Source organism: Parus major, chromosome 3 (genome assembly GCF_001522545.3).
Source record: "Parus major isolate Abel chromosome 3, Parus_major1.1, whole genome shotgun sequence".
Lineage (NCBI taxonomy): Eukaryota > Metazoa > Chordata > Aves > Passeriformes > Paridae > Parus > Parus major.
The window spans coordinates 88,841,566-88,969,454 of record NC_031770.1 but is presented as its reverse complement, the minus strand read 5'-3'; the positions used below and the strand labels follow the sequence as shown (position 1 = coordinate 88,969,454).

Below are 127,889 nucleotides of genomic sequence, written 5' to 3'. Positions count from 1 at the left end.
ATTTAGGTTGGAAAAGATGTCTAAGATTATCAAGTCCAACCATTAACCTAGCACTGCCAAATCCACCACTCAACTATTTCCCAAAGTGACACATCTGTGTCTTTTAAATACCTCCAGGGATGGTGTCTCATCCATTTCCCTGGGACAGCCTGCTTTACTGATTGACAGTCCATTCTGTGAAGAAATTTTTCATCTAAACTTCCCCTGGTGCCACTTGAGGTCACTTCCCTTTGTCTTGTAACTTTTTACTTGGGAGAAGAGAGAGACGCCACCCTTTCCTAATCCCTCCTTTTGGATAGTCAAAGATAGTGATAAGGTGTCCCCTGAGGCTCATCTTCTCCAGTCTAAACAACCCCAGCTTCCTCAGATGCTCCTCATGGGACTTGTGCTCCAGGTCTTTGACCAGCTTCATTGCCCTTCTCTGGACTTGCTCCAGTCTGGCCCCGAACTGGACACAGCACTCCAGGTGTGGCCTCAGCAGTGCCCAGTACAGGGGGACAATCCCTGCCCTGCTCCTGCTGGCCACACTGCTGCTGACACAGGCCAGGATGCCACTGCCTTCCTGGCCACCTGGGCAAATGTAAACCAGCATCCCTAGGTTTTCTGCTGGGCAGATTTCCAGCCCCTCAGCCCGTAGCCTGTAGTTCTGTGCAGGGTTGTTGTGACCCAGATGTAGGACTCGACACTTGGCCATGTTGAACCTCATAAAATCGTCTTTGATCCATGCATCCAGGCTGTCCAAAAACCCTTTCTTACCATCCACCACACCTTCCCAACTTGGTGTCATCCACAAACTGACTGAGGTGTACTTGAATCACTGGTCCAGATCCTGGTCAGGGCTGGTCCAAATCCCTGATCCCTGGGGAACACCACTAGTGACCAGTTACCAAGTGGCACCATTCAGCACCAGTCTATGGGTCCAGCTATCCAATTTTTAATCCAGAAAAAAAATGCAACTGCTCAAGCTCTGGGTCTATTTAATAAGCCAACATGCTATAGCACTGTGGTGGCAATGGTAAAACACAAATCAAGAAAAGTTCTTAAAATAAAATACTGTTTTCCTGACTTTCTCTCATTCGACCATTCTCTCCTCTAGCATGTAATGCCTCGATCTTGCAAAATTATTACAATTGGCCACAGCTGATGAAATTTATTTAATTAACAATGGGTAACCATTGCCAATATTTAGTACAGCAGTCAATTCAAACCAGAATTTGTTAAGCTGGAAAAGCAAAGGAATAAAGTGAAAAATCATTTTATGCTGTGGGTCTAGAAAATCCATTTGTTTCTCTCAGATATTTGTTACTGTAGTTGAGAAAAATTGAAATACTGGAGAAAGTGTATACCTAAAATAAGCAATAAAATTTGCTTCAAAATCTTTTCATTGAAGTTGAAAGTAGTTGTAGCTACTAAACTTCTCTTTATGCAGCCAGAGGTCTGAAAATATGACCTGCACGATGCTAAGCAGAGTAATCCAAGTCTCTTGTAAAGTATGCTTAGGCAAGAAGAACATGATTTACATTGCAACCCTTGCATCTGAAACTGCCTTGTAATCTAAGTGTGGAAGAGACATGCAAGCAGTCCTCCCTTCTGCTTTTTACCTTCTACTTTCAGTTTTTGTTCCTTAACATTTAGACTTTAAAGCTGGAAAAAAATGGTATTTCCTGAAGGAATTCTAGCTAAGCCATACAAATTATGAAACAGCTACAGATGCTGACTGAGACTGCAGGACAGTGTTTTCCTTTGGGAAGTGGATTCACAATGATATTTTCATAGGTTTTTCTATCTGTTCAGTGCTAATCATCAAAAAATATATCTGCCTCTCTAGAAACAAGCATTGAATCACAAAAAACAGAGTCTTGTCCTTGAATAGCTTATATTAGGATGATACATATAATAAAAATACTTCTGCATAGCCCAAGCATGTGAGTCTGCTTTCTCATTGTGATTTCTCAGAGCAGATGCCCAATATTTTCTGTGCTCTTTTTTTTCTCTTTATCACCTTTTAGTGATAAAATGTGCTCTGGGAAAAATCAATGAGAATTTTCAATGACTTCTAGGCATTTAGATATTTTCTGTATGCTCCTGGGGGCAGTTAGGAGAACCAGATGCAAGGGGCTGGCAGGAAAGATCCCACCTTTGAGAAGTTGTTGCCTCCTGGCTCTGACATCTTCCTTTGGCATGAGAAGGGTGCTAGAAAGGGAAGGTCAGTCTCATGGCAGAAGCATTGTGCAACGATTCATTCTGAGGCCCAAGGTTAACCAGGTTCTCATTTCTTCATTGTAATTCAAAGCTAATCAGACTTCGTTATTTCTGTAAAGTTTTGTGAAGTTTGTTTTCCTGTATTTATGGACATTTAAAAGAACTAAAATTCTCTGCTTTCAAGCAATGACTGATCCCGTTAATGCAGACAAAAAAAAATAAAATATGTTTATACTACGAAATGGCCAGAGAGCCTCAAAGCCATAAAACTTCTGGCTTATTTAGTGCTCTCTTAAAAAGCATAAAGATGACCAAACAGATTATTTGTATTTAAATAAATAAATAAATGAGAGAAACAAAACTTTTCACTCTAAGAATTTTGTTTCCAAGTTCAATCTAAAATCATGTTTCATGACTACATTATAAATTGCTTAAAAATGGGGTTTATAATGGAAATGGTGACAAACTTAACTATAGCAGCACTAGCAGGCGCCAGCATAATTACAGTCTTCTCAAGACATAACTTATTACAGGCTAAACAGCAGAGCCAGTATTTTCTATTTTAATTAAGAAACCTGGATTTTGTTTGTAATAATTGACTGTTATGCTGCCCCTCTTGCCAGGACACTCTTTTACAAGAGACTCTTGCCTCTAGTAGCCTTTCTTTGTTAAATATTTTAAATACATTTTATATTTTTGACCAGAAGATTGCATGCATTTTATAGGATTATTAGCTGTCTTTTGATGACTTCAGTTGTTCTATATTCTTTTAATGGAGATCTTTGTTTCTCTCATCTGTGACCAGAAATAATTTAGAGTTTAGGTCTTGGAGAAGTATAATTCTATAATATCTGTGTTACCTGCCTCAATCTGTGCCATGCAGGCCTTCCATAAGAAAGCATTTTCTTTGGCAATGCTCTCCTAATGCCCTAGGCAGGCACTACTGACCCTGTTACCCAGAGATACCAAAACAGTTAGAGTGTCTCTCTGCCATCCCAACAAGGGCATCATGTCAGCTCTCGCCATGTGGGACAGAGCAGGTCAGTTCCTGGCCCTGAGCCGTATATCCTACTTGTTACAAGTTCCTCCTAATTGATGAAAATAAAAAAGGTGGCACATTGTGGTCTGAGAAACATCGTCTGCTTATCAGTGTTGGGGGAGCCAGCCGGGCACTGGGGCAATGCCACACGGGTTGCTGCCACCTCTCAGCACCTCAGACCTTCAGTGGCCTCTGCTGGCCATGCTGCCCCACCTGCCTTTTCCTCACCCTCATCCTTTCCTCTGCAGCTGCTGCTGCTACAGACATACACCTGCAGATTTTCAGCTTTGCCTTTGTTTCCTGATTTCTTTCAGTTGTTCTTCACGTTGCAGGAGTATGTCCTCCACACCCAGCACTGACAAATGGCAGCAGCTCTGTACATGTCTGGTCCACAAGAATTAGGTATCCAATTTTGACAGCAGGTAATTAGATGTTCAGAGAAGGACCTTGATACGCACAAAATTAAGTAGGTCACACCAGCCCATGTGGAATTTAATATGCTATAGTTTAACAAGCAGATACAAGATGACATGAGATCTACAGAAGCATTTTTAACTGGAAACAGCGGATGAATCTAAACAGTTCAGAGCTAATAGAATATTTTTCTCAAATAGTTTTTTTGGTTTTTTTTCTATGCCTGACTGGCACTGAGTACGGCAGATTCAGCTAAAAGCATTGCTCACAGTCCCTCTCTTTCTCTCTGTTTGGCCTTGGAACAATGCTATTCTAACTAACACTGTTCAGTCATTTTCCTCCAGGACTGTCTAGCAACCAGAGAGATTATCAAAGTTAATTATGTCACTTCCTTTCTTTTCTCCAACATACTTGCAGACTAAGAAAAGAGACAAAGGAGTCAGCCTTACCAGCAGATCTCTCTCTGCTTCCTCCTACAGAAGTTTGCCTCCCGCCAAGAGGACCTTCAACAAGAGTTTGCTGCTTTTGGATCTTCCAAGTGGAGCACAGGAAAAAGAGCATAGGATGTAATCTGCCACTACATGGTATGGGAGGAAAAAAAATCTAGAAAAGAGAAAAAAAATGTCTTATGATTTTCTTTTGGATCCTGAAGCACTTACCAGTATTACATTACCAAAGACTTAAAATTATGGCCAAACAGATGACTAAAAATTGAAAAAAAGTTTTTATTCATATTTTGTGTCCTTGGAGAACAAATCCAAAGTGAAGGAAGAAATAGACAGCAAGAAAATTCATAAAAAATACACGGAAATTATAACACAGGCTTTTCTGAAACATTTATATTTGACAAATCAAATACCTTAAAAATCACTCCTCACCAGCTATTTTTTAGGTGGCATTGATTTCAATTGTGTGAGGGGAAAAAATCTGTAAAATATGTTTCAGTGATAATGTTCAGTCAAATGAACTGATGAGCAAGCAAAAATCTGTGGGATGACTGGAAAGGCTGGAGTCTGAGCCTAGAAAGCCCACATCTAGCCAAGGTCCAGTGAGGTTCCAAGGAAAAGGAAAGTCTATTTGGTGCACTGGTGGATCATTTTCTGACGTGCACCCTGCTTTTAATCAAGAGAAAGAGGGAAGGCTGCAAGGTGAGATGTCAAAAAAGATCCAGTTCAACTGATGTTACGCAAGGGAAGGAGCAACCTCGTCCAGGGAAGCTCAGCAATAGAGGCCTCCAGCATATTCCAAGCAGTGTAATGGAGCTGAGAGCAGGGAATCAGGGTGGGTATGACCACAGGACTTTAGAAAAGACAGTAGGTTTGAGGACTGCTAATGAAGTATTATTGCAGTAAGTGATCATGTAGATTCAGATAGATAATGTGATAATGTAGGTTCAGTTCCATAATTTTTTCTCTGCTTGGTCATATGTTAAAAGACCTTTTCATCTGATTCTCCAAATACAGTTCAAGCAATATTTCATCATGCAGGAAATGAGAGGGACCAATAAACAGACTGCATGTGACAATGAAAAAGGTCTGTTTTTTTTTAACTCAGCCCCATGATCTGACTCCTTTATCCAAACTGACTAGACTGATTGCCTTGATATCATGTTTATCAATTCCACATGTTTTATGGGGAAACTTTTTCTAATTCCCAGAAAAGGATGCCTACAAAGGTGAAAGCAAAAACAAGTGGAAACCATCTCCTAGGAGTATGTATTTGACTGCAGCACTTTATTTTGTGGCATAGAAGGGAAGCTAATACACCCTTTTCAAAGCAACAAAAAAAAATTTGAAAAAATGCATGTATTTCAGAAACCAAACTTACAGAAAAAGAGGTGCATTAGAAAAAGCAAATAGTGTATAATTGTCTTTTCTGTGGTCAAGAGGAAGACAGCTACATGAAGAAGATCTTGAACATCAACAGATTTTTCTCTTGAAGCATCTTGCAATATGAACCCGAGTTATCATCAAGATTTAGGCTACTCAAGAAGGAGATAATTAAAAAATCTATTAGGAGTCATTGCTACAAAACCAGAATTATCACCAGGTATCAGTCTCCCAAGAATGATACACAAATAAGAAGCTAATGAACCTAATCTCTGCCTCCAGATGTCAAAAACAGGAATAAAAATTTAAAAAAATAGAAGATTAAGGATTTTTTATTGGAAATATAATACTATTTTTACAGGATTTGTCAAAACAGTGTTTTCTATACAAAATAAACAAGAGCTAAGAGCAAAAGCTTAATTTTGTTCACCTGACAGGAAACCTCTTCTATCTCATGTGTAAATATAAGGGTCATTAATCTTAGAGCTCAACAGGAGTTTAACAACAGGATTATGTGCTATTGTTAGCAGTTGTGAATCCATTTTAAGGTTCTGCAGTCATCCTCCATTTGTTCTCTGAATGCAGTGTGGAGCATGACTCCTTCTCAGCTGGAATTGTTCTGGAAACTTCTGTCATAGCATTGGTATGATTGGAAATGTCGGCCAAATCATGCAGCCTTTAGTCAGGCAGTGCACCCAATTAAGTCACTGAGAGATTTTCCCTTCATTTGAACGGTGGAAACGGGCCTGTTTTCTTTATTCACTCACAGAACAGGAGTCTTACCTTTTGTTGGTTTGTTTGTTTGTTTTTGTGCAGTACTGAAGGGTAGCTGTCTGGCTCTGTAATGCATTGACAGTCCTGCCCACAGTGTAGCAACCCCATCCTTCGCGGGGGAGCAGTTGGATATAAAGGTGTGCGCTACAGCACATGCGCAAACTCATTCTAATCAGCAGCAAAATGTACTCTGGCCCCCTTCCAGCAGAGCACTCAATCATTTGCTTATCAGTTGAAAGGATAACTCAAATACTTCAAATTATGAACACGCTTTTATGCCTTGTTCCATCACACCCAGAATGTTTGCACTATTTGCTCGGATTAATATTAACCAGAGACTGAAAGAGATGAAATGGGGGAGAGAGGTTTAGAGCAAACTGACATTCCAAGCACCGCAACACACAACTGCAATATTTTAATCCTACTAATACTTTTCAAATGGTTTTGTACAGCCACCTGCTTAACAGATGAGATCTCTGATTAGAAACTTAAGCCTCTATTATTCAGGAGTACTAATTTTTAAAGAAACAACATTTTTTTTAAGCCATCCCAAGCCATTCCACTTGCATTTAGGTTGGTGTCAGCAGTATTTCAGTTTCTTGGGATGAATACTGGAAATGTCCTAAGGTCTTTGCTTTTCATAAAATTATTCCTCTTACCTGCTATAGATGACACAAAATCCATAGAATCAGAGCCTGTTGCAGGTAGCCCCAGCTGTCTGTGGGTGATGCCTGAGTGAGGCTACCAATAGTGCTACTGATCAGATTCCAGCCTGGCACAGCTTCTTTTCCACAGCCACCTTCCACTTTCTCAGCCTTGGGCATGCCCTACTTTTACCCATTGATTATTTGTAATGAAATAATACTCAGAGAAATATTTATATGATAAAATAGTAAAGAAAGTAATTCTTTGTATGGATGACAGAAAATATTACTTTAAATTACTGTGTTATTTGATAAAAGGTAATAAGAAAAATGCATCAAACCAGAAAACTTTGGTCATTAGAACTTAAAAGACAGTGTCTACAGACAGTTATGGATGAACAAATGCATACACAAAAAAGAGCTAATGATAAATACTTGGAAAAACCATAGAACAGGAGAGAACCAAAAGTCTCTCAAAATCAAAAGCAGGACAGCAAAAAAAAAACTCCTGAAGAGATTATATTTTATAGAAATTTCTTCTTTGTAGTTCAAGGCAACACACAGAAATTGTTCAGTGTAAGTTTTTAAGGAAATACAAAAAACAGAATTCATGTTATGGACCAAAGCTTTATGGTTACCATCATGCTGCAAATATGTCATCTTTAGGTTACAAACTAATATTAATGTACACCTTTGAAAAAAATAATTAGTAGGTCTCCACCATCCCTTTCAATGGCAGTATGAAGATAATACCAATGGGAGTGGTTCATTTCCATGCTCACTAAGCATATTTAACTAAAGAATCAAGTGTAAAAGCACAGATATCCACACAGAATTAACTCAATGATCCCCAAAATGTCCATTATTTAATTTATTTTCCATAAAATGGCTTGAACAACTGGAAACTGATCTCTGTTATTTTTCATCTTAGCTTCACTGTTCCAGTGCCCACTTTGGTTTGACAGAAACAACATAATTCCCAGTTGGTGACTATTAGGGACTTTTGTAGGACAGCCAGCCATTTGTCATTGGGCCACCATCTCTCTTGCGGTGGCTGGGACTTTCTACCCCTCCTGCCTAATAGCAAACATGAAGGTAGGCTCTTCACAGTCAAAAGAGGAGAATGGGTCTAGCCAGGATGCATTTCATTCCTCAGTCATCTTCATCCTTCTCAAGAAATTACAAGCCACTAGGATTCTGTAGTGTGTAGTTCTCCTTAAAGGACAGCACTGGTCCCCAAACACTGCAGCTTTTCTCTTTAACAGGAGCCAGGTGTGTGAATTATTCAGTAACGATAGCTGTACATGGATATATCTATCATGGGATTTTTCCATACATATAGAGAAAACAGAATTTATGGAATATACCATGTCAACAATCTGCAGTAGCAGAAAACATCTATCTGACCTTATCCTATACAGGTACAAGTCATTTTCATCACATGTGTGTCATTTACTGTTCACTGTGCAAGTACCAACGGATCACTCCTAGCTGAAATAACTGTGACACACTTACAAACTCCATGGCTAGAAGACATAATAATCCTGAAAATTAACAATGTCTCATAAAAGTCGCTGACATTTTGATAAAGTTAATTGCAGAAACTATTTAATAAATATCTCAGTGAATTATTAAACCTAATACATCAAATATCTAAAATGTATAAATAATGAATTTTAAATCTGTCAGAGTATGGGCTAAATATATTATATGATAAATATTATTCATTGCTACTAATAAATTTTCTTAATCAATCTTAATCCTGCTTGCTGGTTTATGTTAAAGTAATATATGACAAGCACTGGGGTTTCACTCAGAGCTTAATTTTTTATCATAAGAGAACTCACGTTTTTGGAGAAACAGATTTACAATCAAGGAGACAGCTATATGACAATCTTGATAGAGAAACTAGTCATACTGTGGGCATATTTAATAAAGAAATAAATCAAACATTAAAATAATTCTCTCAGGAAACTTACTTCATTTGAAAGGAGAAATAAAGGTTCACCAGTAACCATAGTGAGTTCATATTATTGCCTTTGTTTTTATAAGTTGTTGCCATGACTTTTTTGACTTTTGGGCTAGATTGGACTTAAAACACAACAGATGGCTACAATTATGTGTCTGTAACTCTTTTTTAGAATAACTAAACAGAGCACAATAAAATAAACAGGCTTATATTCCAAAGAGACTCACACAGTTTAAGAGAGCTATACACGGTTATTAAAAAAAAAATCCAAAACCTTCTAGACTCTATATACAATAGGAATAAAGCATAAATGAGAAGTTAGTTTCACAATGCACTGTATTCCATAGGCACATGATTCATACATATAATCTATTCCTTTGACTAGCAATTTCAGGAATAAAATGAAATCACATTATAATTTTGTGATTATTTGGGGTCCAAGTGTGCATTCTGTCCAACAACACAGATTCCATTGAATTTTGTCTCAACAAGAGAGATATCCAAGCTATCTTGGGCTTTTTTCAGGGTAGCTTTTAAGTAAGCACAGTTTAATTTTAGTAATTTTTATCTAGAATGAGTCTTTAAGAAGCCTTTGAATCAATTGTTTCCTAGAAAGAAATTTATTTTATTACCACATGGTACCTCAATTTGTGTACCAGCAGCCTTAGTAAAGGGCAAAAAGATTTTAATAAGGGAAATTGAAAAAGTAATGGAATTTTTTTGTGGCCAAACAACACCCTAGTGAATCAAAAACACAGCATCATTGTGTCTTTCAAGCTATATTGTGTTAACTGAGATCAACACAAGCTATTTTGAAGATCATAAATGGCCTCAACTGTTGCAAAAATTAGTGCATATTTTAATGGAATATCAGCTTACCTTTTGAACTTTTTAGCATTGTTCTTTGCTATTTTATTTTTTAAATGAGGCTGCTAATTAATTTATTCTCTATAGCTGTTCAAGTTATAAAGGCATTTTAGACATGTGTGTCTAAAAAGACTTGGGTATTGCTAACAATCCCCTTGTCAGGGTCAGCCAGCAAAGAAACATTCATGGCCTGGGAATGAGCCTTTCTGCTTCTTTCACACCCCAGGCTGCTAAGTCCAACCCAGCCAGCACATTCCCACATTCTTTTCCCATCTCTGACTGAAGCAGAAACTCAGGGTTTTTTCAGAAATCACTGGTGTGTCCAGTGGCTGCATGACCATACCTGCAAAATTGATGTCAAGCTGAAGTTTTGCAAGTTAAAGACAACAGCTTTTCCCTCATCATCAGCATGGTCTACCTAAACTGCAGACAGATGCAGAACAATAGTGACTTGAATAGGTCAGTGACAAGCACCCATTCATGCAATCTTTTATTTCTCCTATGAAAAGTAACCAAAACTTGCTCAAGAAGAATACTGTGGGTGTCTGGATCCATTCGTGGTGCAATGTCTTCCTTTCTGTAGGCTTCTGTTACTCTAAGCTCATCCCTGAAGATATTCAGTGTCTTCTCAGAGCCACATAAAAAGCTTTGAATGGACCACACTGAAGTTTTTGATACAATGATGGCAGCACACTGAAGGATCAAGAGTTTGTAGTAACATGCCTCCTTATGTAAGAAGATAGGAAAGCAGTTTCTTGATTTCAGTGCAGTTGACTCAACAGATCTCATTGATTTTCTCATCTTTTATTTCTCATCCCTGCTGTACACAACTTCCATAGGAATCCTTTTGCTTTGAAAAGTGACCTTTTTCACAACTTATCAAAAGGAAAGTGAATTTTTAAAGTAAGAAATTACCTAAGCTGTGAAAGAAAAGGTGACAAGCATGAGAAACTTAGCATAATAAAAACATGATAAATCATAGGATACAACCAAGATGTCCAGTTCAACAAAGCTGTCCAGCATATGCTAACTTTTAAACACATGCTAAAATTCACTGAGGCAAATTCCTCTTAAGCACTTCATTGGATCCAGGATAAGTTTTAGAACACAGTAAGTAAAAAAAAAAACAGCAACAGACGTAATATGTTTAAAGATTTCTTTATAAGCACTTACTAATAATCTGTGTACAAAACAAGGTAATTTTGTCATGTTGTCCACAGCTAATTATCCTGATGATATCACCACAGCATTTGCTGTAGTTCCCCAATTTTAGTTAAATATCTGGTAAATCTAAACACAGACAACTTATTCAGTCTGGCTGTATATATATTCAAAAATGCCAAGGGAAGTGGGAAAAAACAAATTTGTTGTACCACTGACACTTGATTCAGAAGTGCCATGGAAAAATGGAAAAATGCAAAAGACAAGAGGCACTAGTACTGTTTAAGGTGGGGTAGACCAATAATGACTGATTAAGTGTAATCACCAATACAAATTTTAAATTTGTAATTTTACTATCATGCTGTCAGTTTGGCTCATAGAAAAGGCTTTGCCAAAGGATATTCACATACACTGCACGTACATAGTCATTTTCTGTAATTGCTGTATCTTGAATTATGAAGATAGATAGCTTTTCCTTAGTTTGCTTGAGTTTTCAGTTTAATTCTGATTTCTAATGTATCAAACATGTTCTGTTCCTAGCTTCAACAGTTCCTTTAAAGCCATCTCTTCACTTTTACTCTGGCTAGTTAAATGTTTGCTAAGAATCTTTATAAGCAGTTGAGGTCTAAATGAAAAAAACACAGGGAATGCCACATGAATAGGAAAACTCTATTTCAGTTCCTTCAAACCAAATTCCACCAGCTTCTGTTGAAATCATGAACTCACCACTTTCTTTATGGAAGCTAACACTTGTGAACCCCAACACTCCCCAGAAGCTTCATTTTATGAGATCTGATGAAGGATGAAACAACAAGGTCTCTAGATTTGTTTAACGGGTGAAGAGATAGGACCACACCAAAGTGTAAATGGGAATTGCCAGGTTGCTGCAAAGAGTTTTTCAGTCTTGCAGCACTATTTATATGAGATTTCTTTCTCCTACAAGAAAACTGATGGGGGAGTTTTCTACAACTTGTTCAAACACTTCATGGAAAGGAGATTAGTTTGGCTTTAATTTAACCAACTAAATTGAGTGTTATTACTGGAAACAGCTCTAAGCTTTTCAATTCCCCTAATGAGGTCCAAACTTCTATGGATGCTATCACCTGAGACTACTGTAATATTTTATTTGGATTTAAATCTCTAACTTGGCAGCACTGCTGTGTCTCCGTGGACACCTCTCATTTTAGTTTTATATTCTCCCAGGTGGTTGATTACTTATCCCCGTAACAGGATTCCTTTTCATATTGAGGAAGCTCTGACCTCCATTCCAGCACTGTACTGAAATTTTAGCAGACATGGGACATTGTTTTGTTTTGTTTTGTTTTGTTTTGTTTCACTATCAAGACCAAACAACCCATTATATTGGTTTTATTTGACAGATATTTCAAGGCACCTCAATTTGCTGAGTTTCTTTGATTCTTAATGTTGTTTGGAACTAATCTCTTCTGCTAACATGAAAGCAAACTAAGAGCCAAGATTTTTATGGGCAACAGGAAACGTATATTTAAAGTAGTGCTGTGTTATCTTTTACAGCTACAACAAAGGGAATATAGACACAAATATACCCCCAAGCCACATACTTGTTTTTTTAACTGGTTTTAAATGTAAGTATTTTTGGAATATTTATATGATATCAGCAAGAGCATTAAAATCTACTTAGAACCACAACCCCAAATTAGTATTACTGTCTGCTAATCTGCCCAGAACTGTAATGGATACCTGATCAGCTGGAAATGCTGTTTCACAGAAGGAATTTTCCTTTGTTGCACATATGCCTTCTGTTTTATGTTTACAAATAGAAAACTAGGAAAAAACAAAACCAACACCTGGGCAACATTTTCAACAAAATTATTTATATATATTAAAACAGCTTCTCATACACAAAGACTATTTCTTGACATGGATGCTATTCTGTGTGACAGACCTCACTGAAATAACTCCCTTAAGCAATGTAGAGAGAAATAGCCTCATACTGTCCAGAGAATCTTCTTCCAGGAATAAAATAGGTTTATTTAGCCTAATTGGTCTCTTTGAGATGCTGTGGTTAGGCTGACTTCTACACAGTGCTGTTCAGGTATTTATGCAATAATTGTTTCTTGAGATGCATGATTTGTGAAATAGTAGCTGAAAGTGGTAGCAGAGAAAGCAATGTTGAGCTCACTTAAGAAATACAGTTGACATCACAATATTTCTACAAGAGACTTAAGGGAAACAAGTTTAACATTTATGTTTTCTCCCTGATAAAAGGATTAAGAAAAAAGCAGCATAAAACCAAAATCCAAAATAAAGGATAAATTCCAACAACTTACAAAATAATTTGCTTTATCAGCATATCATTTCAGTAGTTAAAAGTAATACTATGAACATCCTCAAACTACACAATAGCAGGAAGAGTATCCTTCAAAAAATAATTTGTGTTTTGCTATTTCATATGCAATCCAAGAATTTAGAATTTTCAGGGTAGTGTGAGGGTACTAGCGTTCTGTGCGAGACAGTTCTTGCAAGAACACAGTCTCCTTCTAAACCTCAAAATAAGCTAGAGAGAAAACAGCATAATTAAATTCCAGCAGTATATCACTATCATTTTGCCTGGTACCAAAAATATTGAGGTGCCTTCCTCAGATATTTTGTCCTTTGTCAAGCAAAACATTGTACCTGAAAACAAATTTATGCTGAGAACATGCATTCTTTTATGCTCAGTCAGCCCAATTTTCCTTCTGCAGTACTGCATATCCAGTTCTCTCACTGGAGTCATCAGATCAGATTCATCCAGATTAGAAATATATACATCTGAGCTGGGTTACCCCACCCACTGGCAGCAGACTTTAAAAGACAGAACATGTATTGTGCCTAAGAAAGCCTGTGCAGGGAGCAGCACGCAGTGGCTGACAGAGATGCATGAAATGGGGAGTGATGAATCCAGCCTGATCCTTTCCTCTCTCTGGCCACGGTCCCATGGTCAGAGGGCAGAGTGTTCACTCATGCTGTGGGGGTGCTGTGTGCCCTTCCTGGCGGACCTGGGATGTGCAAATGTGTTTCCTGAACACATTCTGCCAGAAAAACCATGCATTATACAATCTATGCGCAAGAAAGGTTTTGCAAAGTCCTGTGACAGACTCCTGTGAGTAGCAAAGGTCACATTCTGATTCCAAAATGCCTTTCCTTACCAGTTCCTCCTCACTAGAATTTCAAATCCCTCATTCAAGAGCACCAGACAGCAAGACTCATTCAAAAAACAGATCCCAGATTTATTTTTAAAAAACACGGAACAAATAATCTATTTTCCCGAGCCTTCTCAGCCAAAAATAAAATTTCATCCTGAGGCACAGCCAGTATATAAAATAGTACCCTGAAAAAAGTCTTACAGTTCAGAAAATAATAAGGGGGTAAAAAATGTGGGTTTAAACTGGCAATATTAAAACCATGGGTGATTCAGCTAATTCAATAATAAATAATTTACATAATATCTAGGACATTTTTTAAGTCACAAGGGCAAGTTAACTAACTAACAGTTAATTAAAGCAAACTGAGGTCCAAGTATTTTTATGTTTGGAAACTTTCTACTGACACTCAGAAGTTCATCTGTTCCATCGATATAAAACAATAAAATAAGTTTAGCTGGCATTAAGGTCTTTTATACCCTTTTGCTTTCCACTGACCTTTTCAGAATACATTCTATCACCTTCAGCCTGAGGTATCTGGGTTCTTCAGTATTTCCAGCCTGCAGATGATATTGAAGCCAAATTTGTATGAAAAGCATTCACAGTAAACAATTGTATTATCAGCTGTGGAGTTAGTCTGATGCTTAGAGAAAGACTAATGGAAAAAATAAGTCAAAGCACAGATCCATATTTACATAAATGCATGTGTATGAGAGAGAGGGAGATTTCTATATCTATGTATATGCGCAGTGCACGTTTGCTGCATTATTCCATGAAGATTCCTGCTGCTGGAGCTGCAAATGCTCTAGGAGGAGCTGGCAAAACAAGAATTATAGTCTTGTCATGGTGCTGTACCTAAACAACATTAAAGTGAATATCCATGCAAATGTTAGTGAAAACTATTACAAGGTAAAAAATTTATCAACTCAACACGCTACCCAATACAAAGCACTTAAATACAAATAGTATATTGTATATACAGTCTCAAAACACGATACATATTGTAATGGGAACATTTTATACAATAGTATTTGCATCAGTTTCATTGCACTTTTATGCCTTAGCTTAAATAGATTTTTTTATACAGAAATTTCTATAAGCATTTCTGATTTCAATGCCACGTAAGCAGCAAGTGATTTTTGCAATCAAACCCTTGCAATTTAAATGTACTAATTTACTAACTTTCTTACTTACTAATTTACTTGCTTTATTTGTAGAGGGAGAGAGTGGGGCTGCATACTCAAAAGAATCTGGACAATGTATGACCAGATAAACTTGTAGTAAATAAAATCTCTGTACTTGTGGCCAAAACATAGTATACAAGTCCAGTAATGCCGTATGTTGTTCTAATTGATAAATATTCTGGTCCAAAGTATCTTCTGCCATCTAGTGGGAAAAGCGCCTCACAGGCTGCCTTCAGGCTTGCTGCTTCCCTGCCTCTGGAAAAACCACAGATACATATATTCACACTGACTGGAAAAGCTTTAGCACAAAAACAGGCTCACTTGGAAATCTTCTTTGAGATAAGTACTTACCCAGAAAATTCGTCATTAATAGTGGATTCTGTAAATGCAAAATTCAAACCTTGGATGGGCTTATATTCACAGCTTTGTCACTTGAAGCACTTCAGAGCATAACTAAAGTACCAAGGACCAAAGAATCATAATATCAGGAAATCTGAAGGAGGAATCCAGATTATAGCTTCAGCTTCAACTAAAAGCCTGAGATGGTTTGCTGTCAAAATTCAAAGGATTAAAAGATAGTGTACCCATATGCTGGTTAGAACCTCTTCCAAATAGCAGTAAAACCATTTCAAAAACCATCCCAGTTTCTTGTAGATGATTACATACAGTAAATTCAACCTAAAAAAATAATTACTCCAGTATATAATGAGATGAGAGTTTTACAACCTTCAGTCCAAACAAAGCCATGTTGTAGCATAGTTAAGAATTAGTTTTCCTCTTAGCTGGTCTTCACAGAATCACAAAATTAATTAGGTTGGAAAAGACTTCTGAGATCATTGAGTCCAACCTGTGACTGAACACCACCTTGTCAACTAGACCATGGCACAGTCTAAGACTGTATCACTGGTTCCATAGGAGGAAAGGTTGACCCCCACATGGCTACAACCTCCTTTCAGGTAGTTGTAGATCCCTTTCAAGGGATTTAATATCTCAGAAACACAAATCAGAGCTGTCAGTCCTAACAGGAATATATTCTTGTATTTACATTCACAGTCACCATCCTGACCTTAAAGTGTAGCCTGGAAAGCTGTATTGGGTACTTTTGCTGGAGAAAAGTGACAGGAACCCAATAGACCTCCTGCAACATCCCTCCACATTACCACAGTGAAGAAATAAAGAAAATTACACCTGAAGTCATTAAAGATTGCCCACAGAAAAGGGCCAATGCCAGATTTAGGAGCCCTGAATTCAGCAAAGAAGGGGTTGCTCTGATTGACATCTAACTCTGAAGAATCACAGTTCAGGTCTATCCAAACCAGAGATTTTATCCTCATTGTGCCACTGACCAGAGAGGTGTTATTTCTTCTCTGGACACTGAGAGGTGTTACTTCTCAGTGACACCAGAACTGGGCCAAATTCTGTCCACAAGGCCACACCCACAGGATGAAGGTGTAAGAGACCCTGCCTGGTGTCACAGCAACAGCCATTAGCAAAACATTTGTATGGCAGGCCGGCCCCAACCCTCACACACACTTCCATGCTTATTCCCCCAGGCCAGCAGGACCAGGGACAGAATAGGACAAACTGGAGTGAGAAAGCCATCTCATGGATTGAGATGAAGACAGGGAGACTGATTGCCAAGCACTGTCATGGGCAAAAGAGATTCAATGTGGGGAATTTAATGTCAATTAAATTAACTATTTAATAACTGGTCCAGAAAACGTGGGGAAAAGGCAAAAATACAAAAAGGGAAAAAAACACCCATCATGCTCTCCCAGTCTCAGCTCCTCTTCAGGTACCTCTCCTCCCACAGCTGGTCCCCTGTCACTTCTTCCCTCCAGTCCTTTCTTCTGTCTCCGTGTTCTTGCCTCATGTCCATTCAGTGCCTTTAGAGGAAGTGATGGATGGCACAGGGCACGGGGGTCAGTTCACAGTGGTTCCTCTCTGCCAATACATCCTTCTTTCAGTTTTCCCGTGCTTTGGCATGTCCCCTCCATGGGCTGGAGTGCCCCTGGGGTGTGTCTGTTCTGCCATAGTGTACCTCCTAATCTGACCGTGTGTTCCCTCTGTTGTCCTTTCCTTGCTTCCCTCCTCCGCCTCTCTCCCCATCTCCTGGCTCCCCTGGATGTCCCACAGTGTTTTCTCCCTTCTTGAGTACCTTTCCCTGCAGGGATCCCACCCTGGCCGTGGCTCACCTGCACCCTGTGGTGGGCGGTTGGATCCGGCTGGAACCGGCTGTGTCCGGCTGAAACCGGCTGTGTCAGGATGGAATCGGCTGTGTCAGGATGGAACCGGCTGGAACCGGCTGGAACCAGCTGTGTCTGGCTGGAACCGGCTGTGTCAGGATGGAACCGGCTGTGTCAGGATGGAACCGGCTGGAACCGGCTGGAACTGGCTGTGTTGGGCTGGAACCGGCTGTGTTGGGCTGGAACCGGCTGTGTCGGGATGGAACCGGCTGTGTCTGGCTGGAACCGGCTGTGTCAGGATGGAACCAGCTGTGTCTGGCTGGAACCGGCTGTGTCAGGATGGAACCGGCTGTGTCTGGCTGGAACCGGCTGTGTCTGGCTGCAGCAGCCCCGGCCTCCCCTCATGGAACTCTGCTGCTCTCGCTGGCAGTCTTGGTGTCTGGAGGAGCTAACACCAATCTAGACTGTAATTCGCTGTCTTTTATAATACTGAAAGTAGCAGTAAAGGAAATAATATATACTGTGTGGGAAGGTTTTTGCAGTAAAAATAAAATTAATCCTAGCATAAAGCTAACCATACATGTGAAGGTTGCATTATTTGTTTTTCCTCCATGGGGAACTAGTAACTAAAAGCATCAGGGAAATATTTGTTTACTGTTCCTGTCTGGCTCAAACCTACAGTTTTTTAAGCAATACAATGGCCCAGGCATTTACTCTAAATCATGCAAACAAATGTAGGAAATAGCAACAAAAAAATCAAATGTACTGGCTGAACTACTTTTTTGTGGGTGATAAAACATCCCTGCCTCAGGTATGACAGCAGAATCCAGATCTCTTCTCTGTGGCCATCTTGCCAATTCTTTACTTCTGAAACAGGGGCAAGAAAAACACCTGAAGATCCCTGTTCTGAATTTAAGTCTGTAAGTTCCTGTGTGCTCCACAGCTCTACAGCTCTACAGGAACAATTCTGTTTCAAGTGCCCATGTACAGATGAGGGCAAGCAGATTCAGTGGAGGCACACCAGACACATCAAACATTCAGATGGGGATGACCCAACTGCCCTGCATGCCAATGGGAAAGAAGAGATGAAGCAAACTGTTCTATATTGACATCTGAACTTCATGTCACATATTTCTTCTATCAGAAAACAGGACTGGGAGAAAAAGGAAGGGACAGCCAAAGCTGCACTAGCTTATGTCCCAAAGCTGCTGTCCTCTCAAAATCATACTGATAGGTATGCTTTCCACAAAGAGCTTCTCAAGCAATTTGCAATTACTGTCACTTACAGATGTTATGTTATAGAAAACACCCAATTTGTAAGTGGACCTTAAAGCTATGGACTTGTTCACAGCATACTAAGAGCCAAAGGTCAGCACAGAAATATTTGGGAGATTCATCTGGCGTGTGAATACCTGTTACAGATGGTACAGCTCATGCTTGATTTAGAGCAGACACTCAACTGTCCATCTCCCACATCCACAGTGAGCACTTTTGTTATTTGCTATTTTTCGTTGGCAAAAAAACCTAGACATAAGCTACTGATGCAGCTGGACTGAATTAGGACTTTAACTCCAGAAGACGTAAAAATATAGATGAGGAGAGATCTAGATCTGGCACTAGCACAGAAGATTAGGAACAGCACTATAATATTAAAGTTACTTAAAGATATAGATCAAGAAGAATTTACAGCTAAAACTGCTAGCAAAACACAAAAGGGAATAAAATTTCAGCATACAGTCTGTAGAAAAAATACTGTTATTTTAATTATTTTCAGATCCATTAAGACTTTTATTTGGTTAAACATCCAAACATAACTGAACTGAACAAGCTTGCTATTCAAGGCTAACAAATCTTTAGGAGAGAAGTACAAATACTTACTAGTCTCAAATAACATAATGACAGGCAGAAGCTACAAACATCTTTCCCCTGAAAACTAAGTAGAAGCAAAAAAATAATAACCAAACAAAACAAAGAAACAGATAAAAGACCCCAAAATAGTAAGAACAACTAGTTTATTCCATGATCTGGAAGTTCTTTCAATTTATGCAAAATGCTTCTAGATGAACATGTCACTTCAATTTTCTATTTCCCAGAGAGCATTGTTAAATATAAGTATTGTAACTGTGTCTGATATGTTGCAAAGCTTCATGAGGTAAGAATTTTAAAATGTATTTAAATTGACCAAGAAGAAAAGTGTGGAAACAGAAATCAAGACTACATGGCTTCCCTTAGCTTCTGTCCCAGACGAAAAGGCAGTCAAGAGAGAAAATAAAATGCATCCATTTATGTCTTGATTAATCTGGTATGATTGCATGGGTATATTGGAAAAAAAGAGATTGCTGTCTCATTTATAAATTATAATGTGATCATAGCATTAGAGATAATGTTGCAAATCATTCTGATGAAGGTCTATACTTGATCTTAAAACTGATGTTTTTTCTTGATTCTTTTGCCTGATCAAACAGCTTTAATTTTTCATATTTACATTTATAACTAATCAACTCTAATTTGCACTAAGTTTTCCTCCTTGTTTTTCCTGATTCACCAGCAATGAGGTTCAAAGCATAGTTTAACAGGGATAAGATAAAGATGTCACAGTGAGATGGGGATCTAGGGAGTCTTCCTTCTTACATCAGAAAGTGCAAACAACCTCTGTCTTCCCATACTTATGCAACCATATCTTTATATTCTCATACAGAGCCGGGACTAGTTTCCCTTGAAGAATTAATTATACCAAAAGAGAACTTACTAAAATCAAGACAACTCAATTTCTGCAGCATGTGCCAAAACACTTCTCTGTGTTGGAAATGGTCATCTTTTTAAGGGTCAGCTTTCTACTGTGAGTTCCAATTTAACTGCAGCAAATAATTTCAGGATAAATAATAGGCAGAATTTTAAAATGCAATTCACTAGAAGTTTACTTTAGACAATTATTTTTTCTCAAGGGATTGCAGTAACTATTTTGTAGTTTTTTATTGATGCAGTTCTTACTCCAGCATACACATAATAAATAGTAATAACCACTAAAAGCAAGAGCATAAACTGACCTCTAAGCTCCACAAGAGTCAGACTGAACAAGAGCTGGACATAACTGTATTTTTAATTACATTCACTTTTTAATTACCATTTAATCAAACAAATGTCTTTTATAGCACTGCCCACATCCTCTTAAGCAATCAGTGAAATTTTTTTATATACAACCTTACCAAAAAGGTCACAACAAAAGTAAGCCATTAAGTTATCACAGATAAGTCTGGAAGTAATTATGTAAAGCCAAACAAATCCTGACAGATGAATTAAACAAATCAAAGTTCATTGTTAGAAGAACTAGAGCCTGACCCAGTAACCTCATGTGTTTGTTCCTCAGATTCCATGAGAAGAGAAAAAGAGGTCCTCAGAAACCCAAGATAAGAAAGATTAGCACTAAACATGTTTATTAGCACGGCAGTGTTTCATGACCAAGGAGAGCTGGACTCTAATGCAGCAGACAGACACTGTAGAGGCACAGAGCAGCATGTATAGTGCCATTGTTAGAAAGTCACTCAGCTAGTTTAACTTAAATTTATCCAAACTAGAAATCAAATGCTAAAAAAAAAAAAAAAGGTGACTTTTAAAAACTTCATTAGAATAATTAAAAAAATTCTTTACATGGAAATTCAGAACCAATCCTAAAATTATCCTGTGGGTCCCTTCCAACTCAGATCATTCTGTGACTCTGTGACTGTTCCATTTCTCATCAGACTGGATGCAATTGGGGTTCAGAGAGCTGTGAGTTTTTGCTTGCTTTTAAGAGACTTCAGAATTTTATTTACACTTCAGAAAAATGTATGTATTTAAGCAAAGAATTTTTTTTTTGATTGCTAATATTTTTAGCAGAAAAATGTTTATGATGCCTACCATGTGACAAACATAATATTTGAGAAGCCAGTTTTACTAGCTTTCATAATACCATAATGGCCCTTGGTCAATGATTATGGAAGATCTGAAGACATATACCAAAAATCTAATACAAACTCAGAGTTGCTTATTGTGAGACCAAACAAAAGTATCTACTCAAAATCTGATTTTTAATCAAGCTAGAAATTAGGAATCAAACCTCTGTTTCATTCAAATCGCTGAAACATCTTCTAAAATCTGCCTGGGATGAAGGTCTGCTTTTTGTTTTTTAAACTTCCCTTTGCACAAGGTACAAGCAGTAAAGATGCTGCACCTCAGTACAGTGCCTGTCTTACTAATATAAACACAATTTATTTTTCTAGGATTATGTTTGATTTCCTATCTTAGCTTGGAGATAAAACAAGATAGATATTTCAGCCACCAAAGCTGACCAAAGGAACCAAAGCCATGTAAATAATCTCCTTAGCAATTTAAATGTATCATTTCCATAGTGTGAATTCACAAGTGTCCAAAAACACTTTACAAAACAATTGCATTGGAAAGTACAATAGTTTTTAGATCATTCAGGTCAAAAGGTTGATTTCAGAGTTAGAATCAAATAATTGAAGTCTTCTGCCCAAGGTCATTGGATTTTGAATAGTAAAACTGATAAAGAAATTTGAAATTTTGTACACCAGATGGCAATGTATTCTTAAGAATGGCTAAATGAACTGTCTCATGGAGATTGTTAGATCATTGCTGCTTTTTACTGTGTAACTTGACCTGGAAATTAGACCAACTCAGAAGATATTGATCCATCTGCTCTGATGTGCAGATTCTACCTGACTCTCCATCTCAGAAAAGATATTTTTTCTAAAATACAGAAACTCTCAGAAAATATATTTTTTTTCTAAAGGGTGGAATTTCTGCTTCTTATTTTAAAGGCTAATTTTTTTAGTATTATATACCGTGGTGACTCCAAGTTGAGATTTCATATGCACTCTTGTATTTTAAGCACTTTTCTTTTGAGAATTTCTAAAATGAAAATGTCCAATGAAAAAGGATACTCAGAACAAAATGCTGTAGTAAAAGAGCATTAGTGTTCAGCTGCAAGTCAGCAAGTCTACAGGCTTTGTACATTCAGCTTTATACTAAACCTTGTAATCTCTAAGAAATTGTCAGAGAAGATGCCTTGCAATATTCAACAGAAGAAGAGGTCAAGGCATATGATAAAAATCTCCTTCCATGTGAAAAATTTTGAAAAATGTAGGATGTATTTCTTAGTATTTTTTCTTCCCAGTGGTAGCACAGCTAACAGCTAAACCACACTGGAACGAGCTTTGCACAATGATTATGTGTTTTGCAATCCTGGAAAGAGAAGCGTAATCCTAAAAATCAAATCAAGTGTTTAGTAGACCTCCACAATAATTAAAACTTTCTCACAGAAATTCCTTTCTTCCTCTCCATGCAGTGACTTGTTTTTATCATTGTTCTTCCTGTGGAGGAGAAAACTGAAGTAAGTCTTCAAACACAGGGATGAGAACTACACCATTCCCCAGGAAGAGAATTCCAAACAAATGCTTGTTTCAGCAACTGAAGTTTCACCATCTCCAGACAGAAACTTCTCCTTTACAGTTCATGTGGTCTCTCAGTAGCAGAGACTTATGTGTCATCAGAAAGTCAGGACCCAAGCTTTTTCCTCCAGATTCTTGATCAGATCTTGTTTTTCTACAGTTATGTCTGGGAAACTCCCTGATTGTCTCTTTAAAAGGCCCTCTCTTAGTCAGCTAGAAGTCAGTATTAATCCTGTTTATCTCAACAGCCCTATTTCATGGAAATTGCAAGTTCCTATCTTTGGCTTTTTGTCAGCTTCACCCAACTAGATAATAACCCTGCTTGCCACAGATTTGTCCCATATCAGAGTCTTATTCCAGGGAAAAACAGAAATCCTGCTTTTTCCTCAGAGGATCACTGCTCAAAGCATCTTGTGTCTCAGGTGTTACTCTGATTCACAGCACACTCCAGACTTTCGTTGAAGAACTGCGGGTCTCATTTTCTTCCTAATTTATACCATAGATATGGGCTTTACTGCTGCTTCAGCTTCCTACGGTACATACTGCTTTATGGATATTTCAAGACTACCTAAGATTACACCTTTTCTGCAAAGAAAGGTTTCTCAGGGTAATATGTCCAAAAATTCTTCATCCACTTAAGAATTCATGGAAAGTTGTGAGCCACATTTGTTTGTCTTCACTTTTGAAACTAAAATCATGGGTGTGTGCATGAAGTTAGGAGCGAAAAACATCTCTTCAGGTTCTGTGGAACAAGACAAGAAAGACCCTCAGAGGCTCTCAAAAATCTGAGGTGACATTAATTTTCTTCTAAAACTGTTTTACTAGTAATCAGTATCTGCACACCTAAGAGTACATATTTACCTCTTTTCCAAAGTCCCTAAGAGACAGGTATAACCTGGGGGTGAATAGTCATGGCTACAGAGACAAAAAGATCCAGTAGCTAAACCCATTGCAGAGAGTTGTGAACCTTTCATTCACTTGGAAGATCAAACAATGAAAAAAAATTTTCCCAAGCATAACTTTAAAAAAATAAAGAAAAAATGAAATCTTACCAGCAACTGAAGTGTTCAGCTATTTGGAGTTGGTCTGAAATTGTCTATATACATGAAATACAAGCTCTTTGTGTCACTTTATTGTGGTTCAGTGGCTGACCTCTGCCCACCGCAGTACACATAGAGACACGTACACCACCTGTTTTGGGTAACTCCCCACTTAGCTGTGGCCTTCTGCTCTCCAGGTTGCCCACATTGTTTATAAGCTATCTTGCTGACATTCTGAGCAGCCAAGCCCTTTGTTCCTCAGGAACTTTGTGGCAGAGTACAAGCCAGTGCAGGGATGCTGCAACAGACTGCCTGCGTGGGATCTCAGCAGTTCTTTCTAGATGTTATAGTTCTAGGACATGTGAAACTGCAACAAATAAAAGAATAATAAAGCTATTTCTGCTAAGAATGACAAGGCACCTTTTCAAAAGTAACAGGTACCCTTCAGATGTAGTAATTTTGAGACTAACTTAAATCAGGATTGATTATGTATTTAAACTCATAGTCCTTTCAGAAGAAGTTGATTCCAGGAGTAATATACCAGGAACTACTGTTAATGCCGTGATATATCTCTTTCAAGTCATGACGTGTTTATAGTAGACACAGCTTAGGGAAAAAAACAAACAAACAAACAAACACATACCTTTGAAATGAATAGCTATGCACAAAGATATCCACTATTTAAAATTTAAAAAGCCCCAAACAGGCAAAAAAAAATTGCAAACATCCAAACCCTAACTCCCAAGCAAAATCCTACATTTTCAAAAGCAGCTCATTTTCCTCCATTTTTACCATAAATTAACAAACATAGTATTTTTTTCTCACTGTTACTTGCTCAAAATATCACTCTCAGTTATTAAAAACTTGGGCTCAGAAACTGAGCTGCATGGGATGCAGTCTAAGTTCCACTAATATAAGTGCTGATACCTCTTGCTTATTTGGTCAGTAAAGAAGTAACCAGGTTTCACTGATATGAAGAATAATATCATTCAATCATTGGCATAAAAGTGCATTTACAAAATAAATTTTATGTTCCTGGACAATGGGAACTACATATTGGTTTCAGCTAAAGTATACATATGTTGACCATATGGCTACATGTTTTAAGCCTGTCCTGAACACTTACAAGTATTTTCCAATAAATCCTCTGAGTTATTTCACCCTCTCTGCTCTTTCTAATACAAGGATTTCTTGATTTTATTTAAAAACTAGATATTTGTGAAGTGTCAGTTATAAATATTTGAAGACTATACTGTACCCCACCGTGAATTGTAACTCATCTATCCTGACCACTGTATTTAAAGATGATTTGTAAGCACAGTTCTAGAGCCCCTGTTCCAGCCAGGCTGTAAACAACTGTTTTATTGCTGAAAATTTAGCCAAGATGAAAATTGCTAGTTTTCTTTGAAAGAAAAGAAGATAACTTTTCATTGGAAATGCATGTGAAACGTAAGTCAAATGGTATTGACTGAATTTATTGCACTCTGACCTCCTAAGTTTGCATGAATCATTAGGTTCAAATGCTTGAAAAATATCTAGAAGGAAGAGAAAATCCTCATTAACTGAATCCCACAGTCCCTGTGAATGCTGTAATTTCCCTCTATTTAATTTCTACACTATTCTGAGTTCCCTCAGCACCTGCAGAAGTGTTCACAGCTCTTGCCTGAAGTGAGACCTGCAAGGAGGAAACTCAAATCACTTAACTTCAAGCTAATAGGGAGACACATGCACCTCCAAAGGGAAATTCTGAAAAGGAGCAATAGATAACTTCCTATAGTAGTGTCTCTTTTTGGCATAGGAGTTGAATTTATGTGTTTCTCTTTGAAGATCTCTTCTTTTAGGATTTTCCATATATGGGAAGACAGAGAGACTATTGTATATCTTAGGGACATGCCTACAATATGACAACAGAGAATATGGAAAATGTCTCCCTCTCAAAATATATTCTATAGATTATATTGCATTTTCATGGCTTCAGTTGAAGACACTTTCACGGGTTAGTGATATTATTACAGTCTTTGTCATCAGAGCATAAAGCAGTATCTCATTTTCCTTTGCAAGTAGTGTGTTTCTTTAGCCACTTTTTGTTTCTATTGCCTGTTAAATAGGTGTTCCAGTTAATGAAAAACTAAATAGAAGAACATGTTTTAGTGAAACCAGGTATGGTCTCATAACAATTTCATTCTAGTCTTCAAAATCCATGTGAAAAGACTGACTGTCATCTATAGTGATATTAGTTATTGAATCTTCCTCTTAAAAATGTAGGATTGTCCTTCAAATGCAAGTTCAACCAGTAAATACCTTGAGATAATCCATGAAATTAACTCATAGATGTATTTTTGTCCTAATCAATGACATTGATGAAATGAATAAGAGGATCTGGCTGCACAAAATTTTTCCTACATTTTAGGCACTGGTCTCTTTAGTGTAATTGGATTAGAGTACCCTTTACTCTTATTTTGCTGCATAAGCAAAAAGCCAAAGTTCTAAAGAATTAGTAATTTCACTTAAATTGACTTATCTGGGAAAACATTTCCTAACAAATAAAACTTTGTGAGAAATAAATGTATTGATCCTGCTGCTCAGGGACTTGGTTGGACAGTGACATCCCTCAATGGAGTTGCTACTTCTGAGCTATTGACCAGAAAAAAAAATGACCCTGACACAGTAAGTATATCATGTGGGAGAGACAACTACATTATCTGTGTTGCAAACACAAGTGTTAAGTGCATAATATATTAACTGTATGTTGTTAAACACAGAGCAATGGAAACTTGCATCTTACCATGTATGGTAAATTGGAGTTTATATTTCAGTTCATTTGCAAAGTACGGGAAGAGGAAGAGCCTACAATAAACACTTGTCCAGTTTGTTAAACATCATCAATAAATGACCCAGCGGTGCAATTACTGTTTAAGGGTGTAATGTTCTTATGTACAGTCTCATGACAGAACAAAGTCAAATAAACCAGGGGCCTCTACACAATTCTCTTGTGTCCTGTCACTCCTCTCACTGATGTCCACATACAGCCACACTGGCCTACTGCTGGGAACACCTATTGTCCAGGGTGCGATTGCTTCCAAGTGCAGTAAAGAAAACAGTGTTATCACTCAGCAGAGAGTGCACTTTGCCCATAACAAGTATTTAAGGATCAACAAGAGGAAGTACTTTTTCACACAACACGTAATTACATTTTGGAACTCATTGCCACAGGATGTTGCTAAGGCCAAAGCATAAATGGAGTTAAAGAAGAGATTAGACAAAATCATGAAGAAAGGGTCCACCAGTGACTATTAAAATATGATGGTCCAGATGCTGCCTCTAATGCAGGAAATCCCTAAGACATTGATTGCCAAAAGCTGAGGAGAGAATAAGGGACATATAACAGCAGACAATGTCCAGTACTGGTGTGTTATTCTTGTATAGATACTCAGTAAAAAACATGAAAAATAAAATAAGAAATATATCATACTATCGATCGTACCCTACCTACAAACTTCTGATCTCAAAGTAACCAAAATTTAAGCAAATTTAACAAAGAGCTCATGAAGTTGTGGAAATAGGCAGATCAACAGAAGAGAGACTTTTTTAATGCCTCAAAGCTGCAGCACCAGCTCAGCTTTTATTAAATATTTACCCAAGACAAATACATAGGAGGTCCAAAAGCATTGAAACTGTTCACAAAACTATGTGCTATTATAATGTATAAATACTGCATAGCCTATCAAAATAGTTGCAACTGAATCAGAGCTGTAGTGAACTATAATGAATATTTAACACTCAACACAGACTTATGGTGACATAAAAAACCCTAATTCAGAACCCAGAGTCAACCCAGCTGCTGACATGCAATCAATACATACCATGAAATAAAACAAGAAGTAAAAACAACCTTAGAAACAATAAGAAACAAATTTTTTTATATTTGATAGTAAAAAGGTACATTTTATATTGCCATTCATTTGCAGTCACATACCATAAAGTCACATCTGCACCAAATGTTCTACTCCCTCCCTTTGAACTCCTTTGAAATATTTCCTTGGTCTTTTTAAAGGAGTGTAAAAATGGCTTCAGAAGACTACTTCAAGATCTGGTTATTTTCTTATCAAGATTTCCTTCCAGATTATTAAGAGGGCCTCAAAATTTAGCTAAACAAAATAATCATTTTAGAAAAAAGTTAATGATTCTTTTGAAAAAAAAAGCACACTTTTTGGCAAAAAGGAAAGGAAATTAATAGAAGACAAAGGCAATAACTGAAGTACTTCCATATAGAAACATGCCTGAATGAATGTCAACACTGATTCCTTATAGTCAGCACAGATGATATGAATTTTATTAACTCTTTGTCTGTTATACAGTATATATGGTAGAGCACTTCAGACCAAACCATTTCACAAAGTCAATGCTTATGTTAAGTTCATGACTTAACCTTTTATCCAGCAAAACATCTTCCTGGCATTCCTGAGGGGGCTACAGAGTCCATAAAAGACAGAAATGAAAATCTGTCTCATTAGAAGTTATTGCCCTTTGGGGAAACCCAAATCTGAGTGCAAAGCATCAGTATAGGAAGACTACAATGCTTGGCCAGGAAACAGGCATGCCTATGGGATTGCTTTTTGGATTGACTCTGACTTCAGTATATTTATTTCTGAATCTCAAAATTTCTAGCCAATAATAGTCCAAAACCACAATTCTATCTTGTAATATTGCATCAGGAGTGTTTTATATACTGCCTAACTTACAGTACCTTGTAAATGGAAATAAATCAATAAGAGTGCCCAGAAAACCAAACTTATCACAAATGGAAAAATCCTAAAGCTTTTGCTTGTAGTTTTATAGTTCACTAATGCAGTTCAGTAGGTTTAAGTGTGAAAGCTCAGAACACTCTGAGGAAAATGAAGAGTAGATAATTGTTTCTAGCATATAATTTAAATGCTGTGAGCTGCTCCCAGCTGTCCACAGAGAAGTCACTAAGTCATGCCTTTTCTTTACAGAGAGGTAAGGAGTCTGGATAATAACATGACATTCAGGGAATAGAGAACACTTAGACTTGTTTGAGATAGTAAATTTTTAAATGTTTTCACAAAGTAATGAAAATTACATCTGCAATTGTCTATGTTAGACAATCAATTTGTCAATAGAAAGGAAACTCCTTTAGTGGAAATTGAATACTGAAGCTATTTTGGGAAAATAACCATTCCAGTGCCTCAAGGGCTCAGTGAGTGCCTCACTGCCTGTGCCCAAGGCTGCAGACAGCTGCACTTGTGTGCAGTTACATGAGTGCCCTTGCAGTTACTCACTGCAAAGCTTCCATCCCTGCCCAGATAGTGAGAAGGAAATATTTTATTAAACCTCAAATCCAGTCACTCCTCAATATTCAGCAATGACAGTACTTAGGGGAAATCAAGAATATGTCACTAAGATGAATATCTGTTAAGATACTCTCATATCACTTTACGTTGATTCCAAAAGAATTTCCAGCTAAAGTAAAAGCCTATCAATTTCCAGTTCTCCAGCAGTCATATAATTGTGTGATGTAAACCCATTGGAGTCTACTGGAGTCTTTCCAACTGCTTTAATATGTCTGGGGATGAAATATATCAGCTGAATTGACTAGGTAGGAACACTGGGGCAGATTGCCGAGGACTCCAGATGAGCTTCCTGTCAGTTCCCACAGCTCTTCCCCCAAACAGCTCTGATTAGGGAACAGCAATAGCCATACTCTGCTGACTTCAGATAAGGCAGTAAGGCTCTGACTACTGTGTATGCACTGTGAGTTGGAGGCTTCCTTCTGATAAGTGTTTGAAAGATAGAAACTAATTATTTTCCAGGAACTTAGGTTAAGATTATAGAAGAAGTCATAGGAATAAAACACAGAAGTCAAAAAGTAAACGTGATTTATATGATCCTCTCAAATAAGACATATTTCTAAAAAAAATGGAAAACATTTTCATTCTTTTTCATTAATACAAATGATTCAATTCACTTGTCCTCACACAGGCATCCAATGCCATTTGGGATGTGCCAAAGCCATTGTGCAGTCTTGGAAGCAGAGTGTTCTTTTCAAATAAATAATGCATTTATGATAATCTAATTCTGAACTACAAAGACCAAATTTCAGAGTAAAGATTAACTAACACTATCATAAATAGGTAATCCCATCAAAGTAATATTAATTTAATAGAGACTTCCTGAGATACATGGTGGAGAAATAATGAATCTCTGCTTTTCAGTATAATAATGCTGAACCTGAAAGAGAATTTCAGCTGATGTGATTTCTCTCATTGCTGGGTTTACCTGGTCAAGTATTAAATTTTACCCAAGCAGTCTCTGTGTTCATAAAAAACCAGCAGGTCAGGTAATGCCTCAACAATTACAATACATTTTAATTACACCCTCAAGGAATCTGCAGTTAATTACTGAGGGCTCTGGGCTCTGTTGAGGCAAAGTCATCTAATGTACAGGTCATCTGTGAATATGTGAATAACAAGTAAAGTCTTCTGGGGAAAAAAAAAAGTAAATTATGAAATATTTTTGCCTAATAGGCTTCAAACAATATTCAAGCCTGTATGTATCCCAATCTGCCTCTGTAAACGTTTTCCATAATTTGTCCCAATAATAAATGCTACTGAATTTTAGGCTACACAAAGCTTAGCTCCATTTTGTAAGGAAATGATTATTTCAAAACGTTTTAATAGTTCATGTCAGCTATGTTTTCAGTCATTTTTCTCATTTGGCATCCCAAAGATTGGCTTAAAAAAATTATCATAGAATATGATTGAAAGCATTTATTAATTAAAATCTCAAAGCTTTGAAATCCAAATATCTAAGACATTAGGTTATTAGAAAGTGTCCAAAGGAGGGCCATGAGGATGGTGAAGGCCTTGAGGGGAAGCTGTATGAGGAGCAGCTGAGGGCACTTGGTCTGTTCAGCCTGGAGGAGACTGAGGGGAGACCTCACTGCAGTTACAGCTTCTTGTGAGGGGAGGAGGAGGGACAGGCACTGATCTCTTCTCTGTGGTGACAGTGACAGGGCCTGAGGGAATGGCCTGAAGTTGTGCCAGGGGAGGTTTAGGTTGGATATCAGGAGAAGGTTCCTCACCCAGACGGTGGTTGGGCTCTCCAGGGAAGTGGTCACAGCACCAAGCCTGACAGAGCTCAAGAACTGCTTGGACAATGCTCTCAGGCACATGAGGTGACTCTTGGGCATTCTGTGCAGGGCCAGGAGTTGGAATCCATGATCTTGATGGGTCCCTTCCAACTCAGTATAATCTATGATTCTATGATATTTTCAAAGAAACAGACCTGTCATTCTTTCAGCTTAAACTGAAACAGCTGTTAGGGTCACAAGCTGCACTCAATCTTGCAAAAGTCACTGATCAACATAAATTTTACAACATTAATGAATAAAAATGCCATCTACATTTAAGAAAATGTGGGTTTTTTTGCAGGCAGCTTACAGAGCCAAATGAGATATAAACTTTGCATTTAAAAGATTCTTGAGAAATTCCCATTGTCTCAAGTCTGTTTCTGGATTAAACTATGCAAAGTCAAAGAGCCTTAAACTTGCAAACTTAAGCTGGCAGACAAGAATTAATTTTACCTGTGTCTGTATCACTGCCTTCATGATCTTTTACGTGTCCTTTGAGCCAGCTGATCTCTCCTTTCTACACTCTCAGCACCCTCTAGTGTGTACTGGCCCCAGCTCCACCAGTTGTGCCTGTTTATACCCAAGCACCATGGACTTTTGCACAGACTACATTTTAGACCTCTGGGGTTTATTTTTATTCTAGGAACTGTTTTCAGGCTGAGCTGAAAACCCCCAGTGATGTCATTCAGTAACAAACACATAGGTGACAATATTGTGGGCTTCTGCAACTGCATACCCTCCCTCAGAAGCAGGACATGGGTCAAATTGCCTTTTGCTGATCTGTGTGACCTCTATATCAGTGAGAAACATTTTAACCTGCAAGAAGTGAACCATTCCAAGTGCTGTGTGTGAGAGAAAATGTTGAAAATGGGTCTCAGATGTTTTCTAGCATATGAGCTACATTATTTCTAGGTAAGCGTACAATTCATATCTTTGCCCCTACGGCCCCAGAACAGTTTAAGATCACAGTGTGATCCTATAGAACATTATCTGTTTGCCAGAAAACTATTTTATTGCAATGGATCCCTGAACCTTGTTAATTTTACAATGTAGAGTGGTAGAAAATTACTCATCTCTTGCTTTGTTTCTTGGAAATGGGCAAAACCAACTAGAGCTTTTAACTAAATTAAGAACTTTTTTCTTTTGTTCTTCTTCCATATGTATTCATCAGCTTCAGATTCTAGTTACATAGGTCCATTCATAAAGGATATAAAACTGAAAAGAAAACTTATATTAATCCACTGAATTTTGACTGAATGAAAGTTTTGTAAAAGTATTTTCCCAAACTATAAGTTATTTTAAGGTTTGAACCAAGTCCAGGTTCCAGAATACTTAAAGCTTGGCCCCAGCTTGTTGGAATATGACCAAGAACCAAAAGATTGGCAAAACCTAGGGAACATGGCCTGAGAATATAACAAGATCCAAAGCCCAAGGAGGTTCATGTTGACAAAGTGTCAGTGCACCGCGCAGTGATCCCCCCTTGTCCTCTGTGCTTGCTTTCTTTTACAGATAATAACTCGTATTGTAGTAACTTGATAACACCTGAAAAACATAAATTGCAAAAGATTGCTGAGTACTATAATAAAATTTAATGTTTAATCAAAACAAGGTAAAAGCATTCATTTGACAAAAACAGGGTTTATTGAAGTTATAATTATTTTGATTACAAACAAAAGTTTGGAAATACAAGGAAATACAACATATCTGGAATCTCAATACACAGCACTTTTAACAGAAGTTCTGGTTCCATTGGTCCCTTCAACTCCTGCACACAGCTCTGACAGTCAGCACTGCTGCTCTGCTGCAAGCCAGGTGAATTTCATGTCTTTGCTGCGTGACACAGAGCAGCTGGACATAGAAATCTCATTTTCTGTAGGTGTGAATTCTGTCAATGGATTCAGTACTTGCATTACTAACTATTAATATCTAAACAGGTTGTGGAAGCATAGTGTACCTTTAGTAGTGACAGGGTCAGACATTGTCTAGAATATCTAGCAAGTAAATGTCACTTTTTAATTATTGGATAAGAAAAAACATCATTCATAAGTATACTTATTTGGGGATAAAAGAGGAAAGTAAAGGTGGAAGAGTAATTCCAGAGTGTAAATTAAAACTGAAGGTTGGAAGTCATGCACTAGTCATGAAAATTTTCTTCTTACTGATAGATTGAGAAAAGTATGCTCACTTTTAAACAGCCCAGCAGTCAGAAGGGCTGGCTGGCCAAAAGTCCTTCTAATTTGGAAAAAGAATGGAGTTACAATCATTTTACTGTGAGTTGTTGTCATAGAGAGCATCATCACCTTCACTCTCCCATCATTATGTATCCTTGCACATCTTGGAAAAAAAGTATGGAGTCATTCTCATTCAAGAAAAGATGACATAGTCTCAGTTTGGATAGAGATAGCAGAGACATGATGGAGGTTTATATGGTTTTATAAAACCATGAAATATGTAGAGAAATTGAATAGGGAAGCACTAGTCACTGTTTTTCTTAGTATAATAATCAGGGAGTACCCAATTTATTTACTAGGCAGAAAGTTTAAAACAAACATAGGAAGTCATTTTTCACACATAATTAGATCTCATTCAAATTAAACTGTGGAACTCATTATCACAGGATGTTGGGGAGGTCAAAAGTCCAAAAGGCTCCAAAAGGCATTAAGAAATTCTCATGGAGACTAGATCCATCAGGGGCTACATAGCAGGATAGCCCAGATGAGACCCACATTTCAGGAAATGTTTACAACTGCTGATTGTCATAAATGAGGAACTCACTCCAGGGAAGTGACCAGGTGTAGCATACTCTATCTACATTAAATTTATATTAAGTGTCTGCTACTGGTCATTGAGAAGCACAAAATAACAGTCACGATGGACAGATGATCTAAATAAACACAGCATCGCTCCTTTCCTGTAAATTTGTTATTTATATGAATGAAAAGTAAACATGGAGTGATTACCATTTTTGACATATTAGAATGTTAAATCAAATTGATTAAAAGAAAATGTAAGGTGCACAGTAAAGATCAGGTGTTCCCTGGACTACCATCAGTAGAATACTGCAGAGGTCCAGTTATCCTCCTGGTTAAGAATTCAAGAGTGAAAACTGTGTTATTTTTGTGGTCCTCAAAAGAAGCATATTTTGAAAGACGTGTCTATTTCTCAGCCTAATTCCATGCAATCAGCTTCCAAAAGTACTGTGTGTCTTTTTCACTCTAGTAGTGATTGACAAGTTTCCTATATCCTTATTGATTTCATCATCTAAATAATTTTCTTTAAAAGCATGTTTTCTTCAAAGATACAGATGACATTTATGAAATACTGATGCAGTTTGGAAAGAAAAAAAAAAAAATTGAAGAAACAGACATTGCTGTATATTGCTATTAGTTCAGGGAGTGTTTTAGTTGCAAAGCAGTATATATATAATTACATGTTTAAAAAATACTATATACTTCAACTTAGAGCACATCATGTTAAAATACAGGCCAAAGGTAAAATAATGTGTCTTAGTAAGGAAATTTCCAGTTCTCCTTACTGTGTTTACAGAAAGAAGTGCTGTGTTTTAACATCAGGCAGGAAAGCAAGTTTCCACAGGCAATGACCTAGAACAAGTAACAAGATGCATTTTGGTAGCCAGCACATGTGGTAGTTCTATTAGCTTGGAGATTTCAAGTAAGAATCCCCCAAATCCAGCTGCACACAGGAGCTGCTTAATTTCGTGTTAGATACATGTACTTTTTTCCAACTCAACAAACTGTGCAAATAATTTGGCTAAGGATTAGATGGTTCCTGGCAATTTGAAGTGCTCCAAGGAACATATGCTAAGTAACTTTCTAGTTTGTTTTGCCTTCTGTGTATTTGAACAATTAAGGAAAAAGAAGAAAATGGAAAAACAACTCATAACTAATTCTGATGAGAAATGTTATTTACAAGTTCTGAGGGCTTGAATTACTGTAACTGTGTCCTGAGACCACCTTTTGATTTTGATAAGCTTATGACATTGTCTTGTTCCTTCATGATTAATTTGGAATATTCTATGATGTAACCACATTAAGATGTAAATTCTTGCAAATTAGGTAGGATTCACTTTGATTAATACTTAGAGATACCATAACAAAACTAAAGCTTTTTGCTGCCATGTCACTAGAAAATAAATAGTTTTACTATTAGGATACTAGCTATTGCTCTGGACAACAGCAGCTATTTGTTTCATAAGTAGATCTGGGTATGCATTACATTTTCATTTGATATCCTGATCTGGCAACAGCAAAGCTAAAGCAGAAGCTGTTACAGAATTAAGTGCAATCAAAAGCATAATTGTTTCAAGGAGCATCACACATGACAATCCATTAACTGAGTTTATACAAGCCCACAAAATACAGATGTTTGTAGCAGATCACATATCCCAAATCTGTTTTGAAGCACATTTTCTACAGGAATGTGTGGTGCATATGGAACCTTTCCAGTATATGTATTACTTGCCCATTCCTATGTTCAGACTAGCCTTTTCTTATTTTCCTCTTCTCACCCTTCCCTCAAGAACACCACAGCTAGAAAATTATATTTCTGATGGAAATGGACTCTTCAATGATGCAAAAGGTCAAAAAAAGGATGCTTTCCCCATCTGTTGCCTATGTTACCTCTGCCTTGATTGGTGAACTGGTGATAAGTGAGTTGGTAACATTAACTCAGTTTTTCTATTCCTGGCCTTGTCTGTTGCTCCTCGGCATCTTTTCAGCTTTGGTTTCTGGTCCATTCTACATCATGTCTTTAACATACCCAGTATTGTAGCCTCTTCATCAAATTACAGGAATCTACAGGATATCTATAAAAATAAGCTTTTTAGGTGCAGAAGGGTAGAAAATAAGTTTCTGCCATCACACGAAATGTGAACATTGTCCATAACTAAAGGGCCCTAAAAAAATGATCAGCAACTTGATCTAACCTCAAGGTTGGCTTTAATTTCCAAGTTGGCCCTTCCTTGAGCAGAGACATGTTATTTTCAGAAGTCCTTTCTAATCCAAATTATTCAATGTTTCTCTGTCCTGCCAGTTTATCCTGGCTACTAACATCTATTTGGCTTCCCCAAATGACATATCTGTTATATATATAATCACTATCTTGTAGAAACATACTCTAAGCTTCAATGAGAATTTATATTTCTGTAACCACTTAAAGAAAACCATGGAGAAAAAGGAAGGTAAAGAGGTACTGCAAAGGTGTTTCTGTCAGTTATAGAAAAGGAAAATTAAGATCATAATAATACGCAAGGACAAAAATGTTGGGAATTCAGTGGAGGAGAGCCTCTTCATAATGGGCCTTCATTGGAGGCATCTGCTTGGCATTTCTTCCACTGCTTCTGTAAAGGTTGTATTCAAATGGGGATGCCAATAAATATGAGGATCTACTCATACAGACTTTTTAAATTCTGGGTCTTACATCCACTGAAAGTTAGGAAGTCAAAATGAAAAAGTCCATTAAAAAATTTCCTGTTAGTAGGTCCTCTCAAGAACAGCAGGAGAGCTTGACAACGAAGTGGGCTGACTGAAATATAATAAGTATGTATTTGCCTGAAGCAGAAGAAGATCTGGAAGTGTGAAGGCTGTAGGTTATCTAGGGAATCTGAAGCAACTCTGGCAGGAGAGAGGGAGTGTGGCTGCTCCTCAGTCAGGAAATGCTGCTTGCTTAGCCTCAGCAGCCAAGGCCAATAACTGATTTCTATCTTGATGACCTGCAAGGAATCTCCCCTACTGATTTGAAAAATGTGCCCTAAGGCCCCTTCTTCTTCTTTAAAGTGGTGCTTTTACATTTCAAAGAGCAGTGCTTCTGGAACTCAGTGCTGAGGAAGCTGCAAGAATGATCTGCTGACTTGTGAAGTATCAGAAAGTGCCACTGCAAAGGGCCTGGAGTCCACTTAGAGAAAAGCTGCCAGGGCTCATCTGAATCACAGACTACTCCACCACATTGCTAACCCACCTAAGGATTGATGGTTCTGCTGGGACTAAAAGTGAGCAGATCAGAATGCACTAGAGCCAGAGGCTGACGCTGTATTCTCCTCAACTCTCCTCAGTGTATGAAAAGGCTAGACTATGACTGACCTCTTTTGGATAATAGGAGCTATACACACGCTTTCAGGGATAGAAGGACAAAATAAAAGCAGTTAGTAGAAGAAGGAGAAAATATACCCAGTTTATGTGCATACCTATTCTGGTAGCACTTTGGCTTCCTTCTTTAGGCTACAAAGAGACTGCTACATAGACATGCTGTAGCACCCAAAAAGAAAGGAAGGGAACTTTTTGGATACAGTCATCTGAAACTCTTGAAGAAATTTCAACAATTGAGGATAATTGACTAAAGTGACATGAGAGTCAGAAAAAAAAAAAGGTAATTTGTCAGGTTGATGAGTATCTTACATCTTAAACTTCATCCTAAACTAAGGAGTCCTAGCAAAATCTGGAAGCCTTCATACCTTCAAAATAATAATCCAATTAGAATAAGGAGATTTCTTGGATATAACATTAACAAAGATTCCACTTATTCAGAAATAAAATACAATAGGAAGATGATTTAGGTGTTACCTGTAAATATATGCATATATGGGATAGAGGTAAATAGCAACAACATTTATGATAAGGATTACAGTGATTGTCCATAGATAGTTGAAACCAGTGGGAGCTCTGAAATAGAAAGGCAACATTAAAACTAGTTAGCTAATGGTTTATTGACATTCCCAACCAGGTAAGTTAGTAACTTCCCCGAACAACAAGGTCAGCTGGGATGGAGCTGGCAATGTCTAATCTGATCAACTGTCTTGGTGTCTAAAACGTGGTGTTTATATGTGCCTATATGCACATGTCTTAGTGAGAAGGTCTCTGGATTGTTTTCACTTCTGAACTAAAGCCAGCAATTATTTGGGAGATTATGCTTTTTAATTATTTGGCATGATTATTAATCATCATTCCAGGGAGTTTTCCAGCTATTCACTGACACAAAAACACTCACTGGCAGTATTTTACTTTCTAGTACAAATTCAGCCAGAGAGAAGGATGCATCTTGCCTATTTTTAATATAACTCCAGTGTAGATGCTGCTCCCAACATAGTAATCCTTAGTTCGCCATAAATGAGAATAGGTTCTTTTAGAAAGGATTTAATTTGGACATTTGCACTAAAATAAGAAAAAATCACACTCTATTTCTCTCTCCTGACTACAGATTATTAGTTCAGGTACAAATGTCTGCAATGTTAATCTCTACATGTGGTCAGATGTATTTCACACAGAAGAGAAATGGCCAAAGTGCAAATCTGGAATACAAAACATAATGGCTGTTTTTTTCCTGAAACAGGCAGAAGTGACTCAAGAACTAGAAGCTAGAAAGCAATTCTTGTTAGTGTGACCATGAAATCACCAAGTCATTTGATACCAATACTCATTGTATTGATTTCACAGTATTCCTGCAATTTAGCAATGCCATTTCAAATTACAATCATGTTTTCTTTAAACTTGCCAGTTGTCTTCTGAATACATCTTGTTTTTCTAGAGTGACAAGTACATGCCACACATGAAAATTTAGACAGGCACTAGCCCCAGAAGAAGCTGATTTCACCTCAATAATATTTCACCTTAAGGGCCTGCTACCAGATAGACTTTTTTTGACTGAAAGTCTCTGTAGACTTTTCTATCCATCTCAAATACTTATTAATTTGTTCATGACAGTCCAAGGTGGGGCAAAATAAAAGCCTACATAAGAACAGTTTTATCATAAAGGCTATTTCCCTTTGTCCACTGTACTACTTATTCTATCAAGGAACTATATTAACTTAGTATTATATTTATCACTATATTAATATAATATAATTATGATATCATATCATATCATATCATATCATATATAATGTTACTATATTTATATAATTGACAAGCAGTTACTTGTATTTTTATCAATTCACTATTTTCTCAGCTAATAAACCTCTCTTTAAACTACTTTTTCTACTATGTAAAATGTAATTTCTTCACCTTTTACCAGTTACCAAAGATTCTTTGGCCCTCCATGAATTTCCCAAGAACACAATGAATCAAAAATTGCTTCATCTTGCTCCCAAAGTAAACTCTATAGTCTCATATAATATATTATCTAAATATTCACTAACTGACCTTTCTTCTTTTGTATCCCATATTCTTAACAATGTCAACCATAGTAAGAATTTTAATAAAACATTTAGGTTTAGACAAACTTTTTATTAACCTGTTTTAATTTTTGTCTCTTGAGAATTTGAAGTCTATTTGAATCTTCTTTTTTCTTATCTTACACATGTGTACATATGCCTCACACTTTTTCTCAAGTTTAGAACACAGACATATGCCTTTTTCTGCTTTGAGTGAGATTTCTTCAATTTTCCAGTCATTGAAGAATACTTCATATTTATTCTATCTTACTAGATTTCCCCTTTTCTACTACATCAATATGTTTTCAGGCATATTCTCAAGGCACAGAGAATATTCCTTATATTTAGAGACAAAATTATGCTGCCTTAAGTATATAATTTAAGGTGTTTTGTGCTGCACAGTGAAATACAGAATAAATATGAAGGGTTTATTCTTTCAGGAAGCTATCTGAGACATTCATAATGCATTTGACTTGGATGATATCATTACCATTTTATAGTATATAGGGACTGTGTAACACAGAAGTCTCAAAATAATCCATGGAGAAAATCTTGTTTACTATTTTTATGCTTTCAACAGGAAGTATAAAAATATAACAAAGTATGGTTTGGGGAGGAAATAGGAAAAAAAAACAAACAAAAACCAACAGAAATTTCAAGCAAAACAAGAAATAGCCATGTGACTGCCAACATCTAGGCAAAAATCCATGAAAAGTGTCTAAGGAGTTTCCTGGGTAATTAATAGGACAAGAATCAAAATACAGCCACAGAAATAACAAGCAGAGTGCACATTCAGTACCAGTGGAGAAGAGAAAAATTCCTCTCTACTCTCTCCAGATCTCCTTCTCCTTTAACTTGGTTGAGAACAATTGAACAGGATCCATTAATAAATAAAATAGCTAAATATGTTATCAGGCATGATGCAGAATTTTGAACAGGAAGTTAGGATATTAGCAAAAGGAAAAAATAAGTATCAATAAATAGCAGAAGAAGAAGAAAATAAAAAATACTCCAATTAAGAAAACAGTTTAAGTAACTAAATAAACTTTTAACTAGAGGGGAAAAGATAACCAGAACAAGAAAAATAAATAATAAGAATGTAGCTAAGGATGATCTTTGGAATGGAGTATGACTGAATTTTCAAAGCTCCTCAGCAAGATCCCTTGCCAAGATAAAAGAAATTATCATGCACTAAGACTAAAAAACTTCCAGGAGATTAGTAATTGGTTAAAAGACAGAAAGCTAGGCAGAAAGAAATAGATGGCAAGAGTCTGTTCTCAGGTTTTTTTTGATGCTCCATATTTTCAGAAGTTATCTGAAATATGGATAACTGTTGCAAAGTTGGCAGATGGTAGAAATGTATTCAGGATAATCAGCTCTGATTATGAGACTGGATGGATAGGGCAATAAGCAGTTTTCACTAGAAAGTGTTACAAGCAATTAAATACCCTGAAGATGAAAACCATTTTCCAGTAAGTGAAAGCCTATGGATGTAGGGGAAAAAGAATTCCTAGATACAGATACAGAAAGGTGGGTCTGAATTTCTTGTAACATTTCACAGGCCTCAGAGCTGCTTTGATTATATTTGTGAAAACAATAATTTAAAGCAAGCTCAGGCACAGCTTAAAGTCAAGTATTATTTGGGATTACTACCAAGGAGTAGTAGTAAACTAAGTAGTAAAGGAGGAAAACACATCAAAAACCAGTAAAAACAGTACAGAAAATGAAAAAAACCCACTGCACCATGCCATGGCATCGCACTTTTCAGGAGATCATCCAGCTAGGAAAAGCTCAGAAAAAAAAGAGAGTGTAATGATGACATGGAAGGACTCTTGTACAAAAGTAGATTAAGAATAGAAAAAGAGGTATTTGAGGGAAAATGTAGTAGTGATCTACAAAATCCTTTAGAGTATGAAAAAACTGAGTTTAATTCAGGTTTTAGAAAATTGAGGTCCGGTGAGGAGTCCCTACCCAGTTTGGAGAAAATCTGGAAGACGAATGAGGAAATTAACCATTTGAGTGAGAAACTGAACAGAAGTAAAACAGTCTTTGCTTTTTTTGGTCACAAAAATGTGTTTCATTGTCCTACATCTCTTGCTTTGGCAAAAGAAAAAATGAGACAAAAAAAAAGAGGATGAAGAAAATAGCTACCCTTTCCAACTATTAAACCTAATTGGTTTCCATTTCATGCAGATTCTGTCACACAATTAAATAATAAGTAATTATATGTTTATGTATGGAATTTCTCAGGTAGTTTTTTTGTGCTATGTTCTTTACCAAAAGTTTGGGCTAAAGCAGAGAATGAGGCTTTCAGCCTTCTGACTGCCTTTTTAAATATCTCCCATTTGTATACACATACACATTTTATTCTTTTGTTTGTAATGGGTTTATTTGCCTTGTGGGCTTCTTCCCCCTACCTCCTTATTCTCTTTCTTTTGTGTCTTTTTACTTCAAAAGCTTTGTTTGACTTTCCAGGAATGAAAAAATATACAAAGCTGTGAAACAAAGGAAACATAACAATTTAATATTCCTTCAGGATGGAATTGTATGAGGAATTTTATAGGAGGGCAATTATAAACCTCTGTATGGAGCTTTCTGTCTTTTATGTGTGTAGTAATTTTGGGCATTCATTTGGGCCCAAGACCAGGACTGGAACTGGCCCAACCCAAAAAACAACTAATTGAATGTTTCAGTCAAAAGCTGTGATACTAAAATCCCCCTTAGTGTGCCACTGCCAGATGCAAAGAGCAGCCCAGCCTCAGTGCTCCACACCTTCTCCTTTGAAGTATTTAGACAGCAGTGAAACTTCCTCTAAAAAACAGATGTGAAGCTGGTCTGGTGCCTGCATTCAATCCTTATCTCCACCATTCATGTGAAACCAAGAAGGTTTTGGCACAAAACAACTCTTCTGTGACAGGGTCTGCTCCTGGCCCAGCTACCTCCAACTATCTCAGGTGCCCCTTGAGGGTACCATGCTCTCAGAGCTTCCCACTCTACTCCAGGAGAGGGGCAGAAATTCCCCCTGCTCCACTGCATGTGCTGTCAGTTCAAATTCTGGTTGTGTGGGGGGGGGCATGACGGCAGCGGTTTCAGCCCAAAGCCCACTCAGTGGGCTCCAAGATGCAGCACAGAATGTGCCAGGAGCCCTCTGACACCAGGAAACTGGAGAAACTTGGCACATGGCTTATTTCTCATTCAGAATGCCTGGTCTGGGATGTACCCTGCAGAAATCCTGCCATGACCCTTGTTTGAGCATTTCCACTGAAGCCAGGTCTGCCACTTACAACCTCTCTCAAAGCAGAGCAGCCCATCTGCAGGAGGTCACACCCAGGCACCTGGGGAAACAGCCAGGAATCAGGGAGGAGTTTCAGCCCTCTTGGCTTGAGACACTCAAGCTCCCAGCCAAAACACCAACGTAAAGATTACCCAGGAGTGCTTTCTTTAACTCATGCTGCTCTGTAAACTTTTCCACCAGGGAGGGAGCACAACACCACCACAGGGTGGTCTGACTTTTAAAGACATTTTACCTGCAGTCGGTTCACTTCACATCCTGTTTCTGTAGGCAATGGGCATTCACACACCTGTGAACTTCTCTGGGGGCAACAGTAGCATTTCCACTTTCCCACACAACCTCTGTGCAGGTGCCCCACAGCTGCCCCACATTTCCCTCCCTCCTGCCCCTTTCAGCCAAACCAAACCCTTCAGTTTCAAGCAGAAATCAAATATTCTCATATTTGGTGTTCTGGATGAGTGTTTTCAAACATAGCCCACTTTATAGGAAAGGGAAATTACAGTCATACTGGTGTGTACCAGGAGAAAATTTCACAAGCCTAAATTCAGATGTGACTAATGGGATGGTTGCTCTGCTCCCCTCCCTAGCACTGAGGGAGGGAATTGGATTCTTCAGTGCAGAATCCAAGGCTGATCCTTCCCTAAGTCTTTCCCTCTCAGCAGCTCTTTACTAGTTTAGGAAATCCAGGTACCTCATCCAGGGCTCTAAGGCCAGCTCTAGAGACTACTGGCTGTGCTGGATCTGACTAAATCCCCTTTTAGCCCTTAAACCCCTTCATGCCAGCTCCCTGAGCAATTATGCACACTCTTAGAGTGTTGTGATGAGTGAATCCAGAGAATTTTCAGTAGTTTCCTGAGTGCTCAGTGTCACAATGAGGGGAATTTCAAGCCTTGTCTTCAGTCAGTCTGGAAGAAATACCTGTTTCAAATTAAGATCAACTCTTGCCTTCTGAGGGCATCCAATTCATTAGTGATGGGCTGAGGCTAATGCATTTACTCATACTATAAAAATATTAATTCTCATTTCAAAGGACTAATAAATATCTGGCTATTGATTTACATCCTCCCTTAATTTGAAGAAAATTCAGTTGGAAAAGAGCATGATAGCTTTCTCTACAAAGACAAGTATTCCTTGATCTGGAATTTACTTTCTTGACTGGACAGACATTTATTCCAATGAGGAACAGAGGAATTAAATCTGTAGTGTTCCTTTAGCTGGAACTCTGCAAATGGTAGAGGCTCTGCTTTTTCTGAATAGTTTTTTGCATATTCTTTTCCTCTCCAAATTCTGAGTTATTTTTGATTACAAAAGAATACACTCAGCTTTTAGCAACATGGAATCCTAAGCTGCTACTGTCCTTCAGCCAACATTTCTTCACATGTATTGATTTGGATTTCATCTTGTGTTAAATAAGCTTTCAAATGAGAAAGATATTGCACAGACAACTTGATCATGCATACTAACACTGAATATATACATTTTAGAACTGAATGAAAATTGCTGAACTGCTCATAAATGTTTGTGCCTTACATTAATGAGCTGTATCTATTTTCTCTTCTGAATGAAATCCATTCTTAGATACCATGAATAAACACAAGACACTTAATCTTTGACTTGGGTGCAGGACTGAGCTTCAATCATTTTAAACAACTTGAGAAGTGAGTTTGATGGTAAAGTACATAATTCACTGAATATGCACAGAAAGGTGAGCTTTAGAGAGCTGAGGCAGAACTGCACTGAGTGCAGTAAAGGTGAAATTTTATTCCTCAGGATCTAAGGAAATACCTGGGTTTTGCACCTCCTGTTTACAGGACCACTGCAAGCACAGCAGAAGATACTGAAGTTGAAGGAAGATGTGGTTAAAGACTGCCATGATATTTAACAAAAGCAGAAATGTAGTCAAAAAGAAAAAGAAATAAAACAGAAAATGAAAGTGAGATTAAAGAAAAAAAGTCCATTTCAGATGGAGGGGAAAAAACCAAGAAGATTCACTGATGAGTTACCATCAAAATATTACCACAAGGTTTCTCAAGCTTTTGCCAGTGTGAATGTAACACAAAGACATCCTTTAGGCAATGATGTCATTGTGACAAAAACTTGTGTTAATCTACTTCTATTTTGAGCCATATAAAATTTGCTTTGTTATGACAGACACTGCCTGAGTTGATATACCAAAAAGTAAGTTTCCTATTTATTATCTACTGCATCTACAAGTTAAAGGAACACTGATAGTAACTTTTAATACCTGTTTGCTTTTGCCAGTTGGTATTTTGTGGGTACCACCAGTAGCTGTTTTTGTATGAGCTCAGTGGAATGTACACCTGTTGGCAGGCACCTCCAACAAATACAAGCGTGTACAAAAATATGATTCATAATTTAGCAGTGAGCTAGTTACAGTGAATACTGAACAGTAAATGACTCCTGAACACCGAGTTATCCTGAGGAATAATGAACTGCCCTGGAGAAAGCTGCTGGCTGCTGGATTCCTGAGTGCAACATACACCCTGGTGCAAGAGAAAAAAATTAAGTATAGGGGATTTTATGAATGTCAGTTCAGCCCCTTCCTCAAGAAGGCAAAGTAACCCTGCTCCTGAGCACAGACGGCTTTGGATATTCAGTACAAGATTTATGTGACCACAACACACAAAGCCACATTCTTGCTCCTCAGTTCTAAGTTTGGTGTTTTGTTGTTTTTTTTTTTTTTCTAACGAGCATCATAAAAGGACTAATGTGTATATAAAAAAATCTTTAAACTTTCATAACACAAATACTGTTAAGTGCTAGCATTTGCTTGCCAATTTCCAGAGCAGGAGTTAGATAGTATCAGGGTGAGACAGTTATTATGATCCCTTGAATTCTCATCCAGACCTTTGGTCCCAGCTGTCAGGGTTTGCTGGTGCTCATTGCTGACACATTCATCATGAGCTTTCACTTTTGGGAGATCTGTCACTTTGTATCAAGAGGGGTGTAATACCCACAGTGCACTTTCCCGTAAGTTTATTTTGAGAAGGACAAGAAGCACAGTTCCATCAATACATATTGTATTAAAGTGAAGGAGTAAAGTGGATGACCTTTTCCTTCCTCTTAATTTGCTACCCAGATTCCTGTACTGCTTTAGCCATTTCTTTTCCTCAGGAGCCATCTTGCCTACATTAAAGGTAGCTATTCATTCCCACATCAGTAAGAATCTTGCATATCTTGAAGAACCATGTCCCAGTTAGAAGAGAGCTTTTTTTCCTCCATCTCTCATGTAGCAATATATTTTTCAATGGTTCAGTAGTGTTATTTATTTGAAACACAGTTTCTCTGCATTATTGCTTTTTTTTGCATTATATCCAATGCATCCTTTTGATGTGTCCCAGAGATACCATGGTGTTTTTTCATGTTTTAAAAAAAGGAAAATCAGAAAACAACAAATTAAACATTCTTTGGAGTTATGAGCTTCCAACATGAGAAAGATATTTTGGAAGCATTAAGGACGTATGATGCAGCAGTGAAATGGCTAAATCTTCTGATTTAGCATTCTCACCTACCTTTTCCTTAAGTGGACAAACACTACATACTTTTACAAGCATAAAATTGGGGAAAAGTGTCAGAAAATCAATACAGAGCACTTTAGTTCTTTAAGCCTATGATGGACAACCAGGGAGCTTTAACCTTCCAATATACCTTCAGGAGAGGTAGCTGAGTGGCCAGATATGACTTCTGGAAAAACATCTAGTGATTGTATTTTGTGCCAACAAAGAAAACCATAACACAGAATAATACAATATACTGAAATGTCACCAGAATATTTGTTGATACAAAAAAGCACTTTCATGCAAATACTGGGAGAGGGAAGATGTCTGTAGAAAATAAAAAAAAAAAAAAAAAAAAAAATCAGGAATCATAAAGTAATGATTTTCCTATTGTATAAATGGACTTAAATTCTCCAAGATACTTAAATGATGTCCTCTATGAGAAAATCCTACTTATCAACAGAAGAAAATAACCCACAATTTTTTTTTTAGCGTTAATTCAACTTTTAAACATTTTAATAGCATCCCAGAAGGCAATAGCTCTTAGAAGGGTTTATGGTCTCTGCTGACTATGGATTATTAGGTATTTTGATTTATCATCTATGTGTTCCACCTACAGGAAAAACTTAGGGTATCTTTTCACAGAAGTTTGATTCAATTCATGTGAGCCATAGTGACAGACCCTGACAGTGTTCATTGCCAGGACAGTCAGATGTGCTGAAATTTTATTTTAATGCACATTGAGTTTTCACAGAAATGAGGTTCTCTACTTCTGAAAGATGCATAGCTAGCAATTCTCAGCTCCTCCTCTGAAAGGCCCATCAACCTTGACATACGAGCTGCTCCTGAAACTGACAATGATGCTTTGGCTCTGAAGCAGTAGAAGGACAGAAGTAGTTCAGTTCTTACAAGACTAGATTTCCAGTCTAGAAACACAGGATACCATGCACAGGGCCATGGACAAGCTTGAGAAGTGGGCCCATGGCAATCTCATGAGGTTTAATGAGACCAAGTGCAAGGTGCTGCACTTGGGTTAGGGCAATCCCTGGTATCAATCCAGTCTGAAGGACGAGCAGATCCAGAGTAGCCCTGATGGGAAGGACCTGGGGGGTGCTGGTGGATGAGAGGCTGGCCTGGTAATGTCAACTTGCAGCCCAGAAAGCCAACCCTGTGCTAGGCTGCACCAAAAGCAGCTTGACCAGCAGGTTCAGGGAGGGGATCCTGTCCCTCTGCTCTGCTCCGGTGAGACCCCACCTGCAGTGCTGCATCAGCTCTGGGGTACCCAGCACAGGAAGGACAAAGACCTGCTGGAGTGAGTCCAGAGGAGGGACATCAAGATGATCAGAGGATAAGAGCACCACTCTTATGAAGAAAAATTAAGAGAACTGGAATTGTTGGGAAGAAATACTGTCAGGCTGGTGAAGCACTGCAAAAAGTTGCAGAAATAGAGAAATTGTGGATGCCCCATCCCTGACAGTGTTCAAGGACAGGCTGGATGGTCTAGTGGAAGGAGATGTCCCTGCCCATGGCTGGAGGTTGGAACTAGCTGATCTTTAAAGTCCCTTCCAACTGAAGTCACTTTATTATTTTATGCTTTTATTTTTTTAATTTTTATTCGTAGGACCATGATATCTTTCAGTTAAAAAAATGAAGAATTGAAATGATACATACACACACACACATACATAGATACATACACACATATACACACACTATATATACATGTATATGTTTACCAAATAAATCTGCACATGTGGAAACCATCTGTGACATCTGCTCTTTTACTAAATCCTATGTATTTATATATAGACACATCACTCCATATATATTTACTCCAAACTTCTCTAAGATCATGATTCTCAGAGGTGAAAATTGCTGAGCTCCATTCATACAGCACTAGGCTTTCATTAAGAAATCCAGTTCCCACAGTAATACTTTTCCATTCTTCATCTTTATGTCCAAGTACATGCCTAAGTATCTGAGAGAAAATAGCAACAAATGAGCATAGTAAAGTGGTAAATTTATGCACACAGAGATATTATGAGTTGAAACCATATTAAAAATTTAGTGTAGTGAATCATAGTTCCTCTACTGACACCAAAAGGCGCTAGACTAACCATAGAGAATATTTCTTATAGCCTCTCTGGGACAGAAAGCAAAATACTGCTGAAAAAGCATCCAGAAATTCTTTTTTTATCTTGCCCTCTGCTTAAAAAATTAGCTCAAGATCCAGTTTAAAAAACTGGCATCAGGAGAATAAGTAAGTAAATGTCAGTTAACAGAGTTTCTAATAACTATTTCCAGAGAGCAGGTAGTTAGATGGTGACATGTTGCACTGTGATCTTTTTCATTCACAGCTTCTGATTGAAAATAAACATCTTCAAAAACCTCATACAGTTTGCATCAATAGTAAATAAATGTCTCTCTCCTGTGGGTCATTAATCTGATAACACTCATGTTTATACCATTTGTTTAACCTCTTACTGCATAATCAGATGGAGATCTGGAAATATATTCAGAAATATTAAAAGATTTAAAAGATCCAATCAAGATACAATCTTGGACACACCTACACTGCTGTATAATCCCACTATATCAAATGAAATCAGGAAATTAAAACATTGTGAAGTCTGCTAAATTCTGGCTTGATAAAATCTTCTAAAGAGAAGAACTGAAATCACAGGTTCCTAGGCTCTAACACATGCATTTCACTGGGATGCAAGACACTCCCCATAGAGCTCCTGGGTATTTAACAATGTAGAACTACACTTTCAAAGTGTCTCCATTTAGCTAAGCTGCATTGTTACTACTAACTTTCTAAAAGGCAACTGCATAGACTGGATGGTTACATCTCCTCAGGAAAATTCCAGCTTTTCAAAACCAAATCCTTTTTGCAGAAAGGTGGTAGTTTTACAGACTCAAATTCAGAGTAAAATATCAAAGATTCAGCAGCACTAAAGCTCAGAGCATCCAAATAGCTCAGCAGTGTAGCCAATCAAATAAATTCAGCATCAAATCTCCTTCTTCTGCAGATCAAGGCTTTGAATTTGGTTTTACATTCAGTGAAGCCTCTTAATTATTTAGTCTAAGTCTTTCTTACCATATTATTACACAAAATTAAATGAGTCCAACATGAGATTTTGTTTTATTGCTGTAGTTAGCTCAGATTGTACTCTTTGAGTGGCACTGTATAGAAATACTAGGCCAGACTGAGCTGCTTTAGATTCCAAAAGGAGCAGAGGATAAGTAAATATCTCTTTTATTTGCATGGACAAAAAAACCAACCAACCAACCAACAAAAAAAAGCCAAACCCAAAAAAAAAACCCCAAAAAATGTTCCTTAGTTGCCTGACAAGATAACAACCAGAAAACCAACCACCTCAAGTGTATGCACATCAATGCAATCAGCCTGGGGAACAAACAGGAAGAACTGGAGCACACTGAAGGTTAGTATTAAAACAAACATTTTAAATTTTAGAAGAGAATATTTCAGCTTTCTCAGAGCTAAATTGGGAATGATTTCATGGGAAGCTTCTGTGAAGGATAAAGGAGCTAGCACATGACTATTTTTCTAAAATTCTCTTCCTGGAAGTACAAAACCAGCTTGTCTTCTTTAAAGATAGAGAAGTAGGCAGAGCAAGAGACCACCTTGGCTTAACTGTGAGCTTCTGAGTCTGTTCAAAAGAGAAGCATTCCAGAGTTGGAAAAGCAGACAAACACCTTTCAAGAACTACAAGGGCACTGGTACAGTGCACAAAAAGGCAGACAGAAAATCAAAAGCTGAGCTCAAATAGAAATTGGCCAGACATATAAGAAACTACAATAGGCCAATTAATAGATGCAAACTGGAAATTACTCATAGATTGCCAGTCAGTCATTCAGAAACAACCTTCCAGTAGGACTAAAGGGGTGACAAAACCACCACTACTTTTAAAATTTAAGCTTGATATATGTGTTAATTTGAACAAATGAAATCATAAAGCTACCAATCAGACTGGCTGAAAGTCGGTCAACTATCAAAACAACTTTTCTACAAGTGGGAAATTCTAGTCCTCTGTTTGTATTCACTGCAGTCAGAGGTCTTTCTGACTTGCTCTTATTTGATTTTGGTTTTGCCTCCTGTCAGACTGATAATTCACTCAACCATACATTTATTGGAAAGTGTGTCTTTTATTTTACCTTGAATGTCAAGCATATTAACAGTCTCTGATAGTACGACAACAGAAAAACAACACATTAGAAAAAGTGACTTACAAAGTATTGGTTAACTTAATACAGGACTCTGCCTTAATTTAAGAACTGGATTTTAAATTCTCATGGGAACTGTGCTTTTGCTCTTTATGTAAAAGCAAGCAATACACTTCATTAGCAAAGCGTACAATGAAAATTACACACAGCTGGCTTAAAATGAAAAAGGAAACGTAATAACAAATATTGCAGCTGGTCAGCCACCAGCTAGACCTTTCTCCTTGTAAACCTGCTTCTTCAATTTGGCAACACAGTCCTTGAGCAGAAACAGCAAAGGGTATATAACTAGATGCTTCATTACACAGAACTGTTACATTGGGGCTGTGCAAATATTTTTAAAACTTTAATTTTGTCAAATCATAGCTAAAGCCAGCTATGTCAGTTTTTTGCCGTTTTTCATTTTTAATGCTATTTTCATATGATTTGAATCACCTGCATGGAAACTTTTGACATTTAGTAATTGGTAGTACCATCTTCTATAAAACCTTGGTCCTTGAACCTGTAGTTCTACCCTTGCATTTCACCTGGGTTTTAAGCAGAGCTGCATGGAAAAATGGGTGACATTTCTGCTATGATGAGTCCAAGTATCTGCCTTAATTCACAAAAATCTGATAACATACTTTCACTCACATCTGGAGCAATGACATATGAAATGTACATAAGGCAATGAAATTTGCACACATATGAAGTCAAAGCCAGCCATATCCCTTCAAAATCAAATACTGCGTATGTCGGCTGCATGTGAAAAATTTCACAGTTATTTATACCTGACCAATGCCATTTAAGACCTAAATCTGCTCCCAGTGGTGTTTCCAGCAATTTTGCAAATGACTTTCTGTTAAAAAGAGGTAAAAGGAGAATTATAGGACACTTAAATACTAAATACCAAATATTATAGTTAGCTTTATTTCTATTAAAAACTGAGAATCTCTTTAAAAACTCTTGAGATTCAACCAGTGCAAGGTATAAAAAAGTGACTGGAGTTTTGGAGTTTCTAGTCTAAAGGAATGTATTACCTTTGAGATCATTATTTATAATGCTTTTAATGTCAGAGGTACTTTTGTTCCTTCTTATGGGATTATTGCTGGTCACCTTCCTGAGATTTGAAAGACCATGAAAGATAAGCACCATAACTATTCCTCTAAATTATCATATCAAAAATTAATAATTTGGTCCTTTTCTAAATGGATCTCTCCCCACAATTACACTAAAACACAATGATGGGTCACAAATTCCAGGGGGTCCAACTGGTCCTGGCATTCCTGGAGTGCCACGATCTCCATCTTTACCAGGCTGCCCACGCTCTCCGGGACGTCCTTCCTTACTCATGCCTGGTGGACCTTCAGGACCTTAATAACACACATGCAATAAATAAATAAATGCAATACTATTAAAATGAAAATGAGCAAGTATGGATTCACAATACCCCTACTCTTTGGTAAAGTATGCAGATAAACCTTCATTTTCTGCAAAAGACTTCTTGTCACAAAATGTTTATATATTTATATAAACATGACATACAGATTTTTTAAAGCATGTGGAAAAGACTTCAAATAAAGGCTCTTTTTAAAGAAAAATATGAAAATCTGCTTTAGTACACTATTCTACTTTTTCATATAATCTGGAACCACTATGGCAAGAAGCAGTCCCCCTATTTCTGTTTGTTTCTCTGGCTTTGGATGGGGCCCTAATATATTTTCCTAAAGCTCAACTTTACATTTTGTATTCATACACTAATGTTATGAAGAACATTTTCCCTCATCAAGCAATGCTTACAAGTCACATGATCATATCAGAGCCCAGTTTTCAGATATAATTGACTTCAGGATCCAGCTATCAAGAAAGAGCAGTTTCAGATACCAATCTCTACAGGACCTGTCTTGTATTAAATAATGTATTAGATGGAAATTTATAAGGTATGAAAGAGACAGGCATTACCCTAAAGTATATTTGGTAAGTACAATGTGTACAAGCTATGTATTTTTTTTCCAAATTACATCAACATTTTTTCTAAACCACACTTTAAAAACATTATTAGCATGCCTAAATCTGCACACCTGAACCATCCCTCACCTGGAGGTCCTGGGGGGCCTTGGATCCCAGGAACACCAACTCCTTGATTGCCTTTTGCACCATTCTTCCCTGGCAGTCCTGTGGATTAGCAAACACATGCATATCTCAGCACATCATTTTCACCCAGTGAAGTCAGAAATCAGCATTTGACAGTATTTATCGAATAAAATATGTAATATTTCAAGAATAAATAATGGGATGCAAAACAAGCCCTTTCTTGTAACCTGCACAGTGTGACTGGTTTCTAAATTATGCTAATTTCTACTGAGTTTAGAGCTGATATAGCAACAGTTAAGCAGACAGCCACTGTCAACTGAGGGAATAGGTAATAGGTAATTGAGAAATTTGTTGTCATTGCCTTCCTGTCAGGAAAATTTTTAATATGTTGTATAAAGGAGGTGTAAGTTTTTCATCATAATCCCTGTGGAATAAAGAATAGAAAATGTTCCACAACACACACAGCAGAATTAAACTCCACCAAAGAAATACTGTGAGGGTCAAAATATGAGCTCTTTTACACTAGCACAACCCAGTAAATTCAGTTTCTTCACAGATACATTATCTATTTTTCCAACTTTTGTGGAATAACCAGAGCTGCTAGTTTTAGTTCCAGAGGAAAACTGCATATTCTCCTGTTTTGAGATTGAATTATAGAAGTACTACAGGTAAATCATCATTACATACAAAGTGAATTTGGTTTGTTAGGTCACAGGTAGTAAGTTACAAAGAAAGTAAATGTTTATCAACCATTTGTCTGCTTACCATTGGTACATTACTAGCTAGCTGTTATTTCATACAGCTTTCCTGATTATTTTGATGCTACCAGTTACCCAATTATGGACTCCACCCAGTCTCTTGCTCTAGTTCCAGACTATATATGTGTACTTAACATAAAGTCTGCAAATACATCACAGAAATCAACTGGAATGCTTGGACAGCTGAGTTACCTGAAAGCATAAACCTCAGCCTGCCTAAAAAGAATCCAGAATGTTTACAAAAATCATAAAGAAAGGAGCAAAAATCCTTTTGAGATAAAGAGAACAAAAGGACAAAAGGTCAGGAAATCAAAGGGAGTATGAAAGTTGTTGGATGTCAAAATTCAGCATAGATAGTAAGTAATAAATACTGTGAATAAGTACTGTGCCTTAAAATAGCAGAAAGAAACAAGTTTGGAAGAAAACAAACCAGAAAACATTTAAATACTTTGAAAGCTATGTATAGGCATATTTGATAAAAAAAAAAAAATACTCTAAATGCAGGTAGAAACATTTGCATGAGACTAAGAACTCTCTAAAAAGATCAGAACAGAGTCTGAGTATAGTAGAACTGAACAATAAATATCTGGTTGTGTTCTTGCATTCTTTCTCCTGTCACGTGCTCCCTGAAGGTGCTGAAACATCCACACTCTCCATGTTCACAATTCCATTCAGCCAAACAAGCCCAGCTATTCTCTTACTGCACCCTGCATTAATCCCATTCAAAACCAGAAGCAGAAATCCAAGGCATAAAGGCCTTTAGCACTGTGACACATGCACAATGTACCTCTTGTCCCACGAGCCCCAGGGCGACCTGGCATGCCCATCAGCCCCGGAATGCCATCATTCCCAGGTAAACCAGGAAACCCTCTTGGGCCTTCAGGGCCTCTTGGACCTGGTGGTCCTGGAAGTCCTGGGGGAGCACTTTGGGACTGACAGTGGTTACAGTTTTGTAGTCTTCCACTTTGGAGAATGGCAGGCAACTGGGCTGGAAGAATGCAAACAAAAAATTACTTAAAGTGCTGTAACAATAGAAGTACTGCCACCAAACACTAGTACAAAATAAAGTTCCCTCTCTTAAGAGAATGTAATACCTTTAGGAAACAAGATGGTAAAGTATGGAGGCTGTGATGTGGAAATACAGTTCCACATGTGTAGGAAAACAAGGAATAAATGATCAATATGGAACTTGCTTTCTAAAAAGTTTCTATAATTATCAAGAAACTTCTTTAACTATTCAAAGAAACAACAGGAAAGAAGCTTTCAAACTTACTTCTCAGTACATCTGAACACACCTGTCGAATAAACTCTTCTGAAAATTCTCGTGCCTGAATTGAACAGAGAACAGAACATGCAATTCTCTCTGGTTTTTAATGTACTCAAAATAAAAAGTTTTAAGTCCTATACATACAGGTTTTCCATCTGATCCAGGTGGTCCTGGGGGTCCTCTATCTCCTGGCTGACCTCTGAGACCAGGAGGTCCAATCAAACCCTGGACACCAGATTCTCCTTTTTGTCCACTGATACCTTGAATGCCTGGATCTCCTTTCTCACCTTTCTGGAATGAAAAATCAATGAAAAGCCGATTATATGTTCACAGATCATTTGGAAGGTAGGTAGCATCAAACAAACATATTCTGAGAAATCTTTATTGATAAAAAATATCATAAAATTAATATGATGTATCATAACATTAATGTGACATCGGTGAAAATTAAATTGGTATTGATGAGGTCTGTTTTGCTAGAATGTATTGAAGTTTTCAGATTCCTTAGTAACTGTTTCAGATAAAATTACCAAAGAAAACTAGAAATAAATTACCTTTTCTTAACTTTCAAGACCCATTTTACTATTAATTATAAACACAGGGAAGGAAGGGTTTTATTCACTTTTTCCTAAGAATCAGAAACTTTTTAATAATATGTTTAAGTCCATAGAAGGCCAGAAAAATTGGATGTGAAATTCTGGCACCACTGAAGTTCCTGGAAATTTACAATAATAATCAAGCCTTTTACCGTATATCTGCAGTGTATAAAACAAAGGAAAAAATAATTTGATTTCAGTTATTCAGCTATTCAGGGATTTTTTTGCTTCTTTTTTTTTGCTTCTGGTTTATAGTAACTGTAGTCTGTTTGTTTCACTGGAAAAAGTAAAAAAAAATGCTGAAAAATATTTTGATATATCTTCACCAAAGCAATGGCTCTATGTATGGAATTACCTACTGCAATAGCTCATGTAGAACTCTTTCCCTGCTCTGGAGCCAACAAAATCAGTATGTGCCCAAGATTAAATTCGGTATACTATGTTTGCTCCCTTATGAGTTTTTTCCTCCCTTGTTTGCACAGCTTCTGCATAACATTATCAGTTGCTGAAAAAGTTTCTTTCTCCGCTTCCAACTATTTTAGATGGAATTGTGAGAACAGGACTATTATGTATGACAAACCTACTGAAGCATATAATAGAAGTTTACGAAATGTTCATGCATATGGTCTCAATAGACTTACACTGAATTTTAAATTATGGTATTTATATTACTTTGCAACATCTCCTATATTATTTACCAAGATTCTTCACATCACAAAAATTCAAAGCTTCCTGGCTTGGTCTGTATTAGTAACAATGCCCAGAATTCTCTACATGAGTTACTACAGGATAACAAGCTTTAAATTCAGTGTGAGATTAATCAGATTTATGAGCTAGGCTGTAAAATCAGGTAGGTAGTTCATGCTCTTAAAGAAATAGAGAAATGGGACAAAATGTGACAGAAGTCCGTCAAGTGCCAAAGAGTACTGCTGGAAGGGTTCAGGGGCGTGACCTGAACAGCAGTACATACCTTCAAAAGTTATACATTGGTTCAGATACAACTTCTTCCAAAGCTGTACTTGTAATTTGTTTTCTTGATATTGTCACAGAGAAGGCATCCTCTTAGTTACCTTGTGTAGATTTTTACTTGCTTATTTCTAGTACATAACTGCAAAGGTGTTTTTTTCATTTAAACAGTCAGCAAGGCTCAGAGATAAACATTGGGTGCTTATGTAGGTACCTGTGGCTATACTAGAAACTGTATGTGCTGAGATCTGAAATCATGTTGGGTTTATAGCTAGGAGGGATTTTGTTTTGTTTTAATTTTAATTCCTTTTACCCCTGTGGACTATATTCACATTGAAGACTTGCAAGCCGAGCTATCTGAACTAAATGTTAAGGGGTCTAGAAGACATTAAAAACCAGAGAATACTGGGGAAATAGCATATACTGTAGAACAATATTAGAGGCAAGAAGCCAGTATAAAAACACCAGGAGAAAATGTTGGAAGCATCAGCAGAACTGCCTGAAGGACTTGCCAAGAAACAACTGAAACTGTAGGGGGGAAGCTTTCCGCAGTATATCTTGGTCTTTTAATACTCAGCCACATCCATGTGAGGCCTTGTTTGCTGACCCTTGTTATTGCAAAGAAAAGCAAAGAAAGGAAAACAGCTCAGTTAAATGCTGAGGCTTACAGGCTGAAGAAACTTTTTAGAAATCAGAGTCTAACAAAAAACATATTTTATAGAAACAGAAAATAAACTAATTGTATAGGTTTGATATGTAAACACAATGACATCATTATAGCTTAATACACAGTAAAAAAATATTTAAATGAATTTCCAGTAGAAATACTTTATTGCCGTGATTTACAATATTTAAAGAGATTAATTCAATAGCATACAAGGAATCTTTTACCAGTTTTGGCAGTAATTTAGCAAAACACCTATAAGCCAAACTACAACTGAAGTATTACCTAGAACCACAGAAGCATATGAAACAACTTATATGTTAAAATGGATAATTTCATTATCAGAATGGAACTTCCAATTAATGTATCCAGCTATTGATATGAAACAATACTTTAAAGAAAAAGGTTGAACAAAAAATGTCTAAATAAATTTGAAGGAGAATTAGATTACTGGGACAGTGTATACTCTGATTTTACAAAATACTGAAATAAATAAATAATAACCAACAATTTAATATTTTAAATACCAATTTTTAAACAACATGCAACACAATGATTCTTTTTCTTTAGTTATTTTCTTTAGTTATGTCCTCTATTCAACCAAACCTTTCTCTCTTTTTCTGTTGGTTGGTTTCATGGCTTTTTAATTCTCTTAAAGTATATGCTCAGTTTTAATAATTTTTAATGAAATGTATATCTCATTCTGTCTCTATTACTAATACTCCTTTCTCTGATATTTTTCAGTTTCTCCTGTGTTGCTTATAGATACGTAATTGGAGAAGTAAGACTAAACACAAATTTTACAGATCACATAATTTTCAGAAACAAATGGAATAATTTTGTAATACTGTATTTATCATTGCAAAAATACATACCTCTCCTCGTTCTCCTCTCAATCCTTCTACTCCCTTTAAAAAATAAGATGAAAAAGAAATTTAAAATGCAGGCTGAGCCAAATTATTTGGACTCAAAAATTATTTTTTTTGTCCTTCATTTTCAGTAATCAATCACAAATGTTAATTTTTAAAGATTCTCTGATTGCTAGAGTACAAAAAACAAAACTGCATATAATGGTGAAAGATTTATATCAGGGTGAATGAACACTTCAGTATTACCTTTAATATCATGTACCAAGAGGATAGGTTGGGAATATATCACACATATTATAAACATATAAACATAATATACACTTAAGAGGCAATACCTTATTCGCTTTACAAAATAAATAACATGTCCTAACAGAAGTAAACTCCTGATTCAAACTGTTTAATACCACCTTACTAGGCAGAAATTAATTTCAGAGCCCTTGAAATACAGACTCAGTGGTAAGGCAGATTTTGCATGCTAGCAAATCATTTTGCTGTCATTTCTGCCAAATGGTTCAATGGTGTTACTCACCATTACGTCCCAGGGCAAGATGGCATCTCTGAATCAGAATCACTTTTCTGATTAACTCTTACAGACAAGGAAATCTGTATTGTGTCTTGGAGTCCTGAGAATTCCTGGAAGGACCTTGTATTGTCTACTAAATGACTGATTTTTTCTGGTTGCTAATCAAACCAGATAAGCATGGGAAACAATTTTAGACTCAGTCTGTATTATTTTTTCAGCTTCCTTCAAAAAACAGAAAGCAAGCAACAGCAATTCATTTGCATCATTCTGTCTGGGAAAAAAAAAAAAGTTTTCTTTCACTATCACTTTGTTTTCCCTTATGACTTAAATAATAAAAGATATGAAAAAATTGTCCATTATTTGGAAAAAAAATAACCAAAAAGTTATTTTTTAAAATAACCAAAATGTTAGTCTAGGACATTACATCTGGTCAAGTGAATGACCTGTCTTTTAAGCTACTTCGTTTTTAAAATGTCTCCTCAGGTTTAATAATAAACTATTTTCAAGCTACATATCTCTGAGAGTGTTAACTAACATGCAGTATAGTCCTCCTGCCCAGAATCCCTGGGAACAGAGTCCACCCGGCTAGACGGGCAGCTGTATCAATGTCGTAATTCTGAAAAAAGCAACTGTGGCCTCCTTCCAAGTCTAGTTTTAGATATGTACCTCTAAAAAATACTTCTCTGTTTGGTCACAACATAGATTATGCAGTTAACAAGTATTTATAAATACTAACAGCTATTTTCTGCAGAATAAGAAGATTGCCAACTATGACACAATCAGAATAGTGGCCTAAAGAGAAACAACTGGATCTCTGATTTACAGCTGAAACAGGAAACATCTGTAATTTATGAGCACAGACGATGTCAATAATGACTCCCAGTATAGTCTAGGAGGTAATGAACTGTTTGAAAGTGCAGCATGATACATGCAAAATCTTAACATCCCAAGTGTCACTCTTACAACCTTTACACAAAAGCTACCTTTTGCTTTTATCTGAATTTTATATTACTTATAGCTGGTTTGTAAAAATATTCTATAATTAATGCTTTACTACGTTAATAAAAGAAATGCACTTTGGTCTATTCTCAAGATAGAATATCACAGAACTCAGAAACATGTAGGTTAGAAGTGATCTCCTTGGATTCAACTTCCTTTGCAGAACAGATCCAGCTTGATCAGCTCAACATGCTGCCCAGACAGGTTTTGCCACAACATCTATGACCAGCCTGCTCCAGTATTGGACCACCCTCAAAGCAAAATGTTTTTCCTGTATTTCAAGTTCCTGTGTTCCAACTCATGTGCATTTCCTCTCATCCTTCATGTGTGCACAGCTGAGACAAGTGCTGCTCCATCTTCTCTGTATGTGTTATATTTGTTATTTTAAAAATATTAAGAATGTTTAAGATATAATTAAATGTTATATGTTATAATTAACATATAACTATGTTACCATGTTGTACATAAATATATTTCACCTGATGCAAAGGCCTAAATGTGTTGATGGAAGTGTTAAGAAACAAATATAAATTATGTCCTCATACTAGGTTCTCTAGTAGGAAGTAGGAAGTAGGATCACTGTTATAACAGTACCTGTAAGCCTGGATTTCCTTGTCTTCCTTTTTCTCCTTTCAGTCCCTCCAAAAAAGAAGTACATTTTAAAAAATATAGATTTATTTGGTACATGTAATTAATCAATCAAAAAAATAACGTAAGGAGCTAAATACTAAAACCTCATTCTAAACCAGGACAAATCCATCTGAAAAGTTACCCTTCAAAGAGATCTCAGCAGAAACTATGCAGAATAAAATTTCTACCCTGAACACAGAGGAACCAAGCCAGGATCCAAGAGTATCCAACAGGATACTCTTCTTTTTCTTGTAGGTATTTCCATGATTTTAGGTAACAAGGAGGGAAATCCCACATGCTGATAATAAAGTAGGTAAGCAGACTCCAGGTGGAGTTACTTTGACTATGTTTCTGTGATTCTGCAGTGCCCTGCAGGCAGGGACAAGTCCTGGGTGATGTCCCAGCCCTGTGCCTGCACCACTGCCAGGAGCAGACAGCTCTGCTCCAAATGCCAACAGCCTGCTCAGCCCCCAGAAATGCAGCTGAAAACTCATACTGGCCATACTGGGAAGATTTCCTTGAAGAGTTACTGCTGCTATTCAAGTTAATCCTCTATGGAGTTTAATCTTTAAAAAACCCTGTTTTAAATCTGGATTAATACCTAAGACTTGTATAAATAGCAATGGCAGATGATGGCAATAGAAACAAAATTGTACCTGGATACCAGTGTCACCTTGGTTTCCTTTCTCCCCCTGTAAAATATTAAAGAAAGGTCTCCATTTAAACATGAGTAACCTCTAAAACATGTAGTCTGTGCTTTAATTTAACACGGTAAGTACCAGAGAAGCATCTAGCTTTTCCTTATACTGAAAAAAAACTTATCACTTTATCCCCAAGTAAACAAAATGTCCAGAAAACTTTACTAATAAAGGACTTTGTCATTATCACAACTATCAAAAAGAAAGCAGATACTCACATACCAAGTAAAAAATTTAAAAATGCAACATAATGAGGTGGGAAGTCCACCAGGATTTTATCTACCCAGTGCATGGAAGCGGAGAGGATGTAAGCAGGAAGGGAGGCAGTGTTTCTCATGGCTTAAATTTTAGCTGAATGCACCACTGCCTGCAGAAGTTATGCAAAACAAACAAACAAAAAAGTATTTTTTCATCACAAACCCTTCTATATTTAAATTAAATCAAAATACTTAAGGACTAAGCTCCATGTCTACCCACTTGTTTTGCCTCAAAATGCTTAAATTAAATAATAGTGGGAGGGACTGGCAATCAGATGATGTAAATGGTGCTTAGGAGTCAGGTATGTAGTTTTATCAGCATGTCTGAACATCATCTAATTGACATTGGAGAGAAACAGGCAGTACATGGAAATTATTCATTCCAATTAACAGCAGAGATATAAAACATGTACTCCAAAAATGTGCCTATCTCTCTTCATTAATTGGAAAAGAAACTTAAAGTTATGGGAGATGGCTCTAACTCTGACATGTTATGTTTAAATAGACATATATCAAAATGCTGAAACACGAACATAGCAGCTCATGAAACAAAAGATAGGATGTAGGGCATGTGCAAAACTACATTTAATTAAGAAAATAATTAGAATGGAGATTTTTAGGTCTGCTTTGTCATCTTTCTTGTAAGAACCAAAACTTTGTGTGATTGGTTGGGGTTAGATTTTTTTTTTTTGGGGGGGAGGGTTGGAAAATTAAAGAATGTTTAGTCAAATATTAAACAGTAGTGCAGAGGAGATTTTTGCCATGGCAAATATTTTCCTGACTGAAAATCCCAGAACATCAGATATTTATGCCAGCTGTAGTATTTTGTTGTATTGTACTTGAATGTATAATATTCAGTTGTTTCAAGTTTTCAAATCATCTATAGCTGAAAGGCTTTACTTTTATTGTCAGATGCCCAAACTGCTCTTTTCTTCCTGAAAAATTCCAGTTTGGCATTGGACTTGTAACTCCAGCTAACTTGCATCTTCATATAAAATAAATGATATTTTCAAAGGCTTCTTCAGTTTAAAATTTAGAGAAGTTTCATAAATTTTAACAAAATCATCTTTCATAAAATATTACAGACTTAGTACATGTGCCTTACATAGCACCTAGGTACTGAATTGAACATATAGTGATAATGAAGCTAGTTAAACTTACTATTTCATTGACTCCATGCTGTAGTGAATGCATGTCCACATATGTGTCTACTGACATGTGAAGTACTCTAGTATATGTAAGGTATGTATATGAGGCTGGCAGATATGACACTGGACATGAAAGGAATGTGTGCCTCTGGAGAAGATGAACTCTGTTGGAATAGTTCTGCATGGGGTTTCATAAAACTCTTCATAACACCACCCTTCTATCTTACTGTCTCTTTACTCTTCAACCTTTCTCCTCTTATGAAAGTGAAATGGCTGATTTATTTTTATTTCTCTAATTCTGTATTGGCTCTGGCTGAGAAGGAGTTCATTTTCGCTATAGCAGCCCTCATAGTGCTGTGTTTTGCAACAGTGGCTAGAAAGGTGTTGATAATACAGCAGTGCTTTGGGTGGTGCTGAGCAGAGCTCCCTGCAACATCAAGGCTGTCTCTCCAATCCCCCCGTTTCCCTGTCAGCTAGGGCCAGGCAAGATCTCAGGTGGAGACACAAATTCAGGCTAGGTAAAGAAGGGATTGAGAGCAGCCCTGCAGAGAAGCACTTGTGCATGTTGACAGGTGACCTGGCAATGTTCACTTACTTTCAGCCCAGAAAGCCAACTGCATCCTGGGCTGCATCAAAAGCAGTGTGGCCAGCAAGGAAAAAGGATGTGATTCTCCCCCTCCACTCCATTCTCCTGAGACTCCACCTGTGTCCAGCTCCAGGGCTCCCAACATAAGAAGGACGTGCATCAAGTCCAGCAGAAGGCCAAGAAGATGATCAGACAGCTGGAGCATCTCTCTCATGAAGAGAGACTGAGAGAGCTAGGGTTGTTCAGCCCAGAGAAGGCTCTGAGGAAACCTTAGCACAACCTTCCAGTACCTAAAATGGGCTTAGAAGAGAGCCAGAGAGGTATTTTTCACAAGGGTCTGTAATGACAGGACAAGCGGGAATGGCTGCAAACTGAAACTAGGTTTATTAGGGAGAAATCCCTTACTTTGAGGATGGTGAGGCACTAAGAGAGGTTGCTCAGAGAAGGTGTGGATACCTCCTCCCTGTAAGTGTTCAAGGCCAAGGTTGGATGGAGCTTTGAGCCACCTCATTTAGTAGAAGGAAGCGTGCCTGCCCAGGACAGAGGCTTGGAACTACATGATATTTAATGTCCCTTTCCATACAACCATTCTATGGTTCTATAACATAGCCAGGCCAGATGACCTAAACTGAAAGGGATATTCTGTGCCATAAGATGTTTGCTCAGCAATAAAAGCTAAAGGGAAGGGGAAAGAGAGGAAGTTTCTTTATTGTGACATTTGTCTTCCAAACCTCTATGTGTACTGAAGCCCTGCTTCCCGGGAATTTGCGGGACAACACATGCTGACAGGAAGCAGAGAATAAATATTTGATGTTACTTTGCTTCTACACAGGGCCTTTCCTTTTGTTTTATTAAACTGCCTTTATCTTGACCCATGAGCTTTCTCTCATCTTATTTTCTTGATTTTTCCCTGTCCTTCTTAAGAAGGGAGTGATAGAGCAGCTTGATGGGAACCTGGCATTCATCCAAGGTTAACTCACCACAATTGCCTTCATATCAAGGGCTTTATCCTTCAGAAGAAAATTTTCAGGATGGACATATTATTGCTTTAAATGTGTCCAACTACAATCTAATAATAACAGTGTATTTAGAGAAAGGATTTCGTTAAATAATGATCACTTATAAGAAAAGCACTTCCAAAAAAAGATGCAATTAATGTAAAAATGGAAAAAATACGTACCTTTAATCCCTGGGCACCAGGAATGCCTGGGTAGCCTGGTTCACCTGGAGCCCCTGGTACTCCTAGATCTCCCTGAGTAATACAATAGCTGTGTGTCAGTGATGTGCAGTGTGTAAAAACACACACTCCATGTTTCACAAGGCCACATGATATGCTTTGGCTATGCTATTTTGAAATTTTATAACTGAAGATGATTGAAATGTCTGAAGTATTTTTGAAGGGTTGGTGAATATAGAGAAGCCACATCCAGTATCTATTTGTCTTTAATCTATTGTCCTTTAATACACTGCTGGTTTAAAATTACACAAAAAATGTACAAGTAATGACAATGTTTGCAGGTTTGAACTTAATTAACATCTGATTTTCACAGCCTAAAAACTAGTATAAAATTAGTAAGAATAAGTCATCAAATGGATACTGATTCAATGTGATGTTAACTACTGTTTTACTGTGAAACAAACTTCCTCATAATTAACCAGGAGAAATAATGGAAAATTAGCAAATCACAAAAGAAAGTAAATTAATCCCTTCTTCAACTAGAACATTTCCAGAATCATATTTACCTTGGCTCCTGATGATCCTGGTTTCCCCTGTAATCCTGGTTCACCTTTATCACCCTATATAACAATGCAGGAGTGTGGCTGATACATCATTATGTTTTGTCACATGTGGTATGACTAACAAACATAAAGAGACACAGTTGAGAAACTGATTCTTGAAAATGGGCACAGGTAGTGAGTGAAAGGATAAAGTTCTTCTCCATTACAGGTAGCCTGAAGGTTTAACTTTCAGGAAAGAAGAGATACCAATGACAAAATGTGATCTGCCAGCTTCTAGGCACCTGTCCCACCTCCACCTGCCTCATTTGCTTCACACAGTCCCACCAGTTTTGTGTGTATTGACTTCACATTTCCATCATCCTATTTATTTTTCTAAGTCAAAATATTTTTTTATGTTTTGGCTTTTATTGCAGCCTATGGAATATATTTAGCATGAGGATTTGCATTAAATCTAAGAATTATTTACTACTTCATGATGGACTTCTGTAAGAATGAGCTTATTAAGAAGATTCTCTGAGAAACAGCTTGTATTCTAAGTGAGATAGATATACAAAATAAAAACATTTTTCACAGACAAAAATAAAGCTAATTAATTTTTATTTGTATCACAGGTATTCAATCTTATTGACAATAGAAAACACTGACATTTAAAAAAAATGCTACTGTCAGTATACAATTATAAATAAATGCATATGCACTTCTGGATGTAAAATAATGTATGGAGGGAAAGGGATCTAAACATAAATGCAAAGTTTGGGAAAAAGATCCTATATTCCTAAATATTCTCTAGGACATATAATTCAATGTTTACTTACAATTTAATCCAAAACTCATTTTGGATTAAATTAAAAGGTTACACTAACCAGTCTGAATTTTAGTATTTATTTTAGCTTTTGAGAACATTCGTAAAATTAATTCTTGCTGTAGCTGCAGTGCAATCAATAAAGTTACATCTGAAATAAGTTTGGCTCCTTGGGTGGAAGAAACAGCACACAACATTATTGAACACAATTAAAATATAAATAAATGTAACATGGGAAAGTTCAGATGTATACTGAGAATTATCTGGTTCCTAGCATTGCAGAACATTTTCCAGGACTGAGAAGCTGAAACAAAGCCTCATGACCATTTCTGCAGTTATTAAAAACCTCACGAGACGACAGGCGCCATTTACTGAGATACATTAACCTCTCTGGAGACTAAACTGTTGTAGAAGGTAACACAGGCAAAATCATAGAGCTGCTCACCAATATTCAATACACCACAAAATGAGCTGCAAAAATCCTGGCATTGTCCAGATCAAATTTGCATACAAATCAGTAGCTTATCAAAGTCACAAACAAATTTACTCAAACACCTACCTTAGGCCCAGGAGCTCCAGGTAGACCAAGTGAACCTTCTGGTCCCATCAAACCCTATTTATTTATGAAAAAGACAAAGACATTTCTGTACTAAAACAGAGGAATAATGAGCTAAGTATTCTATTAGGAGCATTTTTATTCTATTTCTTTAGTGAAATAAACAGCAAATACAATGTCTTTTATCTTATTACTATACAGGTTATAGTTTTGATACAGTACAGTGGATTATTTAGATTTTCTATGGCCTAATGAAATGGAGTACAATGGAAAAAAAATGTACAGGAGAAAAGAACAATGCTGTCACAGAATACTTCTGAGAGAAAAAATTCTGCAACTCAAGACCCAGTCTGTAATGTGTCCTTAGTTATAACTGAAAGTGACACAAAAGTTTCTTGGTTTCTGTTTAGGGTTTCCAAAGCCAGCAAAAGTATTTGTGGCATTTCATAATTCTATTTCTCCTTTCTGATCATGTGTCCCTCAAAGGTTGCCATGACTTGACCCCTTGTGCAAATTTTATGGAGATTTATCAGGAGCAGTTAACTTTCAGGGCCACACCTTTACATCTTCTGTAAAATCTTCAGTTAAACTGCTTATTCAAGAACCCAATAGCTTCTGCCACTTCAGATCATGACACTTGAGCACATGTACAAAGCCAAAACATTCTCTTGGACTTTTCAAATGGAATCATGCTCATAAGGGCATGTTTAGCTGTATGTTCCCTACATAAAATAAGAGCTAAATTGTATTAAATCATCAAGGGGCTAACTTCCTTGGTTTCTGTTTAAAGACAGTCTCAAATATACATTAGAAAATAAATCTTTCTTTGAAATCATAGTTTCCAGGAAGGAATTCCCATTAATCGTATTTTCCACATGTGGTATTAACAATTGTCTTTTTCACCACTTCATCTCACTTCACATTTAGTGCACGCATCAATAAAAACAATGTATTATTATTGTTTTACTTGGAGTTGTTTAAATACTGTGAAATACCATCTGCTATAAGAGTGTGCTTAAGAAGCAGCATAAAATAAAAGCATAATGATACAGAAAGTCAAACAATTATATAAGCCTGGAAATCTAACTTGTCAGAGATTAAATTTTATCCAACTGATTATTCCAACTGATAATATTTTCAAAATTCACTGCTATTGTTGCTATTTGATCTTTGCTTTCATATAAATAAAAACAATCACCTCATATTTTTTAATAAACATTAGGAACAATTCACTCCCATGACATTGTATTAGACTTCTTTCAAAAGTTACATGTAATCAAAAACAGATATAATTTCTTACACACATAAAACAACTCAGCTTTGCAAAAAAAAATTAAACTTTATTTGCTAAAACTAAAAGGGTGTCTTTGTTTCTGCAATAGAAGAGAAAATTCAGAATATCTAAAATATGAAGTAATTCTCTGTAGCCATGGTTTTTAGAATTTCATCAGTTTTCTGGTATTTCACCTGCGCTTTACCATTAACCAACAATTAATACAAATTAACCACAGATTAACTCATGTTTCTTTATGATAAGAAAATACTGGTCACCAAAACTTTCCATCAATAAATATAGCAACAACCTGTACTTTAAGCTATAAACGCTCTACCACCTCACTAGATCATTTCTAGTGAAACCCACGTCCGTCTTTGGATTACAGAAGTGGCATATGATCACCAAAAATGTCCCTCATTAATTTTATGTTATACAAAGCAGAAATATTTTATGTGCAGAATAGCTTCTTTTTTTAATAAATTAAATCAGCTATATCTACATTGACCTGCAAACACACAACAGAGAAGGCAAATCAGAAAACACATTTAGTATAATTTAAAGTTAAGAATACATCTGCAGGAAAAGGAGAAACAAAATACATTATTCCCATTTTCATTTCTTGCACTTTCATTACTAGGCCATATTTAACTTGTTCTGTTTAAAAAATTACATGGAGACTACTAAATGAAATCAGCACACTGCAAGAAGGAAACTTTCAGCTTGTGAACATAATCTGAAAACTATATAAAATTAGAAGAGAAGAGAATGTCCTGAACAAAAATGTTGAACAATTCAAGGACATAAAATGTAGCATTATTGTCCTATTTTCCAGAGCTGACATTATATGTCAGGTAAATTAATAAATTGTTGGTGTTGGCAATGCAATAGGGATAGTCAGTACCAAAGAACTTGTTACTGAAAAATTTTCCCAAGCTATTAATAGACCATCTACAAACTTTCCATCTGTGTTTTCTGGAACAAACATATTCAGTGTGACTAATACAAGGAAAATCCCACTATCTTTTTTGGTTTAAATTCCCTAATGCCATATAACATATTCAGATATTCCATGCATCAATCTCCTATTTAATTTATCAGGTGACAAAAAAAATATATTAAATGAATTGACAGGAAAGAGGAATTAATTATTTTCAAGTGTATCATGAACCAGATGTTATTTATCTAAATAAAATTTGAAGAAAATATGGTAGGTGAGTTAAATAAATATGAGCTCCTTGGAATCCCACAAGGTTTTATCTGAGTTGATGATATAGCCTTCCCTCTGGCATTTTCCTCAGAAAGAAATGGACAAAAAAATTCCAGTAACAGGCAATAAAAATAGTTAAGAGGCACAGGTGAGAGAACAAATGTTCATGTGTTAACTAAAAGTAGGGACATCTGAGCTTTCAGTTCAGGCAGTGTTTCAACCAGATTTGATCTGGACAACTGAAATAACTAGATGTCAAGGAAATCTATTTTTTCCAGAGATCTTTAGGAGGTAGCTGGAAAAGTTCTCTAAGTTCATGAAATGAAAATTATCCAGTGTACTCTCTTTATAGAAAAAAGGCTTTCTGACAGCTGTTGTGATTGTGCCTGTGGTAGTCAGGAAAGGAAGAGATGCTGTTTGGATAGGGGTTAAGTGTATACTGTGTAGGAAATTCTAAATGTACTGCATGACAGAGTAGCCCAGAATTTTTAAAATCCTGACCTAATTTCAATCTCCAACAAAAACTACATCAGTTTTAACTAATTATATATTTTATTAAGGAGCTGCAAGAAGAGGAAGAAGAGGAAGAGCCATACCATGAGAAGCACTCCAGCATACCAGTATATAAATGATGCTTAGGTTAGTAGTTACTTTCATATGCAGATGGCTAATTTGGCATGCAGTGACATGTAATGACACAAGACTGCACATACCAAGATCTGGTCAAACATACGTGTTGCTGACCTCCATCCAAACAAGGATTCCCTTCAGAACAGGGAATATTGCAGTGGGATTTAGGCCCAAGTAATTGTGGTATCAAGGTGTGGCCTTACCCACCCTAGAAGATGGTAACCTTAGCTAGGATGTTCAAGAGATCATCAAGAAAGAGAGGATTTAAAAATCCACATTGAGATCCTTGGCATCCTCTTCCTTCAAGGTTCCTGTCATCCAACTAAGTGAGGCACAAGACACCACAAGACCCCTGCAGCCACTGGAAGTGGGAAAGAACGGTCCCTGAAAAGATTATTCCAGTCATGAAAGGAAAGGTAAGTAAAACGTAGGTACCAAGATGGTCTTAACAGTGTGACAGTACTGATGACTGAGAAATTAACATCAAGGCCCTTTTAGAGAACCACTGAGTATTCTGTATTTGTTGAAGATATAAATATGTACTACTTATACTTCTAACACTACAAAGTGACATCAGAACCCCCTTTGTCTATCAAAATGGATGAAATCCAGCCTGACTACTGCATATCAAGAAGTTCACTGATGAAAATTCTCATAGGGAAAGACCTCAAAAAGAGATGGGAGAGATAAATTGTTAGACAGAAAAGTTACTAAACTGAAAAATTAAATCTCTTAACAACCATCAAAATCCAAGAACTTATATAAACTCTCACCTCTTGTCAAAATATTCAGAAGCTTAAAGTAATGGCAAGGGTAACAGAAAAAAAACCAGTTCATAGCTTTCAGACAGAATTTCCACACTGCAAATATGTCACTGAGCTAAAAACTTACATTTGCCATAACCTTGTCTTTCCAACCTGCAAATGCTAGTTTGCTCCTGTATTTACCACTGCATGTTTGTTTATGACAAGCAGAGAATGACAACACCACAATTATTTGTTCATAATTACACAGTTTTGAAACTTACAGTATCTCCTGGTGACCCTTTTGGTCCTGGTTGACCTGGTAGTCCAACTTCACCCTGCATTTTTTACATAAAGAGAAAAATTCTGTGACTAATGCATTTTTTAATATATTCTTTAACTATGCAGATTTAGTTAGTTAAGATTGTTTCTCAGTGTATTATGGAATTAACATGGTTCCTTTTATACTATTAATTCCTTCTGGAATAGTTGAAATAAAACATAGTAAGAGATTTTTAAACAAGCCATGAATTGTCTCCATTCTTTTGCAGAATGATTTGATGTCATAAATCCCCACTAGGAAAACACTTCTCTAAGGCTGAACCCTTAGTTTGGAATGGGTATATAAAGTATAGGTTTTAATTGTGTTTTGAACAACTAATGGTACCTTTTGTCCTTTTGCTCCTTGATTTCCAGGAATTCCAGGAATTCCCTGAGAAGGAAAAAGAAAACATTTTAAATATATGGAATTATTTCCCCAGAATTTTTAGCATTTGCCTAAATTATTTGGGTTCAAAACATGGGCAGGAACAAGCAAAATAAAACAAACCAAAACATAACAAAACAAAACAAACCAACAAAAACACAAAAACAAAATAAAAACCACCAACAAAAAACCTCAAGAATAACAAAATCCTTCAAAGCGCCAAAAACACATAGGAGAAAGAGCTTCATGCAGATTTCTCTAGGGATAGAGTGAAACACTGATGCTGAATTGTTCCCCACTGCTTTTGTTGCAGGAGTCCATGTCTGCTGCTCAGTAGGCTCACATGATCTAGCTTGCCCCAGAACCCTGAATGACATATCAGTGTGGAAAGCAACCACTTCACATTATCCATAATATTTCCCACATAAGTTAAAGCAAAAGCCCTGGTCAACAGGACCATCAGCATGACAGATTGTATTATCTAGAGTACAGTGACTTTAAAGATTCAGATATAGTTTTACTTGATGTGCACTAGCTTCCATCTCCATAAATAATTGAAGATCTCTGCCATTTCCTCAGCATCATTGTTCATTCAGCTTTACAGTATATCTTACATTTTTCTAACGATGATCATTTAATCAAACATAATTCAGGTAGAAACAGAACTCTGTATATGCTTAATGAAGAAGTCTACATTCAGACTATTTTTTCTCTCAACTATTCAAATTTGTTGGACAGACAATATTCTTGTACCATAAATAATCTGCAGCAAGAATTTGGCTTACACACTTTACGTTTTAATCTAATATTGAAAATAACACATTGCAGTGAAGACAAGATGACTGTTCTAGACACCACCAAAACAAATGTATTCTATGGGAAAAAAATAACATGAATGTAACAACCATAACCCAATAGTTTCCATATGGATTACATCTGTGCAAAAGATAGTTCCATTGTTTTGCAGCTTACACCCTCTTTTAGTAAATAATGACCATAACAAGTAGAAACAGTTCACTGGTCAACGGCATATGAGTTAACAATTACATCCTGAGCATTTTACAGACCATCAAAAATCCAACTTGTCTATCATTAAAGGAAGAAATCAAATAATGCAATAAAAAAGAACTTGAAAATAATGCCTCATACTGAGACTGCCACTCGTGTTACGTTACAAAACTCTTAACTTTTGTCCATAACCTTCTTAGATCTTTTGCACAAATAAAGAGATGGTAAACAGGGCATGTGCACCACCACATTTGGGAACTTCCAAACCAATCTGGCAGTCCTCAATATAATTATTTAATATAATTATAACATTTAATAATATAGTTATTTATTTCTGTAGCTGCAAAATATAAAATCAAATTATGAGTGTCTGTCCCTCTAATACAAACCAGAATTTAATATATGCTGGAAAACATCCCACTAGGCAGCAACCTTCTTGTCCTGAATGTACAAAAGATATCCAGTTACATTTCTATGCAATTTGGAGGGCTCAGAGAAGACAGCTCCACACACTTATCCAACACAACAAATGATTTACCATGATATAAGAATGCCTAGAAGAAGCATAATGTTCTGCTGAGCTGGGTTGATCTTTCTTGGTTAAAATAAATTGCTGGTACATGACATTTAATTTTATATCAGTGACAAAGATGAAACTCTAAAGGGAAAGATGAATAAAACTAAGTCGTATTTCCTTTCTTTCCCCCCTTTTTTTCCTTTTCTGTCTGATTCTGCACTACTGAGGTATGTGGAACTTAGGTCCGTAAGTCCATGAGAGCTGGTTTAGACCCTTACAACTCTCTTATGGTTCATTGACATTCACTCAGCTAAGAATAAATATATCACTTATGCTGATGTGAGTGACTTCCAGAGTACATGGGGTGGAGATTTTCAGTTATTCTCCACATGTAGGCTGGCACAAAAGGAGAATGAAGTGGTTAATTTGGTCATGAAGAATGAGTATTTCTCACCAGTTGTTTTTTTTTTTTGTGTAGCTTGCATGGTTAAGTAATTACAAAGACTAATTTCTGTAGAATCAGCTCCAGAATACCTACAAAATTAAAATTGTTTGCCTTGTCATTATCTATCCAAATCTACTACTTCTATTTACATGGATAATCTCTGGTTATATCAATTAGAATTATTTTCACTTTCTCAGAAGACAAGGTTAAAAGGCAGTTTAGCTATCAAGAGTTTCTTACCTAACTTCTAAGTCAAAAGACAAATCAAGCTTTGGAAATGTGTCTCGTTCCCAAACAGAGATTTCATTCACAATACAGATCCTTAGTGTCTGAGCATCTTTTGGCTTTTTTTTTAGTCCCACATGTAATAAGACATTTTGAATAGGAAGTTATATTTAATAAGATGACATAACACCAACTAAACCATTGAAGAAACCTTACTTTAATTTTCAAAAAATGCATTCTAACTTTAAAATATCAGGCAAAACAATTAGTTTTACTCCATTTGTAAGACAGATTTTTTATTTTTTTTTAAGAGTATATTGCAACCAAAATTATCACAAATGCCTGTGTTCAATCAAAACTTAATATGAAACACATTCATCATGCAATTATTCTGCCACTAAGAGAAAAACAATGTTTGGAACTGCTACAAATGGGAAAACTGCCACCCACTGGGAGTAATAGAATCAATGCTGTGGAATAGTTCATGATTCACTGGCCTATAGAAAAAAAACCCTGCCTTTGGAGATGTCCTTTGCAAAGCTATCAAGTACATTTTGTTCATATAAAATATGAAACGGAGTTGTAATTCTAAAATTTATTTTTCCTTGTCTTTCCAGAAAATGCATGTTAAATGGTTTGCATATATCACATATGCAGTTAAAATACCAATAGAAAGCCATGCTACATTTACAGCCAGAATATCAAAAAATCAAACCATCTACTTTGCTTTACTTATTTCTGTCCTTGTATGAGTTGGAGAATTTCTATACTTCTGAATTGGTTAATTTGTTCCCTTTTTTCTTTTATATCAAACTTCATGTAAGGTTTATTACATACTTCTTCATATTTAAAAATTAAGTTAATCGCAAGCACTGCCTCAGTTCTTTTAGGATCATCAATCTGACTTCAACAATTACCTTCACTTCATTCAGTGCCCTCCTCCTTTATTTGAATTTTCCCTTAAATGGGAAGTCTTCCCTTAGACCATAAAAGCCTGTAATATTATTCATTATTTTAGCCTTAATCAGCAAGTGTTATAATCACTATGAAATGTACAGCCAGCAAGATAGACTAGCAAATCTAATTCCTCAGTTTAAAATCATGCTTATTCCAAAAATTCTCAACTGCAGTTTTATCACATACTGCTGAGTTTGTGCTTAAAAAGCTAAACTCATCGTGTACCTATCTGGCAATTAACCAAGATTTTTAGAGACTGGGTTAGGACTGCTGTCCTTATTCTTTATTCAGCCTCTGTTGCTTGTTTAATAATTTATTTTCTACCCTCTCACCTATGTGTACCTAGAAGGCTAGGTCAGCTTTCTAAGGTCTGGTTAGGCCTGGGGAGGCTTTTCATGGTAAGCCCAGGACCCAAAGTGACACTTGAATGCCATGAAGATAATTGAAATAATCTCTAGTGTCACTGATGGTACCGTGGGATAGCAAATCTACCCTTTGAAAAATATGTCACTCTGCTCTGCTCTAAAATTTGTGTTGTGCATGCCAGATGCTGCAGTTGTCCTCATACAACTCCTATGGCTCTTGGTGGCCATGTCCAGGCAGCCAAACCCCACACACCTTGATGTCTACTTCTGTCTCAATATCATTGCAAAATGAAGCTCATACTGGTATTCAACCAAATCCCTGGATGCAATCTTCCTCAGCTGCAGCCTGCACAGCTGGGACATCGGAACACCCAAAAGCAATAATTTATTTCTGTTGTGATAATGAGCCTCAATTATGCCAGTTATAAGAGTCTGTATATATTTTATTCCAGTTTCAGCAATTTAAATAAATCCTCCATTCTTTGATAATATCTGGCAGATAGAATGGATTTAACCGTAATAGAATGGATTTAACTGTAAGAGGAAAATGTTTTCATAATCCCTGGAAAAATTTTCTTGTAGTTTTCATTAATCATGAGGTGTCTATTTTTGTTTTGGATTATCTTAAACAGATGGACTTTCTTCCATGCAGCCCCACAAAAAAAATCCATTAAGGAAATTCCCTGGGGCCTTATATACAGTTTAACTAGATGTTAGCATTTTTACTTAAGACACAAGCTACATCTCTCAAAATATTCTCTGCTTTTTCTAGCTAGTACCAGGATTATTTACATCCCCCTTATGGTTAACTTTATTCTTGCAAACAGCAGAAGAAACCACGCAGAAGACCTTTCTCTACAACAAAACTAAACCTATTTTAGTCTTAAAATGAGTATCTATTAGCTCGTTTATATTCTTTATTTTCTGCTACTGTCTTTAATATTCCCCATTTCTTCAGTGCCTGGTAAGACAAGACACTCTATTATGGAAAGCAGGAATTTCTAAGCTACAGGTAACACACCCATATTCATAAAATTTTATCTCTTCTCTGAAAGATGTGAAATTATAGAGTATTTCCAAAAGCTCTTCTGTTAGGAGCAAACTGTTTTGCAGTCAATTCCCCAGGAAGATGTAAAGAACTTTAGTATAATTGTCTTTATTATCTTATTTTCTTCTGATAAAAAGATGGTTTTTCTAGCATACATGAGTTGTCTGATTTAAGTTTCATATCAAATGGTTCCTTCCACTCTGAAAAATCTGCAGTTCTGATTCTGGGAAGACATAAATTCTGGGTCTTACATAAATTACAGCAATAGAACATGATGCACTAAAGATATCTATCTATCCACATGTTCCCATGATCCCTTTAAACACCTGGAAAACACAACTCTTTATGTATTACTGATCCTTACTTGAAAAAACCCACTTGATGATGCATGAGAAATTTACTGGAGACATGCAAAAAAGTAAAAGTCAAAGTAATTGCACTTTGGATGAAAGTACAACAATCAGAACACTTTTTTTAAAGGATTATAGAAAATCCTTAATAATCCTAATAGAATGAAAGAGACAAACCAAATTTGGCTAATGTATAAAACTGGAAAAGAAACTCAATGAAACAGAATAGGCTACTACTAAGTAGTTACAATTGATGAAAGAAAAAGGCTACATACAAAGAAGCATTCCCACAGACACAATGACTACCCACCAGACTAGCATAGCAGCTTTAAATTAAGTTCAGGAAAGGAAAAAATATTACCAAGATCTTTGCAGTTGTAAGACCGCAGTTTTCAAACACTTTTTTGGCAAATCAGTTATAGCAATAAAACACACATGTTAAATGTGGAACAAAGTGACCCCTTTTGCACTGCCAACAGCACGAACCTTGGAAAACTATCATCTGTAAGCTGGAAATACTAATAGAAAATTAAAACTGTGTACATCTTGTCACAGGCTGAAACTGGTGTTACTCTTGTTTCTTGTAAAGAACCCTAAAAAGAATATGAGCATCAGACTTGCCAAATCTTCATTGATCCAAAGGTGGGCAGACTAAACTGAACTCCCAGCCCTGTAGGTGACACTACCTTCCCTCTGCCTATCGTGCTAGCCTTAGAGACTGTGAAAACCAACATCCAAACTGTCAGAAATCTTACAGACTTCTAAACGCTGACAAACTGACACTTAAACACACTGATAATCAAGCAGTTACAAGCCTTCAAAATGCTTTAAAATTTTTCTACCACTTGAATTACGGAGAAAAACTTACGAGGGTCACGGCGCTTGAGCACCTTGCACTTACAAGAGCAGGCTGAGGCCAGCAGAGCCTCCCAGAAGGGCACTGATTGCTGCTCTGCTCCTTACACCCAACATAACCTGAGCTCTGTCCTCACAGGTCACACTCATGCAGACAGGTTCAGCCACATCTCTTTCTCATAGTAAGGAACAACTCAGTTAAATTAGCAGTGAGCAAGTTTGACAACAAATCATGTTTTTTGTTTTTTTAAAAAAAATATGGTGGATTCTGTAAAATTGGTCAGAGGATGCAGCAAAAGAAAACAGTAAAACTGTCTTCCAAAAGGGACTGCAAAATTCCTAAAGAATTGGTCCATTGCTGGTTATTATGGGATGGGCCAGTCTGCATTTTTGGCTAAGAAAGTCCCAAAGCTCTGACAGAGAGAATCTGGCAGTAAATAACAGGTGAAAAATAAATAAATAAATAAATCTATATAGTCCTATCCATTTAAAGAGAAAAAATCTGTGATTCCTTTAGTCCAAGCCTGTTTGGCAGTTGTTACCTCTTTAAAGAAAGAGCTAAGAAAAACTGGAACAAAGGCTGGGACCAAACCCTTCCAGAGCACAAAGAAAATCACACCTTGACTCCCTCAGCAATCATTACGGCTAAATTCAATTACTAAAACAAAATACTAGAGTAAAAATTATTTTTGCACAATAAGAGGCAAAGGTTGATTCTTTAAATGGTTTAATAATATTAGTAGGAAGACTTAAATTCATTCTGATTAAAGATCATGACATTTTATTTTGCTTTGTTATAGATCAGAAGCCAGATTGCATTCTTACAAGACTTTCCATAGCTTTAATTCACAGTAATTTTAGCATGGAAGGATTAAAAAAATGAAACTTATCGTGCCAAATTTCCCCAAATTTTCTAGCATTATATTTACTTGAGTGTCTGAGACTTGAGTATCATCTTCTCAATTTCACATTTAAAGCTCTTTGTGGAGAGGAATAATTCTGTGCTATTGATCAAGAAGGTCACACAGAAGAAACACAAGTAACTAATTACTTTGACAGCCCAACCACCACTTGAACACAAAACTAACAACAACTTGTTTTTTCTTCTCTTGTGTATTTTCTGCAGGGCTTCAATTAAAATAACTTTAATTAATCAATATATTTAAACTGTTTAAGACAGTTGAAACAAAAATTACTCTTATTTGAGACATTTATTTAATGATGAATTGAATGCAGATATCAGTTTCACTGTAGAAAAAAAAAATCTAATAACTAACTAAATATAGCCTCATACTTGACTATATGAGGTGAAATGAAAACCATTCTGGGTAATTCTCAGAATGCAGACTGTAGATTTGATGCCAGATACAGCACTTAGAGCTAGATACAGCTAGAGTGCATTGCACCACCATCTTGACCACAGTTCTCAAGAAGGCTGTAACTCAGACCTTCTGAGGAGTCAGGTACAATTTTTTTCTCTGGTTTCTCCTATGTGGAAGAAAGATGACTAGCTAGAAAGCTGACTACACTGTTACTACTTTGTTGAAGTTACATCAGAGGAAGGAAAGTCAAACATCCTTTTGGTAAATCTCTTTCTATTTGTGGTTAAGTAACCATAAACATGTTGCGAAGCATAGAACAGAACAGCAATGTGCAAACAAAAGCATTTGAAATTATAAATATTTATGTCTGCTACAATCTAACTGAGAGTCTTCTTCATTCATACTCTCTATGTTTGGTTTCTAAGTATAGCAATTAGGTGGGGGAAGTTTCTCTTTGGTCTTCAGAGTCACTGGAAATACCAGCAGATATTTACCTAAGTCATAAAATATTAAGAAGAAAATTGCAAGATTAAAAGATGTTGTTCTTTAAAGATTAATCAGCACATGTGAAACAATGATTACTGGAAGTATAAGCATCTATTTTCCTGGCACTAACAGGTCAGTTATACAACCCAATATACAACATATACCAGTCCAAACATTCTGTTCAAGCCTTACCTCTTTCAGAAAAGCCTTTCTTAGCACACTGTCTTGGGTTGCATTGCAAGATGTAACCAAAAGTATGTATTCTATTACTAGCTGTTAAAACCACGCTGGGGCAGTGTTCTTTATCTCCTCCATGACCCATCCTCCCTCCAGGGGGATAATTTCTGTTAATGGGCCACTGAGTCTCACTGTATGACTGATAAAATTCCATCATCCCATTGGGAGATGCTCCACCCAGGGGGAGGAGCCAAGCATTCCTACCTGGATACAATCTGAGATTTGGAACACTACAGTCAGTTTTCATCCACTGGATTCCCAGAGGAAGACCAGACCCATCTGCTCCAGCACTGGACCTTCAGAGGAAAACAACACCGTTCTACAGGATCATTGCTTCAACAGAACCACATCTGTCACTCCAGGACTGCAGACACCATTTAATCAAACTGCTACCAACACCCTGACCAACAGGGAGTCAGGTTGTAAGGTTGTATTCCGACTCTTGTCAGTGGTATTTTTTTTTTTTAACTACTGCACTTTTATTTTAATTTTCCTAGTACAGAACTGTTATTCCTATTCCCATATCTTTGCCTGAGAACTCCTTGATTTCAAAATTATAATAACTTGGAGGGGGGGAAGATTTACATTTTTCCATTTTAAGGGAGGTTCCTGCCCTCCTTAGCAGACACTTGTCTTTTCAAACCAACACACACACACATTCAGGAATGACCAAAATATTACTATTGACACCAGGTGGATCCAAAAGAATGCAAATGAGTCCTTCTTTAAATATCACATGTCAAAGAAAGTGAGTGTTGAGCACTTCAGGTATACTTATTTTATTCCGTTGTACCATTTAACTTTCAAGATCTTTACTAGTTATTTTCAGAAGGTTGAACTAACTAGTTACAAGTATACACACATTATATTTCTTTAATTCTTTAAGCCAATTCAACTACCCCACTTTTAACTTATATTTGAGAATAAAGACACTTCTGATAAAAAACACAAGATCAATTTACAGTTGTGTGGATTTGTCCATTCAGCTTCTCAAAAATCTACATTTGATCAAGTCCACTGATTTTTTAGAATGCCTTTTTTTTCAGTCCAAGAATTAGTATGTTAAGTGAAATACTTAAAATGTATCAGTACATCATTTGCTCAAAGTAACAAAAACAGCTCATCAGAAATGTTTTTGAATAATAATCAGTTGTAGTAAACTGATGTTTTCCCACTTAAAAACACATTGCCATATTGCATAGCTATAATGTTAAAATGCCAAAAAACCCCAATTTCTACAGAAAAACCCACTGCAATATTATTACCAAGAAAACATACTTTCTGGTACTGAGAAAAAAGGTAGTGATGTCTGTAAGCACGCGCATACTGCAGTCTCTGCAATGTCCTAAATGCACAAGCATTATAACAGGCAAATATTTATATGTATTTTTGGGGAATATTTCCATGAAAGAGTATATTGGATGTGTAATGAATACATCCTTACCACCAAATTGATTCACTCTTAGTTTCAAACCAGATCCCTAGACTCCCTCTAAGCCAAGCTGAAAACATGACAGCTAAAGGTTCAAGCTACATATTGTCATTCCCTCAGGGGGAAAAACACAGGTGGAACAACATGTGTCTTGCTCTAGACAGAATAAGTTTGTGCCAAAGCACTTCATCTTGCAATTAAAGCTCACTTTCTAGTACAGATAACCAAGATGAATAATACTGAGCTCAAAGTCGCTATATGAAAATCTCAAAAATACCCCAAATTATTTTAATGCATAGAAGAATTCAGACTCTTCAGAAGAGCCTCTGGTTTTGTGTATAAACAGGTCTATCTCATTGGAATCAGTCACGGAATACAAATAAATCATCACTACCACTAATTTTGTTCTTAGAAGTCAGTTATTGCACTCTTTAACAAAGCTGCATCTTCAAGTGCTCAATGCAGGACTATTCTTTCAGAATCATACTGTTTTAATACTCTTTTTCAGTTAAAAAAATATTAACAAGTTATTAAAAGAGATTTTAACAAATTCTAAACACCTGTTTATTAGAACACAGCTTTCCAAGCCTGTAGAAATATTTTAAACTGTTAAAACACATAGATAGAGGTATTCCTATCTCTGTGTTCACAAAACAGCAGCAATAGGGGAGGAATGCTGGCATCTAACTTGTATCAGCAAAGCAATTAATGAAAAAAGTGCCAGGGTGCCATAAAGAGGTCACTACAGCATACAAGCAGAAAACAGTACTCTGAGTACCATTTACTACTATTTATAGCATATGCCATTCATGTCCACAATGGGTTTAGAGCTCCTTTTATAGTTCCCTACAACTTTTAAGAATTTCCCTTTGTTAACATTGTCTTTATAAAACAGTCTTAAAGATATGTTAGCAGGGCATGCCACCTCTTCTCTACATGATTTTCCAAAATTATAAAATTTAAAATGTCATTACCTGAAAAAAATAATAAAAAATACTTTCCCAAGTCTCTGTAGGCAAAACAGAGACCAAAAAAGATATTATAATTATAGAAAATCATTATATTAATGTAGTTCCACTGTGGGAGGAAATAAATTTTAAAATTAGAAATCATGAGGAACAGGCAGAAAGTGTGAATTAGTTGGGAGAGAACTGTTAGCTTTACAACTTAGAAAAGCAGGCATTATTTTCCAAGCTGCTTTTGGTTAGTGGGTCCAAGTTTATTACAGCATTTTTTGTGGCCCCAGTCCAGGCTGAATTCAATGAGAATCTTTCCATTGACTTCAATACGCTTTGGACCAGCAGCTATACTGTAATGTCTTGTAGTATTTTTGTCAACTGGGAATAATAAAGTAATGCAGATTAGCCTGCCTGAAGTTCTAGAAGTCTTTTAATTACCTCCTTCATTACACCACTGTTCTCATATCTATCTTCTTCTGTAATTATAATATGGAATGAATTTAGTTAAAATAACTTGTCAGAATGTAGATAACCTAGGTTGAAGATAAAGTCTTCAACCTAGCTAGAAGTTATACTTGACAGAAAAACCTGCATTCAGGCTAAAAAACATGTTTGAACTTACAGCACCATGTAATTACCAAATGATTGCTAAGAGTATTGTGTGGTCAAAGCTGTCATCTCCCTGCTTTCTCAAGTGAGAACAAAACCAACAACATCTGTTACATAGCTTGAGCACTCAGAAAGTCATCAGCAAGATTCTGCCCTGTCTACTTCAACAATTTAGATATTAGAAGAAGGAATTAAAAAAACAATACCAAAAAGTGCATTCAACTAACCAAACCTATTTGTAAAGAAAAAATTATGCATGGCATATGCCTACAAAAATCATCACTATCACCTGTTTATGCATTAAAAAATCATCCCACCCAAATAACAACTTATTTTTTTATTTACAGGTAAAAGTCAGAATTTTCAAAAAGACACAGGTATTCTTTTGAGACCCACAAGACATCATCTGCAGAGAAAATGCTAGTCTTTACATCTCTTATGACTGTAATGCTGACACCTTTGAAAAGCAGGCCATGAGAGCTCAGGTCCTACTATCAAGGCATCTCAGACTAGTAGAAAAGCATGAATATCGGATCAGAAAATAAAAATTTTGACAGACTCACACCAACCACTTTGTTGAGTCTCCTGATCAATTTTCTCTTAAAAACTGTTAGAGAATAATTTCTTCTTTATAGACTAGTTACAAGGAGAGTGCTATTTTATAACAGGGCCTAATTTAAGGTGATATAAAATCTGAAGGAGTAATTAGTGCTCTATGGAATATTTCCACAAGTAATAAATTCACACAATATATGATCTTTTCAGCACTGGAAATACAACAGGATCGTTATTCTTTAATCTATGAAGAGATTAAAAGCAGAAATACAATAATCAGGTAGATAAAAAATAAAGTAACACTTTCAGAAAGGAACTTTTTCACAACTTACTGTTCAGATATACAATAAAGGTTTTAAGTTTGCTTTTATCCTAAGTACTTCATAACTCAGTATGTAAATGCAAATACATAATACAAATGTTGAGTAAATGGCATCTTAGTACCTAAAATTGGTACTAACCAACATAACATCAGGAGCATCTATCAAGACATTGCATGACAGAGAGGAAAATAATAGTAACAAAAACCACCCAGACTTTGTCTGCATACTACTAGATTACTAAGTCAGGATTGTTCCTTCCTTTTTTCCTGCTTCCATCAATCTCAGCATAGTTATTAGATGCAATTGAATTCCATTAACTTTGTATTTGCTTTCCAAACATACAGGATATCTGGCTATACCAGTTTGCTTCCAGGATTTCTGAATTATGAAGACTATAACTTTTGTTGTACATTGTAGTCTATCTTGAACATATTTCAAAAAGTATTCTTCTACCATTGCTAGCATAAAGCACACATTTTTATCAAAGAATGCATTGATCTAAATCTGGCATTCCTGATGCAGTTATGGAAGAACAGACAAACCAGGAGTATAGGTATAACAGTGGGAGTCAGGTCAGAAGCTGAAAGTCATGTTATGCTGCTATCGCTGGCACAAATGAGGACACATCTGAGGTCTTGAAATGTGACCTAAATATTGAGACAAAACTCTACCATTTTAAGTGTTTGCAGATGTATTTCTGAAAAATATGATTTCTGGAGAGTAAACATGAGCAGTTGCAAATGCTCAGACATATTACTTGTGGCAGGGCAGCATATGCTAGGCCTAGGAGAGTGCTATAAATGTCCTGCCAGCTTTACCCACAAGCACTCACTTCAGAGTTCCCATCTGCATAATTGCAAACACAAGGAGCTTCCACTGAAACCCAATTCTGAAAAATTCTACCTATGTTAAAAAGGACAGTCAGGCTGAAATTAAGCTCAAATAAATCTTGATTTATTCTATAGAACAAATTTATTCTATAGAATAAATTTGGTCCCTCAAAAAATATGTATTTATAAAAACAGCCTGTCATCAGTATGATAGATGACTAGCCATTGAGCTACTTAAGTGACAGCATTGCCTGTTCTTGTCATCAGGAAAATGAGCTTGATTACTACCTTTACCAAATCCTATCTAAATTATTCTGTCCATACTGTCATGTTATTCTACAGAGTGGCTAGAACTGGGATAGTCTGGTTAATTGAAGTTCCAAATAGTATTACTGAGGAAAATCAAGCACATTTCTTGAAATGATTTACTTATCTTTACAACCTACTTTTTCTGTTTGTACCTTTGGGGATTAGTAAGAGTAATAATATTCCAGAAAATATTCTGTCCAAAAAATTACCACACATCTCAAAGGCTGGAGGCAACAGGAGTTCAGTTCACCTGTGCTCTCCATTCAAGACAGTTGCTCCTTAGATGTTGTCTCAAGATGCATTCATTTAATGACCGTGTTGCTTTCATTTGCTAAAGCAAGAAGGATCATAAGATGACTACTTTTTAATTCATCAACTTAACAAATGAAGCCACGTCTAACACTAATGTGGCTGAATGAAAGAAATAGACTGTCTGCATGTATGTTTGTGTGGGTGGTGTATCCACACAACCTGCTGAGCTGTCCCAGGGCCACAGCTGCATGTGGCTAGTTAATGATATAAAGTCATCCAGATTCAACTGTATAACCAAAGCTTGTCTTGTGCTTAGGCAGCCTATTTGGCTGTCCCAGGGATGGCACAGTACAATCCCTCTCTTCCACACCAGTGCCCTAACTATAAGGGTATCCCACCAGAGAAGTTTACACTGAATTCCACAGAAGGGGAGCCAAGAGGAGGTACTTACACATTACATTTCAAATACACATTGGGGGAACAACAGAAACAACACAAGCACTAAGTGTACATCACTCACAGCACCCAAAATCCAGCTCACTTTCCAACAGGTGAAAACCAATTATCCTCTACTTGAATAGTGGAACCCATATATCTCACAGCTGAGAATAGCTTTAATTTCCCTCAATCCAAACACACACCACAACATTTTGGCACTGAACTACTCTGCTCTTTGCTGCTCCTCCAGGCCCTAAATAGATGGGAGCACTGTGTTTGCTCATGCAGGAAGGTGCAACATGAGCAATAGAGGCAGATAAGCAGGGATAACTCAGTGTCTTACATTCCCTAATGATGACCTTGAGGCAATTTCATGGTCAGCATGTGGATTTTCTATTCTTCAGAACCCCCACTGATTATAAATGAAGCATACAATGCCATTTAGATTTCTCCATTAAGATAGTTTAAATCTTTTGTAGCTGTTTGTATTTTGGAAGTCTCCCTCTATAGTATTTTACAGTGATTTTAAAAGACTTCTTAGTACTTTTAATGTCTTAAATCTACCGCTTCGTTTCTCTTTAAAGCAAAATAATGTGACTTTAGTGATGAGTTTACTGTCTAAAATGTTATATTGTGAAGCATTTATATTAACTTTAAAGAAAAATATATTTCATTAGTAGATGCAGTTCATGCTTAACAAATGCCATCCCACTAGAAAGAGAACTGTTAAAGTATTAAATATTTCCATTTCTCTAGGTCAGAAATGCCCTTTCCCTTCCATTTCTTAGATTAATTTTTTAAAAAATCACAATGACCAACTAACATTTCTTTTGTAAAATGAAAAGAGACAAATCAAGGCTTGGGACAAAAATAGAACTAATTTTTATCTCAACACATTTGTTATGGTGTACCAACTTCCCAACTACACCAAAATCCCTTTTGTTGTATTTTGTGATATTTTACTACCATTCACTTTCAGTCTTTCTTACATATGAAAACTGCAGAAGACTGTAAAATACTAAAACACTTCACAGTTATTTGGGGCAGACAAAGAGGAAAAAATAAAGCCAAGGAAGGAATTATGTATGTTTCTCACTTAAGCCAGACAAGTGGGAAGATAGTCTCTTGGGCATGATTTCTCAGTGTTTTGTAGTCTACTCAAAATGTTTTAGGAGGTTTTGATAAATATATTAAAAATTTAAATTAAAAACCTTCAGAATTTTTCAGCTGGAATTGTTACTTCCAACTTCTCATTATCAAAACTTTCTATCAGATTTCACTATCATGTAAATCAGACCGCCTCTCGTTACACTCAATACCACAAAATTTCTGACTGCATAAAGCTATATCTCTTTCTCCTACAATTCAAAATGTAATTCAGAATTTAATTCATCTGTAAGCCAGTGCTCCACCAACTGAGCACTGTTTACTGCTCTTGGCCTGCAGAAGAATTGCTGATGGTTTGAAGACAGCTGGCTGCCTCTCAGCACTCAAAGCTGCTATCTTGGCTCATCTGCTTCAAGCAGTCTGCTGGCCTGGAAGAGCCAAATGAGGAAACAAGGAGGACAAAGCCCAGCTATTAGATATTAAGAGGAGGTAAAATGAGCTCCCCAAATACCGGTAAAGGAACAATGTCTTTGGAAACAAGCAAAGCGAAAACAAAGCAGCCTGTTCCCCAGCCAGGCAAGAAGAACAGGGATGCAGATAATAGGGTGTAAGAAGATGCAAGGAAGTAAAAGGCCAGTAAAACTGGGCAAAGGAAAGGCAGTGGTACATAGTGAAAAAATAGACTTTAAATGTGTGATTAACAAGTATCTAATAGAAGATGCACCATGTAGCAGAAATGAGAGTCAAACCCATCCAGAATCTCATTTCAAGTAATCATTAATATCTAACTATACCACAACATCAACAGGATAGAAGTCAATAACAAGACAATTTTATACCATATACATATATATTTCAGAATATAGAGCAGTGATATGGTGAAGAATCTTCTCTTTTAAGGTATCTTTGACTTCAAGGGCATGTTTATTTATTTTAATTTAATAAAATTTAAAGATGAACAGCAGAAAATAAACCAGCACTTTTTAAAAATGTACATATCAACCAATTCAAATCTATATCAATTAAACATGAAGTACAATAGCTATAAACAAAACAAAACAAAATAAAAACAAACAGAAAAAGACAAAACCCAACAAAACTAACAAACCAGTACATAAGGATATGTCAGCAACTTAATCACTTACAGGCTCTCCTCGATGTCCTTCTAGGCCTGGAGATCCAGGCTGCCCAACTTCTCCCTTGAAAATAAAAAAAGTCTTAAGAAAACAAGCCTATTTGCATAATAAAAATTATTATTTAAAATAGTAAATAGTATTTTTAATCTAAGTAAAATTTCAAACCAATACACATTGAGACTTCACCAAACATGTCTCAACAGTTTAAGGCACAGCAAGAAGTATCATCAATCCAATACTCCCTCATGTTGTGTCTGACAGCTATCAGTTTGCAAAGAGATGAGAGAAAATTTTCTTTTCACTCAGAACAGCAATTTCTAGTAGAAAAATATGCATAAAACAATAACAGACTGTTACTGTTTAATTGTTAGTATAAATAATAGTATGAAAAAATATTTCATAGTACTTCAGAATACAACAGTACCACAAATGATCAAATATTTATCAAAGTATGCATGACATTAAATAATATCTACTATTTATATATCTAATATAGTACTAAAGGATTCTATTCATAAATAAAAGCACATTAAAAAAGGCAGAGATACAGATATAATGTAGATAGCTATAAAGACACACACATATAAAATAATCTGGCACTAATTAACTTAAAATTATAAAAGCTGGACTTGAAGTAACAATGGGTAGCATGTGGGTTTCAAGCCATGTTTTTTCCACATTGTTTCCCAAAATGAATATTGTAAAAAACAAGGAAAGGACCAAATAGAAATTTCCTTCAAAGACAGCCTGTTTGTTACTGTTCTGAATTTGATTACAGACCCAGAATGAAGCAATGTTTTATAGCAAGCAGATGTTGAAGTCAGGCTAACAAAATGTTTGAATGAAAAATATGGTTTCTATTAACCATTATATTATAAAATTAATAAAACATAATGAACACATCATATTTTTGGTACCACAATAATAAGGAAAATAGTCCAGAAAATGTCTTTCAGTTTAAATGTACACACATTCACACAATGTACTGAATTCTCTGTATATTGCTTACAAGCATAAAACATATGAAAGTACTCTCCAAATTCATGCTTCAGCAACACAATGCTTCACTCTAAATTACCACCAGTGACAGTTAAAATTTTATGTTAATGTTAACTGTGACTATTACCTTCCATGTTATCAAATACCAGAAAAGAAAAAAATCTAGTATCTTTTTTCATACATTCTGAAGTACTAGAGAAAGAAATTCTCCTCCAACTTAGCAATGATATCTGTGTGTGTGAGTGTATGTGTGCATATATATATATGTGTGTATGTATGTATGTATGTATGTATATGTATATATGTATATATACACATATATATGTAAAATAAGAGAAGATTAATTTGAAATAAATTCCTGGAGGTAACCAAGCTCATATCACAGATAACAGAAGTCTAGTCTGGAAAATTGATGAAGGACTGATTCAGCTGACCAGACATCAGGAGTCGAATACCACTGACCACACACAGACATTTGGTTGTATTTGAGATGCCCAATGGTATCTTGTTTAGTCCCACTGCAGAAAAGCACTGGCTTTACATAGGACTTACATTTTTCAGCTCCCTGAGGATGTTTTGGACACTAATGAATTTCAAATGTACCAGGGGCTTTTATGTGCACAGCTAAACTGATCCCTATGAGTTTGCCTTTTCTGAGCTGAATTACTCTCCAGACTCCACTGGCTTTACCCTGGATCCACCTCATTAACAGCTGCTGCCTGGAAGGTTTTAGGTCTCTCACAGGTCCTGTGTCATATGTCCCTGCTGCAGCAGATGTCACAGATATGCCAGCTGCATCCCCAGCTGCACTAGACAAGCATGGTCACAAAAGAGAAGATCCAGATCTCCAACTACAGCAATATGAATTTAGACAAATGCACTCTGAAGTACACTTGCATTTTTGGTCACTGAAGTAACATCGATCTTACTCAGCCCTAGATAATTTCACTGTTATTAAAAAAAAACTAAACAACTTAGAGGAACAAAGCTGTTGAAAAAGCTCCTTTAGATCAATTCAATTGAGCATTTACATCACATATTATTAAAATCTTTTCCCTGTGAACTTAAAACAGATACTACTGAACTCTATATTTTCACAAATTAGAGCAGTGCAAACAACAACTTGGCAAGCAAAACATCCAGTGAGCACACAGACTGCAATACATCATAGAAATACCAGATCCTGTTGCCTTTTTCACAGTAGGCACATACTTAGTTGACTTGAAAAGCTGTTCTACATTAAATACAAACAGCACTGCATAGTGAAGTGAATAAAAACACATACAAAAACATTAATCCTATACTGAAGGTATTTTCCCTTAATTTTCCTGTAGCTCCCTTCAAAAGCAATTATGTCCTCCAGTGCATGCTTATATATAAATCTCTTTAACAGAATCACAGGGTTAGAGAAACACATAGAGAAACATAGGGCTAGAGAAAAGGATAAGGGAGATAAAGTTAACAATCTCTAATGATCACTAACACACTCTTAATAAAAGCTTTGCCTCTCCTCACAGAACAACTGAAAGCAATCAAGTCTGCTCATTGCTGTAGTAAACTCTCACATCTCCCAGTAGCAACATTGTTTTGATTTCTAGTAATACTCCTCAGAATAAAATTTGCATGTTTACACCATGAGCAATGCTATTGAAGACTTCTACCAAGATATTAATACACATTTCTACATACCTTGAAGCCAGGACTGCCCGGTAATCCATCTTTCCCATTTCTGCCAGGGTCTCCCTGTGGCAACATTTAACAGTAATCAGCAGGTAAATTAAGAAGCAAAAGCTAACGACAAATTGTCTTCAGAAAACTTACAGATCGCCCAGGCATTCCTGGAAACCCTGTATCACCCTTCTCTCCTTTTGAACCCTGAAAAAAACAGCAAGTGGAAAGTAAGTAGTGTTCAATGTCTGTGCTGCAAATTCAATATATTTAACCAATAATTCATGTATGTTATTTCTCATTTTGAAAAAGTACAGATCTTTTTCTTTCTTAACTCAGGTAGTTGTCAACTAATAACTACAACCCCATTACATAAACAAAAATATGCTTCAAACTACAGAAATGCTCACAAAGACCCTCTTTCAAATTGCTTAAAACTCTAAACTACTGAACACATGAAGCAAATATAAGACCAGGTGAAAATATAGCTGTTAACACTGGAGGGCCAAACTATACTCTGTGCTTTATATAAATTACACATCTCTCTTCCCATCTGCTATCAGCCTCACTCCTTTCATGTGCTCCTCTCCCCTAACTCCTCCCACTCCCTCTCGTTTGGTTATATGTACATCTGTATCAAAAGAACATAGACATCTTTGCAATATAATTATTACTTATATTACAATTATATATATTATATTATATTATATTATATAATTATATTATTTGATTATATAATTCTATATTATATTATATATAATACATAATATATATTATATATTATACTATATTATATATTATATTATTATAATAATTATTATAATTGTAATTATTACTTATGCCCCGTATATGGCCCCATATTTACAAAAAAAATGCATGCATTTCGTGCTATGTGGAAATTAATTACACCACTCCATTAAGAGAATGAAAAGGTTCTCAAAATATCCAAATAAGCAGAGTGTGAGTTTGACATTACTAAATGTAGATACTTCCAGTAAAAACGTGAACATTTTTCTGAGCTGTAAATAAAGAATTATATTTTCTGTGAAGATGCATGTTATAAAAATGTTAATTATGCTATCTGGGGTTCTCATGCCCAGGCTCCCAGCGGGAATGCAGGGGCTCCATGAGGGGAGGCTGGGGTTGCCCCAGCCAGACAGAGCCGGACACAACCGGTTTCAGTCGGACACAGCCAGTTCCATGCAGACACAGCCGGTTCCAGCCGGACACAGCCGGACACAGCCAGTTCCATGCGGACAGAGCCGGTTCCATGCGGACACAGCCGGTTCCATGCGGACACAGCCGGACACAGCCGGTTTCAGCTGGACACAGCTGCCCCCAACAGGGTGCAGCTGGGCCACGGCCAGGGCAGGAGTGGGGAATGTGTTTAACAAGGGACAGAAACATGACACCAACAAAGTAAGGGAAGAGGAGAAAAGCGGACACCAAGAAGTGGGTGCTGGAGCAGTGATGCCCCTGTGGCCTTTGGAGGGGGCCATGGAGGAGCTGTGGTAGCCACGGTGCAACCCATGGAGAGAGAATCCCTCAAGACCAGGTTTGCCCAGATGGCCCTGAAAGACCTGCACTGGAGCAGGGGAGGAGTGTGAGGAGGAAGAGTGGGGAGAAGCTGTTAAATACCACCCTACCTTGCTCCCTATTTCCTATCCCATGAAGGAGGGAAGCTGAGCTTGGGAAATGGCAGGGTGGAGGAGAAAGGGGTTTTATTATTCGGTTTGGTTTTTTTCTCACTGTCAAAACTTATTTTAGTTGTCAATAAATTAAATTAATTTTCCCTGGGTAGCAACTGTTTTGCCTGTGACAGTAACTGGAAGGTAATCTCTCCTATCTGGACCATCAAGCTTTTCTTTCTTATTTTCTCCCTCATAGTGTTGAGAAGGGAGATTGAGAGAGGTGCTTGAGGGTTTGCACCAGGCAGCCAGTCTAAGTGACCCCATCACAGATACCAAGAGCATTTTGTTTCAATTTATGCCTATAAAGTCACTTGCCTTTTTTCCATATATTCCTGGCACTCCTTGATCTCCTTTAGGACCTCTTTCTCCCTAGACAAAATGCACATGGAGCAAGTTAATTTTTAAAATAGAAGTAGTTACATCAAGATATATTTTTATATATATATATAAAGTGTACATGTGTAACAGACATAAAGAAGGCAAAGAGCTCCCTGTGATAGAGAAAATATGCCCAGGACTTAAATGCAAATCCTGAATTTTCCCACCTTTCCAAGAGAAGGCCAGAATGTCCAGCACTGATGGTGAGACAAGCCACAGCTCACAGGCTAAGGCTTCTACTTTCTATAGGAAGTTTTTTCTAACATATTATTTGTGATGAAGAATCCTCTAAGTAGTAGTAAAATCAAATTAATATAAAATCCCATAGAGCAAAATGAAATTAAATAACAGATGGTTTCTATTGTTTGATATCTATGTAATGAAGTTCCATGGCATGTATCTTCCTTAAATATCACCTTCATATCTATTCATTTTGAGCAATTTAGCAAATGCTCTGAAACAGTATTGTGTATAGACTTGTTTAGCCTTTAAATTAAAACTACATGGCAAGCTGAAACACAGGAATATTGAAACAAGAAATATTTAATTCCAACCTTTGGTGCTGGCATGCCATGTAATCCAGGAAAACCAGGTAGTCCACTGTCACCCTGAAACAACAAATATATTTTAAATTCTTGAATGAAAATACTGGAAATATACTACAACACTCATATTGTCATGACCAACAAATAGTAGAAAGATAATTTTCACTGTATCAACTTCATAATATTGGTATGACTGATAAGAGTTTTTTCATCTTTAAACAAAATTCTTTACATAAAAAAAACCTTACTCAATTTTAAACTAAATTTACAGTAATCTTTTAGTAAGTCTTATGGAGGTTCGAAAGCAGCAATTCATGACTTTATGAGATTTTACTACTTACTCTGGATAAGTGAAGCATTAAAAGTAAGATATTAAGTATGTGCTCTAAAAAAGAAACTAAATTAAAACAAAATACACTTATAAAACAACATTGGCAAATTGACAAATGAGTTTTCATTTCAGAGAAAGAGAATCCACTTAAGTAAAAGCAGTTGGCAATTGAAAAAACAAGGCAAAATACCAGTTCTCTTTATTGTTCTCAGAGGTGTCAGGTATCAGGAATTCCAAACTTTTGCTATTACTACTGAAGATATTTAACTGACAATTTGTCTGCAAGTTCCCTTGGGCAATAACAACAAAATCCTAAATTAAAACTTGTCACTACTTGACTTAAAACAATAAAACCTATCCTAGTTGCTTGGTTCAATAGATTACTTCACTTGAGAAAACAGCTAATCATAAAATCATTTTTGGACAATCAGAATGTTTCCTTTCTGTTAATACCTACTTTTATATTGAACCATAGATTTCAGTTTGTTTAATATATTTCAGTCAGATAGAAGTTACAGTAAACTATGCTCAGAAAGTTATTTAATATAATATTTCAAATTCTAAGACAAGGGTTAAACCAGGACAACATGTCTCAATGCTGTTTATCAAAGCCATTCATGCCTAAGCAGATTTGGAAAGGTCTCTCATATATTTGAGGTAGGCAGGAACATGACCACAGGAATGACAGCTTGTGGGTAAATGCTATCAAAATATCTCTCAACAAATAAATATTAAAAGCAGACAATGGAATGGAGTTCAAAAATCAGCAAAGGGTATAAAACTAACACTTCATATATCCATTGCTTTTTAATGAAAAAGAGTCGAGTCTTGGTTTCTACTCAGAAGTGGTGGTTCAATTATTGAACTAAAATATTTGGAAATTAAAACAATTTTAAATTAGCTACTAGAGAAACTTCACAAGCAATGGAGTGAAATAAAGAGATGAAAATTTTGCCAGGATTTCCAGGAAAAAAAATTCTAATGGCAAGACCTATTTTACAATGGAAATTTTCTCTGAAACAGTGGTGGAAGCCCTATTTCTTGGCACATTTTAAACAAGGCTAGACTGAGTAACAGGAAATATTCTGTCTGTCACAACCCTGCACTGCAAGGCAATCAGTTTTTCATCTGCAGCATCTTAATTTCTACACATAGCCCAATACTGATTGATTGGTTAGATTAACTTCTAAAATCAATTTGATTGAGATGAATAAAGCACAGAACACATAATTTTTTCAGTTCTAACCATGAATTTGAGAATTCTGCTGAACAGTGATGAATTTAAGGACTTGCTTATTGGGAACTTTAGAAAGAAATTCTAAGATTAACTGGGAAAACAAGTGCTTGTTTCACAGAAAGAGCTTTGAAGTTGTAATGAATCAAAACCAAAATAATTGTACATCAAAATCAGCTTAGAACTTTTCTAGACATAGGGCAGAAATGTGAGAGAAGGCCATAGCCAAGGGCAGTTTATTTACTGCATATAAAGAAGATCCAGAGTCAAGTTTATCCTGATTACCAGAAGACAATTACATATAAGCTTCTACATCTGTCTGTATCTCCAAGCTACTGGCTACACCTCAGCTAGAATTTCCTACAAAAATTTTGGGTTCAATTAGTCAGTGTTTTCTGATGAAAATTGTCATCCAGGAATTCCTACCTAAGTTATCTGGATACACACTTAAAAAGAAAAAGATTGAGAAGAGTTAAAAAGAAACCATTCTGACATATGTCTGTATTGTGCTTAAAGGTACCCATATTTAGATATACTTTCTAAGTATATGTTATTCAGTAAAATAAAATTGTTACTGGCAGTGCTAAAGCCTACATAAACTTTATTAAATAAAGAAAGACAGAGTCGGAATTTAAATTTGTTGGGAATTTAGTCCTTCCATATTACCCTTTTAGTGAACAATTCTCACAGAACACTCATGTGAAAATACTATTTTGTATAAATGTATATTCTGTATACCTGTACAACCAAAAATTATAAAAGGTAAGAGTAAAACCTTTCTATCTATTATTCTTGTTTGGGTTCTTTTACCTTTGCCCCATCTTTTCCTGGTTCTCCCTTGATACCTGGCAAGCCACGAGGTCCCTAGATTGAGAAAGAAATGAACACAAGTTGAAATACTAATACTAATACAATCTGATCCAGAATTAGACACAGAAATGTGACACAACATGGGCCAAAGAACAATGTGTCAGCTGCCTGGTTCCAACATTTTGATGACTGGACACAAAAGCAGAACTAAGTGTAATCTGTACCCAGCATGGATGAACACAGCACACTATCATAATCCATGACTGAGGAACACTGAAACAATCTTTTGCTCTAACCAAGGACCACCCAAGGAAAAAAAAGAACGTCACACAACCATACTAGCCTGTTCAAAATCACAACCTGTCAACATGTGAGCCCAGAGATGTCTCCTTCAATAGCCCACCAGACAGCCTCCACAAATGCCATTTTGCAGGCTTGCTCTTGGACCCAGCAGGTTCTCAGATATTTAATTCCACAAATGAGTAAATCCTTGACTGTCATTCAGACTGGGTCATGCCAAAAGTAAAATACAGCACAGATTTCCAACAACTGTCTCAGTAAGGACTACTAAATTAATACAACAAAGAAAAAGAATTCTCCTCCATGAATCTGGGCTTTATGTGAAATCTTGTTTTGGATGTGTGAATTGTGGGCAATCCTTCACCATGACAAGAGTTCAGATCACTGCTAGTGGTACATAGAAAAACTGAAGAAACTACTGTTTGGCTTCTGGATTGGGATAAAAATGTCTAAGCTGCAGCTGAATCCATCTTATAGAGGCCTTACCTAGCATGGCTTAGATTTGTAGTCTAATTGTCAGCCCACCTGCAAACCCCAAAGCCATGTGAATTTCAAAGCAATTCACCCAAGGATGGCCCCTGATTTCATGACACCCCTTGAGCCCTCTTCATTCCCCACACCTCAACTCTCAATGACAAAGAGAGAGACTTGGCAGGATTTGTGTCAGATATTCAAATTCTAGGAATGAAACAGAAACTCACTTGAATCCCTGGAGTTCCTGGGATACCTGGAGTTCCTGCTGATCCCTGGTATCCCTAAAGAAAAGAACCAGGACTTGTGACTTTTCAGAAACAACATACACAAATTTCCAAACATCTATTTAAAAAAAAACAAAACTCCTGCTTACTAGAGAACTTTGTCACAGCCCTACAATTTTAGGTCACAGATTTTATCAACTTTAGCTATCACAATCATACATTTTGGATTTAGATTTCAGCTTTCAAAGCTTTCATATCTGCAGCTGAAGTTCTCAGCCTCCAGACTTTAGCTAAAACCAGTTATTTTAGAATTGTTACACAAAAGCATAACAAGCATATTGTTTTATTTTCCACTGGAAAAAAAAAATTAATCCACATATGTAGACACATTTTTTCTCTCTCTCTCTCTTAAGAAAAATATCTGAAATAGGCCAAGACTTTTAAAGGCTTTTATCCAGTTACAGAAATAAGATTTAACAAACAAAGTATATTCTAATACATTATGCAGCTAGTTTTATAATATTTCTACATAACAAAAATTCCATTCTTGATACTAAGCACTTAGCTATGAACTAGAATGTATGTAACAGTCTATACAAACAGAAAAATAATTTGAATGATCAGGACTACAGAAAGAAATACTAAATAATTCATGAGTTAGAAAGAGAATCTCAGGAATGCTTTAATAGAAATCAACATTGGCAGAACAAGAGAACCTTTACAGAAACTGAAATATATGTCTATGTTTTGGTAGATTTGATTCAATTAGTACAGCAAAGACAGACAGTTTTCATGCAAAATTTGTACGGGCTTTAAAGAATCCCTTAAGAGAGGCAAGTTACTTAAAAATAAGAATTTTACATAGCTCATTTAAAAGCATGTCCTTGCAGTGGACAAAATGAGATACCAAGAGGATTTTTTTGAGAAAACATATAAAACAGGAAGAGAAATTGTTCTATAATACTCTGAGGCTATTTGGTTCAGACATTTCAATAGGCAGACAAAACTAAATTTGATAAATCCCATTAAATGGGCTATCCAATTTCAAATACCCAAAATCTGATCTTGATTTGAACTGAAAGAAGTATAAATTATATTTCCAAATGGGTTTCAAGGTGATTTCCACACTGAGAAAAAGGAGTACAAGGGAGACAATCTCTTTGTCTGATTTCTTCTTTAAATCAGTCAGAGCTTCTTAGGAATAATAAACAGAGCTAAAATTATTTGCTGGGTTAGATACAAGAGAGTCCTTGCTGTGCCCTCTTCCCAAAAGACATTTGAGCAGTTGCCCGATGAGCCAGCTGGTAATGTTTAATATAGAAGTAAACAGAATTCTAGGTCTCTGTCATACATGGATCCTTTATCAAGCATTTTACTTTTAGTGCTCAAGGCAATTCTAGCAAAATCAGCTTTAACTGTAAATGGTATAGTACCCCTACAGTGTTTACAGGCATCCTGGGTAGCTGAAACAATTCACCAAATCAAAAAATGCCTCTAAAAGTTTATCCATCTTTTTCTTCTCAAAAAAAAAAAAAAAATTGCTATGATTTTTCTGTAGGATATAATTCTATACAAATAAAACTTTATTTCATAATTTAGATCTCTGTAATGCAATTTCCCTTCTCCCTCTAACTGAGCAGGGGAAGAAGTAGAAGAGGACAATTTCCTGGCTGAACTGAATTTCAAAATCACAGGATGAATGGAGGAGAGCAGAACAGTTTCCAGCTTACAAGACTGAATATTTAACTCAGAGCTAAATATTGTAATGTGATTTCAATACAAATCAAGCACATTGTCAATGTGCTCTTTTAATGGAAAGCTGGAGGGGAGAAGATTCAAAAGGAAATTCACAGAAAGTCACAAAAGTTAGAATCACTATCTGGTACAAATAACATAGCAATTGTTCGGGCAAGTTAAAAAACACCTTCTATAAAATAAAAAAAAAACCCCCAAGTTTCATAAAAAATACTCCTATATTTGTATCACTACTCTTTTTGCAGTATGGATCATCAATCTACATGGTAATGCCAACAAATTTTTTTCACTAAAGTCAGATCAAATCCTCTTTCCCTAATCACAAAGCCTTCAGTAGGAGTACTTGTGTGACATATGTACATAACTGCAAGAATAGCAGTGCCATAGCTGCCATTTTATGTAAAGGGGACAGAAGTGAAAATTCCCTTTTCAACTGATGAGTTCAGGACTGAAGGTTCTCTTTCAAATAGGGTGAACACACTAAATTTGCCACCAAAAGTATTTTTTATCTGAGCTTAATCTTCTCTCATGAACTCTTCAGAAGACACACAAATAGTATGAGAAGTATTATAGTTAACTCTGAGTTTGGTACTCAGTTTAGAATCCAGTTGCCTAAATATAGGCAGCTCCTGCCATTTGAGACTCCTAAGACACAGTGTTAGAAGACAGTAGAACAAAATATTTGGGAGGCATTAATTGTCTTGCAGTGTGGGAAAGACAAAATACCTTTACAGCATAAAAAAATCCCATACTTTTTGTGGTATATTAGTTAAATACCTGTTGACTATTATGAGAATTCAGACACCCTGTGTCTCTGTACCCGTTTAAATACTAAATGTATGTCTTACAGTGAATCCCACCTACATATAACATTTCATCAATGTTGTCAGTCAGCACTAATTTAAAGAAAATGGCAATTCTAAGGCAAAAGATTGAACACATTTCTTAGGTCAAAGAACTTACATAACAGCCACCAACAGTTGGCAACACTGTCATCATCCGTATTAGAAAAAGAAACTTAGTTTGCCTATAAGGGAAAAAATTGAGCAAGGACATATGATGAGTATTAGTTCCAAAGAACACTGGGTGCAGTAGCAGAGGAAGCCTCAGAAGTGTATCATTTGCATGTCTAAAGGACAGAAGTTCAGACAGCTTTCAGAAGCATATCCCATCTAATAGGGACATAACAAAAATGAAAAGAGAAGATGTATGGATAAGGTAATGAGAACTGCACTGCACACTCCTGTAATAGAAAGCTTTTGGAGTCAATGAACAACATCAACAACAAAGGTATGAACACAGGACTGCTTGGGAAAGACAAAGGGAGAAGTAAGCAAGCTCAATTTGGCTAGGAAGGAACCAGAAATCAACAGTAATGGCCTAAAGATATTCAAGGACTGTAAATACTAAGTAAAAAGAACTGTTTATAGTGATGTAACTAAGCATAATGGAATCCAACTGCAAAAGGAAAATTTAACTTGGTGTTAGGAAAACACCCTGAAAAGTCTTCAGACCTCTTGTGGTAGCATCTTGCAGAAAATTTTTAAAGCACATCTACCTAAAGCATTACAAGACAAGTCTTCAAACTCTTCTTATAAAATACATTACATCTTAAAGAACAGAAATTGTTGTAACTATGCAGACACGTATCCATGTTTATTATTTCTGTATTTCATTACACTTTCCTCCATTAGCTACTCCATCATCTGCCAAGGCTTTCATAATTCAGAGCCCTTAGCAGTATATTTTACCTAAACACAATGTTCTCAAATAGCACAGAGAAAAAAAAACAAAACCAACAAGATCATTAAATAAAATATTGTAAATCCAGCTTTAAAAGTTCCCAAGCTTCAGGCTATTGGGAGGTAGGATGATGTACCAAGGGAGTCTAACTTCCTGCTAACTGTTTAGATGTTCATCCTTATCATATCCTCTGCCTTTGGCAGCTGCTGCAGGTAGTGATGTGGTGTTTTGTCTGAACTCTACAGCTGTCTCTGCAGCACAAGCCAGCACCAGGCATCACTCTGATTCCAGACTTGTGGGTCTCAGGGAAGGCATTACATGACTGTATCAGAACAGAGCAGAAAGATTTCCTCTAACAATAAAAAGGCCACAGTATTACTGAAGAATACATATTTTCCTGGAATTGAGAGCAGCAGTTCACAGCTGAATTATCAACTCTGTCTATGAAAATTTTCTGAGAAAAGTAGCTGCAGAGTTTATAACAACTTAAATCCCAGTCAAGCCATCCAGTAGCACAGGGAATTCTGTGTATATGTGAAACTACCAAAAGTATTGTTGAAATAGCTCATCATTGCTACTATAGTAAGTACATCATAAAAGATTTGGCCTCCAGTTGGTCACCAAATATTAATCTAGGTAATACAGCTGTAATAATGTTCTATAATATTTTAAAATATATATTGGAATGATCAGAAATTACTTATTATGTGAGGCTTTTGATACCTTATGAACTCCATATCTGCTTGTATCAGTAAAGTTAGTCTCACAATATTATTTTGTAAAATGCTTATTTTTTCTCATTTCTTATTTTATTTTCTTGTACATACTGTAAAGGCAAGGCAAATTTTTCCAAACTTTCATGAGTGAAACTAGATGGAACACTTGAAAATTGTCCAGATTAGCCAGCTGCATGGTTCATAGTTCAAAATTGACAAATGGGCGGATTTTTTAAATTTCTGTCAACAGATTGATAACCTATCACCTCAATTAACCACAAGTGATCACTGCATATATTCTCATAATTTATTTTTTTCTTTTAAATTGAGTTTTTCCCCACTACATACAAAGCATCCTTAGGAATAAAAAAATGGTTTTGTGACCACACAGTTAGGCTGCTGAGTGCTTCCAGGACCAGCAATCAATCCAACTGCTTCTTTCTGATTAATAATGTTCATGAAAATTAATTCCATTTGAGACTCAAATATTGTTTTTTATCCTTGCACTTATTTATCAGTGCTTTTCTCTTGACTAGACAGTTTAATAATTTTAGATTCTAAATTCTTTTTTATTATTGAAAAAAATTATTTTCATTATTTATGCTTCTCCCTTTCACTCTTTTTTACAGTTCCTTTAATTGATCTTTTCCGTATGTATCAGAACATAAACAGAAGTGGCAATTAAAGGAAAAAACAAAGCTACTCTAATCAAAACTAATAAAAATAACATTTAAGAAATTATGAAAATACATCATGTTTATATTCACTTCCCCAAATATTAGAGAAAACAATTTTACTGGATAACACCAGGTAAACAATTACGTTCTGGTAAGACTGACAGTATTAATAGGAATTGTTTTCAATTTTTCTGGACTAAAACTAACATTAAGTATTAGAACAATCTACCCAGCCCACAAACAAACTAAATCTTATTATATGTTTTACTCTAAAATCAGTTTCATATAGTAATACAAATGCATGCCTAAAACCTTTCTCAGAGGAAGAAACATTTTGTTGACCAGTTGCACTCTTCCAAGAAAATTAATAACAGATAGGCAAACTGGAAAGACTTTAGAGAAGAACATAAAAATGTGCTTGGGAACAGAAAAGACTGACTTTTCAGGAAAAGCTTTTCATGCAAAAGCCATTTGATTAAACAAGACTGACTACACAACTACCTGTAAGCCTATGGTGCTGTCTGAATTAAAAGTTTGTTTCTCAGAGCTCCCCAGGACATGAAACCAAAAAGATTCAGATGAGCGAAGTTTCCTCAAACAAAAAAATCACTGACAGTACAGAAAATGTGTTAGTCATATTATCAAACACATAAGTAAAATAGAAAGAAAAAGATAGAGAGAAGAATCTGTTTTCCTGTACAGTGTATCTAAAGGGTCTCTCACCATTCACAGCTAAAAGGTTGCCTGGAATGCACCCAAGGACTGTAAGGAAAAATAATGTACTGGCAAAAGGTGCAGATGATCTAATTGTTTTGCAATTATGTCTTCACAAAGAACAAGTGCAAAAACAACAACAGATATTTCAGAAACATTCCTCAGTTAATAAAGCTATAGGATTTAGCTGCAAGCACTTCAAGTAAGTTCTTCAGCGAAGTGATACAATTTCTCCTGTAGTGGAGCTTTTTGATTTTCATTCTGAAATACTCTGGTAATCTTTTTTATGTTCAGAGAATGCCCATCTATGCACATTATGACTCATTTGCAGAAAAAAATAAGCCATAACTGCCAGATTACAAAGTTATAGTAGGTCTACAGTATCAATCTATTTCTCCTTCATTATTCCTGCAGTTACAAATGCCAGTGTTCATGGGAAGATAAATAGCCTTGAAGTGGAAACCTGTTCATTAAAGTATGAAAGAGTCATAACAATTTCTATAACAATACTCTTGTAGCTGACCAGATGCTTATGAAATGAAGTCTTAATCTATTTGTTTAAAGAGAGAAGAGAATCTGCCTTCATTAAAGCTTACATGATATCTCTTTACTTTTCTTTGAAGAGTATCAGACTTAGCTGAAGTAAAGGCAGCTCTGCTATGCTTATCAATATTTCAAATCTGTTTCCAGAAATCAGCATGGTCAGACTGTGATGGACACCTTCTCCCACGCAAGCCTGTGTTCACTTTGTATACCTGTCTTTTATAGGAGATCAGAACTGCTCTTCATAAGATTAAGAACCACCAATTATCAATTGAAAAGTTATTCTGATTAAATACACTTCCCCATCTTAGAATACTTTAAAACCGGTATTTTCAGAATTGTTGAAAATCAAAATGCAGTATTTTAAAGCACTGATAATTTCAATAGAGATCATCTTGTCTAGCTCTTGTTCAAAAAAACCGTAAATTTAAAAGCTACCAAAAGCTGTTTAAGAGCAAAAGTATAAAAACATTTTATATCACACTTCCTTGTGGGACTGATGAAAATTCATGTACACACTGCTCATCTGGACCATGAGGGTTAACCATGCTCCTAGAAGTCCTATATTTTAAAACAAGGAAATCTTCAATTTTTAGAAACTATTACATTTTTTGTTTTTAGCATCTATTTTCTTCCTGTTAAACTAACTCTGCTTACAAATGGAATTGCGAGATATATGAACCAGTTTGGAACTAAAAAATATTTATATTTTTAACATTTTACATACATACCTACATATTTTGGTGGACTACTTGTAGGTAGCTTACAGAGAAATTATATGAACCAAGGAGCAAGCCCTAAAAAAAATGGATAGGATTTCAAGCGACCCAAAGTGCTTTCTAGTGAACAAATTCTTAAGGAGTAAAGACTGAAGGTAGCAACATAACTGCTGCGAAGTAATGCAAAGACCAACAGGAGCATTCATAACCTGTTCTCTGCTTTAGAACAGTACTCAACTCTAATATTTACAGTATTTTACCATGAAACAAAAGTTATGTGATTGACATAGTCATACAACATTTACATATAGATAGTGCTTAAATGACATTCACCATTTCAAATGTAGACAAAATCATCTAAATTTCAAAAATCTGGTATCAGTGTTCCATGTTTTTTCTCCTGTTAGTTTTACATTTACAATATATGACTAAGGTTTAGTACTCACAGGCTTACCATCTGGACCAGGCAGACCAGGATAACCATGATTCCCAGGCTGTCCAGGGTCACCCTGTGGAGAAGCAACACATGAACACACAAAATACATAAGCATTTTAAAACTGTTAAGATTATTTTATCTGATAGATAGATATAGATATAGATATAGATATAGATATAGATATTTATTATATTTACCTACAAGTCCAGAGACCTACTATTGAGGAGCGATTCCTACAGTGAAAAAGAACTGATTTTGGCAGGGGGGGAAATTCTCCCCAACTTCTTGGGCAGTACTTGGACAAGTGAGTTCACACTTGGTTACAGCACAAGTTTGACCCATCAACTTAAAAGCTTTCTAGTCCTTTAACACTTTAATGAACAGAAATAGAAACACTTTTTATCAAATAATCTTTAATAAAACTTCATTAATGAAGCAGCTCTTTTCTGAAGAAATCTCTCACTGGCCTTAGCTGAACCTAATTCTGAAGATAAAAGCAATAAAGAAAAGAGCCAGGATTAAAACGTGCAAAATAATTAACTCCTCTCCACACATCAACTGCTGTCGAAAAAAGATACTTTTTACATTTCTTCTTAAAGGTCCTTTGCAATTATTTTGATAATCACTGTTACAATCAGATTAAAGTAAAAGAAACGTTGCTTGCCAGGGCTTCATGTTCATGGCGAGAAAGCAGGAACTGAACATCCTACTCAGTATACCCTCCTAGAGTATTGACTGTCTCTGTTTATTTTACTAACAGCTTTGATTTGAACTCAGCAAATTCCAGTAAGACTTGATCTCTAAATCATTTTACTTCTGCAGGGGTGTTAAACAGGTACTTATTTCTTCAGCCTGAACCATCAACAGACCTGTGGGGCAGTTACAACTGCAGAATTGTTATAAATAGGGAAATAAACATTAGAAGGGAAACAGGAAACTAGCTTTTAATGTGACTGTGAAAAAATATCGTTTCACATATAAACCACAGAAGTGTAATGCTGAACTAAGTGGATAGAATAGAATAACGTGAACAGAATAATGTATTTTTTGAAAAGCATAACAGTTATCATTTGCTAAATTACTAGTAAGTTACCCAGGATAATTGTTGTTCAAATTAAGAAGTCCAGGTTTAGGATTTAAGCAAAAAAGAAATTTATTTTCAAATATACCATTTAACTGTGAAATTTTGTGCTTTTAACTTGAAAAGCTCAAAATATCAGTTACTTGTATTTTGAAACCTCTTTGATTTAATTCTATTTCTTCTACTCCATTAATATCACAAACACAAAAATTAAGTTTAAATTCATATGGTTCTAGAGTCCAGTATTCAAAAGTTAATAAACACTATAACTGAGATACCCTATTCAACCATAAATTGGCTTCCTTTTCACTTTCTGCAGCCTTTTGTGTTAGGCACCATCTTGTCACCTGTACTACTCAATTAATCCCAAACAAAAATTACAGTGTATTTTAGCTGAAAAACTGCACATAAGGCAATAGGTATAGGTCATCTGAGTTCTGGAATTTCATAATCCTTTCTTCCTTTAGAAGAAGTTGTTTTCAGTTCTTTTAAAATTATAAATACTTCATTCTCTCTCCCTCCTTTTTTCTATAATATGGTAAAAAGAGAATTAAAAAAAGGTCAAAGACCACAGAAATTCAATTTACATGAAACAATAACGATAATCTTTGTGTGGCAGATTTAATTTCCCTGGTCAGAAACTTTTTCCAATGTATCAAGAAGCCCTTTGATTTGAGGTAGCTACAGCATGCTCCAACCTCTTTTATGATGACAACAGAGGTTTTTATTCATTTGCTTAATGCAAGAAAAGATTTGGGGTTTTCTTGTCTGCACTTATAAAAAATTCTGTAAACACTGCTTAGCACAGTTATTGAGAAAGGTACTAATACAAATACTGGGGATTTGAGTTTCCCACATAAGACTTCTGCAACTCAAGTCTAATTCTCAGTTTAGTTCTACATCAACACAGAAAGGAGGTCATCAGCATAGCTAATGTGCAACTCTCCCAGCAAGCATCTAGTTCATTCTTTTACAAAGAAGGAAGAAACCCTACTCTTCATTAAAAGACTTTTGTTAGAAAATCATTTCATCCTCAAACAATTAACAGTGCAACATCATTTGCTTAAGAGTAGCAGGGAAACACAGGTCATATACACTCAACAAGACAGAACAGAGACTTACTTTGGGGCCTGGAGGTCCTTGCTTTCCTGGTGGGCATATGCAGGGGGCAGGTGTTGAGCCTACGTCACTGGGACCATTCATGCACTACCAAGAGTGAAAGCAGCCATCAGCACACATGCCAAAGGCAGCCAACAAACATCGGAACACTACGTGATGCTGACTTTCCTTAGGCTGCCTTTCACTTAGGTCTTGGCATTCACTCCCTTGTTCAGCTGGAACTTCTGCTCATCTGAATATTGCCCTCCAACTACTTTTCATGTACAAAATAATTTTATCCAGAATAAAAAATTTTAAAAGTACTGATATTGGGCTGATACCTGTAACTTTGTTTTTTCATAAATATTTGGCCAAATAGTTTGATAATTTTAAATCTTGCAACATGAAAGTTGCTTCTTCTAGTTAATCTATTTTCAGAATTTAAAGTGTGATCAATTCTCAAATATAACAATTTAATTAAAAAATATGTAGAATGATGCAATACATAATATGTATAGCGTAAGATCCCAACCATTGGCATGCTATCATGTGTAGTGAAAAGAAGATAAACCCCAAGTCTCCTACCTCCTACCTCCTAGGCATGTGTTCCTTCCATTAAGAAGCTACTTGAGGAGAGGCAGGACTCTGCTGCTACCACTGACTCCTAGAGGCCACTAGTCCTGGTACCAAGAGTGCCCATCCTACAACAACCATTAGATAACCTCCACCAAACCATGCTCCCTGCAGCACTAAACACTAAACGTGGCAGATCACATAACCCTCTAGAATTTCCTTCTGGTTTTGTAATATTTACATCTCACCATTAGGCCCCACATGAAACCTCAGTGCTTTATTCAGGCAGGAAAGGGGAGAGCTACTAAATCAAGTACATCTGTACTAAATCTATATGTTGAAATTAGATTCAGTAAATTCTTTTTCACCCATCAACTCTAACCCAGAAAGTTCTTAGACCTATTAAATGGCAAAAAATTAATAATCCAAGTTAAAAAAAAAGAGGTTTTTTTATTAATTATCTAAAACTTTCCATAGTACTTTACTCATATTTTCTAGAATAATGACACCTTTTAAGATGTTTCTTGAATGGAATTATTCCTCAGAGTCAAATGATTGATCAAAATACAAACCATGTTTCCTTTGCAATGGTGCTAGTTGGGAGTTACAGGTAAGGTTAGGGAAGCCTAAGAGTTGGTTAAGCCTTCAGATAAGCTCCTGTTCAAGGAGTTCCCATCAGCACAATGCAGGCAACAGCTACCTGACTATGCATATCCCCCATTCCCTTGCAAATAGCAGCAATTGAATTGAACTGGGGGAAAAATCAGACCATTTATCCTAATAAACATGTGTTTTTTCAGAAAAATTATTTTTAAGTTGTCTACTGACTAGAGTTCAAACAAGAGAAGTCCAGCACTCTTATGCTTAGCAAATCTTTGTCCCCTTTTGAAAACAAAGTGTATATTACCTAGAATAGTAAGAAGCTTATAAAAAGTTAAATACTACCTTAAACTGAGTTCGAGTAGCTTAGGATCAAGCCTACCTCTCCATTCTGAAACAAGAAGAAACACAGTTTGAGAGTACAGCAATATTTCTAAAAAGATCCATTCATTCCAAAACACTATCAAAACCAATCATAACTTCTGAGCTGTAACTGTCAAGAAATTGTAATTCAAATGTTTAGACTTTCTGAGACTTATGTGCAGATGCTATTAATGCACATGAAATTAATTTAGTTAACTGTGTTTAAGGGTCTATCAATAGGAGTAGCAATTTTTTTAAGTTAATGGCAGAATTAGTACTAAACCATGTCAGTATTTATACACTAAATATTTAGACTTAGGTCAAACCTTTTACCAGAAAACTTCTCATCAAAAATATCCTCTGCTTGTTCATTCATGTCAGAGAATGTACCAAAATATTTCTGAAATCTCTGCCTGAATCCAGCATCTGGGAAAACACAGAGCAGCACAGAGGCAAGGCTGGCTTTTTCTCGCTTTCCTGTGACTGCATTAGACTCTGCTATCAACTGATTTTTGTTCCAGTATCTGCAACACCGCAGAACAATCCAACTCCAAATACTTCAGCAGTGCAATCATGAAATTGTCTGTCTTAATAGTTTAGTAGGCACCATTAGCTGCACTGTCCACAGGAATATTCTAATGCATGTAGACACTGCAGATTTCATACACAGAATGATGCCTAGAGAGTCTGACCTGGAACAGAGGTTAGGCAGAGTTAAAGGAATAAAGTAGGTATTTATTAAAAGGCCTTTAAAGGGTACACCATCGGTGGTACAAGAGCCTGGCTGGGGCTCTGCCCAAGGTGGACCCAAGATGGACACAAAACTATAAAAAGCCTAGCATGTTCTAACTCGTCAAAATATTTGTCCTCACATATATGAGATATCAGGCTTGATATGAACTTCTTATCAAAGCTACGAAATTCAAGCCATGTCTCATCATTGTCTAGTTCATACATTGGCCACATATTTTCTGAGAGCCTGGTAAGTCTCGATTTAAAAAGCAAAAATTCTCCACTGGTCAATCCTCCCCAATTTTTCGATACTTACCCTAAAGGGCTGGAATTTTGCTATTATACTCACAGGAGAATACACACCCCACCTTAACACTTAGGAGTAAGTAACCAGGGAAAGACAGAGAGCAAGCACTAATGAGTAAGAGATGGGATTAGGGCTCCAAACCTTGAGAGCAGCAGTGCTGGAGCTAACCCGCTGCACCACCGCTGGCCTCAGGCCAACACTCACCGCTCCAGTGTGGGAGCTCTGCTACCTCAAAGAACCCCTCTCCCACTCCAGCAGAAGAGATGGAGAGCAAAAGCAGCTCCACCTGGACCGCCTAGGGTCCTCCCACACTAAACAAAACTACAAGAGATCTCTTAACGCCTAACTCAGGTGCTGGAGCAGAATTTCACCTTTATTCACTTACTCGCGTGCCTCTGTGCCAGACCCGAGGATTCTCGGGCTCTGACACCTCCTGGACCGCAGCTGGGCCTCTCTGGGAGTGCCAGCAGGGGTGAGGGGGCAGGAGCCGGGTGTTCCTCTGCTCCAGGGGGTTTTCCAGATGCCTTCAGTCCCTTTGCTGCGTGCCAGAACTGAAGTGCTGGATGAGCTCGAAGTCCCCCTGGGGCTGTGCCGGGACAGGCCGCACACCCGCCCGCCACCGCTCACGGTGCCAGGGGAGGCCCCACTCGGCCGCAGCCGCCGGGCCCCAGGCAGAGACCACAGACAGTGAGCGAATGCGGCACTCCCAAGAGCACAGCCCAGCCCGCCAACAGAGCGCCCACACTTTGATAAGAAGTTAGACTCAAGCCTGATAGATATCTCATATATGTGAGGACAACTATTTTTAGAAGTTAGAACATGCTAGGCTTTTTATAGTTTTATCGTGTCAGCAAAGTCCATATTGTGTCCATCTTGGGTCCACCTTGGGCAGAGCCCCGGCCAGGCTCTTGTACCACCCATGGTGTACCCTTTAAAGGCCTTTTAATAAATACCTGCTCTATTCCTCTAAATCTGTCTAGCCTCTGTTCCAGGTCAGCCTCTCTAGACACCAGTTCCTGTCCCAGTTTCCTCTGTGTTCAATTTTCAGCTTAAGCAACCCCCAGAGAAAGTTTTCATTTCCTATGGATCATAGAAAGATCATCTTAAAATTACTATGCAGCTAGATATCTCTGGGAAAGGGAATTAATTTGGGCTGTAATTAGTACAAAAAGCCTCTGCTTATTTCAGAAACTCTGACAAAACCATACTCTGACAGAATACAACCACAAACCACATATTCCTCCTTGAAGATCATCCAACATTTTTATTTTCTGAAGGAATCCAGAACTTCATGGACAAAGTCCAAATTTAATTTACAAAAACAGACAGTGAAACTAAAATGGCGAAAAGCAATCTTTTGGCTTCAACTCCTTAATAAATTGCAGAAAACATAAGGTATGAAACACTTTTTAGTGCTTGCTTTCTTTATGCAAAATATTTTTCATTTGATTACTTTTCATATCCTACTTTTAATTTGTAATGAGAAAAAAGATATGTGGTGCAGCTAAATGGCCATATACTTTAGTTTTTCAAGATTCAAAGCTAATTTTACAAGCGTTCCTGCACTCATTAGTTCTTGAGTCAGAGTTCAGAACAGTTAATAATCCATCCACCTACTTGCTGCTTGATTGAAAGTTGAAAAAGCCCTGATAATGATGCAATCAACACACTGGCCCCAAAGAAAAAGAAAAAAAACCAGACTTGCCGGCAATATGTGCCAGTCTGACAAAAAAAGAAAATCTGGATGCTGGAGGTTCAATGGTTCTATTGTCAAACCAGCAAAATGCTACTAAATGAAATCACGACATGAAGAATGTGGGTCTACATAGTAAGACAGTGGCAGCTGATAATCTTTAGCTGTTTGTTTTAGCCACCAAACAAAGGAGAGTATTTTGAATCTGTATGTTTAAATCAATCTCTTGCTTATGCTTTGAGATGGGAACTGAATCCTTAAAACCTGCTCTGTCAGTCACGACTGGTTTCCAAATCTGTTTGCATGTTTTACATTGCAGTGCAAAATTAACTGTAAGAGGACAGAGAGAGGGCCAAAGGGCCCCCATAAACTTACTAATTGTGTACATGAATCATAAAGTCTTGATTTTATTTCTGTCTGTACTTAAAACACTTCTTGAAATTGTGGCAACATTTCAAATAATGGGATATTTATCACAGACCTCAGTGATATTTCTCAGCACAGATATTTCTAATGGGAGAAGATGATTTAGATATACAGATTTGCTGGTTATGTACCAAAATTTCACAGATTAAATGTCCTGACAAGTAGCAAGGAATATATCAGAAAAGTTCAAAAGTCATGTTTAAAGAATTTTACACTGAAAACACCTAGGAGTTTTATTATTCTATAATGCTTAAAATCTGAAATTTTAAGAGAGAATTCTGAGATCCTTCTATACTCATATATACCAAATTTACACCATTAAATATCTAAACTAAAACAACTTGTAAAAAACTTTGTAAGAAAATAAGGCTGAAAACAGACAAGGTCTGTGTCACTTGATATTGCAAAGGTAACAAACGTGTTTGCATCAGCTGAATCAATGTAGTATAATTTATTTTAAAACTTCATTAAGTCAGCTTTAAACAGTGATATTTTAAAAAATGCCAATTAGTCCTCAAAAGTTCATCTATCATACTCACAAATCCTGGGATCTCACAGACTGTTTCTCGGTTATTTTGCTCTGGGTCACAGTAGATTCGCAGTTTTTGTATATCAAACTGTAATTCAAAACATAAATGACTCTTTAGAGCTCTTAGCATTCACTACAGTTAAATATCAATTAAGTATACAGAAATATTTTTAGGCTACTCAAAATTATTAATATATCCAAGCAAGTAAAAATACTGTAACAGAATTACTTAAATAAAAATAATCAATCTAAGAATGTTTTAAAAATAACAGAAATCACCATCCATATTCCCTGGGAGTTAATACAAACATATGAAACACAAATGGCTTCCAATTACACTGGCTGCCAAAATCATAAAGGAAACAAGATAATAGCACAGGCAAGCCCAACCTTTCTTTTTACCTTAACAGATGTGGGAAGATACTTCAACACAGACCTGCTCGTATTAGATATAGCATTAGTAAATTCTGGCGAAGCATCTGATGGCATCCCTAACACTTACATGTTTAGTATACAGTATAAATCTTTAAAAAACATTGAATAAAAACACTGGCATCAGGTAAACGAAAGGTTTTGCCATTCTGCTTTGTCACTACATTCCAAAACAAAATTAAACCACTGTCAGGTTTTCTAGCATAATCTATCATGACTGCAAAGCAAGGAGAAAGAAACTCGACCAAAATTTTCCTCTTTTACCAGCATCACCCATACATACACTGATGGAAGGACAGCAGATGCAAATGTCAAGCAGAGGAAATTCCGTACTTTGAGACACTGTTTCCCAAATTCAGGCAACCACATTGCATCAATATTTTCCTTGGAATCAGTGAGACCAGTTAAGCATCCATGTCACAGAATACATCACTTGTGCGAAGTCCTCCTGATCTCTATTCTCTCTTAACTATTACAATTTTGTACACTAAATCTCAATCTTCTCTAAGTTAGAAGAGTAAGCTCAAGAAAAAAGAAGCCACCAATGCAATGTTAACCTACAACAGAATTACTGAATTATTGTAGTATTAGCATATGCCTACCTGTACCGTTTCCTCCTTTCCAGAATACTTTCCTACTTGGGTTAGGCCGCTGATGTAAATACCTAAAACAGGATGTAATGGCTTTGTTTCAATTTCTTGGCCATCTATATACAAAGTTACAAAGTCTTCTGTTACTAAGAGACGAATTTGATGCCAGCCTTCATCAAACAATGTCTAAGAAAAACAAAGAAAACAGCACTGTTGAAAACAAAATGACTACAATTTAAATAAATGATAAAATTGCACTTCTATAATCAAATTGTTGTTAATAGTCGAGATGATCAAGGTTGCAGGTTTTATATACAAATAATTCTAAACTATATAGGCAAATAAAGTATTGCCAAATAATATTGTAATTTAAAATATTACAATTGGTAATAATTAATCCCTATTTCAGAATTATTTTATAACTCACATAGATGATTTTTTTTAATCTATGACCTTGAACATGCACAAACCTGTATTTGTTAAACATATGCATCCAGAAGTCTGTTTATCAGCAGTGGTATAATGTCTCAAACACTTCAGATCATCATGGTGAAATAAAATTGGTACTTGTGATAAATTGATAAGTGATAAATTATCATAAAGGTTTATTAAAGAAAAATGTTCATTAAGAGTGTATTAATATTTATACTGTGTTTAGAGACACACAGGTCTAAAAAATCCATTACATTATTGTTCTCCATAACAGCAAGTCAAGCATGGAGGAACAAAAAACAAACAAACAAACAAACAAAATAACCCATAAAAGTTGTGTTTTCATGGTGAAGTTCATGGATAACTGGAACTTCATGAATAAGATTGATTTGTCTGTGCAGCTCCAAGGAATAGATAAATACAAATTGATTATCAACTTGAAACTGAATTTCCCAACAATTTCCAGTAAATCAAGTTTAACATAGCTTCTTAAAAAAACAAAAAAAAATATTTTGCCTACTAATAATTATTAAAAGGCAGAGGAAATTTGGAAAGAAAAAGCAAAAACTCTCCATCCAGTAACAGAAGACTAAAATTCCTCTCCCTAGAAAAAGCTTAGTAGTTAAGACATATTCCTTGGATAGGAGTCCTTCCTTCTATAAGGATTTATATTTAAAATTCCTTCAGCCTGATTTGGAGTAGGGATTTGAATGCAGGCCTCTGCTTCCCAGAAAAGTTGAACTCCCTTGGCCATGAAGTGCTCCAGCAGCAAATCTTTCCCAGTCTTTGTCTGCTGAATTAGCCCACTCTGTTCAAGTGATAATAATACTCAATACTCAAATAATACTCCCTGTGGCAGAAAGGACAATCTCTGCAGATATTCCTGCTACAAATGCAAGAATAGGGTCATTCAATCTCCATTCCTCTGTCTCATCTGCAGCTAAAGCAATCTTTCTTAGAAGAGTGGAATACTTCACAGGAAATTATTGAAGAAAGACTGAAAGACAACCTTCCGATTGTACAAGAAAACAATAAAACTAGTTTTCTCAAAGAGGAGAATTCTGGAATAATGGGTACTTAAAGATGTACTCCAGCATGATAGGGGCATACTCCTTACCTTTACATGAGGTGCAGCAAATGTAATAACTTGTGTGCCATTTATTAAACTTGTTGTAGTGAATGATAGTGTTTTCTCTTCTCCATTAACAGTGACTGCTATCTGTGGTCTCTTATCTAGACTCAGGATTCTCCACAAATCCCATGTCTTTTTTACTTTAAATCTTTGAGTGGAAACAAACACATAGGATGGAGGGAGACCTTCTGGAAACACATTCCTAAATAAGGGTGAAGGGTAGAAAAAACAAGACAGTACTTGAACATTCATGTAAACCTTCTCACTTAAAGAAACAAAAACAAACTTACTGGATATAGAAGCATATTTATAAAATTCAATACCTTGTTAATTCTGAGAGATCAACACGTGAGGTAACTTCATAAGCTTTTGCATTAGTAGTTGATATTTGAATTCTCTTTTTAACTTTTTTCTTCACACCTAATCCTACAAGAATGTCAAATCCTTTTTCATCTCGAGCTGCCACTGGAATTCTTGTTGGACAAACAGATTCTGCAAAGTAATAAAGGCAAGTACAGTCCAAAATATGACTTAAAACTTCCAAGAAAATTAGCCTCCCACCCAATTTTTTTTATCTGCCTTTCAAGAAAGAAAAGAGAACTGAGAACTGTCAGTTAAGTACAACATGAGAGAAGTGGTATGCAGGATCCTCAGGGACTTGGAAGCAAGAATATTAAGATGTCATATTTTAGTGCAATTACACTCACATGCTATTTTGAATTTTTACTAATTGTAGTTAAAGTGTATTGCAACATCTGGTTAATAAATATATTGAATTTCATTTCTAAAATTGCATGGTTCCAAAATTATATAAAATTATAGATGTTAATTTCCAAAATGCACTAACAACTTGAACCCCTCCCTACTATAAAATCAGTCGGAAAATGAACAAAGTTAAAATTATCTCTTTTATTTTCATTTTATTTAATTCAAAATGGACTCTGTGTTGCTTTGTCTGTTACACTGAAATCTGCTTGAAGTTATTCTCACTGGAAAAACAGTGTGTGATATATTTTCTGTGGAAGCGTAAGTTAGCTGCATGTTGTTTTGGTTAATAATCTTTAAACAAAATAATCCACACAAAAACAGTGGACCTAAGTTGTCTCAAACAAACAAAAAAAAAAAGAGATAGGACAGTGAAACTTAATACTAAAACAAACATTAGAGTAACAAATCAATGAAAAAAAACTTTTTGTTTTATTAAAATTATGCTAAACTGTTTACAATAAATATCATTATTAATTTCCCACTGTTTCTTCAGAAAAGCAACAGTTCATAGACAGAGAAATGGTTAGGAATACGTTCCAAAGAAAGGGTGGTGAGTTCTATCACCATCTGGACCAGCCATGGGCTGCAAAACTCCTGTCTCTGTTCCAGGGAATTATCAGCTCAAAGGTCTAGACTGGCTTCTTTTCATAATATGAGCAACACTGCATGACTTCCCTTTCTAGCCAACCCCAGGGCAGTCAGAAGCTACCCCATTCTGGTGAAGGAGACAGGATATATATGCTCCAAGAAAATTCTGCTAATTTTCTGTGCAGCCTGTCGCTGGAAAGGACAATCCATCCTAAGGGGACATGTCACAGGTACTCAGGGCAGCAGCAAGAAGCCACCTAAACTCCCCTTAGTTTTATTTTCCTTCCCACAGCAAAATGACAACTGACTTCCAAATTAAAAATAAGTTATCTGTCTGTTCTGCAAGAAAGAATTACACTGTCCACATTTTGGAAATTAAGATGTCTACTCCCTGAATACTTAAAAATAAAAGAAATACTAAGTTCAACAAAACTTCCCATTCTTCTCAAAACACAGATTTAAGTCAACATACTTAGGCTATTAAGTAAGAGTAATAGCACTTTTTTTCAGTTTTATTCAGGTGTGCATTGTTATCATGGAAATATTTTCTCAATTAATTTTTTGCAAAGCTGGACAATGGACATATCACAATTAACAGATTACAGATAATCACATACATATACACTGATAAGTATACAGTCTCTTATTTGGTGTAAAATCAAAATCTAAAGGCAGAAATAGAATACTATATGATAGTATATATGATAGTATAAAATAGGAATACTTTATGTCAAAGGGCCATTATTACGGATCAGGGCCAAAATAAGTGTTCCAAACCAATACCAACCAAACAAATTAAGCATGTGTAAAATCACACATTAAGAAATTATTTTTCCTTTCCAGTGGCACACTGGTGAATTACATGAAAAATTCCCAGTCAGGTAGATCCAGTCTGGGTCTTGTGGATAACATTCTGGCAGAACTATTTTGATAACTGAGCCATAATACAGCATGCAGAAATCAGTGGTAAAATTAAGAGATGTCTTCCATTGGAAATGGCACTGTATTTCCAGTCCATAGTACCAGTCACTTCAACTCTCTAGCTTTTTCTTAAATCTTGTTGCCTTTTAGTATTTTTACATAGTTTTTAGATGCTTTCCTTCCTAAAGAATACAATAACTTCATGATGTTAAATCTAAGTATCTTTGAGAAAGCAACTTTTCTCTGATTCCTCCAGACAAAATTCTGAGGTCTGCATTGGTTTTTCTTTCTAAATGCATTCCTGACACACTATTTTTTTTTTCCTATAGCATATTGATAGTACAGGACCATTTGACTTATTGAATGAACAATAAATATTAAATATTCCTAAAATATTTGGTTCAATTCTGGATGACAGGTTCAGGAAGTCTTTTTTTTCCCCCTGATGTACTCTAAAACAAACACTAGAGTCCCCAAAAGGCACAGTAGATCCTGCCACCTGCAAGCCTGTTCCTAAGAGCAATATTTGCTCCAAGAACCCCCAGACCTCAGCCTCCATTGTCCAGAAAGGAGATACTGCCCCTGTGGTCTTTTATATGTTAACTTAGGAACAGATTTTAAAACTCCATAGAGTCAAAGCTAGCATTTTTTTAGGCATTGACACAAAGACCACAAAGAGAGAATTGCAAAATTTTTGGACAGTTTCACATGGTTGATCACAGCCAAACCATTGCTGCTCATCCCTCATGAAACTTCCTCTTCCTCAAAGTGAATCTTAACAAGATGATAAACATTAAATAAATCAATAAATAAATAGATAAAATAACGCACAATTTAGCTATACAAATTCCAGTTTATCAGTCCTGGAGTTCAGCTGCTAAAGACATTGTGGTTAGAAATGAAGCTGCCAAGTGGCATTGATTGCTCTGCAAGTGAAGCATCTAAATGCTAAAACAAGGGAAGTGCACGACATAAGGGAGATAAAGCAAAGGGTCACTTAAAGTGAAAGAGTAAGTACACTTTATATAAATAGTCAACATTGACAGATTACTGCTAATAAATCATGTGAAATACCACAGAAGAAATTTAAAGGAAACTAGTTAACTTGATGCTGAAAGCTGAAAATCCATCTTGATGATTCTTCTAAAACTTTAAACTCTAAAACTTCTTCTAAAACTTTAGCAAAAATAAAATATGGCATTTACTTAATATTTATTTAGGGGAATTTCTCCCTGCATGAAGTTCTGTTAAAGAATTTTGCTCTACTTAGCTGATTTAATTTTTGGACTGACCACCTTACTACACCAGCCACAAGGAATTACTATGATTTTCATTTAATGTAGCAAGAAATAAACACTAATATCCTCAACAAAAGTATCACCATATTTTTTCAATGAAGTTGATACTCAAAGTGAGAGCAAACAAAATCTATTTTTCACTCTTAGTAAGTACAGAAATGGTACAACTGAAATAGGACTTGCATGAATTCTTGATAATAAAACATTCACAAAATATTACTGACATACTAGAGTCTGAGTGATACATTTCAGAAGCAACCTGCTGTCTTTTTTATGCTTAAAAAAAAGCCATTGTTTTACAAAATTTCAGAAAACTCTGCAGTAATGCTGTTAGCATTCTAAAATCAAAGAATTGCCTTGCAATGTTGGTCTTGGCTAACTCTTCTATAAATTATTCTAAGAAACATCATAACTACTTGCTACAACTCCAGACATCTACTCCACTCTCATGAGTCCCCTACCTGGAGTGCTGTGTCCAGCTCTGAGGCCTCAGCATAAGAAGGATGTGGATCTGCTGGAGCAAGTCCAGAAGAAGCCACAAAGTTAATTAGAAGGCTGGAGCCTCTCTCCTGTGGGAAAAGGCTGAGAAAGTTTGGGTTGTTCAGCCTAGAGAAGGGAAGGGTGTGGGGAGACCTTAGGACATCCTTCCAGTACCTAAAGGAACAACCTTACAAGAGAGCTGGAGAAAGACTTTTTATATGGGTTTGTAGTCACAGGACAAGAGAGAATGGCTTTAAACTGAAGTAGGGTAGGTTTGGATTAGATATTAGGAAGAAAATCTTTACCCTCAGGGCAGTGATGCACTGGAACAGGTTTCCCAGAGAAGTTATGGATGCCCCATCCCTGGAAGTGTTCAAGACCAGGCCATATGGGGCTCTAAGCAACCTGATCTAGTGAAAGGTGTCCCTGCCCATGGCAAGGGGGCTGGAACTAGGTCATCTTTAAGGTCTCCTACAATCCAAACCACTCTACAATTCTATGATTCCTGCCAGGAGTCTTTCTTCTGGGTTTTTCAGTAAATACTAGAAGTACATATTCAGAAGAATTCCTGTTGTAATGACAGGCTGTCCTCTCACCTCTCTAGAAGAAATGCTGGATTGTGCATGAGTATCAGTTGCAACTAGGAAATCAATCAAGTAAACTATATTCTCAGCACTATGAGAATTGCTAAAATATTTAAGTGTTTTTAAACTTTATCAATGAAAAAAATTTGGCTTAGTGCAAAAGGATACATATTGAAATCAAACACATACTATGTTAAAACAGTGTATCTTTCCCAAATATACCTCTTTGCTTAACAGAGAAAATAACATTTTGGGAGAAATTTCCACAAACAAGATCAAAAATAAAGATCATAGTAAAGAGTATCAGGTCCCTTATCTTACATTACTTACATTTCTGCCTGTGAAATTAAAAAATATATGTACAAAACTACATTTCGCAAACCTAAAATATTTTATAATAACTTACCTTCACAGAGTTTTTGTTTTATAACTTCTTTAATTCTTGATATTGCAATATAGTCTTCAACATAAAATACATAAGTTGATGAAGGTTTATTGGCAATAGCTTTAAGTTCATCCTCCTCAATTTCTGAGCCAACACCAATTGCAAACAAAGTGATCTTATTTTTCCTTGCTTCTGCTGCTACATCTTTGACTTCATCTTGGGACTTTCCATCAGTGAGAACAACTGCTATTTTTGTTAAAAATCGTGAAGATTTTGCAAAAAGATGGTCAAAGGCAAACTGAATAGCTCTTCCTGTTCTTGTATTTCCTCCCAGATAGTGTATGGAGTCCATTTCCCTGATGAGGTTCTCAGTGGATTCATGAGTTCCGAGGGGAATTTCAAGTACAGGGTAATCACTGTACTGGACAACTCCAACTTGAATAAACTTTGGCCCTATGTCAAAATTTCTTGTAATATTGACAAGCCAACTTTTTATTATTTCAAAGTTTTCTGGGCCAACACTGTAAGAGCCATCTAAGATAAAAACTAAATCTGCTGGAGCAGTTCTGCAACCTTAAAAAGAAAAAGAATAAAACCAAACAAATATTTTAATGAACACTTTCACTTTCTTACTCCACAGGAAACGTTTTTCTTATCAATTAGTGTTTATATTAGGATCTATATTGACAAATACATTCCAGCTGAAAAAAAAATTAGCAGAGTTCATGAAGGCAAATTTGTGTAAGATTGTTTGTGTAAGCTACACAGACCCAGCTTGCTATCTGAAAGCCACACCATTTTCTGGTTTTTACATTAGCATCAAAAACAACTATGAAAAATTCTGGAATTCAGTTCCTTAGCTGGCAATTGCATTCCATTCAATAAACAGAGAGGAATCAGGTCTTTTCATATCTCATCTGCAGAGATGATAAACATAAAAACTCCTTTTCATTAGCAAACCAAGCACACTGCAGAGGAAGACTATAGCCTGAATACTCCAGAATCCTCTTAAAAATACATTTTAATTGACTTAGACATTGCTGCATGGTTTTTACAGAACTAGTTTTATAAAATCCTGAGTCTCAATTGAATGTTTCTGGTCACATATTCTGATTTTTACAGATGAAAAGTATTCAGTGAATGAGCTCAACCTCCAGAATATAGAATCTCGTAAGCATTTAATAACTGTAGTGTAACTGCATGATGACTTAGGCATGGATTCAGCTCTCCTAGCTGTACTCATAAACTGAGTTTTTGCCAATTACAGGGGATGGATAGATACAAGCATAGAAAAATCCTATCCATGCTACATGCCCATTCTCAGATGGAAGGAATAACTTTCTAAAGGAGGGAATCGCCTTCCATTGATTGTGAAAGAAGATTTGATAACTAACACATGAGGTGTCAAGGACATGGCCAAAAGCAGGAGGTATTATTTTGATCTTATGGCACATGAGGTCATGGGGCTTACTGTCTTTTGTTTTTTCAAAGTCTGCAGCTCCACCACAGGAAGGAGAGCTTTGCCTTACCCTGAAATCTGCTTACAGACACTTCTGGTCAAGACAAGATTTCACATTCCCTGAAAGCAAGTGGCCACAATCTGCTGGAGAAATGCTTTTGCAATGCAGGTGGTGCTGAAGAGAAAAGATACTGGGAGAAGGATCAAAGGGCACACTGAATTCATTGCTCAGTGGTCCAGGGACATGAATCACAGAGGAATTTCTGTTGGGAGGGACTCATTATCATTAGACTCTGCTAAAAGCAGAGTATTCATTCACTCCTAGACCAGGTAGACTGAAAATTAAAGTCTTTCTGAAGACCAAGAGGAATTTAATGGGGTTTGTTGTAAAATATTGAAAATTGATGGATTGAGAGCAAAACTAGAGGAAAAAGATCTACCCTGGAAGTATCACTGTGGCTAGAGGCAAGTCTTCTACACTTTTTTTATTCAGTCACTTTGTCTTTAAGAAAGCTGCTTTGTTTTAATGTTTTCTTTCCTATAAACCAGATTTAGAGTATAAAAATGGTTTGGTGGGGTTTGAGATGCTAATTTTGAAGAATGTGCAAGAAGGTATGTCCCAGAACTGGAGTTAGCTTCCTCTCACGGAACCTTTATTCCTCCTTATTTAGTTTCTCACATAACACTAAGCTATTCAGAATATGACTTCTCAAGCAATGAAAATATAAATACTCAGAACTCAATATTAAATCAAGACTGGAGCTTTATGGTTCCATCTGCCCCCTTGGGCATTTCCAAGACATAAATAAACACATTCCCTTCCTGATGAAGAAATAAGGTATTTAACCAATTTTTCATATATTATGGGATTTTCACCAGGAAAACTATATTGGAATAAAATCACCATCAACAGAAGGGTACATCTGAACACCAAAACGGATACCAAAAATTCAAGGCATGCTTTGAAGTTGCACTTATCTGAAATGCAAAAATTAAGACATACTTGCTCTTGTTTCACCATCTTCAGCTGAGATATAATCAGGAAGTAGCAGAACTAACAGCATCTGAAAAAATGTTACAATCTGTGCCATGTGTATTTTATTCTCAAAGTCTTGATACAAAACTAGATAGAGAAAAATAAAAAGAAAATACAGTGTTATTATATTAAAAAAAAAAAATTCCAAGCTTCTGCAGTTTAAAAACTGTGTCAGAGGAACATCACTGAATCAAATCAGTAAGATCAGATGTGGCCAACCTGCAATGAACTCAAAAGTACAAGTCAGCCATGTAAGCCCAAAACTGAGATTCTCAAATCAACAACACTCACCACACTTTTTTGTGGAAGCTCAGTTTTCCCTCAAGGTGCATTTATACACTTCTCCTTCTAGGCATATTCATGAGTAGGTTATATTCCTAGTCACACTTGTCCAGACGCTATCCCACTATCAACTCTGTGGCCATTATCAAGAGACATGACCAACATATCCAAAATATGGCAAGTGTTTATGTATCAGTACTGGTGGGGAGGGGCTACTTCAGTCTCAACCCACACACCTGGCTACTTCACGGAGTCGGGGACAATTCCCACTCCTCTACCCCAGGACTGACACCAGCAGTCAGAGTCTCAGCAAGCCTCAGCCCTCCCCCAGCAGAGCCAAGCCCTGCAGACTGCGTATTGTAACATCCAGGATTACATAAATGACAAACATCTTCAATTTATGCTTTATTTTCCTGTTTATGTCTCCTTTGCTATCATGGTTAATGAACTATAACCCCTGTCAAGCAAACATGCAATTTTCATCTCATATTGCTGTTAAAAATATTATTTGACTAATTTATTTTAATTAAAAAATATTTATTCATTATGTTTATTGAAAAAAACATATCGTAGCAGTAAAAGACACATTTTTGGAGAACTGTATTAGAGATCCATTAATTTCAAGACTGTGAAAGAAAGCATACTGAATGTCTTTTGTATTCTCTCATTTCATCCTTCAATGTAAAATGGAATTTTCAGGGTAAATTAATTTCACTGCAGAGCAGTCAACTTCCAGGAAATGCTACTCCCACCTATTGTAATTCCCCAAAGTTAATAAAGCAAAACTGCAATTATTCTGCTATTAAATCTCTCCTTCAGATTACAGATAATTGCAAAGTAGAGCAGTATTTTGTTATTCATATTACCTTGTGTCAAAATGGGTAAGAAATCAGAAACACCTTGGGGTCTATGGGATAGGATGTAAGATCTGCTTTTCCAGTTCTGCTACACAAATACTAGGATATCACCTTCCTTCAAACAGATTAAGTGGCAGTTTTTTATTCCAGCTATTTGGAAAAGGATCTACTTTAAACTATGAAACTGTGTATAAGTATTAGGCTTGCAATATGTGAAAAAATATTACCATAGTAGAGGTAGACAATTCACACAGATTATTTGGTTTGGTAGTGGTTTGTACAATTGATCACTCTAAAATCTATTCCAGACTTTTCCGTGGCATGTATTTACTGTAGGGTAAAACACGTCTCTCATAAGTCCAAATTGAGCAATATCAAAGAATAAGACATTAAATTAAATCTATGTGGGAACTTGAACAGCAGGGGCCTGAAGGACAACTGCATACTTTTAGAATATCAGAAGAATGTCAGCCTATAACTGAAAAAAAACCCCAGATAAACTATAATACAGAGAGCTGATATAAAAAAGCACAAGGCTGACCCTAAAAAACATAAAATCCTTTTAATCCCTTCAACCAACAACCCAAAAGAAACAAACAAATTATAAGGAACAGTTTTGAAAAAGAAGGTTGAACAAAATAGTTAATGAACACATTAACTGATTACAAAACAGAACATCAACTAAGTTTTGCTATTTGTCAACTATGTGATTGTCTAAATGTCTCCTTATGTAACACCCACAGAATTTATGTAAAAGGAAAAGAGAAAACAAGAAACTTAGTGGCTTCCCTGCTATCAGCCTTCACTAAAATGTGAGTACAGGGCCAGCTTCCTTAAATGCTGTAACTTTTTAATTAAATTAAAACAGCACGCTAAATTATATATATATATTTACAACACACTGCCTTGAATGTGAACTGAATGTGTTCTGAGTCATGAGCACAGATCAGGTCAGGTGTGGACACTGGGATCCTACTCGCTGGCTCTGCTCTCCTTTCACCAACCCTGCAGAAACCACAAATGCCTTCCTTAAACTGCACCACGCCCTTTCCTCTCTGCTCATCCTTCAGCAAGCACTTACCCACTGGTACCTGCCGGGATGAGCCTCCCAGATCTGCAGGAATGACACAAGCTACAGGAACAGGAAGATGCTCAGAAGGGGAAGGGGAAAGCAGGGGAGTGCGAGGAAGCTCTGTGCCTCCAGGGAAGGAGCTGCTCCACAGAAACACACAGAAACCCTAATAGTTCGTCGTGGGAGAGTTCATGTGAAAGCAGCATTTGCTGCCTGTCCTGGGGTACAGAGAGACATCAGGAATACTACAGCAGCCTTCAGTGCACGTTCTTAATGTTGAAAAACATCACATCACAGCACGATTTCTTTTGGAGAAAACCATGGTCCAACTTACACTTCTTAAAAGGAATTAGTAAAATAATTGTCTTAAAAAGCTTATCTGATTCACAGAATCAAACTGTATTACACTGACAGATCATTTTTTTTCCATTTGTGAGAATGCTCTATTTAATTTTCAACAAAGCCTGTACTTGAGAAGTTCATTTTAAGTATAAACCAAAATAAATGTTTTACAGGCCAAAATGGACTTATTAATAGAAATCAGAATTAAAAGGATAAAACCAGAGCTTAACCAACCAGATAATGAGGATTCCAATGCACAATTTACTAGAAATTAAATAATATTATAGCACAGCACTTTTAACAGTCAAAAGAGATGCCAAACCAATAACTCCAGAGACCCAGCTGCTGTATCTTGTCAACACTGTAATTATTGAACAGGCAACAAAAGGGTACTTGAAACTTACATAAAAACCACTCAATCCAGGAATGAATATTTAAAATAAAACTTTTGGCCTCTTTTTCCAAATTATTCCTAGTTATTAGTTTGTGGTTGTACCAAACATAACCAGGAAAACACAAAGAACTGCTTTCCCACTTCTCAGTTATACCAACGCACTTTTAATATAAGCAAGTTGATGTAGGAGAAATTCACACAGGGTTACTTAATAAATACTCAGATGTTACATCCAGCTCAAGTAAAGGGTGGTAGACTGAGAGAGTATTAATGGAGAAATAGCACACGTGTTACTGTATTTTTCAAGGCATCCTCATAGTTGTTTACTTTCTCCACTTTAAAAAGGACAGAGTTCCCCAACCAACTTCAGGCTTTGTAAGTCTGGTGATGTATAGGGTGGCAGGAACAAACCTTTGGCTATCTCCCAGCTCCACAAAATTGTTTAAATTAAAGCCACAAGGTTTAATGAGGTATTAACTGAGACAGGATACTGGGTTGGGTGGACCTTTTAGTGTGACTCATTATGGCCATTCTTTTCACTGTAGGCTTTTTATCTTGGTATTTTACATGCCAGTTTGATAGCAAGAGGGATAGTAGAGTGAACAGAAACAGTCTTCTAAGGAAAAACAGCCTATCTCAGACAGAGGGAAAACAAACAGCTTATGTAAAGGCTTCTGCTCTGAGCTCCCAAAATGAGAGGTTGTAGAGCACACACAATATTTCAGAGTAATTTGCATCTAGACTCAGGCAAATTTCTCTGCATCTGAGAGTACACAAAAGTTAAGGTCCTAGCACTGCTACTAAACATCATACCCCTGAACCAATGGGGTAGTAGTGTAAGACCCTGTTCTCAAGAGTAGAGTTCACAAAGTATTATTTCTGTCTTCACCAAAGGCAGAGGAGAAAGGTGGTACAATAAAACCTGGCTGCATCAGCCATACCCTATGAGGGCATGAGGTGATAGCCTCCCCCATGCACATGCACTGTTGTGCACAGGAGAACTCAATGAAGTTTGGAAACTGGTGACACAGCAACCCACCCACATGCTGTCATTTTAGGGAGCCTTAGCCAATTGGACAATTCCTGCAACTTATCTCTTGCTTTCTTCTGGGCAGTGCAATTTTGCTGTGCAGCAGCATTTGCACCAACAGGACCACTGAACTCTGCTGACTGGAAAGGGAACTCAGGTTTCCTATCCAGTGGAAACGTGGTACAGCCATTACTGAAAGCAACAGCATCTACTTGATTTTTGAATAGATTCAAGATTGTCAGTGTGTCACAGATGGTAAAGGCATGCAATTCCCAGAACAGCTTTGCTGCACACAAGTGCACAGAGGTTCAAATGACATCTTCTCTGCACGCACAGCAAAATAATTTCACATCCAATTTAAGTTTTCAGTAGAAAATTTATGCATCTAAGCAGGTTAGGCATTATTTCCACCTTGCATTTATGATGCCTAAAAGCAGCACCTTCTGCATCTCAAAGGGCAGTTTACTGATGCAGTCTTTCCATAGCAATTTTTCCAGTGCCCAGACAAATATATAATTTTATTTTTTCCAAGAATACTCTCTGAGGAAACTTTCAATTTATACCAATCTTATAGAATCAATTATATTTGCTCTTCAGTGCAGTTTTGTCACTCTTCAAATTCATAGATTTCTCCAAAAACCCTGCCTTCTCTGCTGCATGAAGATTTCTTGCTGAAGAACTACACTGAAAGGAGGAGCTTCTTCCTTCACTTCTTCCCACTGCTAGTTACTGCATAAGAAGAAAGTCAGGAAGGGTATGGTTTTAACCTTTTCCAGAATTCTGAGAAAATAACCAGACTAAAGGTTATATATATTAGCTAGCTTTCCAAGTATAAGTTAACACTTCTCTCATATTGCATCACTGCATAAACATCTCATAATTCAACTAGAGATCATTAAGTTTGGCATACAAAGAGACAAGTATGAAGACATTACAACAATAATGACTGAAAGGACATACAGCAGATTCTTTGCATTTTCAAAATTTACTCAATACTACAGGAACTGCACAGCAAGAAAAAGGACTCCTGAAAATCCTGATTAATATGCATAAAGTAATGTGGAAAAGTAATGCAATATTGCATCATCATATTTTTATATTTGCTCCCTCCATTTTCAGAATTAATGGGATTTGCAAATAAAATGTTAGGGCAGTTTACATTTAACTATTTATTTCTATCTCTACCTAAAGTATTAGTCCAGTCCTATGCATTCAAAAAGTCTATGAGACTATTCTAAATCAGTTTCTTTCATCAAGTAATTCATCTGAATCTGTATTTACTTCCACTTGGATTTCAGTCCCATTCTACATTCACATTTTCCACATATTGTTCCTATTCATTTGTTTTTCTTGGTGGGCACAACTGATGAGGTTGTTATACTTGCAAACATTTAAAATAACAGCATTTCCTGGGAAGGGTGAGGCTGTAAGGATATAATTAATTTGGACTTGGTTGACACTTACATACATGTACATAAATGCAAGATTGTCTATAAATAGATAAAATCTCCAAAAGTGACAAGTACATCAGTATGCCTCACACCATTTCTTTCTATGTTGGAACAAAAGATTTTGGCATAATCAGCAGTATAACTACATTCATGCCAGGAGTTTTCTACAACATTAAATACATAATTAAGGATGTGGTTTTATGAAGAGGGGTCAAGAAAGAAAATTATGTGTTTAAGTTACACATATTATGAGTTTTGTGGTTTTTAATAGTAAGTATTAGTGCAGCAAGGATAAAAAGCCATTATAAAATGGTTCAATTCTGGCTAATTCTTAGCTGTACTAAGTCTATGTATGAATACATATATAGAGTATAAAGGAAATATAAAGTACACACAGTGCACAGTTTCAGATATTTTATTTCCTAACCCTGAAATCAAGCAGAAAGCAATGCCTGGACTACCTTGAAAAGAAAAGCCTAATGCAGGCATTGCTTGGGCAACCTGACCCATTTCCACCACCCTTGCTATCTGTCTTTTTACAACAGCAAGCAAGGTTAAGAGGTATAGTTTTGTTTGCTTTTCCTCTATGAATCTAAAGCCTACCTGGCAGACAGACTGAAAAACAGACATCTCCAATCAGAGCTGGAGAAACACATGGAAAATTGAGAAGGGATGCAGACAAAGACCTCTTGCTCAAGTCTACAGCTGCAGCAACGAGAGCTGTGCAGAGTTGATGGCAAAGCAACTAGTTAGCTGAAGATGAATGTCCAAGCAGGTGAAGAATATGAATGAATATTGGAGACCTCAAAGAAACATTATCACATCTCATCTGCATTTTCCAAAATAAATCTCACCTGCCTCTGCATATATATCTGTTGTTCCTCAAGTACACATCAGCATGGTCTGTTTTGCTGTTCAAATGTTATTTTGTGTTTCTCCATCAAAACTCAGTAAACGCATTAAGTACTATTTCAAGATGATGTTTGACATATCAATTATTTGTGCTACAGATACCATTCAAATCTCTCATTAAAAATAGTTGACTTGAAAGTCAAGAGAGCACTGCCAAAACTACTGATAAAGCAAACCACTTCAATCTTCACTCCAGAAGAAATTTTAGGGATGGGTAAAAAAAAAAAATGAATGGACCAATAGTTTAAATGCAATCATTCTCCAACATTATTACACTTTCTATTAGAGGTATTCAAAATAAGCAAAATAAACTCACAGGAATTAGTACTGCATGCTGACATACAAAGTATTATTCAGATTTTATTAAGGCACAGAGAGGATTAAATAATTTATCATCTTTTCAGCAGATTTTGGAAAGAAGGCTTTGTATCAACTGTACAAAGGCTTTATACCAACTTCCACGCTATACATTGAAGACTAAAGTAAGCAGTTGCTACATATTATAACCCAAGTAAGATGATACGTATCTTTGAAAGAAAATAATCCTCTTTAATGATATAGGCTGTTTATTTTTCATATGATTCAGCAAAGCACAGAAACCCACAGCATAGATAGCTTGTATTCATGCTCCAACATCTGAAGTCACAAAAGTCTTGTATTTTTAAATCAAATTTATTCTGGCACTTCATACTTTGCTGGATTTATTCCCACTCCAAGAGGATGCTGTGACAGGACCCAGCTATTATGGGTTAAAGAAAAAGGAGGCTTTCCACAGCATTTGAGCTAGTGGACTGATACATGACTGACTGGGAAACAATATAGGATGGGCAACTTAAGGAACCACACTTGGCAGCTCAGATTTCTGGCTGCAACAAATGAACTTGAAGTCTCCCTGAAAACCATGATTTAATCCTGTCTGTGAAAAGCCTGTGCTGTTACTTCTCTCTTATCAAGCATCTTGACATTCCACAGAACTTTCCCTCCTTGGATGGACCCAAGAAAAACAAAACAGCTAATCAATAGGATAAAATCTGACACTCAAATGGTACACTTGAAATTAACCTTGCACACGATAATAAGAGTCTGCATAAGAAATGTTTCAATAGACTCCTACAGGAAATCTCAAACATCAAACTTTGACTATGCACATGTATCTATGTTACCAAACAGGGTAAGAGAAAAAAAATTAATAGAAATTACTACCTGGTGCAATAGCTTGGGAGAACATTTTGTTTGTACTAAGGAATTTAGATTCAATTGAGCCAGTGACAAGAGAAACAATCATTAAGGCACATAAGGAAATAACTAGAAATTATATAAAGTAATTATATATAATTACATAAAATTATATATCATTTAACAATGAAACCACTATAGAAATCAAGTCTAAGAAATTAAGTCTAAGAGAAAGGTACAACAATCTCTAACAATGACTGTTAATAAAAAGAGTCAGAAAGGCATCTAGAAAATGGAATCAGTCCAAATAAGATCTCCTAATGCAATTAAAAGACCACTTTTGGATCATGCCTATTTGACAAGAGATATACAGAACTGTTCATCAGTTACTGCTGTGGTATTAAAGTCCCCAGAAAAGCAAGAGAGACAAGGACCTAAACATTGCCAGTGCCACCAGATTCAACTAGTCCTCATATATGAGAGACACATTTCTGCTAATAGCTCCTCCCCCACTTCTTTATTTTCTTGCTACAATTATTACCTTTTCATCTTTTTATTTTAGTTCTCCACATTTAGAAAGGGAGGCTAGGGCTGGCTTAGCTAAGATATTTGCAATGTGATGACTGCAACATTTGCCAAGAAAACAAGAGAGATGCAGTAAGAAATACACAGAAAGGGATTTAAAGTAAGTTTACTGTGTAAAGGAAAGATTAAGTCTGCGAGCTTTGTTTGCCTCCTGCAAATAAGGACCAGCATCAGAAACAGAAATTATATTTTTCTGTCTCCTTTTTGTCCTCCAAACAGGTTTGGATTCCAACAGCAAGCCCATTAGTGTAATTCATTGTGTTTTCCCACAAATTATACTTAATGCTATTATTTGTTTTAGTATAAATAATGCCAAAGGCCAGAGAGAATAAGAATAATGCTGTGGATGCCTGCTTTAGCCAAAGGCATCAAAACTTCATTTGAAAGCTTCGTCCTTTGCAATTCTTTAACTGTCCTATCTCTTTTCCCATCATTTCTGGAAAAACTCAATTAAAGGCAAAACAGACTACTTTAAAAAAAAAAAAATCTATAGCCACAGGATAAGCTGATTAAACTACCTGTTCAAGCTTCAAAACCTAATGTCATTGTTTTACACTGTAGAATGAACTGCTTAT

The 127,889-nt window shown here is 36.3% G+C and overlaps 1 protein-coding gene across 1 annotated transcript; it reads right to left on the bottom strand.

Moving 5' to 3' along the window:
* Window positions 1–50,194: 50,194 nt before the first annotated feature.
* Window positions 50,195–119,601, bottom strand: COL21A1 (collagen type XXI alpha 1 chain). The gene is made up of 29 exons (XM_015623439.3): window positions 119,181–119,601; window positions 116,740–117,291; window positions 112,018–112,186; window positions 111,680–111,896; window positions 110,143–110,316; window positions 109,119–109,196; window positions 105,441–105,449; window positions 103,910–103,993; window positions 101,716–101,778; window positions 94,406–94,459; window positions 93,405–93,458; window positions 91,039–91,092; window positions 90,422–90,475; window positions 88,569–88,622; window positions 88,437–88,490; window positions 85,758–85,811; window positions 69,945–69,989; window positions 69,562–69,615; window positions 65,425–65,478; window positions 64,067–64,120; window positions 63,504–63,575; window positions 60,291–60,326; window positions 59,599–59,643; window positions 57,489–57,521; window positions 54,532–54,678; window positions 54,394–54,448; window positions 53,908–54,108; window positions 52,366–52,443; window positions 50,195–51,641 (listed from the first exon to the last, which is right to left on the bottom strand). The coding sequence occupies exons 1-29, from the start codon at window positions 119,266–119,268 to the stop codon at window positions 51,454–51,456; spliced, it is 2,874 nt and encodes a 957-aa protein (XP_015478925.1). The 5' UTR covers window positions 119,269–119,601; the 3' UTR covers window positions 50,195–51,453.
* Between the last annotated feature and the right edge of the window lie 8,288 nt (window positions 119,602–127,889).

What these genes read in the sequence shown, in the direction of transcription:
- COL21A1 (XM_015623439.3), bottom strand. Translation starts at nt 119,268, where the DNA reads ATGGCACAGATTGTAACATTTTTTCAGATGCTGTTAGTTCTGCTACTT. An exon ending in TTGCTGCACCTCATGTAAAG is followed by an intron (nt 110,317 to 111,679) that starts GTAAGGAGTATG and finishes TGTTTTTCTTAG; the next exon opens with ACATTGTTTGATGAAGGCTG. An exon ending in CTGGTCCAGATGGTAAGCCT is followed by an intron (nt 94,460 to 101,715) that starts GTGAGTACTAAA and finishes TCTTTTCTTTAG; the next exon opens with GGATACCAGGGATCAGCAGG.